Source organism: Globicephala melas, chromosome 3, assembly GCF_963455315.2.
Source record: "Globicephala melas chromosome 3, mGloMel1.2, whole genome shotgun sequence".
Taxonomy (NCBI): domain Eukaryota; kingdom Metazoa; phylum Chordata; class Mammalia; order Artiodactyla; family Delphinidae; genus Globicephala; species Globicephala melas.
Genome location: NC_083316.1, coordinates 43,993,854 through 44,138,032, shown reverse-complemented (window position 1 = coordinate 44,138,032; position 144,179 = coordinate 43,993,854). Strand labels below are relative to the sequence as shown.

At 38.7% G+C, this 144,179-nt stretch overlaps 1 protein-coding gene across 3 annotated transcripts; it reads right to left on the bottom strand.

Annotated features, from left to right (window-relative positions):
• Positions 1 to 35,614: 35,614 nt before the first annotated feature.
• On the bottom strand, positions 35,615 to 108,026 carry GPBP1 (GC-rich promoter binding protein 1). 3 transcript variants are annotated; one of them, XM_060295786.1, is made up of 13 exons: positions 107,938 to 108,026; positions 105,452 to 106,414; positions 73,945 to 74,064; positions 61,822 to 61,945; positions 61,462 to 61,685; positions 59,660 to 59,726; positions 58,533 to 58,592; positions 50,807 to 50,991; positions 50,055 to 50,195; positions 48,357 to 48,524; positions 47,697 to 47,884; positions 43,393 to 43,495; positions 35,615 to 36,596 (listed from the first exon to the last, which is right to left on the bottom strand). In XM_060295786.1, the coding sequence occupies exons 3-13, from the start codon at positions 74,005 to 74,007 to the stop codon at positions 36,438 to 36,440; spliced, it is 1,482 nt and encodes a 493-aa protein (XP_060151769.1). In that variant the 5' UTR covers positions 74,008 to 74,064; positions 105,452 to 106,414; positions 107,938 to 108,026; the 3' UTR covers positions 35,615 to 36,437. The 3 variants fall into 3 exon arrangements, with proteins under 3 accessions (XP_060151769.1, XP_030699476.1, XP_030699490.1); XM_030843616.3 differs by lacking the exon at positions 107,938 to 108,026 and adding an exon at positions 107,645 to 107,902; XM_030843630.3 differs by lacking the exons at positions 58,533 to 58,592; positions 107,938 to 108,026 and adding an exon at positions 107,645 to 107,898.
• Between the last annotated feature and the right edge of the window lie 36,153 nt (positions 108,027 to 144,179).

The following is a 144,179-nucleotide window of genomic DNA, read 5'->3' as shown; positions in this document are numbered from 1 at the left end:
TGAACAATCAGAATGCAGCACACCCCTTTTTCTCCTCCAGTTTGGATGAAATATGGAAAGTTCTAGTTAAGAAGATATCTTGGGTAATAATTCCCAGACTTAGCAGAGGAAACAGACTTAGGTGATTCAGAACAAAATATCTAGCCAAACGCAATTTAGCCTTTGACTAAACAGAATGTCCCACAGGACAGTGCGGCACCTCCTGCTCGCGCCTGTGAACACACAGTGGACTTGGTCTCCTGGAGTCCTGTCACCTGTGAGGAGGTCTTAGCAGACACTGCATTAACTGAGACACCCACGGGTGGAGACCAGCTCCTCAGCCCTCAAGATGCAGGAAATGTACTAGTCAAGCTGATTCTTTCCAGAAGAGGTGATGTGCCCTTGAGGATCAACTCTAGGAGTTTTTGGGAAAGGAACCAGGAGTTTCCTGAAAGGAAACAATTGAGTGTAGTGTGTGAACGTGCTTCATGGGAAGATATGCAGATATTGGGATGATGTGATGGGAAATGTTGGAAAGATTGAAACTGTCAGATGAGAGCAGCTCTGACATCAGGGCTGCCCTTTATAGAAGACAGTTAACAAACACATCACATTTTTCAAGAAAACAATTTTTGTGGGGTATTTTTTGCCCTCCTGAATTTGTGCAGCCCGTCCTCTGAACGGTGATTTGCTGCCCCCTAGTGTTCATTTTCTTTTATTAAAAGTTTCACAAATCATTCGTCTTTTTTCCTTTCCCTCCCAGTCTCTCCAAAGAAAATCATCCCTTGACTGTCAGTGCAATAGCCAAATTAAATGATGACAAAGTTAACTTAAAGACAAGAGCCTTCTTATCACACACATGACAGTTGCTCAGCACAGAAACACGTTCTGTCTGCCTCTCCTCCTGTCGCCACCCACCAACCTGAGCCATCACAGATGGGAAGGAATCCAAGGACCCACACGACAAAGCCAGAGCTACAAAGTCACCAGCATGTCACTCTGACTGGGTCTCTTTAAGGAGAGTGTAATTCTCTCCCTGAGGGAAGGTATCAGCCACCCCAATGGTTCCCAAACCAAGCTGGGCATCTCAGGAACAGTGTTTAAAATACCGAGTCCTGCAAGGAATTAATCTCCAAAATATACAAACAGCTCATGCAGCTCTATGTCAAAAAAAATCAACCCAATCTAACAGTGGACAGATCTAAATAGACATTTCTCCAAAGAAGACATACAGATGGCCAAAAAGCACATGAAAAGATGCTCAACACCACTAATTATCAGAGAAATGCAAATCAAAACTGCAATGAGGTGTCACCTCACACGGGTCAGAATGGCCATCATCAAAAAGTCAATAAACAATGAATGTTAAAGAGAGTGTGGAGAAAAGGGAACTCTCCTACACTGTTGGTGAAAATGTAAATTGGTATAGCCACTACGGAGAACAGTATGGAGGTTCCTTAAAAAACTAAAAATAGAGTTACCATACGATCCAGCAATACCACTCCTGGGCATATGTCCAGAGAAAAACACAATTCGAAAAGATACATGCACCCCAATGTTCACTGAAGCACTACTGACAATAGCCAAGACATGGAAGAAGTCTAAATGTCCATCGACAGATGAATGGATAAAGAAGATGTGGTACACACATACAATGGAATATTGCTCAGCCATAAAAAAGAATGAAATAATGCCATTTGCAGCATCATGGATGGACCTAGAGATTATCATACTAAGTGAAGTAAGTCAGACAGAGAAAGACAAGTTATCATATGATATCACTCATATGTGGAATCTAATTTTTTAAAATGATAAAAATGAACTTATTTACAAAACAGAAACAGACTTTACAGATAACGAAAACAAACTTATGGTTACCAAAGGGGAAATGTTGGGGGGGAAGGATAAATCAGGAGCTTGGGATTAACATACACACACTACTGTATATAAGATAGAAAACCAACAAGAACCTACTGTATAGCACAGGGAACTCTACTCAATATTCTGTAATAACCTATATGAGAAAAGACTCTGAAAAAGAATGAATATATGTATATGTATAACTGAATCACTTTGCCGTATACTTTAAACTAACACAACATTGTATATGAATATACTGCAATAAAATTTTTAAAAAGGAAAATAAAATAAAATACTGAGTCCTGGGGCTTGGCCACAGATCTTCTGAGTAAGTAGGGCTGGGACAGCTGTATTTTTTTAAACTCCCCAACTATCAATAACTCCACTACACTTTCTGGTTTGAGAAACACTGAACCACTACATGAGCAAGAACTGATGTGTACAGAACAGGCCTAAGAGAGAGGATATAAAAATCTAAGTCAAGTTTTGATGGCAGAGAAGGGTAAGGAAGCCTACTGCAGTTTGGGACTTTGTCTGGGGCCAAGAAGGGGCCACACAGGGTAACACTTGGATTTGGGAGATGGCACCCAGGTGAAAGGAATGCCCTTATGGGAGGGGTGGAGGGCTCTGAAGAAAGATGACTCATGCTGCTTGTCTGCCCCAAGTTGGTCCAGGCCCCAAGGCGCACACCCCTCACAGTTTGCTGTTCTGTCTTCTCCACAGCTTGGCATCACCCAGTCCTGTTAGTTCTTCCTCATCGATCTCTCTGAAATGTGACTCTTCTGTGTCTACAGTTGCCACTTTAATTCTGGTATCAAGGCAGGAGCTAAGGTCAAAAGAGGAGCTTATTCTAAAGCTTTTTCCTTACAAAGCCATTTACTTAAAGATATTCTGCTGGTTCTGAGTATTTCAAAAGATACTTTCCACAGACTTACACTGGACTCCTCTTTCAATAAACCTTCACAAAGTGATGACATAAAGACACCTGGTTTACTATGGCCAACCGAGCACCCATATTACCTCCTCAACCCTTCTGCAACTTTGCTAAAGTAATAGGAAAGGCATATGAGAGGTATAAACCATCAGGGACAGAGTTACAGGGGAGAACATGACAGCAGATGTCCTCCTGGAGGGAAGAAAGTAAAGAAACACAAGAAAATTTCCAAGAACTGAAAAGATCACCTCACTGACCAGCAGAATTAAGTGAAAGAGATCCACACAAAGTAATATCTCAGAAAATTCCACGGGCCTAAAGATAAATAAAGCTTCTGGAAAGAATTAAAGCAGGTCGCATACTGAGGATCACAAATCAGAATGCCATCAAACTGCTCAGTTACAACGAGAGAGACTGGAAGGCAACGGAGAAATTCTGCAGGAAAAAGATTACCAACCTGGAAATACATATCCCACCAAAGTATATATCAAGAATTAAAACATGTTCAGACTTGTAAGGAACTCAAAATAGTAACCACGCACGCTCTCTTGAGAAGTTCCTGGAAGATGTGCTAAAGCGAATGAGGGAATAAACCAAGAAAAGGAAAACGTGTGGTAGAAGAGAAACTGAGGCCTATTAATAATTTCAAGTGTTGATTTGAGCAAAAACCTATTCACATTGGGCAGCGCCAAACCAGAAGTGGTTAGGAGCACACTGCCAACAGGAGCCAGGAGAAGACTTACACAGAGAAGGTGCAGAAGCAAAGCAAGATTATTGATTGGCTATAGTTGAAAGTCTAGTCAGCTGTTTGTGATGAGTTGTCCTTAGGTTTCAATTTCTTAACCTTGAGGCATTTACAGGCTTAGGTTTTGGTGTGTTCACGTAGGCTCCAAGGCATTAGAGCCCCTCCGTCTGGTGGACTCCTTGATACTTAAGTTAACACATGGGACCCAGAAACGAGGAGATTCCACCGAGTAGAGGGAGAAGGCAAGTTGGAGGGTGAGAGCTCTGTACAGGCTCAGAGCACAGGCAGTTCCGCTTAGAGCAAGAAGACAGAGTGGAAAAAGACATGCAGTACATTTGGTACATTGGCATTTGACAAATCTGATGATATGCATGGAAAAATCAGTGACAAGGGCATTAAAAAAAAGCTAAGCCAATGAAAAAGTGAAGCGATGAACTCCAGGAAAACCAAGTATTTTATAAAAAAGGAAAAAAATTACTCCAGTATTTAGCTCAGCAGTAAGAATACTGTCTATCAAAACAATGTGATTATTATGTTTATATCAGGAGGTGGGGGAAGGCAGTAGGATGGGGAGTACAAGAGCAAACTTTCATCTGCCATGTTATCAAGCCAGTAGCTAAATTCTCAGGCTGATAAGTGGAGACATAGGACTTAGTATGTGGACTCTGAGAGACACAGATAGGAAGGATACTTTTCTTTGAACTCCTATTGGAAGCTTTTGAATTTTGAACTATGTGAATGTATTGCCTTTCTGGAACTGTTATATTTGCTAAAAGACTCATCACATGGAATCTCTCTGGCAGGATATTCAATGAACTAATTACAGTGGTTGCCACTAGTGAAGGGATTTGTCCTTTTTTTTTTTTTTGGAGGGGATCTGTACTTTTTAAATCTGTACTTTGTTACTGTATTATTAAAAAGATACATATTTTTCCCCAAGGCAAAAGAAGTAAGAGTTGAAAATGATGGCCTCTGGGGAGTAGGACTGGAGAGAATGAAGGGGAGGAAAGGGTAGGGCATATTTTATATCATTTTGTGTTTTTATATACAAAAAGGTTTTTATGTTAATTTTTGGTATTATATTTTAAACAGTGTACATGTTGTTCTACATGTAAATTAAAATTAATTTTTTAAAATGAAAACTATGGCATTGTTTCTTGAACACCAAGTTTAAACACTGTATATTCTGCACCTTTAGGCAGGCAAAGGTGATTCTGAGCCTCTCTTCCTGTAGCCAGGGTGTTTCTAAATCATGGAAAGCTCTTTGGGCCCCTCTGCTGGTAAGAGATACACTTGTAAAAGAGTATTAAAGTCTTAGCTAAGAACCTCAGGTAAGCTAACAAATTCATTAACTGAGTGGTTTTAATTTCCATTAAAAATCCCAATAAGCTTTCTGAGTATGTTCCACATTCACTGGTGATGTCATAAAAGGAAAAGTTTCATACTTTTCTGTGAATTCCAAAAATCTTATTTCCCCTCAGCCAATATTTTCACATACTCGAATAAAATCTTGTTTTCTGATACTCAGAGATGCTTTCCTCTTGTGCTAGAACAGTAAAGAGAACAGCAAATTGTAAACTTATGAATTTTTCAACCTTGTCAGGTAAGTTCCAGATGCCAAGTGGACAGAAACAAGCTGTCTGAAGACTTGTTACTCTTTGCTTTTCGAGGCAACTTTCTCCATCTCCTGCCTCAGGTGGTATGGCTCCCTGGAGAGAGCTCAGACAGGTGAAAATCTACCTAGTCTCACCCACATATCTGTAGGACATAGAGAGTTAAAGAATACCTTTACCTCTTTATTTCTGAGTACCTAAGTAATACATGCTTGCTTTAAAAGTTAGACAATATTTTTTTCAATTGGCAAGATTCTTTTAAAGGAAATTCCAGATCTATTTTAAAACTTTTTTAGTTTTATACCCTATGGATCCATCAATTTCACTATTTGGTGACTCTCCTATAGAAACAGGAACACATGTACAAGGCCACAAGAGTGGCCACTGTGACACTGTAATAGCTAAAAAATGGGAACAATCTAACTGCCCATCAACAGGGAAATAGCTAAACAGATGGTTGATTACTTATGCTATGGTGTCTTATTCAGCAATTCAGAAGAATAAGATAGTTTACATGAAGTAACATGGATATATATTTTTTAAACACTGTGGAATTAAAAAGTGTATTGTAGAAAGATCCACACAGCATGGTATCATGTTGCTTTTTTTTTTTTTTTTTGCGGTATGCAGGCCTCTCACCACTGTGGCCTCTCCCGCCGCGGAGCACAGGCTCCGGACGCGCAGGCCCAGCGGCCATGGCTCACGGGCCCAGCCGCTCCGCGGCATGTGGGATCTTCCCGGACCAGGGCACAAACCCGCGTCCCCTGCATTGGCAGGCGGACCCTCAACCACTGCGCCACCAGGGTAGCCCGGTATCATGTATTTTTAATACTATAAATTCTCTCTATGTACATATGTAAATACACAGAAAATATCAGGAAGGCCACATACGAAACACATAACAAGGGAATGGGAAGGGAGGAGGGCCAGGATTCAAAAGGGGCAACTTACAAAATATTGATTCATTAATTACTTGAGTAATTAAAAACTAATGTAAAGATAATCATCTCTCCATCCTCATCCAATCCCACCTCCCCAGAAGTAATCAACCTTAAGAGTCCTTCCATAACGTTCTCTATTTTCATGCAAAGATATACAAATATACATGCACATACAATGTTTTCTTTTTTTAATTATCTAAAATAGGATCAGGCTATACATAATATTCTACAATTTTCCTTTTTCACTTAGTAATATTTCAAAGACACCTTTTCAGGTAATATATAGATATATTTCATTCTTTCTCAATAGTTTCACTATAATCCATAGTATGAATGCATCATAATTTATTCAAAATTCCCTTATTTATGAACATTTCAGTTTTTTCTAGTGATTTCTTGCTACCGTATCGCCTGAGTATATGACATACACACGTATCATTTAAATATAATATGGCAGGGCTTCCGGGAAGATGACGGAAGAGTACGACGCAGAGATCACCTTCCTCCCCACAGATACACCAGAAATACATCTACACGTGGAACAACTCCTACAGAACACCTACTGAAGTCTGGCAGAAGACCTCAGACCTCCCAAAAGGCAAGAAACTCCCCACATACCTGGGTAGGGCAAAAGGAAAAAGAATAAACAGAGACAAAAGGATAGGGACGGGACCTGCACCAGTGGGAGGGAGCCGTGAAGGAGGAAAGGTTTTCACACACTAGGAAGCCCCTTCGCAGGCGAAGACTGCGGGTGGCGGAGGGCGGAAGCTTCGGAGCCGCGGAGGAGAGCACAGCAACAGGGGTGCGGAGGGCAAAGCGGAGAGATTCCCGCACAGAGGATCGGCGCCGACCGGCACTCACCAGTCCGAGAGGCTTGTCTGCTCACCCGCCGGGGCGGGCGAGGCTGCGAGCTGAGGCTTGGGCTTCCGTCGGAGCGCCGGGAGAGGACTGGGGTTGGAGGCATGAACACAGCCTGCAGCGGGTTAGTGTGCCACGGCTGGCCGGGAGGGAGTCCGGGGAAAAGTCTGGACCTGCCGAAGAGGCAAGAGACTTTTTCTTCCCTCTTTGTTTCCTGGTGCGCGAGGGGAGGGGATTAAGAGCGCTGCTTAAAGGAGCTCCAGAGACGGGCGCGAGCCGCGGCTAACAGCGCGGACCCCGGAGATGGGCATGAGACGCTAAGGCTGCTGCTGCCGCCACCAAGAAGCCTGTGTGTGAGCACAGGTCACTCTCCACACCCCCTTCCGGGGACCCTGTGCAGCCCGCCACTGCCAGGGTCCCGGGAGCCAGGGACAACTTCCCAGGGAGAACTCACGGCGCGCCTCAGGCTGCTGCGTCACGCTGACCTCTGCCGCCGCAGGCGCGCCCCGCACTCCGTGCCCCGCCCTCCCCCACCCCCCCGGCCTGAGTGAGCCAGAGCCCCCGAATCAGCGGCTCCTTTAATCCCGTCCTGTCTGAGGGAAGAACAGACGCCCGCCGGCGACCTACACGCAGAGGCGGGGCCAAATCCAAAGCTGAGCCCCTGGGAGCTGTGAGAACAAAGAAGAGAAAGGGAAATCTCTCCCAGCAGCCTCAGAAGCAGCGGATTAAAGCTCCACAATCAACTTGATGTACCCTGCATCTGTGGAATACCTGAATAGACAACGAATCATCCCAAATTGAGGAGGTGGACTTTGAGAGCAAGATTTATGATTTTTTCCCCTTTTCCTCTTCTTGTGAGTGTGTATGTGTATGCTTCTGTGTGAGATTTTGTCTGTATAGCTTTGCTTCCACCATTTGTCCGAGGGTTCTATCTGTCCGTTTTTTGTTTTTTTTTTTAATTTTTTTCTTAATAATTACTTTTTATTTGAATGATTTTATTTTACTTTATCTTCGTTCTTTCTTTCCTTCCTTCCCTCCTTTAGACAACAAATCATCCCAAATTGAGGAGCTGGACTTTGAGAGCAAGATTTACGATTTTTTCCCCTTTTCCTCTTTTTGTGAGTGTGTATGATTCTGTGTGAGATTCTGTCTGTATAGCTTTGCTTCCACCATTTGTCCTAGCGTTCTATCCATCCGTTTTCTTTTTTTATCCTCTTAATAATTATTTTTTTATTTAAATAACTTTATTATATTTTACCTTACTTTATTTTATTTTACTTTATCTTCTTTCTTTCTTTTTCTCCTCCCTTCCCTCCTTCCTTCCTTCCTTCCTCCCTCCCTCCCTCTCTCCCTCCTTTCTTCATTTCCTTCTTTCTTTCTTTCTTTCTACCTCTACTAATTCTTTCTTTCTACTTTGTCTCCCTTTTATTCTGAGCCGTGTGGATGAAAGGCTCTTGGTGCTGCAGCCAGGAGTCAGGGCTCTGCCTCTGAGGTAGGAGAGCCAACTTCAGGACACTGGTCCACAAGAGACCTCCCAGCTCCACATAATATCAAACGGCAAAAATCTCCCAGAGATCTCCATCTCAACACCAGCACCCAGGTTCACTCAACGACCAGCAAGCTACAGTGCTGGACATCCTATGCCAAACAACTAGCAAGAGAGGAACACAACCCCACCCATTAGCAGAGACGCTACCTAAAATCATAATAAGTCCACAGAAACCCCAAAACACACCACCAGACGTGGACCTGCCCACCAGAAACACAAGATCCAGCCTCATCCACCAGAACACAGGCACTAGTACCCTCCACCAGGAAGCCTACACAACCCACTGAACCAACCTTAGCCACTGGGGACAGACACCAAAAACAACGAGAACTATGAACCTGCAGCCTGCAAAAAGGAGACCCCAAACACAGTAAGATAAGCAAAATGAGAAGACAGAAAAAACACACAGCAGATGAAGGAGCAAGATAAAAAACCCACCAGACCTAACACATGAAGAGGAAATAGGCAGTCTACCTGAAGAAGAATTCAGAATAATGATAAAAAAGATGATCCAAAATCTTGGAAATAGAATAGACACAATGCAAGAAACACTTAACAAGGACCTAGAAGAACTAAAGATGAAACAAACAACGATGAACAACACAATAAATGAAATTAAAAATACTCTAGATGGGATCAATAGCAGAATGACTGAGGCAGAAGAACAGATAAGTGACCTGGAAGATAAAATAGTGGAAATAACTACTGAAGAGCAGAATAAACAAAAAAGAATGAAAAGAACTGAGGACAATCTCAGAGACCTCTGGGACAACATTAAATGCACCAACATTCGAATTATAGGGGTTCCAGAAGAAGAAGAGGAAAAGAAAGGGACTGAGAAAATATTTGAAGAGATTATAGTTGAAAACGTCCCTAATATGGGAAAGGAAATAGTTAATCAAGTCCAGGAAGCACAGAAAGTCCCATACAGGATAAATCCAAGGAGAAATACGCCAAGACACATATTAATCAAACTGTGAAAAATTAAATACAAAGAAAACTATTAAAAGCAGCAAGGGAAAAACAACAAATAACACACAAGGGAATCCCCATAAGGTTAACAGCTGATCTTTCAGCAGAAACTCTGCAAGCCAGAAGGGACTGGCAGGACATATTTAAAGTGATGAAGGAGAAAAACCTGCAACCAACATTACTCTACCCTGCAAGGATCTCATTCAGATTTGATGGAGAAATTAAAACCTTTACAGACAAGCAGAAGCTGAGAGAGTTCAGCACCACCAAACCAGCTTTACAACAAATGCTAAAGGAACTTCTCTAGGCAAGAAACACAGGAGAAGGAAAAGACCTACAATAACGAACCCAAAACAATTAAGATAATGGGAATAGGAACATACATATTGATAATTACCTAAAATGTAACTGGACTAAATGCTCCCACCAAAAGACACAGATTGGCTGAATGGATACAAAAACAAAACCTATATATTTGCTGTCTACAAGAGACCCACTTCAGACCTAGAGACACATACAGACTGAAAGTAAGGGGATGGAAAAAGATATTTCATGTAAATGGAAACCAAAACAAAGCTGGAGTAGCAATTCTCATATCAGACAAAATAGACTTTAAAATAAAGACTAATAGAAGAGACAAAGAAGGACACTACATAATGATCAAGGGATTGATCCAAGAAGAAGATATAACAATTGTAGATATTTATGCACCCAACATAGGAGCACCTCAATACATAAGGCAAATACTAACAGCCATAAAAGGGGAAATCGACAGTAACACATTCATAGTAGGGGACTTTAACACCCCACTTTCACCAATGGACAGATCATACAAAATGAAAACAAATAAGGAAACACAAGCTTTAAATGATACATTAAACAAGATGGACTTAATTGATATTTATAGGACATTCCATCCAAAAACAACAGAATACACATTTTTCTTAAGTGCTCATGGAACATTCTCCAGGATAGATCATACCTTGGGTCACAAACCAAGCCTTGGTAAATTTAAGAAAATTGAAATTGTATCACATATCTTTTCTGACCACCACACTATGAGGCTAGATATCAATTACAGGAAAAGATCTTTAAAAAATACAAACACATGGAGGCTAAACAATACACTACTTAATAACGAAGTGATCACTGAAGAAATCAAAGAGGAAATAAAAAAATACCTAGAAACAAATGACAATGGAGACATGACGACCCAAAATCTATGGGATACAGCAAAAGCAGTTCTAAGAGGGAAGTTTATAGCAATACAATCCTACCTTAAGAAACAGGAATCATCTCAAATAAACAAACTCACCTTGCACCTAAAGCAATTAGAGAAAGAAGAACAAAAAAACCCAAAGTTAGCAGAAGGAAACAATTCATAAAAATCAGATCAGAAATAAATGAAAAAGAACTGAAGGAAACGATAGCAACGATCAGTAAAACTAAAAGCTGGTTCTTTGAGAAGATAAACAAAATTGATAAACCATTAGCCAGACTCATCAAGATAAAGAGGAAGAAGACTGAAATCAATAGAATTAGAAATGAAAAAGGAGAAGTAACAACTGACACTGCAGAAATACAAAAGATCATGAGAGATTACTACAAGCAACTCTATGCCAATAAAATGGACAACCTGGAAGAAATGGACAAATTCTTAGAAATGCACAACCTGCCAAGACTGAATCAGGAAGAAATAGAAAATATGAACAGACCAATCACAAGCACTGAAATTGAAACTGTGATTAAAAATCTTCCAACAAACAAAAGCCCAGGACCAGATGGCTTCACAGGCAAATTCTATCAAACATTTAGAGAAGAGCCAACACCTGTCCTTCTCAAACTCTTCCAAAATATAGCAAAGGGAGGAACACTCCCAAACGCATTCTATGAGGCCACCATCACCCTGATACCAAAACCAGACAAGGATGTCACAAAGAAAGAAAACTACAGGCCAATATCACTGATGAACATAGATGCAAAAATCCTCAACAAAATACTAGGAAATAGAATCCAACAGCACATTAAACGGATCATACACCATGATCAAGTGGGGTTTATTCCAGGAATGCAAGGATTCTTCAATATATGCAAATCTATCAATGTGATACACCATATTAACAAACTGAAGGAGAAAAACCATATGATCATCTCAATAGATGCAGAAAAAGCTTTTGACAAAATTCAACACCCATTTATGATAAAAACCCTGCAGAAAGTAGGCATAGAGGGAACTTTCCTCAACATAATAAAGGCCATATAGGACAAGCCCACAGCCAACATCATCCTCAATGGTGAAAACCTGAAAGCATTTCCACTAAGATCAGGAAGAAGAGAAGGTTGCCCACTCTCACCACTCTTACTCAACATAGTTTTCGAAGTTTTAGCCACAGCAATCACAGAAGAAAAGGAAATAAAAGGAATCCAAATCGGAAAAGAAGAAGTAAAGCTGTCACTGTTTGCAGATGACATGACACTATACATAGAGAATCCTAATGATGCTACCAGAAAACTACTAGGGCTAATCAATGAATCTGGTAAAGTAGCAGGATACAAAATTAATGCACAGAAATCTCTGGCATTCCTATACACTAATGATGAAAAATCTGAAAGTGAAATCAATAAAACACTCCCATTTACCATTGCAACAAAAAGAATAAACTATCTCGGAATAAACCTACCGAAGGAGACAAAAGACCTGTATGCAGAAAATTATAAGACACTGATGAAAGAAATTAAAGAAGATACAAATAGATGGAGAGATATACCATGTTCTTGGATTGGAAGAATCAACATTGTGAAAATGACTCTACTACCCAAAGCAATCTACAGATTCAATGCAATCCCTATCAAACTACCACTGGCATTTTTCAGAGAACTAGAACAAAAAAATTCACAATTTGTATGGAAACACAAAAGACCCCGAATAGCCAAAGCTATCTTGAGAACGAAAAACGGAGCTGGAGGAATCAGGCTTCCTGACTTCAGACTATACTACAAAGCTACAGTAATCAAGACAGTATGGTACTGGCACAAAAACAGAAAGATCAGTGGAACAGGATAGAAACCCCAGCGATAAACCCACACACATATGGTCACCTTATCTTTGATAAAGGAAGCAGAATGTACAGTGGAGAAAGGACAGCCTCTTCAATAAGTGGTGCTGGGAAAACTGGACAGGTACATATAAAAGTATGAGATTAGATCACTCCCTAACACCATACACAAAAATAAGTTCAAAATGGAGTAAAGACCTAAATGTAAGGCCAGAAACTATCAAACTCTTAGAGGAAAAGAACAGAGGCAGAACACTCTATGACGTAAATCACAGCAAGATCCTTTTTGACCCACCTCCTAGAGAAATGGAAATAAAAACAAAAATAAACAAATGGGACCTAATGAAACTTCAAAGCTTTTGCACAGCAAAGGAAACCATAAGCAAGACGAAAAGACAACCCTCAGAATGGGAGAAAATATTTGCAAATGAAGCAACTGACAGAGGATTAATCTCCATAATTTATAAGCAGCTCATGCAGCTTAATAACAGAAAAACAACCCAATCCAAAAATGGGCAGAAGACCTAAATAGACATTTCTCCAAAGAAGATATACAGATTGCCAACAAACACATGAAAGAATGCTCAACATCACTAATCATTAGAGAAATGCAAATCAAAACTACAATGAGATACCATCTCACGCCAGTCAGAATGGCCATCATCAAAAAATCTAGAAACAATAAATGCTGGGGAGGGTGTGCAGAAAAGGGAACAGTCTTGCACTGCCGGTGGGAATGTAAATTGATACAGCCACTGTGGAGAACAGTATGGAGGTTCCTTAAAAAAGTAAAAAGAGAACTACCATATGACCCAGCAATCCCACTACTGGGCATATACCCTGAGAAAACCATAATTCAAAAAGAGTCATGTACCAAAATGTTCATTGCAGCTCTATTTACAGTAGCCCAGAGATGGAAACAACCTAAGTGTCCATCATCGGATGAATGGATAAAGAAGATGTGGCACATATATACAATGGAATATTACTCAGCCATAAAAAGAAACGAAATTGAGCTATTTGTAATGAGGTGGATAGACCTAGAGTCTGTCATACAGAGTGAAGTAAGTCAGAAAGATAGAGACAAATACCGTATGCTAACACATATATATGGAATTTAAGAAAAAAAAATGTCATGAAGAACCTAGGGGTAAGACAGGAATAAAGACACAGACCTACTAGAGAATGGACTTGAGGATATGGGGAGGGGGAAGAGTAAGCTGTGACAAAGCGAGAGAGAGGCATGGACATATATACACTACCAAACGTAAGGTAGATAGCTAGTGGGAAGCAGCCGCATAGCACAGGGAGATCAGCTCGGTGCTTTGTGACCGCCTGGAGGGGTGTGATAGGGAGGGTGGGAGGGAGGGAGACGGAAGAGGGAAGAGATATGGGAACATATGTAAATATATATAACTGATTCATTTTGTTTTAAAGCAGAAACTAACACACCATTGTAAAGCAATTATACTCCAATAAAGATGTTAAAAAATAATAAGAAATAAATATAATATGGCAGCAAAAATACAGATGTATATATAGAAATATAAACTCATATGAAATAGAAAAACAAAGAACCAGAACTATTTATCTCTGCACCCTGGCACTCACACACCCACCAGCAATACACGAGGGTTCCCATTTCCCCCACATATGCTCACCAGTTTAGATGTTATCAATCTACTACCAAATACAAGATTTGGAAGAGCATCTAAGCAAGATCATCTACTACAACCTCCTTGCTTTACAAGTGCAGAAGCTACGATCTAAAGCTATTAAATTATTTACCCAAATCACACAGCACCTAAATAAATGAACTGGAAACTAGATCCCAAGTCACTTGCCGGGCATCCACTCCCCCTTCACCTAGTAACAGCTCCCTGATCTGGCAGAGGGTGGTGGGCAGAATATTACCCACCCCGCCGCCACCAAAGATATTCATGTTCTAATACCCAAAACCATGAATGTGTTACCTCACATGGCAAAGGGACTTTTCTGGCGTGATTAAGTTAAGGATTTTGAGATGGGGAGATGATCCTGGATTTATCTGGGCTGGAGTGATATGAATGCTGCCTTTAAAGATAGAAAAGGGCCATGAGCCAAGGAATGCATGTGGCCTCTAGAAGCTGGAAAAGGCAAGAAATGGATTCTCCCCTAGAACCTCTGGAAGGAATGCAGCCCTGCTGATACCCTGATTTTAGCTCAGTGAAACCCATTTCATAATTCTGACCTCCAGAACTGTAAGATAATAAATTGGTGTTGTTTTAAGCCACTTCATTTACGCTCATTTGTTACAGCAGCAAAAGAAACTAGTATGGGGAAAGCACCGGCTTCCTACTCTGTAGTTTGGATGGAGAATACAGAAAAATCAGCCAAGGGCATATGACCCAGGCTTGGGTAGTCAGCATATGCCATGCCCCAGGCCTATGTGACCCATGGATCGGCAGGTCAACAATATTGGCCTATGAAAGTCAGACCCAAAATTTGTATTGGAACTGTTTGCTAAACAGAATTTCTATTTTTCACTGGACTTTACCTGAAAGCATAGAAGTTTGGCATTTCCCAGGGCTACCATGAGGGGAAAGCTAGCCTGAGAACAGAGTAACACAGAGATGGACAGAGCTAAGAGATGGATATAAACAGCTCCCTCCTCAATGCTGTTTACACACTTGATCAATCTGAGTCTGAAGGCAATTTCAGTCTGTTTTTCATCATTCATAGCCTAAAACAAATTCTGCCTAATTCACCAAATTCCCAGTCATGCTTTTGTCATTATGGTTCTTTCTGAAGGTAATTTTAAGTTATTTTTTAACGCAACTGATATACTAGAAAACTATACAAAACCATAGAGCTAACTAAAAGCACAAGATTAATAATTACCTGATAAAGCATTAGCCAAGATCCCAGGTTAGTGGGTTCCTTTCCTTAAGTACAATAAGGAGCAACACGTTTCAGTTAAAAGCAGAATGAATTTAAGTTTGACATGGAAATAAAAGACCTTATGGCCTTCATAGGTTGTAAGATATAAACATATTCTAAGGGACTTCCCTGGTGGTGCAGTGGTTGAGAGTCCCACCTGCCAATGCAGGGGACACAGGTTTGATCCCTGGTCCGGGAAGATCCCACATGCCACGGAGCAACTAAGCCCATGCGCCACAACTACTGAGCCTGTGCTCTACAGCCCGCAAGCCACAACTACTGAAGCCCACACGCCTAGAGCCCATGCTCCACAACAAGAGAAGCCACTGCAATGAGAAGCCCGCGCGCCACAATGAAGAGCAGCCCCCACTCACCGCAACTAGAGAAAGCCCGTGCACAGCAATGAAGACCTAATGCAGCTAAAAATAAAAAATAGATAAAATAAATTTTTTAAAAAAGAGTATATTACTAATATTAAAATATATATATTCTAAAATTACAGTGTTTTCCAGAAATCTTTGGGAATATGCAAGCCACTTGGGGACAAATACCAGGACGAATAGTAAGTACCTCTAGCCCTTTGCTCTGACCCTTGGAAAGAAAGTGCATGTTCTGTTGGTTGCAGATATAAGTCTAGTTGTCTAGAGCAGGGGAAGCCACTTGGTTTTGTAAATAAAGTTTTACTGGAAAATATCCACACTCACTTGTTTACATATTGTCTATGGCTGCTTTCCCACTACAAAAGTAGAGTTGAGTAGCTGCCCACAAAGCCAAAAACATTTACATTTCTCTGGACCTGCAGAGAAAACATTTGCCAACCTTTGAACCAGAGAGTTGCCTTATTCTGGGTCAGGCTGGGGAATAATGGCTCCAGGAGAAGCATGGTTAAAGGTATGAAAGCAACCTAAGTGTCCATCAAAAGATGAATGAATAAAGAAGCTGTGGTATGTATATACAATGGAATACTACTCAGCCAGAAAAAAGAATGGAATTTTGCTCTTTGCAACAGCACGGATGGACATGGAGGGTATTATGCTAAGTAAAATAAGTCAGAGAAAGACAAATACTGTACGTTATCACTTATATATGGAACCTAAATTATAAAACAAATTAATGAATATAACAAAATAAAAAAAGAAGAAGGATTAAACCAGTCTACCAGGAGGGTTAGATTTCACATCAAACCAAACACTCCCTAATGCAGTAGTGCCTGTTATGTGCAGGCACTGGGCTAGGTGCTGGGAGTATAAAGATGAAGAGTGTCCAGGCCCTGACCTCTAGGAGCTTTCTGTCTCTGGGGAAACAGATACATAAACAGAGCACAGCACATATGGGATTTGTGCATTTAAACAAAGGTGCATTTAAACAAAACAATAAGCAGAGAATGCTTGGCACAGTGCCTAATACATAGTAAGCAATTAATAGATGTAGCTCTTAACTCTTAACAATTTTTATTATAATTCCCCAAGTGCTTTGAGAGCCACCTAACCCTAGCGGAGGTCAGAGGTATTTCACCAGATTAGGCACTGAAGCAATGGAGCAAGAAGGAACAGCATGACTCCAGGCATGCGGGATTAGGCTGTGAGTGTGAAAAATATTTATTTTGTCAGAGTGCAGTGAGTAATTTCGAAGTCTTGGGCTTAGCAATTGCAGAAGGGAAGAATCTCTTAAAGCATCTGAGACTCAATCATGAAAGATTCCTCATGTTACTAACATATAAAGAGCAAAAAGAAGAAGAGAAAGACAGGTTCAAGGAAGAGTTTGTTTTAGGATAAAGAAGCACTAAAAGGCTTGTAGGCACAGCGGAGGGAAAAGAAGGGAGGGAAAAGGAGACCAAAATCCCAGGCCTTGGGAAGTAGGTGTGTTCCTTGGAGAAAGCAAAGAAGAAGGGTGTTGCTTGGAAAACTAGCCCCGTACACTGAGGGTAAGGAGAGAGGGAAGGAAGAGGTGGGCCCCTCATTCCAGATGGGCAGGTGGCAGGTTTAATAAGCAGGGAACTTACATACTAGGCTTGTCTTGGGTGCCACAAGATGGAGCAGACCTCCACACAGGCCACCAGAACCTTAAAATGTATATAAAGACTTTAATGGGGTTCAGTCACGTATACGGACCATCCAGATGGTCTCAGCCACCCGTCGTACTCTCAAGGCTGTGCCCTTGGGGCAGCTCCTAGTGTGGGGAAGGCAAGCGGATGCATATTCCAAGGACAGGGAGAACGGAGGGGCCTCCAGCTGCCCTCGTCCAGCGCAAGGGTCAACCTGCAGTCACATCCTCTCCATGACCTCCTCCAAAACTCCACCCCTCAGAGAGGCTCTTACAACCTTACACCCGCCCTCTTCCATAACAATCGATCCTTCAGCAGGGGGTCCATCAACATGGAGGCAGCTCTCAGGCTACACTGGAGGCAGATCCCACAGCAGCAATAGAGGCACATGCAAGAGAAAACACAGATCAAGATAACGATTTTCAAATAAGTAATTTTTTCCACCAAGAGCTCCATGATCTGAACTACTGATCACTTAGTCCACAGGGCTGGGGGTCAGATCAACCAGGGCACTCACTTGTGTCCTCATGTGATTGAATAAAGATGATACATTAGCAGACTCATCAGGTATGAACACATAACACTTCATGTGGATAATGGCACGGGTGTCTCCTTGTGAGGCTGTCATAGTGTCCGAGGCCATTCTATTTTGAAGGACAGCTTTTCTCATTAGAGATATTTCAACGTTCAGTAAAAACAGGCTTTGATAGCTATAATTTAAGACTTGCTGTGAGAGTTTAGTAAGAGCTTCTGTGTGTGCTTTCACGTCCTCCAGGCCAATGGAGCAGCCAAATGATGGAACCAGTTGAAAACAGACCACCTGGCCTTAAGGAGAGGGAGGCTGGTGGCGTTAGGGATCTGATCTGGTTGTGTGGATCATACGTGCTGGCCGAAGGAAGAGGCAGTGTCTGACGTGAGATATGCTGGGGGCGGGCTGGGTTAGGGTTCAAAGCAAAGCTTTCCCAACTCTAGTGTTAATTACCTTACCATTTCCCATAATGTTCTTCAAGTGGTTAGCAATCATCTCCGGCCTTTGACACTTTAACCCAAAACGTGGTCTTCTCTCTTCGGCTACTTGGCAGCATTTGACGTCGTCATCCACCTCCCTCCCCAGCTCCAGTATACCCTTCTAGTCTTCTTGCCTTCCTGCCCTGCCTGTTCACTCGCTTCATGTCCCCTGCACCTGGCCTTCCTCTGCTGGGCTGCACCTCTGCACATGCTCCTCTCCCAGCTCAGTCCTGTCGACACAGATCCTTGTTAATTTCTTGCTGATTTTAAATGAAATACTGACTTAAAGAAAATATATAATTTACATGTCATTAGGACAAGAAAAATGACAACAACCTGGTTTATAAGTGTCACCATTTTAAAGATTAAGCTTAGCCACTGGGACTTCCCTGGCTGTCCAGTAGTTAAGACTCCACACTTCCACTGCAGAGGGCACAGGTTCGATCCCTGGTCAGAGAACTAAGATTCTGCATGCCAAGCAGTGCACCAAAAAAAAAAGATTAGCCACTGAACAAGAAATATCGAAATGCCTAAAACCTAACAGTTCTCTATGTGAAATGTGTGAAACACATTTGATAGAGGTTTTCTCCAATTAACAATTCTAAAAATGTGTAAGTTATGAAACTAAAAGAAACTTTTCTAAACTATCAATAATAAAAGATAAATTTCAGTTAATGACATTAGGGAGAAGAGTGGATTCTCTTTCTATTCCACTTTAAAAAATAAGAAAATTGGGGCTTCCCTGGTGGCGCAGCGGTTGGGGGTCCGCCTACCGATGCAGGGGACACAGGTCGTGCCCCAGTCCAGGAGGATCCCACATGCCGCAGAGCAGCTGGGCCCGTGAGCCATGGCCGCTGGACCTGTGCGTCCGGAGCCTGTGCTCCGCAGCGGGAGAGACCACAGCAGTGAGAGGCCTGCGTACCACAAAAAAAAAAAAATAAAAATAAGAAAATTGTGTCATATGAAAAAGAGATCAGAGAAAATGCATCCAAAAACTGTACTGGAAAAAAATATTATAGAAGTACGTCTGTGAACTAATTTTATTTTATTTTTTAACGTTTTTATTGGAGTATAATTGCTTTACAATGGTGTGTTGGTTTCTGCTTTATAACGAAATGAATCAGTTATACATATACATAGGTCCCCATATCTCTTCCCTCTTGCGTCTCCCTCCCTCCCACCCTCCCTATCTCACCCCTCTAGCTGGTCACAAAGCACCAAGCTGATGTCCCTGTGCTATGCAACTGCTTCCCACTAGCTATCTATTTTACATTTGGTAGTGTATATATGTCCATATATATTCACTACCACTCTCTCACTTTGTTCCAGCTTAGCCTTCCCCCTCCCCGTGTCCTCAAGTCCATTTTCTACTAGGTCTGCGTCTTTATTCCCGTCTTGCCCCTAGGTTCTTCATGACCATTTTTTTCTTTTTCTTTTTTTTTTTAGATTCCATATATATGTGTTAGCATACAGTATTTGTTTTTCTCTTTCTAACTTACTTCACTCTGTATGACAGACCCTAGGTCCATCCACCTCACTACAAATAACTCAATTTCGTTTCCTTTTATGGCTGAGTAATATTCCATTGTATATATGTGCCACATCTTTTTTATCCATTCATCTGTCAATGGACACTAAGATTGCTTCCATGTCCTGGCTATTGTAAATAGAGCTGCAATGAACATTGTGGTTCATGACTCTTTTTGAATTATGGTTTTCTCAGGGTATATGCCCAGTAGTGGGATTGCTGGGTTGTATGGTAGTTCTCTTTTTACTTTTTTAAGGAACCTCCATACTGTTCTCCATAGTGGCTGTATCAATTTACATTCCCACCAACAGTGCAAGAGTGTTCCCTTTTTCCCACACCCTCTCTAGCATTTACTGTTTGTAGATTTTTTGATGATGGCCATTCTGACTGGTATCAGGTGATACCTCATTGTAATTTTGGTTTGCATTTCTCTAATGATTAGTGATGTTGAGCATCCTTTTTTTTGTTGGTAATCTTTATATCTTCTTTGGAGAAATGTCTTTTTAGGTCTTCTGCCCATTTTTGGATTGGGTTATTTGTTTTTTTCATATTGAGCTGCATGAACTGCTTATAAATTTTGGAGATTAATCCTTTGTCAGTTGCTTCATTTGCAAATATTTTCTCCCATTCTGAGGGTTGTCTTTTCGTCTTGTTTATGGTTTCCTTTGCTGTGCAAAAGCTTTTAAGTTTCATTAGGTCCCATTTGTTTATTTTTGTTTTTATTTCCATTTCTCAAGGAGGTGGGTCAAAAAGGATCTTGCTGTGATCTATGTCATAGAGTGCTCTGCCTATGTTTTCCTCTAAGGGTTTTATAGTGTCTGGCCTTACATTTAGGTCTTTAATCCATTTTGAGTTTATTTTTGTGTATGGTGTTAGGGAGTGTTCTAATTTCATTCGTTTACATGTAGCTGTCCAGTTTTCCCAGCACTGCTTATTGACGAGGTTGTCTCTTCTCCATTGTATATTCTTGCCTCCTTTGTCAAAGATGAGGTGACCATATGTGCCTGGGTTTATCTCTGGGCTTTCTATCCTGTTCCATTGATCTATATTTCTGTTTCTGTGCCAGTACCATACTGCCTTGATTACTGTAGCTTTGTAGTATAGTCTGAAGTCCGGGAGCCTGATTCCTCCAGCTCCGTTTTTCTTTCTCAAGATTGCTTTGGCTACTTGGGGTCTTTTGTGTTTCCATACAAATTGTGAAATTTTTTGTTCTAGTTCTATGAAAAATGCCAGTGGTAGTTTGATAGGGATTGCATTGAATCTGTAGATTGCTTTGGGTAGTATAGTCATTTTGTGAACTAATTTTAAAATGCTATTTTTCTGGATTTTGTGAGTTTGTAGCACTTGTCATCTTTTTAAAATTTATAATTTGTTGTGATTTGTTCTCATTCCAGTCTCTTCTGTAGTTTTTAATTTTTCTTAAAGGAAGTCCCCCAAACTGCATAAGTTTTAGATTCCACAAAACCTGAATCACCCCAACTAAGCTGCAATGATATATTAGTTTTATACAGGCAAATTACCACACACTTAGAGGCTTAAACAACACAAATTTATTACCTTACAATTGTGTAGATCAGAAGTCCAACATGGGTCTCACTGGGCTAAAATCAGTAGCAGGGCTGTATTCTTTCTGGAGGCTCTAGGGGAGAATCGGTTTCCTTGCCTTTTCCAGCTTCTGAAGGCTGTCTGCCGTGCTTGGCTTGTGAGCCCTTCCTCCATCTTCAAAGCCAGTAATGACGGTCAAGTCCTTCTCACATCCCATCACTCTGACCTTCAGTATTCACAGCGCCCTGACTTACTCTCTTGCCTCCCTCTTCCACTTTTAAGGACCTCTGTGACTCTACTGGGCCAACCTGGATAATCCAAGACAGTCTTGCTATTTTAAGGTCAGTTGATTAACAATTGTAACTTCATCCAGTCTTAATTCCCTGTTGGTATGTAAGGTAACAAATTCACAGGTTACTGGTCTCAGGACATGGGCATCTTTGGGAGTTATTCTTCTGCCTTCCACAGAGGGTGTAAGCCTGGACCACTGTGAACCGGGCTTCTCCACACCCATACCCACACCCAAAGGCTGAAGCTATCAACAGAAGGGAGAATAAGGGTAAACCTCAGGAGATAGGCAAGGTGTGTACTGAAGAGAGGAAGGAGAGGAGATAGGGAAAGAGCGAGAGGGAACACTCACAAGCCCTGGTAACACCGAGTTCCTGACTCCATCCCCTGTTCTTCCTTGCCCTTCTGCTTGAGCAAGCTAGAGTTCAGTTTCTGTCACTTGCCACCAGCAGAATCCTGATTCTGTCGGTCATTTATTGAGAGTATACTATATGGCAAACACTGCAAAACACTTCACATGTACTTGGGCTTTTTTATTCCTCACAACCACCCTGCAAAATATTATATTTTAAATATGAATAAGCTAAGGCTCTATGAGCTGAAGTTCCTTGCCCCAGGTCACACACCAAGGCTCAAACCTCAGTCTATCCAAAGATTTAAACAGACTTTATAGATAGAATTTGGAGTTCCTCTTCTGTGGGTCTTTTCCTTCTGGAATTCCCCCCTAACTGTCCTGTGGTTATTCAGCCAGAAAAACTACAGGTTTTCTATTGGGGTTTTAGCTGTTCCTAACTAGGGCCTGACTCAAGACAGAAGCCATGAAAACAGGAAACTCAGACAGTGCCATTCATTTCTCCAGAGTCAAACTCCCTCCAGATTTTGCTGGCTGGTCTCTCTCCAGTGCCCCTCTTCTGCCTTCCAAATCTGTATGACTAGACATTGCCATTTGAACATCTCAAATCCAGCATCCAAGGCTGAACTCTTATTCCCAAGGTACAATGTTCCTTCTGTATTTCTTATCTTAATGGCTGACACAACCTTCTAAGCCAAACACAAGGCAGGTATCTTTGACTTCTTCACTCCCTTACCTACCAAATCCTATTGACCCTCACTCCTTAACACTTCAATTTCATTCCCATTGATTTGAATTGCCTGGGCTCACTTCTTTTCCATTCTTTGCCAGTATTACTGTAACATCCCAAACTCACTCCCTATTCTTCAGTTTACCCCCTTCCTGTCCTTTCTTTACACTGTGGCCAAAGTAATCTTTCTGAAATATATGTATCTGCTCATATGACTCCTCTGCTTAAAACCCTTTAGCAGTTCATTGCCTCCAGGAAAACATGCCAGACATTTAGTTGGATTGTCAAGATCTCTGCCTGCCACTTTAGCCTTTAGATACTCCTCCACACACAGTCCTCCGATACTGTCCACACACTAACCCCTCTGTTGAAACACCCTTTCCTCCACCATCCAGCTAACACCTAATTATTCCTCAAAAAAGGATCAGAATTTTACCTCTGCAGAGAATTTTCTGACACGCCTTTATGAAGCTTCATGAAGGATGAGACTCCCTTTTCAATATCTGTGTTCCCAGAGCCTAGGACAATGGCTGATATGTATTCGATTTTCCATAAATATTTGTTGAACAAAAAATGAAACAAAATGTTTAAATAATAGAAGGTAGTCATATTGTAAATATACTTTGTGGATGCTTCTACCCTAGACTTTTCCCTATCTAGATAAAGAATTTTAGTTCTTCCAACCTTTCCTTTTAACACTTTGGTGAACCTCCACCAAAAAAAAAAAAAAAAAACAAAAAAACTCCAGCTTCATCATACTGCATTCAACCTGAAGTGAACATCCCTAAAGCAAGTGTATTACTCTTGGTTCTTTCCACTACACTGACCATCAGTGTGATTGAGTGACCTAAAAGTTTTTTTAATAATTTGGGTAGCAAAAGGAACTCAATGCACCTAAAGCATGTCATCAAAATTGCCAAATTTCTTAATAATAACTGGGAAGAGCACCCACATTTTCCATTTACGTAAGAGTTCCCTGTGAATGTAGTCACCCTCGCTCTTTTGGTTAGAAGTATGCTAGTGAGAAACTATTCAGTAATGAATATTACCATTTCAACCTGTATCGACATGAAATGGCATGTAGGAATGGAATACATGCAAAGAATTTGTTTGACATTAGCAAGATAATTTGGAGTGGAAGAAAAGTCTTATTAATACAGAGAAGCAGCAACCCAAACACAAATTGGGCTCAAGATTAAAGAATAATGCATGCAGTATTTTTCCTAAGCTGCTTTGTAGTATTATGCCACTTGAGGGCACCAAAGATTTTTAAATATTTTCACGTTTTCTGATGAAATAAAAAGTTCTCAAATGTTTTCAATGAACATTTATTGAATTTACTGTTAATATATTTTATGGACAAGGAGCCGTAATAACGATACAAAGATAAACAAAACATGATCACTGGCTTTGGTGAGCGAGCTCAAGGTCTGGTGGGAGTGGCCTTAGCACTACAATGGAGAATGTAATTTTTTGAATTAATTATTGGCATTAGGTATAAGCATATCTAATCTATCCTTGACAGTGGTTCTCTAAGTAGGGTCCAGACTCCTGAGACTCATCTGAGTCCCTTTCGGGGTTTAGGGAGGTCAGAAATACTTTCATTATAATACTAAGATGTTTTTTCTTTTATAATTTTCATTTTCTGGTGCATGTACGGTGGAGTTTTCCAGAAGCTAAGTGACATGTGATAATGTTATTGCTCTGCTAACTAATGGAATGTGTGTTCGTATATTGTAATTTTTTTTTTTTTTTAGAAATCTCTAAGGTGTAGTTGGTTTAGGGTATGAATTCATGCATTTTCTGAGATTAACTAAGTTTGTTCTCTATTCTCCTACTGGGCTCTTGCTAACTATCTTCAGTTATACTTGCTATGATCTCTGCAAACTCATTATCCAATAAATCATGCTTTTGAAGCCCACAAGTTTTTCTTGTACCTCTATGGAAACAACACTACTAAGTATACCTTGATATTTTTATATTCTTTAATATTGAATATAAAATTCAATATTTTTAAGTTCTTGAAACTTTTAGATTTTTTTACCTAAAATATTTCATAACAATATTTTATATGAAAATTAACTAACTATATGTTATGTTTCTTATGTTTAAGAATAGATGGCTTAAAATAGGGAGATTGAAAGACTGGTTTTTTTCAGTGCACAGTTGTGCCAGGGAGGCTCAAGAGGGAGGGGATATGCGGATACATGAATGCATAAGGCTGATTCACTTTGTTGTACAACAGAAACTAACACAGTATTGTGAAGCAATTATACTCCAATAAAGATCTATTCAAAAAAAAAAAGAAAAGAAAAGATGTTGAAAGAGCTGAAACCGACACCCAAGTGTTTTCTATCTCATTGAAGGGAGGAATCTACTCCAAAGAAACTGGGCAAGGACTTCCCTGGTGGCACAGTGGTTAAGAATCCGCCCCCCAATGCAGGGGACACGGGTTCAAGCCCTAGGCAGGGAAGATCCCACATGCTGCAGAGCAACTAAGCCCATGTGCCAGAACTACTGAGTCTGCTCTCTAGAGCTCGCGAGCCACAACTACTGAGCCCGTGCACCCTAGAGCCTGTGCTCTGCAACGAGAAGCCACCGCAATGAGAAGCCCATGCACCACAACGAAAAGTAGCCCCCGTTCGCTGCAACTAGAGAAAGCCCATGTGCAGCAACGAAGACCCAACACAGCCAAAAATAAATAAATAAGAAAGTATGAGGCAAATAAATTATACAGAACATCTAAGGGAGAAGCAGTTTAAGTTATTTATGACCTTGTAATAAGTCACAATAAAAGATAACACTAAAAAGCATGAGTTAACAAATTTCATCCATGTAAGAGCATACAATCTAAGTCAAAAGAGCCATTTCAGTTATCTAGGTCAAGATTTTCCCAAATACAAAAAGTCCTTCATAATATCTATCAAAATTGGTCACCCAGCTCCTGCTTGACTACTGCCACTGCTCACACCCTCTCAAGCAAACCACTTTGTAAGAACTCTAATCGCACGATTTTTCATTCAGTGAGCTGAAATCTCCATCGTTCCTCCAACATTCTTTGCTTGGCCCTTAAGGTAGCCTGACATAGTGGAAAGCACACTAAATTAGGAAATTAGAAGACCCCATTCATAATTTCCACTGTACCCACATGCTAGCAGGGTGACTTTGGGCAAATTACTAACCTCCTAGGATTTCAGCTTGTAAAAATAAAAAGTACTAATCCTTTCAACTACACTCCAGTCACACTGGTGCAAGGAGTGAAGAATATATTTAAAACTACTTGGTAAACATAAAAATGTTTATTCATGTGACACATTTATTTAGAAAAATTCCTTGTTAGATTTCTCTCCACTATGCTGCACAGAAGAAAAATAATAACAAAAGCTAAGATTTCTGATTGTTGACTACATGCCAAGCTCTCAAAATGGGCTTTACATGTTTTGGGGTTTTTATTGGTCTTCCCCAAAATTTTATGAGACAGCTCCAAATAGTATCCCATTTTATACCTAAGGAAATTGAGGCACACACAAGTTAGGTAACTTAGCCAACATCACACAAAAACCACCTAATTAATCCCTTTTTGGAATAGTCCTGCAAATACTTAAAGTCAGCTTCAGCTTTCCTACCTGCTCTCTAGTTGCCTTATCTTTGGGGGACCCTCACACATACATTTATCTTTTGCTCAGAATAGCTTGGAGTCAAAGCAATTGATAGATGGACCTTCTGAGACCCAAGAATGCTTGTGCTAATTAGATTCAACAAGACGAATACCCATGAAGAGCCACCCAGCCTGCATTGAGAGATATGCTAGGAAAATCTAACCTCTCTTCATAATTATCTCCAAGTCAAAAAGAACAGCTTGAAACTTTGCCAAAGTGAGCAACTGCAATTTCAGCAAAATTCCTGTCTACCAAATCAATAGCTAAAACTCAAGGCAAACAACCAGTATTACTCTAGAAATTTTTCATTACATCTTATAAAACAAAGAAATGTTATTTTTATTTTTTAACACACTGGAACTGGAGCATCCAAATGACTATTGTCCTAGAGTAGTCACATTCGTAGGCTCTGTACTTCATAAGACTCATCAGAGCGCTGGGCACATAGAAGCTGTTAAGTGTGTGAATAATTTTGGTGATGCTGCCATTACTTAGGGGGCATTTTTGGAATTCTTTTGGTTATGTCCTCCAAAGTCAAGACATGTATTTATTTTGGGGCTTCCCTGGTGGTGCAGTGGTTAAGAATCTGCCTGCCAATGCAGGGGACACAGGTTCAAGCCCTGGTCCGGGGAGATCCCACATGCCGCGGAGCAACTAAACCCGTGCACCACAACTACTGAGCCTGTGCTCTAGAGCCCATGTGCCGCACCTACTGAAGCCCGCTAGCCTAGAGCCCGTGCTCCGCAACGAGAAGCCACCACAATGAGAAGCCCGCGCGCTGCAATGAGAAGCCCGCACACTGCAATGAAGAGTAGCCCCCGCTTGCTGCAACTAGAGAAAACCCACAGGCAGCAACAAAGACCCAACGCAGCCAAAAATAAATAAATTAAAAATTTATAAGACGTGTTTATTTTAAATAATCTTTGATAGTAGCACTTATTGGCCTTAGAGGACGCTGCATAGCAAGTTGTGAAATGCTTCCTTCCTCTCAAATGTGAAACAAACCACGAAAAAGTACATACAACATATGACCAATTTGAACATGCTTTAAATGTAAATTCAATGTATTTTTGGAAATACCTAAAGCACCTATTCAAAGAGTTTTTTTTAAACAAATTTTCAGGTACTAAGAATGGACCTAGGTATCTATACAAAGAATCTAAGACTTACGTACCCTGGACTTAGTTATATATACAGATATTTAGGTAAAAAGGTCATGTCTCTTGAGGAAGGGTCACATCTTTATATGCTGAGCCTCTCATTCATTAACACTACATTTTGTTTATGGCAATTGCCAAATAATTATTCAATTACTTGCTTTTTAGTACGAGTTACTTTGGACAAGAGAAAAAAGGTTTATTTATTAAGAGAAAAATTACTTATTAGAACCTCATTTTTGCGGGGTCATTACCTAACAAGGTATTATTGATGGACTGCCTTGGGGAACTTCTCTTGTGCAGGCCAGATCCTTGTTCAACCTAACCCCCAACATGCCAGTTATAGTTTCCTCTTCTATTGCTAACATGTACCCCTCAACCTAGATGACTCTTTACCTACTCACACCTGCATGAGGCATTTGCAAGTCTTCCCTCCTACCTGTAAGAAATCATACTTACGAACCTTGATGTTAAAGGATTTTTAAAGCTCCAGCTTATACTGAACCCCATAAGGTTTCCTGAACTCTTAGCCTACACAGGCCTAAAATTTGCCTATAATTCCCTTCTGCCTTCTGTGTGCCTTAAGTTATTATTCGTTAAAACTGAGCTACGACATCCTCTGGAAAACCTCCCCTGAACCCTCTTACCCTGCCCTTAAGTAACCCTACACACTGCACATACTTGAAAACTCATTTGCAATATGTTTATCCTACAGAGCTGTGATCAATTTCAGCACAGGGGTTATCTTTATTCTTTTTACTTTCAGCACAGGGCCTGGCCTAGCAGGCCCTCATTTTACTGACTTTACTATTTGTTTTAACTTGGGAGGTTGCAGATGTAATAAATATTTACTACTAAAGAAGTCACTGATCAAATATAAATGCAAACTAACAGAGTTTGTACCTCCACACTTTTTCACTCTCCATTCTGGATCAGATCCCTTCTCATCTAGGCTGGATGACAGATCAGATTAACTGAACCTGGAGCCAGTTAGACTGTTTAGCCCTGCCTCTAGTGAAGTATGGTAGGGTTCTCAGTCCTTGCTGCAGCAACTTATTCCTTATTCTTTTCTATGGATTTAGAGCCCGTGTGGTACCTGTGGAATGGCTTAACTACATCGTTTTGCAGCTTCACTAGTTGAGGAAGTTTCCTATCTCTAGTTTCTGGGTTCAGATTCAATACACTGATTTTACTTTTTTCCCCCATCATGAGACCTTTCCCTCACTCCAACCTCAGGAATAATTTTGGTTCTGTCCTCTGTGCCAAATTGTTGGCCTGAATATGCACTACTGAGAGATTATCTGAGCTATTATCTGGGCAGTCTTACAAGCATCCATCCACCAGACTTCAAAGGCAGGCACCAAAAATCTGATGGGAACCTGATGTCTTGTAATAGTAACTTCCAATACCAAACCTTGGACCCTGACTTGTTTCAAAGCTCTTGTCCCAATTTATTTCCTGTTGCTGGTACAGAGTTGCTTCTGATTCTTGACTCGTGTTTAACAAAAAGGATAACATACTCTTCACCACAAACTCCTCCATCGCTTCAGAGAAAAGTTCTAATTTCTACCAAAGGCTTTGCCTAAAGGCTCTTCCTTTAAAATAACTGAATCATATTACTGTTGACAAAATCAAGAATGGAAAAGACATTTTTTTATGTTTATAAACACATGAAGTACAGAATGCTGGCAGAGTAACGAAGTCAAGAAAGAAATTACTGCACTTTTAGGGGATAAAAATGTTTGTCCTTCTAAAACTCTCCATGTTTTACTAAAGTTTTCCCATTTTCTCAATAGAAGTCTCTATTTGTATTGCATTGATAAATCTGCATTTCTTTCAGTGTGATTCAGGATTCAATGTATTTTATCCTGGATAAATACTACAATCATCTTTACAAAAACAGGAAAAATATTTTCTTAAAAGTATTTTGCAAGACTGAAAAATCATCCAGGTAATGGTGCAAAGATCAAATACCACAACCCAACTTTTACTTGTTTCCAAAGGTCTGGTCCTTAAGACTTAGAAGAGGGATCAGCAAACTACTGTCCCTAGATAGCTAGTTTTATTGAAACAGAACACATCCAATCATTTACATATTGTCTACGGTTGCTTTCATGCTATAATGGCAGATTTGACTAGCTGCAACAGATTATATAGCCTAAATATTTACCATATGCCCTTTATAGAAAGTCTGCCAACACCCAATTTTAAAAAAATCTCCCAGAAGGAAATTACAGACATCTTAATAGGTGGCATGAAGCCTCTATGCCTCTCTTTGGGCATAAAGATTGGTCCCTATATGCCTTACTTCTCAGTACCCAAGTTTTATCCATTCTGCCAAATGACTCACTCTACAACTCACTTCACCAAAATAATAAATGCTAAACATTGTCAGGACATTAAGTTCAAATTTGAGGGGAAATACTAACTCCAAATAAAATACTTTTTCACCTCACCAAATTAACTTCTTATAAAGCAACTACTACTAGTACAGTATCCAGACTAACCGAAGAAAAGTATCAGTTAATTGCTAGTTTGCCCATTTCTCCAGTCTTTAAAGAAAACCACATTAAAGATGCATTAAGGCTGAATTTGACAACAAATTCCTTACTGAAAAGGCACTCTCATATCTAAAATGTCATTACAAGGGAACCGTCCTACACTGCTGGTGGGAATGTCAATCGGTACAACCACTATGGAGGACAGTATGGAGGTTCCTTAAAAAACTAGAGTTACCACATGATCCAGGAATCCCACTCCTGGGCATATATCCAAAGAAAACTGTAATTCAAAAAGATACATGGGGCTTCCCTGGTGGCGCAGTGGTTGAGAGTCCGCCTGCCGATGCAGGGGACGTGGGTTCGTGCCCCGGTCTGGGAAGATCCCACATGCCACGGAGCGGCTGGGCCCGTGAGCCATGGCTGCTGAGTCTGCGCATCCGGAGCCTGTGCTCCGCAACGGGAGAGGCTACAACAGTGAGGGGCCCATGTACTGAAAAAAATTTAAAAAATAAATAAATAAATAAAAGATACATGTACCCCAATGTTCATTGCAGCACTATTTACAATAGCCAGGACACAGAAGCAACCTAAACAAAGGAATGGATAAAGATGTGGTAGGGACTTCCCTCGTGGTGCAGCGGATAAGAATCCGCCTGCCAATGCAGGGAACATGGGTTCAATACCTGGTGCGGGAAGATCCCACATGCCGCAGAGCAACTAAGCCCGAGCGCCACAACTACTGAAGCCCGCAAGCCTAGAGCCTGTACTCCACAACGAGAAGCCACTGCATGGAGAAGTCCGCGCACCGCAATTAAAAGTAGCCCCTGCTTGCCGCAACTAGAGAAAGCCCGCGTGCAGCAACTAAGACCCAACGTAGCCAAAAATAAATAAAAAATTAAATCTTAAAGAAAAATAGATGTTGTGTATATATATACAATGGAATTATTACTCAGCCATAAAAAAGGATGAAATAGTGCCGTCTGCAGCGACATGGATGGACCTAGAGATTGTCATACTGAGTTAAGTAAAAAATATGATACTGCTTATATGTGGAATCTAAAAAAATGGTGCAAATGAACCTATCTGCAAAACAGAAATAGAGTCACAGATGTAGAAAACAAACTTATGGTTACCAAGGGGCGGGGGGCTGTTGGGAGGAATAAACTGGGAGATTGGGATTGACATATACATACTATATATAAAATAGATAATAAAAACCTACTGTATATGTATAGAACAGGGAACTCTACTCAATACTCTGTAATAACCTATATTGGAATAGAATCTAAAGAACAGTAGATATACGTATAACTGATTCATTTTGCTATACAGCAGAAACACAACATTGTTAATCAACAATACTCCAATAAAAATTAATTTAAAAAACAAAATGTCATTACAGAATCACAAACCTCTTAACACAAAAGTTGATACCTAAATCTAATTTTCTCAAGTCATCAATGTCACTCAGACCTAATGAGCTTATTCCATGATCTAGTGTCCATTTAAGAAGGGTAAACAGCTTTTAAAAAGTCATATTCCTCTCATCACGATCTCCAGCCCATTATCTGTTCATCTTTAGCATCCCAGAAAAAGGAAGAAACCTTAAGAGAAATGGAGTTAGCAAGTCAAACCCCAGCTTTGAATTATTTCCACAAATCACATGAAATGATGTCATTGTTGGAGGCAAATCTATTTTTAAAAGTTTGAAGCACTGAAGCCCATCTTTGTAATTAGTTCACAAGAATATGATTTACCACTAAAGTTTGATGATTACATTTCAGAAAACTGATTTTACTTTATCTTTAAGGTGAGGTTTACCAAATTATCAAGCTTAGTTCATAACTGAGCATAATGTCAAATAAATGAAGCGGAGATGAAACAGTTCAGTTATAGTTCACTGTGAGAACTCAACCAGATGTTTCACACCATACACAACCATTTAGAACAGTTTCTGCCTGTTTAATCTAACATAATTTTTTAAAATATGTACTACATGCTACTGGGAGTTCCTGTTGAATAACATGGTGTTAACAGTAGTGATTAAACAGCTAAAATTTATGGAACACCTACTATGTACTCAGGATATACACCAAGTGTTAGTGATTCTCTTCATCCTTACAGTAACTGTACAGAATAAACATCCCAAGAAGCTGACTCTCTGGATTAAGATCACAGCTCACATAAAAGGCAAAACCAGAATTCAAATCCAGGTGTAACTACTTCCACCACACTGCATGTCAATACATTAGAATCGGGCTTCCCTGCTGGCACAGTGGCTGAGAATCCACCTGCCAATGCAGGGGACACAGGTTCGAGCCCTGGTCCGGGAAGATCCCACATGCCGCAGAGCAACTAAGCCCGTGCGCCACAACTACTGAGCCTGTACTCTAGAGCCCATGAGCCACAACTACTGAGCCTGCGTGCTGCAACTACTGAAACCCACGCGCCAAGAGCCCGTGCTCCGCAACAATAAATCACAGCAATGAGAAGTCCATGCACCACAATGAAGAGTAGCCGTCTCTCTCCACAACTAGCGAAAGCCCACGCGCAGCAACGAAGACCCAACACAGCCAAAAATAAATTCATAAAAAAAAATACATTAGAATCACCATTTTTTTAAGCTAATGACATCAATGTGCAAATTTGGAAACTACTACAACATGGGGTCTTATGTATACCAAGAGTTACGACATTGCTGCATTAAACATGCTACAGTAATGTCCTAACACACCTAATGATCTGACACAAATTTCAATCACTGTTTCAGATTAGGTTTCTACAAAACAAGTATTACAAATGGATAAGGTACAGTGAAACGTACAGGATAAGTTAAATGTCAGCAAATGATTAACTGCACAAGTTATGCCTCACAAGTATACAAGACAATTACAAAACCTTTTAAAGTAGGTGATGACTCAATTACACATATTCTCAAGCCCTTAACTACTAACTTTTCAGGTCTATGTGTTAGATAGCACCCAGAATTATATATTAAAATAATCAAAGCTCTCTTGGGAGCGCCATCATTTTTCTAAATTCTAGCATTCAGCCCTAAGGCAGGAAATTAACATTAAATAACAAAGTAGGATCAAAACTTCTCTGCAGCACTTGGAGGTTTTAGGGATTTTACTATTGCTTGAAATGCTCTGCTCACTCATTCCTCAACAGCGAAGTAAGGATTATAACCTCCAGAAACACGACTGTGCAAAAGAAAAGTCACAATATCCACCTCTCACAATTGGTGATACTCTATTATTTAAAAGCCTAGCAATATATCCTTAAGTTTATAAGCCAAAATAAAAATCTCACTTCGAAGAAAAATTTCACAAGTGCCTTTTCTAATCCAAGTATCTGAATTCTAATAAAAGCACATTTTAATAAAACATCTTTCACAAACTTTTGGAGTAAAAGATTATGGATCATCCCAGTAGAATCTGATGTCAGGTTAAGGTCAATTATATTTTGGGGAGGGTCAATAAGTTATTTAAGACATTATTATTTAAACTTCTTCCTAAATAAGTTTAAAATGTTTATATAATCATGTTCTAACATCATTACATATAAACACTAGCAAAAGGAACTAAAAATGTTTAGATACCAAGCCCTTCAACATACTGAACTGTAATTAAGGTAAACCTAATATTATCAAGTCGATCTGAGTATTTTTAGATTAACACTTCTACATTTTAACTTTAATAAAAATTATTTATGGAAATAAGTTATTCTAACCCTTAATATAAAACAAGATACAATTTTGGAAATGCTATTTTAAACCCATTACCGTAAGAATTTTGCTCATTAAAAAAAAGAAAAAAAAAAAGGCTGGGAAGACAAGAGAGTAGTAAAAAGGAAGGATCGCAAAGGAGGAAACACTAAAAAGCTTTTCAGCCTGACATATATTCACTACCCTTAGCTGCAGCAATAGTTTCACAAGTCAAAGGTTATCAAATTATATGCTTTAAATATGTAGTTTATGCCAATTTATACCACAATAAAGTGGTTGTAAAAAAGAATTTGCTGCAGAGAAACTGAGTTTGAAGCAATTAAAAGTAGTAAATTTTTTTTTCAGGCCTCTATGTCCTGGGTTTGGCAATTTCACACTAAATGTACAATGTAACTAGTTTCTATACTACTTGTGGGCTCCCTTTCAAACAATACAGTTCAAACTCTACCAGCTGCCCGTATTTCAACAGCAACTTAAAATTATGCTAAGCTTTAACCATTCTATCAAAATACATTTGTATGCCTCCACCCACTCAGTAGCCAAACTAGTTAAGGCTATAATGTAACACATAATCACACTGTTGTGTCTTGCCACACTAAACACATTCAATGACAATGTGTGAATGCACAGTAAACAATAACTGCTGATAAAGAGTTAAGGCAAAAAAGAAAAAAAATTATCTGAATAGAAAGCAGAAAATGCCAAAAAATTAAAAATTCCAGAATATTTTCTGAAAGCTATTTAGAAAACACATTAAATTAGATTTCAAATGTAAACCACTTTTCTCAGATCCCTTCTAGCTTGTGTTAGCAAATACAATTTGCATCTGATAGATTTTATTAACCCATAAACGAAATAGTGAAATCTAAGAGTCCCCAAAACATTCAATATGATACTGACAGCGCTTTGTGAAAGCATACTTTCAGGTTCTCTTGTGGCTAATGCTACATTTTACTTTAAGTGACTGGACTGACTGTGGCATCTTGTATAATAAAAGCTGATTTTAAATGATAACTTTAAGATATATTTAATACTTTGTTACCACTCTAAGCCACCCTCCGTAAGTTTTGTGGGGTTGAAATTGTGTTTTATTTAAATTTCCCCAACACCACCAGTCTCAGTGTAAACCAAAAAAATCTGGCTTCTGGTGGAAGCTGGGAAACTTGGGTAGGATTACTGAAAGGGAAACAGCAAAAACACTGAAGCCTTCTGAGAAAACACAATTTAAAAATCTTGAGGATTACCTCAATCAGACATAAAACCGAAAACATTTTTGCTCTAAGATTATGCTCTTTACAATCAGAATATATTTAAACATGGGAGTGGGATGGAGGAAGCTAAAGTAAATGTGGATAAACAAAATCAGAAAAATCAAAAATACAAAAAAAAAAGAGCAAAATTACTCTTCCAGTGAGCAGTAAACAGAAATGATTCTAAAATTAATGTGCAAATGAAAAATAAAGTGGTTAACATTCATTTAATAAACTTGTTAAGCAATTGATAATAAAAAAGCTATTTTCCATAGCTTGCTTTCTCTAAACTCAAAAGGTAATCACCATCTTTAATAAAGTTTAACTTTGTTTTAATAAGTGAATAAACCACATTATGTTTACAGACCAATACCTTTAACACTACAGAGAACGACAATATTCTGAAAATCCAGTTTATTTTTCATGTTGTGGACAGATCCAGTCAGTGTGATCAGTTTTTCTGCATGTGTAATAATTTATCAAAATAAGTTTTCCCACAAGACTCTTTTCCATCAACTCTGAAAATCCTGGTCTGACAACATACCCAAATAAAGCTCTTGAAAATCACCTCTTAAAATTTGGAAGAAAATGTGGCAAGTCTTTGCTGTAACATTTACTGAACTACAAATGGCTAAAGAGCAATTTATGTTTTAAAAGGTGACTAGTACAATAGTTGAGTTCAGGAAATTAATGTTTTAGTGCACTTTGCTCCAGTTTTAGCCAACATGCTACATTGTCCTTTTTTTGCAGGGGGGAGGGGTGAGAGTGGGGGGAGCCGCACAAAGTGGACTTGAGGATTTCCACTGTACGAAAAAGATATGACTCTGCAAGCAAAACAGTGTAAGCTGCCTTTTTTCTTAAGACCTGGACATTTTAAGACAGAAGCTTTGCAAAACATTACACAATTTTTTTATTATTAAATGAGAAAATCTCATTTGTTACATCGTCACATTGCTAGTCAGAGAAATGCTGCAGTGATGAAGAAAGTCAATGTTGGATCAACCAGAGTCCTCATTTCTACAACATTCATTTAACAAAGAAATAATGTTCAACACAGCCCAACACAACATTCTTGGTTTTCTTCATATTGAAGTTCCCCAAAAAAATCATCTTCTAATGGGGTATTTTACTACATAAATTATAGTTCTTCATTTTTACAATTCACCCCAAACTGTATGAGAGATGTATCACACTAAAATTTCTAAAGCTGTTAGGAAATCCTTCACACATCGTCGTCATCTGATGTGTCACTGCTACTTGTCTCTGTGTCATCATTCTCAATAGTGGGTTTGAAAGTGCTGTTTTTCCAGGGTCCAAACTTGAAGTCACAGATCAGGCCATTTTTCAAAATACCATTTTTCCTCAGACCGTTCTTCTGTAACTAAAATGTCAACAAAAATAAATGGAATAAATAAACTATTCTCCAAGAGTTACTACAAATTAAGAATGCTCTAATAATCAAATGTACCCATGAATGCAATAAAGGTAATAAAACTCCATAGATTATGATATCATTTTTGAAAAACTAGTTAGATATAGGTAATTGATCCAACCAATATAACAAAGTATTTCCTATGAATAAATCACTACCTTTGGGAGAACTGCATTTATAACTTACCAAACCACTATTAAAAATATATATATATATATATGTATATGTATATGTATATGTATATGTATATATGTATATGGTGTATAGTACTAGTCTAGTGAAAAGATTTTGGATCCAGACAGGGTATGTGTGAATTCTAAGTCTGTCACTTGTTAAGGAATTAACCTTCCCAAATTTTCATTTCCTTAATGAGAACTGTAATAAGTATCTTCAGGCACTGCCTACAATATAATCAGCAACCATTAAGCTACAGCTGTTATTTTTATTATTCTGACCTAACTAGGCTATTAACATACCCCACAATCCGCTTTACTCATACTCTGCAGAATAACCAGAATACAAAGTACTCCAGTAAGTAATGAGTATTCAAATAAGGTAAGTACAAGGTAACAAAATCAAACAGAGGCCTTTGCTTAACCACAGAGATTAAGATATTGAAAAAAATAATAAGTTATTTCTGAAAATCAGAACTGAAGGGTTAGTATGGTAAGTATGGTATAAGTAAGAAAAATGTCTGAGACTCTGGTAAGTTTTATCAAAATGAGAAATACAAATTTCTGTAAGACCAAATCCAGTTATATAATAAGTTAATATTTGGAACTATCTATAGGTATCATAGTCTAGATGGCTTTTTTAAGTCATAAGGATAGGGTAAGATCCAAACCCAAAGGGCAACTTACATCACAGCTAATTTTGCTACAGACCTTGATAACTAGAAATAACAAGTCTAGAGTCTTATTAGCTCTCAATTTTCCTTTTTCCCTCCCTATTTAGCTACCTCCCTTTACTTTGAACAAATGACCTCACCACCAACTTTACTAAGAAAAACAAAAGCCATGTTCTCAGTGTTCTCAGTCTCTGCCGTTCTCAGACACTGTGATGGTTACAAATACGCCTCATCTCTCTCTTAAAGGTACACCTTTCTAATCCCTCAAAGTTCTATCCTTGCTTCACATGATTTATCACCCAGTGCCACCTAATCTTTCCACAGCTTAAAATCAACTGTGGACAATTATGATAAAAACCAAATCTGATCTTTATCTCTGATTTCTCTAAATGCCTGAACCCTCCCCCCACCCAGGGGGTGGGGGTGCGTGGGGGGGAAATACACACGCACACACACACGTCTATTTTACATATACATGTATTTATATAAAATACATAGAATTATACATATACATACGTGTGTGTGTGTATATATATATATATATACAGTCTCCTAAAACCAGCTCCTCCTCCTCCATTCCTGTCTATAATAATGATATAATTATCAGTTCATAAGTTGAAATTTCAAAATCCTGCTGATTCTATTTCAGATCTCAGTCTCATCAAGACCACATTTTACTGTCATTTCTCTACTTCAGGCCCTCATTTACCCCTTCCCTAATTATTACAATATATTCCCAACTAACCATCCTGATCCTAGTCTTCACAATTACACTTCCAATATACCTTACACTATACCTGTACTTCCACGTGTACAAATGGTTTCACATACCTAAAAATACCTCAAAAGGTTTCCTATAATAAAACACAATCTATACTCCTGACATGGCATACAAAAACCTTAATATGACCACAATGTGTTTTTTCAACCTTATATCACAGTTATAGGCACAGGCTATGAAGTCAGCCAGACTTGGGCTCAACTTCCAACTCCACTAATGATATACACTGTACAGACCTAGAGAAAGTTACCCAACCACTATGAGGCAATTAAGTTGTGTCGTCTACACAGCAGGACTAATGATATTACCGACTTCATACAAATACTACAAAAATGCACTTAGCACAATTACCTAGAGAGTATTAAGAGCTCACATGACGTTACTCACAATTAGAGAGGCCACGTTAATTTATCATTCAAACTAGGGCACTTTTGAGAATGAGTAAACATGTGCCATTAACAAATACAGTGGGATTAACATGCATAAACTGGGACTCTCCAAGGCAAACTAGGACTTAGACTCACCCTACTTATTACTGTTATCAAGATCTTTCATTAAAATCTTTCTACCCCATGCTCCAGCCACTCTGAACCCCAGCATACCCTGAACTCTTACTTTTGCCTTTGTTCACTCCCTACACCAGGAATGTCATTCCCTCATCTTACCTGACAAAGGCCAATTCAAACCCAACTCAGTTATGCCTTTTCAGATCACTGCAACTGGCGTTGACCTCTAGATTAATTAATTAATGTAAATTCTACGTGGGCAAAAATTTTTGTTTTCCCAGCACTCTAGAATAGGACCTCAAGAAACATTTGATGAATTTGCATGACACTCTCTCTCTCTCCTGTCCTCACCTTAAATATTTTGAAAACTGCTATACCACATTCTGCTTTATGTGGGAATCTACCTGTCTTCATTAAACTGCAGCACTATGAAGGAGCTCATCTCTATAAACTCTAAAATCTTGGGCATAGTGAACACTTAAATGTTTGCAGAATTTGAGGAGAATAAAACTCAGATTAAACTAAGATTCTCAACTGTTACCAGATACAATATGAATACTTTTATAAACAGCATCAGGCCCCAATGGTTTTTTAGGCATCTAAATGTCAAATGACATGTCATCATTAACATAAATATACCCATGTCTTTATCTTTAGTTTTTTAAAAAATGGACATTATACTTACAGGCCATTGCTCTCCAACCCACAGTATGCACAAATTTTTTATATCAGTTAATTATTTTATTATCAATAGGGTTTTATCTACCTGCCCCAGTCATAACAGGGTTTTAAAGCCAATTATCTTGGTCAGGCAATATTATGTTTTCCTTGACTACTACCTTATGGTAATGGTATTAAGTGGTTTTTCTTGATGCCTTTCTTCAGATTCAAAACAAATCCTTCAAAGAGATACACAAAATGGCAAACCCACACAATGGGCTACTACTCACGAAACATGGGTGAGTTTCAAAAGCATGAAAGCAACCAGATCCAGGACTATAACAATAATATGGTTCAATTAGTAAAACACTGTGTAACTTGGGAGATTGGGATTGACATATACACACTACTATATATAAAATAGATAACTAATAATGACCTACTGTATAGCACAGGGAACTCTTCTCAATATTCTGTAATGACCTATATGGGAAAAGAATCTAAAAAAGAGTGGATATATGTGTATGTATAGCTGATTCACTTTGCTGTACAGCAGAAACTAACACAACACTGTAAATCAACTATACTCAAATAAAAATTAATGTAAAAAAAAAGGTATCCAGGAAAAAAAATTGTGGAAAGGCAAAACTATAGGGACAGAAAGCAAATAATCAGTGTCTGCCAGGGGCTGGAGCTGGGAGTGAAAGAACTAAATGCAAAGAGGGACAATGTGGAACTTTTGGGGATCATAGTCATACAGCTATATACATTTGTCAAAACTCACCCAACTGCACACCTAATGTGAACTTCTTGTTTGTAAATTGGACAATATAATAAACATAACAAAAAAAATCCTTCAGAAGTATTACCCATCATCAGCTTGTGAAAAATAACATGGTTCACTAACTTCTGAATAAAAAATTTACATTAACTGGGAAGGAAGAAATATGAAAGTGGAAAAGAAGTAAAATTATCTGTTTACAGACAACATGATCTTATATGTAAAAAACCTAAAAATTCTATTTAAAAACCTGTGAGAACTAACACATGTAGCAAAGTTGCAGGACATAAAACCAATACATAAAAATCAGCTGCATTTCTGTAACAATGAACAATCCAAAAACTAAATTAAGAAAACAATTCTTAAAAAAAGAAAACAATTTTATTTATAATAGCATTAAAAAGAAAAAATACTTATTCTTAATTATAAGGAATAAACTTAACCAAGGAGGTAAAAGACTTCTACACTGACAACTACAAAACACTGCTGAAAGACATTTAAAATACATTAACAAACATCCCATACTCACGGATTAGAAGACTTAGCATTGTTAAGATGCAAATATTACCACAAACAATCTACAGATTCAATGTAATCCCTATCAAATCTCACAGGTATTTTTTTGCGGAAACAGAAAAACCCATCCTAAAGCTCTTCTAAAAGCTCAAGGGATTCCAGAATAGCCAAAACACTCTTTTGAAAAGAAGAGCAAAGTTGGAAGTTTCATACTTGCTGATTTCAAACATATTACAGAACTTCCCTGGTGGCACAGTGGTTAAGAATCCGCCTGCCAATGCAGGGGACACGGGTTTGAGCCATGGTCTGGGAAGATCCCACATGCCGCAGAGCAACTAAGCCCGTGCGCCACAACTGAGCCTGCGCTTTAGAGCCTGCAAGCCACAACTGCTGAACCCACGCACCACAACTACTGAAGCCAGCACACCTAGAGCCCATGCTCCACAACAAAAGAAGCCACCGCAGTGAGAAGCCAGCGCACCCCACCAAAGAGTAGCCCCCTCTAGCCACAACTAGAGAAAGCCCACGCGCAGCAACAAGACCCAATGCAGGCAAAAATAAATAAATTTATTTAAAAAAAAAAAAAAGAAAAAGGTCCTGGCTTTCCCAGGGTCCTGAATTTAGCTGAACTCAACACTAAACATAGCCTCCTCCATCCTTTAAAACAAAAAACAAACCCAAAAAAACCATATTACAGAGCTGCAGCAATCCAAACAATGTGGCACTGGCATAAAAACAGAACTGAAGGGACTTCCCTGGTAGCACAGTGGTTGAGAATCTGCCTGCCAATGCAGGGGACACGGGTTCGAGCCCTGGTCAGGAAAGATCCCACATGCCATGGAGCAACTAAACTTGTGCACCGCAACTACTGAGCCTGCACTCTAGAGCCAGTGAGCCACAACTACTGAGCCCATGTGCTGCAACTACTGAAGTCCGCACACCTAGAACCCGTGCTCCACAAGAGAAGCCACCGCCATGAGAAGCCCGTGCACCACAACGAAGAGTAACCCCGCTCACTGAAACTAGAGAAAGCCTATGTGAAGCAACGAAGACCCAACACAGCCAAAATTAAAAATAAATAAATAAATTTATAGGGAAAAAAAACCCACCACAAAAACAGAACTGAAGACCAATGAATAGCAAGCCCAGAAACAAACCCCTGCATATACAAATGATTTTTAACAAGGGTGCCAAGACCATTCAATACAGAAAGCACAGTCTTTTTCAACAAATGGTGTTGGGAAAAAAATATGAGAAATGAGAGGGAAGAGAGCACCACTGGTGGGAATGTAAAATGGTGTGGCTACTACAGAAAAACAGTAGGACAGCTTTTCAAAAAGTTAATAATAGATAACCATATGATGCAGCAATTCTACTTCTGGGTAAATACCTGAAAGAATTAAAAACAGGGACTCTACAGATATCGATAGAGTCTACAGCTATCTATAGACTACCTATCTATCTATAGATATAAAAGCTGCTGTGAACATGGGTGTATAGGTATCTATCTATAGGTAGATAGATATAGATAGATACAGATACCTATACACCCATGTTCACAGCAGCATTATTTATAATAGCCAAAGGTGGAAGCAATCCAAGTGTCCATCAATGAATGAATAAACAAAATGTGGTACATACACATATAATGGATTATTGTGTCTTAAAAAAAAGGATATTCTGATTGACCCATGCTACAACATGGATGATCTCAAAGACATTCTGCTAAGTGAAATAAGCCAGTCACAAAAGGACAAATACGGCATGATTCCACTTATATGAGGAACCCAGACAAATTCACAGAGACAGAAAGTAGAGTGGTGGTTTCCCAGGGTTGGGGGAGCAGAGAATGAAGTTATCGTTTAATGGGTACAGAGTTTCACTTTTACAAAATGAAAAGAGCTCTGGAGGTGAGTGGTGGTAATGGCTGCATAAAAATGTCAATGTACCTTAATGCCACAAAACTGTACACTTAAAAATAGTTGAAATCGTAAATTTTACGTTATGCGTATTTTGCCACAAATTTTTAATTAGGACGATGAAGTCTATTTTATTATGAAGTAAATGTAACTAATTTCCTCAAAGATTTCATTCAAAACATTTAAGAAGTGTTTTGAAGATTATAATATAAATTATAATATCTCCGTATAGAAAATCACTTCTGCATGACCAGAACTATTTTAAAAAACTATAATGGATTTGAAAAAGAAAAATCTCAACTCCCTGACACTCTACTGTACATTTTCTAAGGAATATTCTTTCAAAACGGCAACTATTAAGACATTAAAAAAAGATGTTCTAGAATATAAAATATTCCTGTGCAAAGGATAAAAAAATGAAGCTACATTTGGCAAAGCTACTGCTGCTACTTCTTATCCCCAAGTCATTTTTTAAATACCTGAAAAGTGACAAATCAGACATATTCTTTACACTAATTCCTAAGCACTGCAGATCCATGGATTTAAAGAAGTCAGCATTGCAGACCTATTTAAAAGAAAGGCAAATCTGACCTACAGTGTGATGTTTAACAAATTCCTAAATAAAACTGTAAAACTTTCTTTCTCCCCACCCCCCCCAAAATGCTTAGTTATATGTTGTTCTGATTAAGGAAGGGCAATTTTTAAAGTAAACTTATATGATTCAGCTCTTCTTACCTGTTCACTAATAACCTGGAATTCTCTCATTTCATCCTCAGTTAAGGGAGCACATGTTTCATCATTTTCACTGTCTTCTTGCCAGCCCATCTCCTTTAACAATCTGGAAAGGGGGGAAAGAATAAATTTAATTTAGAACTTAACCCAAGTAAGATAATTCCTTTGACACTGTGAGCAAGAAAACATGATCCATTTTATTGGGTTAGCCAAAAGGTTCGTTCAGTTTTTTTTCTGTAAGATGGCTCTAGTAGCGCTTAGTTGTCTTTAACTTCTTTTGAAACAATTTTGTTAGACTGTATTGTAACAGCTGTCATATTCAACATGCATTTTAAAAAAAGCTTATCAAAATTGGTGAATTTTTGTGTAGCCATTTTAACAGTGAAGATGGAACAAAGAACATGTTTGGCATATTATGCTGTATTATTTCACGAAAGAGAAAAACGCAACTGAAAAGCACAAAAAGATTTGTGCAGTGTATGGAGAAGGTGCTGTGACTGATCAAACGTGTCAAAAGAGGTTTGAGAAGTGTCGTGCTGGAGATTTCTCGCTGGACGATGCTCCATGGTGAAGGAGACCAGTTGAAGTCAATAGCGATCAAATCGAGACACTGAGAACAATCAACGTTATACCATGCGGGAGATAGCCAACATACTCAAAATATCTAAATCAAGCGCTGGAAATCATTTGCACCAGCGTGGTTATGTTACTCGCTTTGATGTTTGGGTTCCACGTAAGTTAAGCGGAAGAAAAAAACCCCTCTTGACCATATTTCCACATGCGATTCTCTACTTAATAATTAACAACGAAAACATTCCGTCTTTAAAACAAATTGTGACGGGCGATGAAAAGTAGATACCGTACAGCAATGTGTAATGGAAGAGATCGGACAAGCAAAATGAACCACCACCAACCACACCAAACGCCAGTCTTCATCCAAAGAAGGTGATGTTGTGTAGTTGGTGGGATCGGAAGGGCGTCCTCTATTATGAGCTCCTTCCGAAAAACCAAACGATTAATTCCAACAAGTACTGCTCCCAATTAGACCAACTGAAAACGGCACTCGACAAAAAGCATCCAGAATTAGTCAACAGAAAATGCATAATCTTCCATCAGGATAACGTAAGACCACGTGTTTCTTTGCTGACCAGGCAAAAACTGTTACAGCTTGGCTGGGAAGTTCTGATTCATCAGCCATATTCACCAGACATTGCAGCTTCAGATTTCCATTTATTTTGGTCTTTACAAAATTCTCTTAACGGAAAAAACTTCAACTCCCTGGAAGACTATAAGAAGTACCTGTAACAGTTCTTCGCTCAAAAGATTAAAAGTTTTGCGAAGACGGACTCCCCTGGTGGTGCAGTGGTTAAGAATCCGCCTGCAAATGCAGGGGACACGGGTTCGAGCCCTGGTCCGGGGAGATCCCACATGCCGCGGAGCAACTAAGCCGGTGCACCACAACTACTGAGCCCACGTGCCGCAACTACTGAAGCCCGTGCACCTAGAGCCCGTGCTCCGCAACAAGAGAAGCCACCGCAATGAGAAGCCCACGCACCGCAATGAAGAGTAGCCCCCACTCGCCGCAACTAGAGAAAAGCCCGTATGCAGCAACAAAGACCCAATGCAGGCAAAAATTAATTAATTTTAAAAAAGAATAGATAAACAACAAGGTCCTACTGTATAGCACAGGGAACTATATTCAGTATCCCGTAATAAACTGTAATGAAAAAGAATCTGCATCAGTTTGCTGTACACCAAAAACTAACACACTGTAAATCAACTATACTTCAGTTAAAAAAAAAAAAGATTAACAGGGAATCAACCACTTTCTCTAGTTGGGCAAACAAGAATACTGTAGCCATGCTGGATTTGACTTAGAGCCTTTAAAGCTTCTGTTTCTTATATGGCCACATATCTTGTACTAGTCTGATTATACTGTTGTTTTTTTTAAAACATCTTTATTGGAGTATAATTGCTTTACATTGTTGTGTTAGCTTCTGCTGTATAACAAAGTGAATCAGCTGTACGTATACATATATCTCCAAATCCCCTCCCTCTTGCGTCTCCCTCCCACCCTCCCTATCCCACCCCTCTAGGTGGTCACAAAGCACGGAGCTGGTCTCCCTGTGCTATGCGGTTGCTTCCCACTAGCTATCTATTTCACATTTGGTAGTGTATATATGTCAGTGCCACTCTCTCACTTCGTCCCAGCTTATCCTTCTCCCTCCCTGTGTCCTCAAATCAATCCTCTACGTCTTTGTCTTTATTCCTGTCCTGCCCCTATGTTCTTCAGAACCATATTTTTTTAAGATTCCATAATTACATCCCTTAAACATACTCCTTTTCACACCTAACTCATCTTTCAAATTGAACCTGTCACATATTGGCTACTTTGTAGACTTTACACATTTTCAAACAATCTCATACAAGTGCTCAGAGACTGGAAAGAAAATGTAACCCTATACCCATATTTTACAGATGAAGAACCAGGATCTCTTAAGTAAAAACAATTTGCCTACTTGACAGCAAACAAAGAAGCAGAATTCTGGTTTTTTGCCTCCTAAGTTAATATACATTGCACCAAACTCTGCTGCCTCTGAACTAAAATGTCGTAGTCATCATCACTGTTAATTACTATTTCTCACATTTCTTTTAATCATTTAATGCTTTGTCTTCACTGTAACCTATGGCCTCCCTGTGGAATGGCACTTCCATTCTCAATGCCACCCAGTCCAGAGTCTACAGATCTAGACTGGTAAAAACAATCTCACACCTTTCACTAGATCCTTACTTTTACTTGTTTCACTTTTAAAAACTGAATCATAACTAAATAATAATGCAGATGGAACAAATTATTTCGAATTTTATGAAAAACAAGTATTCCTAACTGTCTATTCTCTCCTCTTTCCACTTCCCTCCAAGGGCTGTAACTGTTAACTGTTTCTAGAATAGCTTTCAAAACAAAAACTCTGTATTTCCCTATTCCCCACAATTAGGAATACACCACAACAGTGATCTGCACTTTGCCTTTTCATTAGCATTTCTTCCCATTCTCTTTCAAATTATTACCAAATCACCCTGATACCATTTTCACAATTACCACCCTCCACTAAATATTTTCAATGGCTTCCCACTTCCTAAACAACAAACTCCTTAACCTTAACACCATGACCACAAATTCAAATTCCTTACATTAGAAAAAGGACAGGACTAGAAGTGGAAGACTGGGTCACAAATCCTACTCTCCACAAACCAGGTATAAGACACAGGCTAATCTGTTCACTTCCCTGAGCTATTTCTTCATCTGAAGCATTGAAAGAGCTTGAATAGATCTCTAAGGCCCTGCCTTTTCAATTTATCTCTAATTCCATTAAGGACTCCACACTCCTGTCAAGATATTCTATTCACTAACCCTAAAACAAACTAGGTATGTGTTCAACTCTAAATATCCTTTCATGCCCCTTTTTATTCCAAAATGACTACCCAGTACCCTTGCCCGTACTGTCTCACCCTTTAAGATTTAATTTAGGTCCCAATTAAAACTCTGACTGGTACTCAAACCATAATGCTATCTACCCCAAAACTCCCTTGAATTTCTCTGGCACTCATTTCTATTAATTCATTTGGTGCTTAGACAAGGTAACAACTACCCCTCTGATGTTGAAGCTATCCTCAATACCTTGACGACATACTGAAACTTGATAATAATAGTAATATATGTGCCTATTTCATATATTTTTTAACAAAAAAACTGTCATCCTTGAGAACTGTATCACTGATGCCTAAGTTGTTAAATCAAGCAATATGAGTACTTAAATGTGTATGTAACTTAAGAATCAAAGTTTACAGGGAGTTCACTGGTGGCCTAATGGTTAGGATTCAGGCTTTCACTACTGTGGCCCAGGTTCGATCCCTGGTTTGGGAACTGAGATTCCGCAATCAAAAAAAAAAATTACAGAAAATTTGAAGTCATGGAAAAGAAATATCACTCAGTTTTCAGAGAAACACATGCTATACACCATGGATGAACCTTGATAAAGTATTACTGAAAGCAGACTGGTGGTTACCTAAGGACAGAGAGTAACAATGAGGAGTAACTGTAAATGAGCACAGTGTTTCTTTTTGGAGTGAAAGAAATGTTCTAAAATTAGACTGTGGTGACAGTTACACAAATACACCAAAAATTAGTGAATTGAGTAAAAAATTTATAGTATATAAATTATATCTCAATGAAGCTGTTAAAAAATAAATCAACTTTCTATAATAAAATCAAAATTCTGGGTAGAGACAAACGCAAAAACACTAACCTGTGTTCTGCTTCAAGTGAACTAGAAAGAACATCAGTTTGTGGGAAGGTTGAAGACCGAATGATCTGTTGGGAAATTACCGAGGCATTGCCATTCTCTTGTGGAATTTCATTTTCATCAAAGTTTCGGTTTATATCCCTTTCTTGGTGAGTACTATTGCTGTTATGCAAATTAAATGAGTCGTCATCCTGATTTTTGAAGGGTTAAGAAAAATGAGTTAGAGAATAGAATTGTTTAAAAAAAAAATTTTAATAGATCCTGGTTAGATTTTCATTGATAAAACAACTGTAATGATTATATAATCATTTAGGAGACAATTTCATAAGATGTAAAACTAAGTTGTGAAGGGTACCAACAGCTTTCTGACTCTATGTATTCACATCTATTCAATAAAGAGAAAACTAACAGGATAAATAAAGGTAGGCAAGATGGGGAAAACACGAACATGAACGGGAATTTTTTTTAATTTCATTTTTGCTCAGGAACTACAGAGTAAGAAAAATCTATTTTAGAAATGAATTCATTATTTATGCAAATAGCTAGCTAGCCTTGCTTTCAGAAATATGAAAATATTCAAAGGTCCTAAATAAATAATGTTGGCCCACCTATTCCAATGACATGCTAATGTCAAACCAAGAATTACACTGCAAGTTCAATTACCTTTTCTGAGCCCGCATGGCTTTCATCTTCATGTTCCTCTTCTACTCTGTCCCTTTTCAATGCTTTCAAAAATTCACTCTTCTTATCAGTGCGCATACGTGTCAGTTTGGTTAGACGAGGCTGCTGATTAAGTTTGTCAACAGGTGAAGAGGAATTTGAGCGATTACACTAAGAAAAAAAATCAAAAATGTTGATAAATGTAGACAGAGAACTAATATCAATATAAAGTTTACAACTACCATAACTTTCTATTTCACCTTCTTCCCAATACAAAATTGATTTTAAATTCTATTTTAAACTCTGTTTTCCACTATGACTGCCATTTTTATCTATCCTACTGAATGAGTAAACATAAAAATTTTATCCCCAAAACAATTAAGGTCTGATAATACCAAGAACTATGATTCTAAATTAGAACTTTAAATACTATTTTATAAAATGAATCCTGAAACTGCTTAAACATTTCTATAATTCAAAAAAAAAAGCAGTTTTTAAAATTGTGTTCCACAGAGTTCTAAGGTTCGTAACAGCTTCCCATACCTATTATAATTCTTTACACACAGGTACACATTGAGTTTATCAGATAGTGTTTTACGAGGGAAAACTTTTGTGGAAGAGCAGGAGGGGACAGTAACAGAACATGTACTGGAGTCCATTTTGACAGTGGAGTACAAAAGAAAAGAGAATGTTAGAATTCTGTGTCACAGGTATTTTAAGCCATGGGAATAAACCAAAATGCTTAACTGTTGGCAATAATGTCTACAGAATTTAAGCCACAACCGACCAGCTGAGAATGCTTGTCCTTCCATCAGAGTTCTAAAATTCTATGATTGAGAACTAGTATATGAGGGGTTATAATGTTCCACTATAGTACCCAGACCAATCTCAGTTATAACAATACAGTCACAAGTGTCTTTTGACCCTGAACTGGGCAGGGAAGTCCCTGATCTACAAGTTTCAGAAAGCTGGCCAAATGAGAAAGAAACACGTAAGCTACTTCAAGGTCAGTAAAATAATAATATGCACCTTTCCCTCTTCTTCCTCCTCTCTGCCCTCTCTTAGTGTCCATCATCCCCAAAAGAAGATTATATAATAAAAATCCTTATTTTTAGTCAAGGTTCAATCAGACAGCATAGCATAACTCTGTGTCAAAAGTCAAAATACCCGTTTTCATAATTCTTCTCTTAAAAATTACTCTTTCTGGTTGATAAGTATATGGGTGTTTCACTGTATGATTTTCTCTACATTTTAGGACATTTGGAAATTTTGTTAGAAATTTTAAAAATTATCCCTACTTAAACTGCAAAAAAAGTTAGCAAACGGAGGGAAGTATCTGAATCAAGTTTTCTGAAAGAACTAAAATATCTCATTTTAATGCATTCATTTAATGCATCTATGCCTTTTGTTCACTGTTAATTAAATTACCATGATTAAGACACATTTCGCTCCTCGGGAGTAATTTTTTTTTTTTTTTTTTGCGGTACTCGGGCCTCTCACTTGTTGTGGCCTCTCCCGTTGCGAAGCACAGGCTCTGGATGCTCAGGCCCAGCGGCCATGGCTCACGGGCCCAGGCGCTCCGCAGCATGTGGGATCTTTCCGGACCGGGGCACGAACCCGTGTCCCCTGCATCGGCAGGTGGACTCTCAACCACTGCGCCACCCGGGAAGCCCGACTCAGGAGTAATTTTAAATGCCATACCTCTTTCACTGAAGTTGTTGATGGACTAAAATTCTTGGCAGTTGATTTAAAAGTATTAAAGTTTCCGACACCATATGTAGACTCATGAGGGAAAGAAGTCCCAACTTTATTTTCTTTAGTTTGGCTTTTCCACTGTGTAGGCTAAAGAAAAACACACAAACGTTAATGTGTATCTAAAACAGAGTATATAGAAGAGAGAGAAAACAAACTGAACACATAAAGATGACTAAATGTGGCTCATAAAAACAATTATTTTTGTATTATACCTTAATCATTTCTACATGGTTCTCTTCCATCTTTTTTTACAAATAAAATCAAAACCTGGTATTCAGATAAAACATCTAACTACATTGCTGTTTTTTCAAAGTTTTATAAACCTTAAGTTAGGTTTCTTTTGCGTAATACCAAGAAAACACAAGTGACCGAGTTTCAAAAACCTAAAACTGAACACGAAGGACAGAGCATTTTATACATTATTATTAAGTAAATATATCACAGATACATCTTGCAAAACAAGTATTTATAGATTTCATTTACTACTGACTACTAAAATAATAAAACATACATGGACAAACACACAAGCCACTTACAAGACAATTAAAATCAATGACACACAGTGGGCCAACGACGCTTTCCACTTAGAAATCAGCAGCCCACCAATACCCCCACACTTCAACGTGAAATTTTTTTTGTCAAAGTAATTCAATTGATAATCAACTTAAAACTTGCACGTTTAACAACTTAGAACTTACTTTTGTAGGTGGAGCAGCAGGTTTAGGGACTAAGCCTTTATAAACACTTGGACCAGTCCCATTCTTAACTGGCTGTGACTGAAGATTTCCTACTACTGGGAATCCAGATAGCTGTAAGTCTTTTGTATTACCTTTCTTAATGACCAGCATCCTTTGAGTTCTAGATTTAGGATTCGGGGGATATTCTGCATAAATAAAGCACGAGCAATAGTTACACAGTTTAAATTTTAGCATAAAATTAAACTACCAAAAGAATCGTATATTCCAAACTTGATTATATTTAAAAGTTACAGCTGCTTCCTGACTAAAATAATTATGAACTGTATTCCTGCTTGAGAAATAAAGCTAAAACAATCAAACAAATCATAGCAAGAATTGAGCAATGTCAAGTAACAAAGATGAATTCAGCTAGTTTCCTAGAATGGTTAACTATGACCCAGCCAAAATTAACTACATTCTAGCATACTTTTCATTATTTTTTTTAAATTACAAATTTCATCCTAATGGCTCTTAAGACTTGAAATATAAAATATATTTTCCTCTTCTCCATTTTGAAAAGAGAATTTTCCTAATTCCTTCATTCTTTTTATCTCACTCATAAAGTTATTACTAATTAGAAAGAAACTACAGTCCCTCTATTTCTAAATTCCTACTTAAGTTATGACTAATGAAAAGGGGAATTGTTTTCATAATACCAATTCATTCAAATATTTACTGGCCATCCAAACTACACAGAAGGCATTGTGTAAGTCACAGGGGATCCAACTCAGTCCTGGCTTCTGAAGATAGTACTAGAAATAATATTCGCTAACTGAAAGCTTTTCTCAGTACACCCACAGTTGCTAAAATATGAAAAATTACTCCTAGAGTTTAATCAGTCAATGTGTAATCAAACAGATGTTACAGTGAGCATATTCACAATTATGGCAGAGACGTATGTCTTTCTTCCCTTAGAAAAACTCTGAAAGCATCAGTTTCACAGTTGGAGAGTTTAGAAGAAAAGAATTAACTCAAAGAAAGAAATTGCAGAAAAACTAAATTAAAATTAGCTTAAGATACAACTCTGTGAGATGGTGAGTAGCACAGATATATATGATGATGCCCTGTGTCAAACAAACCAAACTTCCTACTGCATTATCTCAAAAACTAAACTAAACAAGGACTCCTAGGGACATGGAGGGACTCTCGAAGTCCATCTGGAACTTCGAACTCTTCAAACTATCGACCTTATATGGTATGTCATTTACTGTAATGCTAAAGGATTAAAGAACAAGGACCTGGCAATTCCTTGGCAGTCCAGTGGTTAGGACTCAGCGCTTTCACTGCCAGGGCCCAAGTTCAATCCCTGGTCAGGGAACTAAGATACCGCAAGCCGTGTGGTACGGCCAAAAAAACCAAACAAATCAACACAACAAGAACCTAAAGCAAAGTGAGAAAAGATTCATCTTTCTGAAAGTTAAACACTGAATGTTCATCTACTAGGGCAAACATTCCAACTGCTCAGCTGCCTACAAAGGCCCAAGATATTAAGGCTAAGAAAGATATTTTCAGGCACATAAGGACACAAATTACATCACCAATATATAGTTTTTCTGAAAAACAAAATGAAGTCAAAATGAAAATGAAGAATAATGATCTCAAACAGAGGCCAATGAAGAACGCTAGAAATAGTGCTAAACAGTTTAAGTTACAATTACTTCTGGTAAACAGATGGTTACAGCATAACTAAAGTTCTTGAAATTAGCAATTCTTTAAATTAAAATATAAGATAAAATCTTAACAGTCTGGTACTCAAAATCTAAATTAAATGAAGCTCAGGAATCTGAAGAATGACTGACTGATGCTGGGAAATGCAAAAGGTAGTAAGAGCCTGCAAGGTCTGATCTCAGAGGAATTCAAGTATTAAAGCAGGGGATGTTTCTTTCAGTACAGCACAATTAAGTAAGTTCAAACATGACTGATGAAGACTTCTATTCCAGTATTACAAACTAAGCACACAAGTTTATCTTCTTTCTCTTCTAGATCCTTATGTTAGAATTACTATAAGGGAGGAAAACAAATACAACAGTAAAGAGGAGAAGGGGACTTCCCTGGTGGCGCAGTGGTTAAGAAGCCACCTGCCAATGCAGGGGACACAGGTTCGATCCCTGTTCCGGGAAGATCCCACATGCCTCGGAGCAACTAAGCCCATGTGCTGCAACCACTGAAGCCCACACGCCTAGAGCCCATGCTCTGCAACAAGAGAAGCCACCACAATGAGAAGCCCGTGCACCGCAACGAAGAGTAGCCCCCGCTCGCCGCAACTAGAGAAAGCCCGTGCACAGCAGCGAAGACCCAACGCAACCAAAAATAAATAAATAAATTTATTTAAAAAAGAAGAAAGAACAGGAGAAGGTTCATCAGCAATGGATGACCTCAACACATATTTCCAGAGAGTGAAGTAAAGGAAAAAACTTCAGCTTAGAGTGTGTGCACAAAGGAACCCAACAGCTGAGGAGGGGACTAATCTGCCCTGTAGAATCCTAGATTGTAGAACTGGGACTTGGAAGTGCCATATAAGGCAGAAGACAGAAATGAAATCTTTTCAGACAAAAATCAATCTCAATCACCAAGAAAAGATCTTTACTAAAGTAAATCCTAAACAACGTATTGATACTTTAGGCAGAAGTAAAATGATCCCACACTGAAGGCAGAAGGTACAAGAAGAAAAAAAATATTTTTATATGTAAATCATCATTGATCAAAACCAGAAGAGGAGAACAGATAAGCAAGCAGGCATTGTTTAAGCCTCAATATAATTCCTGACTACAAAGTTCACCTTTCCTAAAACAGGTTTTCTAGACACCTAAGAGCAAGAAATATTCTTACAGTTTCCTCAAAGAGGTCTTCAGTGCAAAGAATGAGAGAAAATCCTATAAAGAAGAAGGGTGAAGCTGAAGAAATCAGTCATAGAAGAGAGGTAGTAAAGTAAAAGATGATAAATGTACCTAAAAGATGATGATAGGGATTGGGAGGAAAGAGAAGCAGACATAGTGCTGATGTACTTACAAAGTATTCACAGTCAAATAGTACAGAGGTTAAGACCATGTGTTTTTGTGCCAGATTTACAGAATTTTAATACTTGCTCTAACCTCACTAGTTAATGTCTCATCTGTAAAATGAAAAAGAGTTCCTGTCTCAGAGTTGCAGTAAAATGTTTTCTTTAAACCAAATACTAGAAAAAATGTCCAGAAGTCATATACAATCTCTACTGTAATAGGTTTGCAATTGTATTTCAAATTAAAGGTGTCCTTTTTCAAGAATTTTAAACCTAAAATTGAAACCTAAAATCCACGAGAGTATGGAAGATGAGAAAAATTATAAAAGAAATAAACACCTTTAATAAAGACTAACCTATATCCTATATAACTATGCTGAACATACTACATAAACCTGCATGTTTAAGAACAAGCAGTGTTCTTAATCTAATGGGCCAGATGGCGGCCACCAGCAGTGGTGTTCACGCGGTAGAGTGTTCCCAAGTGTGTGTGCCACCAGTGTGTCTATGTCCCCAGGGTAAGCTGCAGCCTCTCCAGAGAGACTCTCCAAGACCAGCAGCTGCTGGTTATTGAAGTGCTGGTATCATGAGACTGACTGACCAAAATCGAGGACTTGGACTCCAGAGACTCTGCTTTTGATCGGGAGACACCCTGAGAGCCTGAATTAATAAGAATGTGTTAAATATCAATACAAGAACAAACAAGCCAAGAAGAACGAATGGGGGCAGAGGGAGGAGGGGAGGAAGGAGGGGAGGGAGGGAAAGTTAGTTCTTGATAGTAATTATCACATATAAGTAATGGAAAAGGTGATGGCAGCACTAGTAACTTAAATTTGCCTCATTTATATTACTTATAAACTGGCTCATCTATTCATAGATTATCTCTACAAATTCTCCTCACATAAACCTTCTGAGTTAAAGTGTTGAATCTGTTGGATTCAAACAGTATCCAACGACGACTCCTACACTTTCTCCATTTACTTTATCAACTGGTAAACTACATGAAAAAGACCCAAATTGTTCATTTTTTTAAAGAGAAAATTTATGTATTGATGAAAGACTTTAACACTTATAAACAAGAATTAGAAAGTAAGTGACTTTGGTGACTTCCTTCTATAAGTCATATGTGCTTATTATCAAGCTCATATAAACAGTTACTCTTATTCAAATTGCCTTCAAAATATCTCAAGGCAAATGTTTTGGATTTTCATATCATTATTTCCCTCTATCCTCACAGACAACTGTGATCTGATAATAACTGACTTTAAATATCCTTTTATTATCTTGTTATTTCATGCTCTCCCAGTATCTTTGAATGTTATAATTAGTTTTGTTCCTTTAAATCCAAAGCCAATGGTGGAGGGGAAAGGCTCAAGCCTTTGAAGAAAGATTAGAATTAAAATACTGCCATGTATAATATTGATACAAAGTAAGCTGGGCAGACATAAGTCAGAGCTGACATCTCAATTCCTCATCTTCTTTTCTGTCTTTAACTATACTCTCCATATAGTTGCCTTATACATACACATATACATTCTGATTCAATCAGTTTTTACTTTTATTTTTCAATCTATCACTTAGGACACTTTTTGCCTTTTATTAAATGTACCAGAATCTCCCTCACTTATTGGATTTCAACATAATTAACTAACATGTATTAAACACCTGTGACATGACCAAGGATATGACACAGTAGACAATTTAATATTAACAGTGCTTTTTCCATTAGTGTCAGTTCAGTGATCCTTCTCATTTCACAGACAAGAAAATCACTCAGAGATTAAGTAGTCTTCCCAAAGTCTAAATAACTAATAAGTAAAAGACCTAACATTAGGGTCCAGACCTATCTGATGCCAAAACCAATGCACTTAACCACTATATTATACTACTGGAGAAAATGGAAATTAAAGTATTGCTAGGTCAGATACTTCAAAATGTATACTATCTCCAACTAAAATACTAATAACAAGTCTGTACTGAATGGTCAAAATTAAGAGGCTTGTAAGTGTTCACTACTAAGTCAGGGGTCCGCCCTTTCCCTCACCATCACAGTGATGCCAGTTAATAATTTAATTTGCTCATCTTGACATAAGAGGCAACTTTAATGTGTGAATAAAAGCATACAGCCAAGGGAAGGATAAACAGTATTTTAATTAAGTTTTCACACTAATTTGAAGAAGAAACTTAACCACATAAGATACAATAACATACAAATATCAAAAGCAAACAATCAGTACCACAGCAATTAAATCCAGTTGAACACTAATTTTAAAACAAAAATATTTTAAGATTTTTATACAGATTGATGTTGTTTGAATTTTGCTGGTTTTGAATTTTTAATTTAATGTACAAATCTTTTGTTTTATAGTAATATGAGAGTTTTAATCAAGTGAGTTTCACTAACATAATTTATGTCAAAGCAGGAGTATGCTATTCTTTCCTTTAACAAGGTCCCCATGTTACTCGTATGAAAAAAGAGTGGGCTTAAGTAAATATATTTCTAAAACAAAAACTTAAATGATGAACGCTATGTGTAACTCTGACCAAATAAAATTTACTTGTGTCAAGTTGTCTAATCAAACTATTAATTTTTCCTTCTCAACCTTGAACATGTGTTGCATTACCTTTTTCTTCTTGTTATAATGTTAACAATTGTTTTCATATAAGACACTGAAGGAAAGTGTAGTCATATCAATATATAAACAATCTACCAACAGAATGCTTTCATACAAAGAAATTTGATAAAGATTACTCCCTTCTCTTAATCCTTTTACAAGGTCACTTTAAAAACGTCACTTGTTTTCATGACCTAAACGCATTTAGTGCAATCATGTCACTCTCAACCTGTATGCTAGTGGTTAATACCATTAGAATTCTCTAAAAAACAGCCCACCTTTAAGAACTGGTCACCAGGGACTTCCCTGGTAGCACAGTGGTTAAGAATCCGCCTGCCAATGCAGGGGACACGAGTTCGATCCCTGGTCAGGGAAGATCCCACATGCCACGGAGCAACTAAGCCCGTGCACCACAACTACTGAGCCTGCGCTTTAGACCCCACGAGCCACAACTACTGAGCCTGTGCACCACAACTACTGGAGCCAGTGCGCCTAGAGCCCGTACAAGAGAAGCCACCGCAATGAGAAGCCCGCTCACCACAATGAAGAATAGCTCCCGCTTGACGCAACTAGAGAAAACTAGTATGCAGCAACAAAGACCCAACACAGCCAAAAAAAAAAAGAGCTGGTCACTAATTTGCTTTGATTTAGAACTTTGATTTAGAAGGCTAAAAAAATGAATACAGTTCTTAAAGATGAGCCTTGATGCTCTTAAGTACTGTATCAAATATGAGAAAAACTCAGGAATAAATTCATCAAATTCTCAAGGAATAAACACAAATATATACGCTGAGCTGAAACAAGACTATGCTTAAGTTAATTACTAGTGACTGAAGTTTTTCATTATTTAGTATCTTAAGCACAAAATGCTAGGCTCTGCTAGTGATATGTTCCTGACATATTACACCAACACAAATAGCCAGCAGGACTTCTAAAAACACACAAATCAATTTGATAGTCACTAATGTCTCAAATTGCATACAGACACACAAACACATCATTTTCTCTCTCTCTTTCTCACTACCCAAATCAGTCACCCAGGTAAATTATTTTAAAATTCTCACAGGCACACTGAAGTGCCTTAAATTTTTGTTTAGTTTTAAATTATTAGGTATATGAGATAAATTAATTAGTAAATATTAATCTTATGCATCAAGCAATAGTGATCCTGGTTAAGATCAAAACACTACAGAAGTTACAGATATAAACTGTAGGGTGTTTCCAATAAAGCTAATTAAGATCTAAATAGAATTAAACTTACATTTAACTATAGTTTAAATAGCCTGACTACTTTCACTCAAAGTATTTTTTATTTGGGATATTATGTTTAGACTCTTGCAATTTTTGATCTACAAAAGGACAGTTTCAGGGACAAACTGGTGGTGGTTGCTTTTTAATACATATTACATTTCCGTTATTAAATTTTGACTTACCTGGAAGGAAGTAGCACTAGAAAAGTTCTACTGAAGTCCTTCCTAAAATTCTCTCATGTCTTCCTCAGGAACATAGCTATTTTAAATGTTGCAATGGGGAAAACAATATTTGGGAACCCAGGGGGTAAAGTAAGAAAGGAATAGTGAAGTGTGATACAATGAAAGTTTCATTGTATTCCTATGGGAAGTACTGGGAATTTAACAATTAATCAAGCCACAATTAACCATTTTCTTTTTTCTAATGCAGACACACTTTTTAGTTTACCTAAGACACAGTAAAGAGTACATCCTCCTTTTAAACATCTTTTCAACTAGTGCCCAAAATCCTTTGACCAACCCTGAAACAGGAGAACCAAAATCTTTATATTAATACATTTTATTCTCAATATTTTCAAAGATGTATTTGCCTTTAAATCATTTCTAAAATTATTATATTAACCAAGGATCAGTACCAATAGTATCGATAGGTAGTTTTATATGACAAATGCTCACTAACATTCTTGATTTTTTATTTACTTTCATTTTAATCAAATCCAAATTATTCCTAATTTCTTAGAGATTTTATTTAACACCTTCCAGGTGGTTCTATATTCTTATGCAATCAGCTGTTCCCAGAAAAACTGAATAATAAGGAAACATACCTAAGAGAGGAGCTTGGGAGATTTTTTTGGTTGGGTATGTGTGTGTCTGGGCGTGTAGGCCTGGGGAGAGTGGCAGAAATACTAATTTGCAATACAGAAAAAACAATGCCATTCACATGGTTCTAACAAAAGTGTCTGACCACCCCCACCCCCACCCGCAAGAAGCCCTTAAATTGGGAGATCAAAAGAAACAAAATAATTCCCCCAGCGTATCACCCCATAAATACAATAAAGAACAGCACAGGAAGTGGCAAAGTTTAAAATAATGCCTTTACTGTTAGGACTAGTATGCTGTCATAAGCCACAATCCTTTTGTTTTGTTAAGTTGTTGATTTTCAATAGAAAACACAAATGAACATGTGTACAAGTTCCAAAGTGGACACATCACCTCTGAATTTGGTATCAAATAATTAAATTTATTTTTCAGATATCAAATCTTCATATTTTAAGTTTTTTCCATTATTTTAAACTTCACTTGAATCTCTAAAAACTAACTAAGTTGTACTATATGTGCAGTTTAATCTTCTGTAAGATGCTATCAAATTAAACTCTCAGCAGTTTTAAAGAAAAGGGAGTTATTACCAGAAAAACTCATTAAGATCTGACAATCAAAAAGGCAAATAATTTCAAACAGGCTAGTTCGGTAGGCAAAATTTATACAATTATTTTTTAATACTGTCTATGTATAACCATTTTCATAAGTAAAAAAATTAATTTTTTATATCATACTATGATTGATTAAAAGTACTTATCTTTCCAGTTAAGTTTTCAACTTTGAAAAACTACAAATTAAGTTAAACTAAATTTTTTTGTTTCGTTAGATTATCAGGCTGCTCTCAAATGACTTTAATTCATTACATTAACTTACGACCATTTTTTTCAAAATGCATATTTGAGTGTACTTAATGGTACTAACGTGTAAATCAACTATCCAAATCAAGATCTTCTCCTATCTGCAATATCTTGGTTTTTAAAAGGTAAGTGCTACCTTTTTTGTAGCTTAGCACATCAAAAACAGGTATTTAAAAGAGAAAGTTTAATTCTAGCCTATTTATTTTAAACAACACAAAAGTGAAACCTAAAAATAACATTTTATATCCCTCAAAGATAGATCAAGAATTACTTACCCCATACACCTGCAGCTAAAGATTTATTCTGATTTGGTTCTCTCTCATACTCAGGATTTAAAGATGGCTGAAAAAAAGTTGGAATAAAAAGAATACAATAAATGTTTAAACGCTCACGTTTAAGAAAAAAATCCTTTTAAAAGTAATCTCAGGGACTTCCCTGGTGGTCCAGTGGCTAAGACTCCATGCTCCCAATGCAGGGGCCCAGGGTTCGATCCCTGGTCAGGGAACTAGATCCCACATGCTGCAACTAAAGATCCCGTGTGCCGCCACTAAGACACGGTGCAGAGAAATAAATAAGGATTTTTAAACTAAAAAAATAAAAGTAATCTCAAAACTATACGGAAAAATCTGACATAATATAATGAACTCTTAACTACTAAACACTAATTATTCATAAATCTTACTTTCTGCTTATTCTGCTAACAATTAAAATGGTTACTATCTACACTCACTCCAAGTCGAAGAAAACAAAGGAAGGGTCTTTAAATATTCTCCTCATCCTCAACTATGTGAGGAAAAAGTATGAATTTTTTTAAAAAAAAGCAAATGCTAAGAGAATGTAGCCTTTGCATCAATATGAGAAATCATCCTTTCTTAGCATAAGGTCAAGAGCAGGGAAGAGGAAAATCAGACAATTAATTCCTCAACTCTTCTGTTAGGTTTGCATCACTGAATGTTTAGTTAAACATGCAATTTTCAAAGCAAAGTACAAATTTATATTTCAAAAAGTGATGCTCAGGGTATTAAAAAGAAAACTGAGGTGAAACACAATTGAGCTATTTGTAATGTGGTGGATAGACCTAGAGTCTGTCATACAGAGTGAAATTAAGTCAGAAAGAGAAAGACAAATACCATACGCTAACCATATAAATGGAATTTAAGAGAAAAAAAATGTCATGAAGAACCTAGGGGTAAGACAGGAATAAAGACACAGAGCTACTGGAGAACGGACTTGAGGATATGGGGAGTGGGAAGGGTAAGCTGTGACAAAGCGAGAGAGAGGCATGGACATATATACACTACCAAATGTAAGGTAGATAGCTAGTGGGAAGCAGCCGCATAGCACAGGGAGATCAGCTGGGTGCTTTGTGACCGCCTAGAGGGGTGGGATAGGGAGGGTGGGAGGGAGGGAGGGAGACGCAAGAGGGAAGAGATATGGGAACATATGTATAACTGATTCACTTTGTTATAAAGCAGAAATTAACACACCATTGTAAAGCAATTATACCCCAATAAAGATGATAAAAAAAAAGAAAGAAAACTGAGGTGAGCACTGAATGTGTACTCTAAAGCTAATCTTATTAGATGTTTACTCTCTAGAAAAGGGAAATTGTTTAAACTGCTATGAAGAATAAAATGACATAAATTTATCCAAAGTTTTAAAAAACCACACGGTGAGACACAGGAATATAAGTAGGAGGGAAGAAGGAAGAAGACTGGGGAAGGGGAGAGTTATGTACAAAAAGCCTCACAAAATGTAAGGATTAAAAATAATTGAGGGACTTCCCTAGCAGTCCAGTGATTAGGACTCCGAGCTCCCAATGCAGGGGGCCTGGGTTTGATCCCTGGTCAGGGAACTAGAGCCTGCATGCCGCAACTAAAGATCTCACGTGCTGCAACTTAGACCTGGTGCAGCCAAATAAATAAATAAATATTTTATAAATAAATAAGTAAATAATTGAACCTGTCAAGTGTGATCTCTGTAGAAAATGAGCTGTGCTGATAAAATCTGAGAGAGACTTGATGCTTACATAGCATTTACAGAAACCTCATTTGTATTAAAATTATAAGAAACTTACAAAATCCTCAGCCTCAAACTGTTTGCGTTCTCTCTTGTCTTCTTTCCTCCCCGTTTCACTGTCAGGTATGCTGTTTTCATGTAGGCCCTGGCTTTTTCCAGAATGAAAAATACTGCTACGAGAACGGGAACTTCCACCATGGTATCCCCCTCGATGATTTATGTTTTCAGTACCATTTCTTCCATGTGTACGCCATCCATTTTTTTCTTTCCTTCCAAAGTTACCTTTATTTAATAATGGTAAAGTATTATAAATTCAAAGAAGATGGTTATGCTTAAAGATTTAATCACAATCAAAACATTCTTATAAGAATGTGAAGAAAATTATTCTTAAAGTCTACTGTTCCTTAGCAAATTTTACCTCCATTAGGACGTCCAATTCCAGAATCAAAGCCATCTGAAGAGTTGTGTCGTCGACGATTCACATCATAACGATTTTCTGTCCATGAAAAGTTTTCAGAATGCTTTTCAAAATTCAGTGACGACTGAAACAGATTATAAGCATACAGGTAAACATACATATACAACTTAACTATAACTTGAAAAACTAGTAATACTCTGGTTTAATTTATTTCCAAGAATTTTAAATGGTTAAGAAGAACATTTTATAGTTATTTTCAATGTGTCTGGTAACTGGTAACTTATGAGTTCCATTGTTGATCTATTTTTTTCTACCTAACAGAAACAAGAGCACCATTCTGAGCTCAACAACTATATTTATCCAAAAACTTTAAAGGTAAAAGACCACTGTAAGGAAATCAAAGCAAATAAAGTACCCTTCTTTTGTAACAAAATGTAATATTGTGTATCACACACTATTTGATTTAAATAGCTCAAGGTTTTCTTCAACATCAGAAAATTATGGCAAATGAAGCTAGTTCTATTTTAAGTTCTGTAGATTTATTTCCAAACTCCTCTTCTCCAAAGCAAATGTTTTAAGAAAAAGTTATCAAAGGAAGAATGCGTAAAAATGATTTTAAAGAATTAGAAATGTATAAAAACATAAAAACTCACAACAATTCATAAAGGTTGCTGTTTTTCCCCAATATTAATCCACTAATCTGATAAAATCACAATCAGAACTCCAGAACTTTTGTTTTAATGCCCTGACCATTCCTCTGGATTGTACTAATATTACAATTCTCTCCAGAACAAAGAGTAGGGTTCCTCAGTTACAATACAAACCCACTGCACATACCCATTTCATCCAACATGGCTGCTGTGGGACTTAACTGGTGCAAGTTCCCCTACTGCCCCTGGCTTCATCCTCATGCTGCTTCTGTGCATGGAAGGTAAAGCCTTTGATTATCTGTCTTCTGCCAGCATCCATGAAACAACAGTAACAGGCTAGCTTGCTAAGTTTTTAAGTAGGGTAAAAACCCAAGCCCTTCACAGACCCTAACAGTTTTGGTGATGAGGATGTCACGCTCTCAGAGTTAAAACCTTCTGGAAAAAGAAAAACAAGGGTATGGTCTCTTGGGCCAGACTGGGGCATAGGAGAAGACTCTCCAGGATCTGGCAGCAATTGCTCTCACCCAAGTGATGGGTGGAAGTAAGGGTCCCTCACTGTTTAGCAACCAAGTGGCAAGGGGCAGGACCGAAACAAGATGTCCGTACAGTGCTCTGATTGTTGCAAATCTCCTCTGAGTAGAAGGAAGGGATGTATTGTCATGAGATGGAGTCCCACCTGAAAGGCAATATGGCTGTGGCAGCTGAAGTCAAGAGGTCTCCAAAGCGGAAGAGCAATGAATATAGAGAGTTTTGGAAAGACTGAAAACATTAGAAGTAAGTTTTTTAAGGCTGAACTGCTGCTACTACTGGAAACAAAGAAAAGGCAGAGTGGAAGTATTCTGTGCTCTTCGTACTCCCTGATCCCTTCCTTCCCCACATCAAACTCGGCTGCTTTAACAAGAAAGTCAACTGTGCAAGAACTTAAGGAAAGAAAGAGACAAACTCTTTTAGTTCTGTTGCACACAGGTACCCAAGACACCATCCTAACCACTCCCATGGAGGGGAGACAGTACTAAGCATAAGAGTGGCTGAAAGTTTTCAGTATGGGGCAAGCCATGGCAGTATGGCACATGGGGGCATGAAAGGTCCCAGCATGAGTGTTGCTGGGGCCAGGAGGTACACAAGAGAGAAGGCAACACCAATCCTGGCTTCAGAAGCCAGAATAGCAAAAGCCTCCAAGCCACCCATGCAATTCCCAAAGGGGTAGTCTTTCTCTCCACCCTGTACTTTCCCACATTCCAAGCTAAAGAAATCATGTAATCTCCTGAAAGCTTAGACTGTAACTCTGATATGCATGTACTAAACTCCTTAGTCTGTGTCCCCATAGTGGGAAAAGGCACCCCAGTGCCCCAATGTGGCCAATAGTTTGGAAAAAAACTCAGCAGGAGAGAGAAATTAAAAGCAATCTTGCAGGGCTTCCCTGGTGGCGCAGTTGTTGAGGGTCCACCTGCCGATGCAGGGGACACGGGTTCATGCCCTGGTCCGGGAAGATCCCACATGCCACGGAGCGGCTGGGCCCGTGAGCCATGGCTGCTGAGCCTGTGCGTCCAGAGCCTGGGCTCTGCAATGGGAGAGGCCACAACAGTGAGAGGCCTGCGTACCGGGGGGGAAAAAAAAAAAAGGCAATCTTGCAGGTGGGGCTATTAAGCCAACTCAATGTACTGTTGTGTTTTACAGTTAGTGATAATGTTACATGCTTGTACTGAAAATGCTCAAGATTCTCCCATTCAGGAAACGTCACAGGTTGACAGGTGATTCCCATCCCCTTCCAAGTGGTCTAATAAAAAGCACAGCTCCCAGAAGGAAAGAAAAGAAAATCAGATTATGTGGCTGAAGACCTGACGGCTCTGGAGTATTCAGAGAGGCTATTTCCCAGTACCACAGTGCCATCTGCCTGACACACGCACGAAGTACACTCCTTTTTAAAATGGAATGCAGGGACTTTCCTGGTGGCCTAGTGGTTAGGATTCCAGGCTTTCACTGCTGTGGCCCAGGTTCAATGTTCAACCCCTGGTCGGAGAACTAAGATCCCAGAAGCTGCACAGCCAAAAGAAAAAAAAGAAAAAGTGGCTCTTGCCCGAATGCTGAGCTCTTATTGAAAGCAAACAACTCAAACTAAAGACTCACCAATAAAGTGGTACACCAATAAAGAGCCCAAGAGGACTCCTGACAAAATGGAAATCGTGAGTTCAACAGCACAGCTGGCCTAGCCCTAGAAGTGGCAACTACACTTTGGAGTAAACTTTATTCCTCCGCCTGTCACCTGTAACAAGCCACTATTTCAATAAGGCTCTCAAATCAGAAAAGTTCCCTTAAACGCCTGAGCCTGGCTCACTGATGCTTCAACCAAGTTAAAAGATGATGATGGTGCACACAGCAGCCATCCAGCCCCAACAACTCTGGAAAACCAAATGGGTTAAGTGCTAATCAGCTACACAGAATAAAATAAAAGCTACGACCCTCGCCTTAGATAATATTCTTAAGGACAAGACATTTTATATTTTTCTAACTCTTGGTCTGTTGCCAATGGCCTAGTCATCTTGTCTGTCACCTGAAAAACTATAGACTAGCAGATTAAAAACATCTCTTCGGGGTCACCCACTGTGGGAAATTGCAGCTGTTGCTGAAGCAATTTGAGTCACTCATGTTGATACAGTAAAGCTTGCTGTCTGATGAGAGTGAATGGCACTGAGAATGACTGAAATTACAATGCTGATCAAGTCTTTGGCATACCACCTAGATCCATCATCACATCGGACATGAAACACACCCACTATCATAGACTGGCTACAAAATAAAGGACTTTATCTTTCTGATGCAGAAGCCACCACTGCATGCCAACTTGTGACTCCTGCCAAAAGTTGGTCCGTTTGTCTCACTGTGAAGAAGACCGTATCACATGAGAACTACATCAAACCTTTGAATACTTCATGGAGCTCTCAATGGAGTCTCACTACCACTGAAACTTTTTCAGGCTACACTGTTACTGCTGCAGTCTGATGGGCTAACTCTGGTCACACTACTGTGGCTCTTGAAATTAATTCATGTAATGTTTTTGGCATATTCCAGACCACTAACAGTCCACTAACAGTACATCTTCTGTCAAAAAGGTCATCCCTGCAATGAGCCAATATTCAAAGTACTCAATGAACATTCTATATTCCCTATCCACAAGTACTGACAAGCATTTTAACACATCCCTCATCTCTTCTCACATCTTAGTAAGACAGTCTGGTCAATGAATGCAGCATAGCCAAAAAAGGATCATCTCCTCTTAGCCACTTCCTGGGTAATAATCAGGATGAAATAAGTGGTGAGTTATGAGATTATACAGACCTATATTAAAAATTCAAGATTCTGCCCTGATTATCTTGACATGATGTTTCTTTCTTTCCCCTAAGAACAACTGCAGGCCAGGCCACCCCTCAGGCTGATGGCCAACCAAAAAGGAATTCAAACAATCTGGTTCGGCCACCTGGATTCTCTTGTTGAACTGGCATGGTCCTACACATATAATGACCATTTGCTTGTGTACACTTCTCACCAAGTCCCCACTACAGTGTCCAATGTAGACCAAGGTGAGGGCGAGACACCTTTATAATGGGTCTCTGAAAATCATTTTAAAATGCCCCTCTCCCAGTCACGTCCAGTTCCTCTAGATAAAAAAATCTGGGTGCAGGCTTTCCTGGTGGCGCAGTGGTTGAGAGTCCGCCTGCCGATGCAGGCGACGCGGGTTTGTGCCCCGGTCCGGGAAGATCCCACATGCCGTGGAGCGGCTGGGCCCGTGAGCCATGGCCACTGAGCCTGGGCGTCCGGAGCCTGTGCTCCGCAGCAGGAGAGGTCACAACAGTGAGAGGCCCGCGTACCGCAAAAAAAAATAATAATAATAATAATAATAACCTTGCCATGGGCCAAATATTCAAAGTACTCAATGGACATTCCATATTCCCTACCTGTACAACCTGTTTCATTCTGACTAATAAAAATTCATATGATTCTCTTAACACTTAAGTGGTCTTAGGTTATGTCATGTATGGCAACTGAGGTTGCAACTAATGATGACACTGTCCATGTTTCTTAACCAAACCAGTGAAATAGTAATCCAAATCAAGTTTAACAACAAATTGGAATGATCTGTGTCCCTTTGGACAAAATGCAGTGATCTGTGTCCCTTTGGGTGGTATGTTTGTAAAAGGGGCAGGGGGGGTGGGGAGGATAAGCCACAGAATGTCTTCTATTGAGGATAAGTGTTGCTTTTTGGCCCATCTTATTGCCCCTATAACTGTAGGTAATAACACCAAACCTAAGGTCAGTTTCCCTTGAGTGGATTTGGGGGGTGGGGGCGCATGCTACACAGCATGCAGAATCTTAGTTCCCTGACTGGGGATGGAACCTGCACCCCCCACAGTGGAAGCGTGGAGTCTTACCTTAACCACTGGACTGCCAGGGAAGTCCCTCCCTTGAATGGATTTTAATGGATATAACAGAGTGGTCTTAGACCATATACTGGTTGGCTGAAATAAATCATTTACTGGTCCCCCCCCCGCCAAGTTATTCACAATTGGCTAAATCCTGGTCTCACTCACTGTGCTGTTTGGGACACTGGTAGTAGCCTTCATTAAATGCTGTGTAAAACAAATTAAATGGATTTGGTTCTAGCCTCTGTTTGTCAGATTAATCAGAGTAGCTGATTGAGTACAACCATGTGAAAATTCAAGTTTGGCCAAAAACATGTATGGCTGATGAGTGGGCTATTGGGACAGGCAACCCATCATAGGCCCTGAGCATCCCTGCATGTTCTTATTGTATGCCAAGAATGCAACGCCTTGACAGCTCTTTGTATGGCTCATTTCTCAGGGTTATGTTCTCAGAGAACATTGAGGAACAGGTAACGTCCTACTCTGAGACAAAGAGCAGGCTTATTATAAATGCAGTAGATTTCCCTCTCAGTGCAAGAACAGCATCCACCTGGGCCCCCTCCATGTCAACTCCCAGAGTTTTTAAGGGACATGAAGAACCAGTGCCACAATCATGCTGTACTGCTTGTTGTGCTAAGAGTAATAAAGCTCTCTGGGACTTCCCTGGTAGCGCAGTGGTTAAGAATACGCCTACCGAGCTTCCCTGGTGGCGCAGTGGTTGAGAGTCCGCCTGCCAATGCAGGGGACGTGGGTTCGTGCCCCAGTCCGGGAAGATCCCACATGCCGCGGAGCAGCTGGGCCCGTGAGCCATGGCTGCTGAGCCTGCGCATCCGGAGCCTGTGCTCTGCAATGGGAGAGGCCACAACAGTGAGAAGTCCACGTACCGCAAAAAAAAAAAAAAAAAAAAAAAGAATACGCCTACCAATGCAGGGGACGTGGGTTCGAGCCCTGGTCCAGGAAGACTCCACATGCCACGGAGTAACTAAGCCTGTGTGCCACAACTACTGAGCCTGCACTCTAGAGTCTGCGAGCCATAACTACTGAGCCTGCACTCTAGAGCCCACGAGCCACAACTACTGAAGTTGTGGCACTATACGCACCTAGAGCCCATACTCCGCAACAGGAGAAGCCACCGCAACAAGAAGCCCGCACACCACAACGAAGAGTAGGCCCCACTCGCCACAACTACAGAAAGCCCAAGCGTGGCAACAAAGACCCAATGCAACCAAAAATAAATAAATTAATATAAATAAATTAAAAATAAAGCTCTTTGTCTCTGACCCGGAAGTCTCATGTCTTTTGCCAGCATCCATGAAACAGTAACAGGCTACCTTGTTATAGTTACCTTGAAAGTAGGATAAAATTTCAGACCCTTCACAGACTCGGACATATAGCCAGCACAATAAAATATGAATAAGAAACACAAGTAAGAGGACTGAAAATGCAGAGAGAAAACTGATATTATTTGTGAATGAACCTTTTTCCACATTAAAAAATCCAAAAGACATTAGAGTAAAAACTACTGAAGTTTGCTAGAAACAATACTAACACAAGAGACAATATATCTGCAACAAAGACAATATGAAAGCTTTTTAAAACAGCATTTAAAATAGCAACAAGTACTATAAAGTACTTGAACATATATCTAGTGAAATACATGGGAGACAAGAACTATGTGACTTTACTTAAAACATTAAAGATCTCACACACACACACACACACACACACACACACTCTTCCAAAACCAATCCCCCCCCAAAAGGCAACCCAAAAGAAAACAAAGGATGTGAACAAGCAATTCAAAGAAATATAAGCCAATATCCAAGAAACAGTGAAAATACATTTCACAACAAAGATTGGCAAAAATGTTAACTGATAATCTGACAAAGTTTTGGCAAGAGTACAAAGTAAAGACAATAGTTATGCACAGCATACAGGGGTATATATCTGCATACCACATGGAAGAGGAATTTAGCAATATAGAACTAAATTCCGGCAATTTTTCTTTTAACTATAGGTTAGAGCCTTGCTATTCAAGGTGTGGTCCACAGACAAGCAGAATCAACAGCCATTTAAGACTGTTAGGACTAGGACCCCATTAGAGACCTACTGAAATTAGAATCTGCATTTTAACAAAATTCCCAGGTTATTTTCATAGGCATTAATGTTTGAGAAGCAGAGGCCAAAAGAATTCTTATCCAGGACTTCCCTGGCGGCACAGTGGTTAAGAATCCACCTGCCAATGCAGGGGACACGGGTTCAAGCCCTGGTCCAAGAAGATCCCACATGCTGTGGAGCAACTAAGCCCGTGCACCGCAACTACTGAGCCTGCGAGTCACAACTACTGAAGCCCGCGCGCCTAGAGCCCATGCTCCGCAACAAGAGAAGCCACCGGAGAAGCCCGTGCACTGAAACAGAGTAGCCCTCGCTCGACAACTAGGGAAAGCCCGTGCACAGCAATGAAGAGCCAATGCAACAAACAAACAAAAGAATTCTCATCCATGTATACAAGGAGACAGTACATGAATAGTCAATACAGTTCTCTCTAAAGTAGCCTAAAAATATAAACAATCTCAAATTAATGAGACAAATGAAATGTGATACAGAGGCACAAAACAGAATACTGTACAGAGTTTTAAGATAATTACAGCATATCTGCAGATATCAACAGGGGAAAAAAATCTCAAAGATATAATGAATATAAAAACAAGGTGTAGACATAAATGATAATCATTTATATAAATGTTTTTAAACATACAGAATAATACTATTTATTGATATTCACATACTTAGTAATAATATAAGAACATGCATCGAGAATACCTCTGGGGAAAAAATGAAGACAGAAAAAGGACTGTGATGAAGCATACAGCAGACTTCAATTGTTTATTTCTAGAAGAGATACAGAACTAACATGACAAAATGTTAAGATGTGACTCTTGGATGGTTAAGTGTTCGTTTAATTATTCTTTATGCTTCTTTGCATGTTTAAATATTTTATTAGAACCATCCACATGGTTCTTTTAGAATTATCAAGACAAACACACTGGAGGGAAATATCTGCAGAATATATAGCAAACAAACCCCTCAATATGAAAAGAGCTATCACAAATAAATCACTAAGAAATAAATTACATGAATAAGCAAGTTCTTAGAAACAGTTCCTAACACAAAAATATGCTCAACCATAATAATGCAAATCAAAACAATGAAGTGCCATTTTTCATCCAATTTCACAAAGATGAGAAAAATGGAAAAACATCCAGTGTTGCCAAAACTGAAAAAACTGGTCCCCCCTTATAAAATTTTTATAGGATTATACGTTGGTACAACCTTTTTGGAGAGCAATTAGGCACTATCTACCAAAATGTATAAATCTTCCAATTTGCTGATTCTGCTGCTAGGAATTTCCCCTACAAATATATAATCAAGAGATGCCCAGGCATTCCTGCGGCTTAATCCATTAATAAGTAACCAATTAATCTCTGTAAATTCACCCAATAGAAGATTACAGTTGACAGTTGAACAATACAGGGGGTTGGGGTACCGACCCTCTGTGCAGTCAAAAATCCATGTATAACTTTACAGTCGGCCCTCTGTATCCACAGATCACACAGTACTACAGTACATATTTATTGGAAAAAAATCCACATACATGAACACAAATAAGTCAAACCATATTGTTCAAGGGTCAACTGTACATAGCCACTGAAGAGTTAGATACCCATGTACTAAGTATAGAAATATACTGGAGATGCTATCCTTGAAGGAAAAAAAAAAAGCAATTTCATTTGTTTATCCAAACCAGGATAAAAATATATTCTGGTGTATGCATAAAAACATCCTGGTATTTCACTTCTAAAAATTGGTCTACTTAATAATCAAGAAAAGAAAGTTATTAAGCTGATTAATCTTTAAAGTCAGGCACACATGGGCTCCTATCCTAATTCTAGCATTTTGGGTCAGGTTACTTATCTCGCTCAACCTCAGTTTCCTCATATGTAATTCGGGGGAAGAAAACAGTACTTTACCTCTTATGATTTTTTTAGCCTTCTTATAAAGTGTTTTACACAGTGATTGGTATGCAGTAATGACTCAAGAAACACTAGTTATTACATTTTAAATCTTTTTCTGAATTCTTTTTCAAAATATAGCACAATTTTCTGATTCTCAGAATACCTAAATCAAAAGTTAACAGAAACTACATAGTAAACAAGAAGTTTCAATGAACTCAACTACAAGTCTGACTACATTTTCTCATCCTCTCACCCTCATCCTAAAGCACACATTTTCAAGGCAAACCAACACTGCTTACATTATTGAAAGAAAGTAATTACAATGTTACTTTTCAAACTGCAGGTCAGGGCCCATTATAAAGGACATGAAATTAGTAGCAATTTGCATTTTTATTGGAATAAAAAAGACCAAAAGAGAAAGAAGAACACAGGTAAATGACTTTTGTTTTAGTTATATCAATGTGCATTTAAAAACATTATGTAAAATTTCTTACTGGGTCCCAATCAACTGTTCAAAAGCCAATGCCCCACTTCATAGACATAAACAACCACATGCAGTTTAAAATTTCACCACATGATGGGGCTAAACTTCTGCATACCTCAGAAAACTGCTCAGGTGCAGTGCTGAAAACACTGCTTACCCTTAACTCAAGTGCTCCTATCATTCCTTCAAATAACAAAGAAAAGACTTAACACTGAATTGAGGCGGGGTGGTGGTGGGATGAATTGGGAGATTGGGATTGACATATATACACTAATATGTATAAAATAGATAAGTAATAAGAACCTGCTGTATAAAAAAATAAAATAAAATTCAGAAAAAAAACCCGCTAACTTGAAATAGAGAACCCAACAGTAATTTAAGTCTATTCTATTTATTCAAGATAAGATTAAAAGGGCTCTGGCAGAAAACAAGAGGTTAATTATAACTGAGAATCCATGAATAGTGATTTTGAGCGATACACACAGTATAAGAAGTCATTACTAAAAGTGTATACTTGCTTGTGTTCGTCAAAACCACTTTGGGTAAGGTCTAAGGAGATAGTTTCAAATACTGCTAGTTAAGAGTTCAAACTGATACTACTTTCTGTAGGCAATTTAAAATAAATTAGAATAATTGATCATTTAGAACAGGCAATCCCAGGTCTCAAAATCATCATCTTCATTCATGATCTATATAGCCAGATCAAGAGTCTGGGTCTAGAAAGCAATAAGGATTCAAGAGTCTAGTTCTAGGGCTTCTCTGGTGGCACAGTGGTTAAGAATCCGCCTGCCAACGCAGGGGACACGGGTTCAAGCCCTGGTCTGGGAAGATCCCACATGCCGCGCAGCAACTAAGCCCATGCACCACAACTACTGAGCATGCACTCTAGAGCCCCTGAGCCACAACTACTGAGCCCATGTGCCACAACCACTGAGCCCACGCGCCTGGAGCCCCTGCTCTGAAACAAGAGAAGCCACCACAATGAGAAGCCCATGCACCACAATGAAGAGTAGCTCCCGCTCGCCACAACTAGAGAAAGCCCGCGTGCAGCAACTAAGACCCAACGCAGCCATAAATAAATAAATAAATAAATAAATAAATAAATAAAACAGGCAAAGTACATAAATAGACATAAAAAAAATGAAAACAAGTTTTATACTCATTTCAGAGAAAATGAACTAAAGAGAAAAAGGAAACAAAGGGAGGAGCAAGAAACTCATATGTATCCAGGCTCTGAAGTAGGCCTGGAAAAAAATGAACCCAGGAAAAGCATAACTGAGAGCAGCCTGGGGGGTGGGGGGTGGACACAAACAACAGCAGCAACAGCGAAGCAAATTCCAGAGACCTAAACAGAAGAGGAAAGGGGACAGAGTCTGTAACTAAGAAGTGATCTCAGTTACTTCTCAGTAATAGTCTACATTTCCTAACAACTATGATCCATTTTATGTCTATGAAATGAAATGTTCAATCATTTTATGAAATTCCAAAATGAGTCCTATGGAAATATTACAGAATAGAAAATGCATCCTAGATTCTAGTCTAGGCTCACACTAATTACATGAAAACAGGCCAATTAACCTTCCAGAGAACCATCTGTATAAAATAAAGTCAGTTCACATGATCATTAAAAGCCATCTTCAAACTTTAAAATTCCCCTGTCTAGGAGAATTTTCTCTCTCCAATGCAGCTTTTTCAATATATTATGATCTGACAGGTCCTTACTGGGGAACAACTTTCCAAATTGTAAAACTGTTCCTGTAAGAGCTGTTTCAGTAAACTCTTCTGTAAGAACTGCCTGTACCCCCAAAAGGTCCTAGATGAATGCCTTAGCATGGCAGAGCTTGATTAACAGGCAAGCAGATGATCAAGACCCCCTCTTGATTCCTTTGCACTATGGAAAAAACAAAGTGGAAGACAGCTTTTGAGCCAGACAGATTGATTCTAATCAATTTCAAGGTCCCTCTTAGCATGCCTTGTAAGTGGATGACAATTTCAATGTCAAGCAAGTCTTATACAAACTATGTTCTGTTTTGGTTATGTAAAATGAACATTTTTAAATTAGTGAGTCACCTTATACGTAACAACACTGCAAAGTTCTCAAAACTTCTAAAATTTGAGTAATATGCCATTCACAGTCTCATTTATTTGAAAAAGAAGTCTTCTGGTTATAAGAAATGACTTCAAAAACTTCTGATTTTTTAAAAAAACATTATCTATAGGAAAGTAAGTAAAGCAAGTTATCAGAAGAATAGTATAGGAAAAGGTAAGATGCAAAAGTAATGTGCAATGTACTCACCTGGTTTGAATTTTAAAATGCAGAGTTTTCAAAAGACAACTTTTGAAGTAAATGGTTTAGTATGTTGATGGCATATTGAAAATTGACTTCTTAAATAATAAAAACCAACAGATTAAATATAAAATAACTTAGAAAGTAATATAAAAAGTATTTTACGACAAAAACATTAAGCTTTAGTTTAACTACATCTGTGTAGAACATGAACTAAACAGAGGCAGACAGAAAGACAAAAAGAAAAGAGAGATGCAAGAAAAAATACCTTTGTTGATGATGGTGGGGTAGGAAAATTAAGCCAGGCTGGAGCAAAGTCATGCTGCGCCATTTAGGTCCAGTCTCTCCAACTCAGCGAAACAAGGCTTCAACACCTCATGGCAAGTCCCTGTCGTATAAAAATAGAAGGTATTAGATCTATACAGCTCCTGGCCAAAATTATCTTCTTATACGTCCTTTAAATTACAATGATCTGACTACTACAAGATTTCAATTATAATGCAATTCTACAAAAGGCAAAAATATAGTGACAGAAACTAGATCAGCAGAGTGCAGGTGAAGGGCCTGGGGAGAACGGAAATGACTACAAAGGGAAGGAAGAAGTTTTCAAGGGTAATTGAGTACTTATCCTAATTGTGGTGATGATTGTACAAACTATACACTTGTTAAAACTCATCAAATTGTGTACTTAAAACTGGATAATTTTATTATAAACTATCTCAATGATGCTTATTTTTTTAAATTACAATAGTCTTATCACAAATAGATGAGTTATCAAGTGTCTCCTGATGTGACACAACAGGATGTATGCAGCACTATCTATGTACACAGCACAAGTTATTCTTGCCGCCAACCCTTACAGAATCTGAAATCTGATTTAACTAACAATTTGCAGGAAATTCAACATAGAGAAACAAATTAAAGGACAAATGAAGGAAGTAATCCACCAAATGCAGATCACACGATGAGTCAAATGATCTGGTTTCTTCAACAAATAAACAGCTTTCACAGGCAGAGCAATCAAATACAACATGTGGCCCTTATATAAATCCTTACTCAACCAAGTTTAAAAAGTGAAAATTATGAGTCAAAAATTTGAACATGAGCTGAATATTAAATGACTTTAATAAATTACTAATCACTTTAGATGTGATGACTGTTAGTGCAATGCTGGTACAGTGGACCCTTAAAGAACAAGGTTTAGAACTGTGAGGGTCCACTTATACATGGATTTTTCTTTTTTTTTTTTTTTTTCCACTAAATACATACTGTAGCACTTCACGACCTGAGGTTGGCTGGATCCAAGGATGTGGAGCATCGGGTGTGGAGGGCCAACTGTAAAGATTTTCTGACTTTTCAAGTCAGACTTTTCAACTGCGTGGATGGACAGCACCCCAACCCCCACCCTGCTCAAGGGTCATCTGTAATAAAAGGACATATACAGAAGTCTTTGCAATTAAATCAACACATCTGGAATTTGCTTCTTTAAAAAAAAAGGGACCGTGAAAACGGGTGTCACTGAAACAAGGTTGTCCATATGTTTATAAATGTTAGAAGTAGGTGTATAGTCTCTCTACTTACACATATGCTTGAAAATTTCCATAATTAAAAGGTTTTTTAAAATTACAATCATCACAATGGGTATCCACTGCTCTTGCATTCTAAACTTAACTTTTTGGAAGCCTCTCTCAATTGCATCAATAAAAATTTCAAGTTGCCAGCACAATCTAAACACAGTAAACTCAGTTTTTTAAAATGAGGGAGAAGCCAACTGGGCAACTGTACTCATTTCAATATAGAGCTTACATATTAGTCAATGAAGAAATCAAATTTTCTGAACATTAATGTCTAAGTTTACTAATAGATGTTTCATATTTACAACTACATAATCTCAAAAGTGGAACTTTAAAAAGCAAAATGATCAATACCATTGTTAGTCTTCCTTTTTCAAAATTCTTTCAAATATAAGTAAGTGCCATGGCAGAATCTGTCATACCAATTTCCTAAAATACTTTAAAAATTGTCAAGATACTACAGGAACATTCTACTTCTACCCCAAACTGTACTGGTTCATTACAAGAAAGGTTAAGGAAAAAAAAACCAAAAAAACGGATACAATTTACCAATATCAATAAAACACTTATGAAACAAATGCAATATTTTAAGACTGTACCTAAATCAAAATGAACTACACAAAAATTTGGACATTTTGAGCTCTAATTCTACCACCACCATACATTATATTTTAAAGTCTTCTGAAATAAAAATGAAAACTCAAGTGTTTTAGGATATAAAAAATTTTTATTATCTATTTTGACATGAAGCTAAATACTGTTTTGAGGTGTCTGTGATAGGATGTTACTTGTCCAACAACTTTTTAGAAAATTTTTGTTGGAAACTCTTAAAATTATAGGCCCAATAACTCAATGAGAATGAAAAATTATTTTTATAGCTTGTTCCAAATAAAAATTCCCAAAAACTCCAAAGGACCTAAATAAAATAAACAATAATTTAAAGCTTTTTCATTTTATACAGAGTCTCATCCCAAATGATGGTTAAATAAGAAGTTATATTCTAAAACTTATCCCTAGGAGGCAAACTACTACTACTGTCTCTATTTCTGCAATGTCTTTATGAATTCTAATTTAAATCGAGTTCTTACAGAATAAAGCATGGATAGCTAATGGCATAGGTTTTCCTGTTCTGAAAAAAGGTAAAGAGCAATACTAGCTAATACTAGGACATTTATACAAGTGTGTGAAAGGATCAGGATATGCTATCCCCAAAATATGCCACTTTGACATAAGAAAAATTTTGAGCTGAAGGCATGTGAGTTCCTGAAATCCCTTACCTACCTCAAAGCAGAGCCTCCCAAAAGAATTTATTAATCCCATCCCCTGGAGTAACTCTAATCTTCTCCTTTTGGGAAACAAACAAACAAAATCCAGCACCACCACACCCAGACATTGCCACAAACCCCTAAGGACCCAGTTATCTATCTCTTCTCAAAAGTCATTTGCTTTTTCTATTAAGTATCCTTTTTCCCTGTGAAGTTAGGTATAGAGATCCCAAATTCTACTCATCTCTTTGAGTTACTCATCTCTAAGTACTGCCAGGTGTGAGGACACGCTAATAAACCTCTGTTTGTTTTCTCTTGTTAATCTGTCTTTCCTCAGTCTAATTTACAGGGCCCCAGCCAGAGAACCTAGGAAGGTAGAAAAGAAATTTTACCCCCTACACATATAAAAGCAAATTAACGTTTAAAAGCTCCACCCTATCCATTTTCTTTTGTTTTCCTTTGAATTTTATTTTTTATACAGCAGGTTCTTATCAGTTATCTGTTTTATACACATTAGTGTATATATGTCAATCCCAATCTCCCAATTCATCCCACCACCACCATCCCCGCCTCTTTCCCCCTCCATTTTCTTTTAACTGTGCTTTATGCCATCTGATTTCATTCCATCTTCCTCTCCCTGTATGTTATAGGCTGAACTGTGTCCATTCCCCAGCCCCCCTGCCCAAAATTTCATCATGTTGAAACCTAACATACCTCAGAATGTAGAAAGAAAGAAGGAAAGAGGGAGGGAGGGAAAAATGCTGCCAGTATGAAAATCCTAATTTCTCATCTCACCCAATTTACAACTTGTTCACCACTGACAATAAAAATCCACCAGGGGAACACTGGTTCTGAAATAACCCAAATCGAAACTCTATACGTTCTAAGTGTACATGCCTGACTTTAAAAAAAAAAAAAAAAAAAAAAAGACCACTAACTACTTAGAAGTCCCAAATACAGTTCTTTGAATTGAAAACTAATATACTTTGGCAAGAAATACACAAATAGATGGGACTTTCCTATTTCTGGTAATGTTTTACTTCTGAATCCACAAAAATTTGTGCCAAAGAATGAGCATCAAACTTACATCTTTATAACGGTTTATATTTCAGATAAATACGCTTTAAAAGTCACGAAGCCTATCAAAAACACCCCAAATCAACCAATGGCTAAAGCATTCTAACTAGAGGCAGAATACAGATTACTGTTAAAAAAAGAACATGGGGGGACTTCCCTGGTGGTCCAGTGGTTAAGAATCTGCCTTCCAATGCAGGGGACTCGGGTTTGATCCCTGGTCGTGGAACTAAGATCCCACATGCTGCGGGGCAACTAAGCCCACACACCGCAACTACTGAGCCTGTACCAGAACTAGAGAGCCCACATGCCACAACAAAAGATCCCACATGCCACAACTAAGACCTGACGCAGCCAAAAATAAATAAATATTTTTTAAAAAAAGAAAAATAGAACATGGGCTTCAGAGTCCAACAGGCCTGGATTCAAATCAGCTCAACCAGTTACTAGGCTGAGTCTCAGTTTCCTCTCTTCATTAAAATTAAGATAACTACTGCTTACTTACCTTATAAAATTCATCCTGAAACCTGTTAAAGTTATTTAAAAAAGAAAAAAAACTAGTACCCTTCACCACCATAATGGTTTTATAACAATCCTTGAGTAAGGTTAAGTTTTTCCATCATTAAACAGCTAACATTCCTTCATTAGGAAGGCAAGAACCAGAAGACCACTATTCATAGTCATCTTTAGTTCTCTTATTGGTAAACCTGTGGAATACTCCTTTAGTAAGCTTAGTTTAATACATTAACAGATTTCCTTTAAAAAGTAGTCTTCTTCCCAATTCAGGCCTAAAGCCATTATACAGGGCAGAGCAAAGGAGCCAAGGGTCTAAAACTAAGTGTTAGAGCCAGAGTAGGGATGAGAGGGTATCAACACATGGAACTGGCCCAGCACAGGACGTCAGCATCAAAGCAGAGCAACAAAGGACATCCATGAAGGGACAACCAGGGATGGGGCAGTGAGCCCAAAAAGAGTGAGGAAGGCATCCATGCAGTAGAAAGGAAGCAGCTAGAATAAGGAGTTATAAGACTAAGCAGGAGAGAAGGGTATCCACATGGAAGTGGCAGCTGGGGCTACAATAAAAAATTGGTTATATACAAGGAAAACGATCAAATAAATATATTTAGAATGATGAAAGCTAGTAAGTTTCATACTGTTAAAGACAGTAACTAATAATGGAAAGGATGAAAACTAAAGTGAATGATGTGTTGTTGTATGATTAACACAAGTCACATATTAATAAAATACTAATAGTCATATGTATCATAAAGATAAATATTTCTGTGTGTGTGTGTGTGTGTGTGTGTGTGTGTGTGTGTGTGTCCCTCCTCTCCCCCAGCTCTGCCCACTGAACGGGCCAGGCCTGAGCATAGTGACACTCCAATAGCAGTAAGCATACTTAACATCCTGGTCTTGTCTTCTAAAAACCATTTTCCAATAAAAGAAACCAGGGCTTTTTTGAGAAATGAACAGCTGATTCCAGGGCTAGGAAAAGATGACAAAGTAAGTTTGGAATATTTTGTTGTAGCAAAAACCAAGGAAGTGTCCAAATAATGACTGGGAAATATCAAAAGGACACAGAAACCAGCTTGAGTGAGCTCCCCACTGGTCAAATCAGGGACAATTTGAGCATTAAAAATGAGAAAATATATGGGAAGGACATCAACACAAATGGTGAAATACAGAACTCCAAGAGCCTACCCCTCCACACAAACACCAAAAAATCAAGCAAAATCTGTCAGAACCAACTTTATCAGAACTCTGAAAAAGTCAAAGGTTTACAACAATTAGGGCAGCACTGAATCAAGAAAATGGAAACTTTAAAATGATAGTAAAGCTTTATGGCATTTTCACTTGCCCTTGACCCACATCTTCTCTGTGGCACAATGGAGGTTTTGAAGACCCAGTGTAGGGCTCTGGTCTCTGGTTCCAGAGTGAGCAGAGTAGACCTTATTCTCACAGAATTACGTTTGTCTGTGTAAACCTGTCTGGGGTCTACGTGAGGACCGAGAGGCACTTGCCTTTGTTTTGCCTAACAGGGAAGGAAAATGTGTCAAGCAGAGAGCAATCCTCCAAAACACTGTAAGGCAAATGAAGAGCCCCCTGCCAAGGACAGAGGTTTACAATTCAGTGAACAATAGCACACCCAAAGCCTGGGAGAAAAGGCAGAGAGGGAATTGGGTGGAGGGTGGGGGAGAGTTATGGCATTGCAACAAACTCCCTCATGCCCTATAAGGGAAATGAGAAAACCACACCAACGCTCAGAGCAAGATGCATGCTCAGAAAAAAAACACCTGAGAAGGTCCTAAGCTTTCACCCCTGGCTGATCATTAGGTTCAGCAAAACCAGTACATGAAGGCTAAGACAGTTATAAACAGTGTGTAAAGAAATGCCCTAACACAGATCCAATAAGAAAAAAGTGGGAGAGTTCTTATTTTTTTCCTTTCCCTTTATTTTTATTCCCTTTTGGCTCCAGGCATGCATCTGCAACAAAACACTAGCTGACAAGGTAAAGATGGCTCTTGTTTGAAGAGCTCGGAGAACAGCAGTATCCGTGGACAGCTGAAATAAAACTGCTATTGTATTGCACTGAAACTACTTTTTGTAACCACTGAACCTTTAGTAAAGCCTTACTAAAGGCTGCAACCTGTCTCAGATGTGTTGTGAGCGCCAAGATGGTTTCTGGCTTGGCCAATGTGTGAAGGATTTGCAACCTTGAGACAAGATACTATATTGACCCTGATAACTTTTATATTTTGTTCATCATGGATTTTTTGCATTAATTTAAATTTCATTAAAATGTTATTTATCTCAAACAACAACAAAACACTAGGTGATCGCAATCTAAGGGACAGAGATTTCAGAAACTAACCAACACAAAGAATACAGACTTTCAGAAATAGTTTAGAAAAGTCACTAAATGAACACAAAACCAAACCCACAGCAAACAACCCCCAAGGATAGGGAGAAAAAACATTTGATTCCTAAAGACTCCAAATTACAATATTCAAAATGTTCGATTTTCTAACAAAAATTACAAAGCGTGCAAAGTATGGCCCACTGTTGGGGGGGGGACGTGGAGGGGAGGTTGTGATATTAGCAGACACTGTCCCTGATGATGAACAGACATCAATTGTCTTAAATACAAAGAGCTAAAGGAAACCAGAACAATGTCTCAACAAATAGAATATCAATAAAGAGACAGGAATTACAGCAAAGAACCAAACAAATTCTGGAGCCAAAAAGTACAATAACTGAAATGAAAATTTCACTAGACAGTTTCAACAGCAGATCTGAGCCGGCAGAAAGAAGAATCAGAAAACTTGAAGAGGTCAATTAAAATTATCAGTCTAAGGAGCTGGAAGAAAAAAAAGAAAACTGAACAAAGCCGAAAAGACCTGTGGGACACCATCAAGCATACCAACATACACATAATGAAAGTTTCAGAAGCAGAGAAAAGGAGGGGGTAGAAAGAGTCTCTGAAGAAATAATGCCTAAACACTTATCAAATTAACTAAAGACACAGAATATACATATCCAAGAAGCTAACCAAACTCCAAGAAAGATAAACACAAAAAGATTCACACCAAGACACATAACCAAACTGTCAAAAGCAGAGAATCTGCAAAGCAGGGAGCCAAAGGCCAAAGCCAACTGGTGGCATAAAAGGGATCCTCGGGCTTCCCTGGTGGCGCAGTGGTTGAGAGTCCGCCTGCCGATACAGGGGACACGGGTTCGTGCCCCGGTCCGGGAAGATCCCACATGCCACGGAGCGGCTGGGCCCCTGAGCCACGGCCGCTGAGCCTGTGCGTCCGGAGCCTGTGCTCCGCAATGGGAGAGGCCACAACAGTGAGAGGCCCCTGTACCGCAAAAAAAAAAAAAAAAAAGGGATCCTCAATCAATAATAGGCCACATTGTAATGAACAAAGACCTACTATATATAGCACAGGGAACTATACTCAATATTTTGTAATAACCTATAAGGGAAAGAATCTGAAAAGGGATATTTATATGTATGTATACTGAATAACTATGCTGTACACCTGAAACTAACATGACACTGTATATCAACTGTACTTCAATTTTTTTAAATTTTTAAATAATAATAATATGCCACATTAACAAAATGAATGAAAAATACCATATGATCATCTCAGCTGCTGCAGACAGGCACTGGACACAATCTAACAACCTTTCATGATAAAAACACTCAACCTGATAAAGAACATCTATGAAAAAACCAGAGCTAACATCATACTCAACACAACTTGTGTATGTATTCAATGGAAAAAGACACATTCTGTTAGGATTAACCATGAAAACATGCTAAGAAAAAGAAGCCAGACACATCCAGAAGCCAGATCACATGTTGCAAAATCCCTGTTTTTATGAAATATCCAGGATAGACAAATCCATAGAGACAAGAAGCAGAGACAACCAGGGACTGTTGGGAGGGAGGAACGAATGGGTACTCGTTGCTAGATGGATACAGATTTTTCTTTTGGGGTGATGAAAATGTTCTGGAACTTGGTGAAGCTGGTGGTTTCACATCATTGTGAATGTACTAAATGTCAGTGAATTATACGTTTTAAAATGGTCAATTTCATGTAATGTGACTTTTGCCTCAATAAAAATAAATAAAAGTGCTGTATTACAACCCCTTGAATAAAACATGAATCCAGAGAGATGAATACATACACTGAAAAATTTTAGGAGGAAGAGGTTATTTATACAATTTCTAAGAACCTCAAAAAAGAAAAGTTACTACAGTTTTGCAGTGAAATGGCCTGGCAAATAGCCTGGGAAATCCTTAATCAACAGATCAAAGTGAATCATCAGTAACAGAACAAACTGAAATTGCGTGCCAATGAGCAAAACAGAGCACCACTTCACTTTTATAATATCCTAACCAAAGATAAAGAAGCACAGCCTGTCTCAACAGGAGAAAAGCTAACCTTAGAGACATTACATGTACTAAAACAACTGGCCCATAATCTTCAAGAATCACGTTATACAAGTCAAGAAAAATCATTTTTTAAAAATGATGACGCTGTAACATGTTTATTCTATAATTTTATGAGTCATGTTTTTAACTTTTGAAAAGTATACTTAGACATTTTATTCCATTCAGTTTTGTTTGCTTCACTACTGCAATACCATTAATAAAATTTTATTAATATTTAGTAAGCACTAGGTAATTTCCAGACTTCCCTAATAAAAAGCAAGAGGCCCCTCCCCTATGGAGTCTGATTCAACAGGTCTTAAGCAAGGCCTAGAATTCTGTTCTTAAACAAGCACTTAAAGTAATGATAATCAGGAAAAGATGGTAAATACTGTAATAAATATTTACCAAGAATAAACAAAATCCTTGCCTATGGAACATGACCTCTAAAGGAAGCAAAATAATCTATTACTTTACTATTTTTTTCCAGTTTTGGCCATGACACAGTGTCCAATATCTTCTGTTATCAAACTCAAAATTACAGATTACACACTCAAATATAAAACAGCATTAGCAAATTTCACAAGAAATCTAGACTACTAGAAATTTCCATCCTTTAAGAAGTTTCATATTATTAATGCTTGCTTTAACCTGGAATTTTGTTAGACCCCCATCCCCCTCAGCTTACCTCATTAAGTTGTTCAGAAACTTTCTATGCTTTACTTACATGAAAAAAAAATCATAAAAAAAAGAAGAGGAATGTTATGAGAATTGTTATTACTTGTTAAATTGCTACATATGAAAATTGCTACTTTCACCCCTACAAAAAAGAATTTTATTTAAGGAGAAAAACACATTACTGGAAACAGCATGCTTTCAATTCTCAAGTTTTTAGGTATAATACACAAAATGTAACTGAAGTACTCCAAAACTTATAATGAGCTGACCTAATTTTCATATAAAATGCACCACTACAAAAAAATAAGCCTTACTCTATAAACAAATTTTTACTCACTGAGCTTCTCTTTCCCTCACAAAACTAAACAGTTTAAGTCATCCCTGAATAAGATTTTTTTTAAAGGTTGGTAAAGGTAAACTTTAATTCAGAATTATACTGCAAACAATATGGACTAAATGGCATAAAATTTAATTCAAATCAACTCATTTACTAAACAGCCAATGTAAGCAAAAACAAGTACTAAACACTGAATATCAAGGGCAGTTTTCCTTCTAACAGCTAACAAGTTAACAACTGGAAAACAAGGTTGCTGCCTCAACTCCTTTATCAGAAAAGGTATAAGCAAATTATTTATCTGAAGTATTTAACCATCAGAAAAGTGCCAACATTATCAGGGTTCAAACAGAGTAAACATATACACTTAAAAATATATATATGCTGGGATCAGCTTAGATATGTTCTCTGAAAAGTGGGCAGAATCAGAAGAGATAAATAATTTACCGCTAAGCTACACAGCCAGTAATATGAATTCAGATTCTTCTGCCTCAAAAGCCATGTTCTTTGTTCACTACCAGTATATTTCTCAAACTTTCCCACAGAAATTACTTAAAGCTAATAATAAATCCATTCTCCTGCCCCACCAAAATGTATTTTCAGAAAGTAATCAAAATAACTCATCCTCAAGTCCTATTTTTTTACAAACTCATGAAATTTCTGCATTATACTATAATATATCCATGTATGTTCTAATATAAAAAATTTTAAGTTACTTACTATCAAGTAAAATAACCTTGCAGCAAGAGATGACTGGTTTACCCTATGTGTTTCTTAAACTATGTGTTTGAGAAAACACTGCTATAACAATGTAAAATCCCAGCGATGACTTAGTTCAGCTGGAATATCAACATGAACAAAAAAGAATGTAAGTACATATGACTATGGTTAAAAAAAAAATATCTTGGATACAACTGACAATGTCTCATATAATGCAGAATTGGATTTTTTTAAAAACCAGGATATTATATACTACAATCAAGAAACTTCTAAATTACCATCCCTTAAGAGTCAAAGATAGTCCTTCTTATTTAATATGTTCAAACTTATTTTATTTAGCCCAAGACACAAAACCATAATGCTTAATGTTTTATTTCAATTAAGCAGAAAACAAAACTACCCTCTCCGGCACTGATGCAGGAAGGAAATGGAATTTATCACTGTTTCTCCCCACCTGCCCCCGGCACCTTGGCCAGTAACATAATTCTAAAAAATAAAAAATCTGAAGCAATCAGTCACTCTGGTGAAGAATTTAGAGTAAGCATGGAATATCTCTAAACAGGTCTCTTAAAACTACTGGGGGCTTCCTTTCTAAATGGTACTAAACCATTCTGCTACAAATATATCTGAACTAATGAATCTAGTCACTATACTCTCAACACATCAAGCCAGTAATGAACAGGTCAACCAAACACCACTTAATACGCCAGGTATATCTAAAACCAAGTAGAGAAAATACTCTGGGGACAGTAAGCAGCGTGCTTTGAACAGCACCCAGGAATAAGAAATCTGAACTACATTTAGCAGGCAAGGGGAGTACTCAGAAGTTTTAAAGTTGCAATTACATGTCTGGAAATGTGCTTTCAGAAAATAAATCTGGTAGCTTGTTGTAAAATAAAGGGGGTGGGGAGGATTCAGTAAATCACTTGGAGAGGAAAATATTAAAATCTAGAACTTTAGTTCCCATTACCACCCATTCATAACAAATGTTTTCAAAAGTTTCATTAATTTTTTTAAAGGACTATTCATGAGTTCAATTCCAATGGAAAAGAGCTTCCCTCAACTTCCTAAAAACTACAATATAAAAGCCAAACTCAAAGCTCTCTTATAAAAAATGGAAGTAAAGAGAGCAAGAGTAAGGGAGTAGTACAGGCAATTCAATAAAGTTGTAACACTCCCTCACACCATACACAAAAATAAACTCAAAATGGCTTACAGACTTAAATGTAAGACATAACACCATACAACTCCTAGAAGAGAAGATCGGCAAAACATTCTGACATAAATTGTACCAATATTTTCTTAGATCAGTCTCCCAAGGCAATAGAAATAAAAGCAAAAATAAACAAATGGGACCTAATCAAACTTATAAGCTTCTGCACAGCAAAGGAAACCATAAAGACAACCTACGGACTGGGAGAAAATATTTGCAAACAATGTGACCAACAAGAGCTTAATTTCCAAAATATACAAACAGCTCACACAACTCAATAACAAAAAAAAAAACAACCCAAACAAAAAATGGGCAGAAGACCTAAATAGGTTTTTCTCCAAAGAAGACATACGGACAGCCAACAGGCACATGAAAAGATGTTCAACATCATTAAGTGTCAGGAGAAATGCAAATGAAAACTACAATGAGGTATCACCTCACCTGATCAGAATGGCCATCATCAGAGAGAGTGTCTACAAATAATAAATGTTGGAGAGGGTATGGAGAAAAGTGAACCCTCCAACACTGATGCTGGGAATGTAAACTGGTGCAGCCACTGTGGAAACGGTATGGAGGTTCCTTTAAAAACTAAAAAGAGTTACCATATGATCCAGCAATCCCTCTCCTGGGCATATATCCAGAAAACACGAACACTCTAATTCAAAAAGGTACATGCACCCCAATGTTCATAGGAGCACTATTCACAACAGTCAGGACATGGAAGCAACCTAAATGTCCATCAACAGATGAAAGGATAAAGGAGATGCGTGTGCGCACACGCGCACACACGCGCGCGCACACACACACAATGGAATATTATTCAGCCGTAAGAAAGAATGAAATAATGCCATTTGCAGCAACATGGTTGGACCTGGAGATTATCATACTAAGTGATATAAGTCAGAGAATGACAAATATGATCTTTTATCACTTATATGTAGAATCTAAAAAAACAGTACAAATGAACTTATTACATAACAGACTCACATAGAAAACAAACTTACGGTTACCAAAGGCAGGTGGGGAGGGATAAATTGGGAGTATGGGATTAACAGATGCACAACACCATATATAAAATAGATAAACAACAAGGATGTAAACAACTACACTTCAATTAAAGAAAAAATTCAAAAAAATAAAAATATAAATAAGGGGGTAGTAACAATGGATATGGAGTGGGGAAAAAATGGCAGAGAGAGGAAGACTGCAGAAACAATCTACAGGTGGGTGATAGTAGATGACTGGATGTGGAGAGCTAAGGAGACTGAGAAACCAAAGATGAAAAACATTTCAAAGTTAGGAAATGAGGGGGACACAAAGAAGATTTGGGGATGCTAGTAAATGGTGTTAACATTGTGTATTCATTTTGTGAGAATTTATCAAGCTGTATACTTAAAATTTGTGCACATTAGTGCATGTGCGTTACAATTAATGAAACATTCAAATACAAACTTTTTTTGAACAGAAAAACAGGAACAAAGTTCCCAAGAACTATTTGGTAACTTGGAGTGAATCACTGAAGGTCAGTGATTTAACCATTCATGCCTAGGTACTAGAACCTCTGTAAAAAACCCAAAAGGAAGGGGTACAGAGAGCTTCCAGGTTGTGGTACACCCCAAACTCCACAGGGACCCTTCCAGACCTCACCCTATGTACCTCTTCATTTGGCTGTTCAGTCGTGCCCTCTAGCATATCCTTTAGAATAAACCAGTAACAGTGGTGTTTCCTTGCATTCTGTAAACCATTACAGCAAAATATGGAACCTAAGGATGGAGGAGGGTTTTGCGGGCATGGGAATCTCCCATTTGCAGCCAGATCAGACAGAAGTGTGGGTAACCTGGGAATCTACTACTTGAGGTTGGTATCTGAATTGGGGGCAGAAGGGCAGTCCTATGGGACTGAGCCTTTAATCTGCAGGGTCTATACTAAAGGGTCTATAGTAACTCCAGGTAATTGGTGTCAGAAAATCCTAACTGAATTCAACTGTAGAACACCCAGTTAAGTGTGTCCACAAAAAATTGGAGAACTGCTTGCTGCCTGGTATATGAATGCACACAAGAGTATCTAACTATCGTTCAAAAAAAAAAAAAAAATAAGGAGTCGGGGTAGATTCTCCAAATAAAGAGCTAACATGAGTGCTGACGCCACGAAGATATTTGGCTTTTCAGAGTCTTTCAACATAACGGTCATTCAATAAACAATGCTCACATACACAAAAGTCCCAAACAGCTTTTTATCACCTCATTCTTGAATATGAAATAATAATCAAACATTTTAAGGAAAGCGGCAATAGGAAAGGGACCACTAAAAACCACGAACACAAAGGAAAAAAATAATTCAAGAAATAACTAGCAAAATGGAATTTTCAGAACCCCAAAGATAAAGAGCAACTTCGGGACAGATAAAAAGAGAACACTCCTGTAAAGGAAGGAAAAAAATCAGAATGCATCAAAATTCTTAAAGATCTCCTGCTATAACACAACAAAATAGCAATCAAAGTGCTGAGGGAAAAAGTATTTTGAATCGTGAAAGCTATACCCAAAATATGAAGTGTGAGGCAGATAAATACGTTCTCAAACAGTTCCTAACAGCCAGGAGGAAAGAGAAAGACCAGTGGGACTTCCCTGGCAGCCCAGCTGTTAAGACTCCACGCTTCCACTGCAGGGATTGTAGGTTCAACCCTTGGTCAGGGAACTAAGATCCCACATGCTGCATGGTGTGGCCAAAAGAAAAAAGAAAGAAAGAAAAAGACCAGTGACCAACATTTTCTGTGAGTCCATAAAAAAATTAACTATTAAACAGGAAAAGATGCCCTGCTATTCTCATAACAAGAGAAGTACAAATTAAAATACTGGAACTACTCACCTACCAAACTTGCAAAAATCTTTGTTAGGGTGGGTCCAGAAAAGCTTGTAGTCTAGAGTTAATTTTTGTCCCACTAATTGGAGCTCATCCTTTTGAAGACTTTGCCTGTACTCCATTTACTGCCTGTGCTCCATCTATTAGGTGGTCTTTCCACTGAGGCTGATGGAAACAAAGACTTTTCCTGGTCCTATGTAAATCTTTGGAATTGTTTCACCTACTCCTTTCTGGTGGTTCTATTCCCTGGCTTCAGTCACTTCCAAACGCGCGTGTGCAGGTCAGTCCTAAGTCAAAGCCTTGAGTGGACCCTTTTGAGTTATCTCTCCTGCCAAGTTTCCTATTACAATACTTTGCCCCGCAAATTCTACCTACTTTGACCTTTTCAAATTTTCAGTTGTCTCCTTAACTTTTAGTTAAGACCACCAGACTATGTTTGAATTCACCCTCCCTGTGCTGTAGCCTATTAATTTTCTTCAAGCAATGAGCTGGGGCATTTATAACACTGACCACCTCCTGTCAACCAATATCTAAAAGCCTGTTTCATACATTTTAGATTTCTCAGATGAGTGGGTAAATCTGGTTATCTGGTTGCCTGTTAGTCCATCACAGCCAGAAGTAAAAGTCTGCATGCCAATTCAATGTTTTTTTAATTTTTTTACCAGAAACGTGTCTATTTTATTTTATTTTTAATATTTATTTATTTATTTGGCTGCGCCGGGTCTTCGTTGTGGCATGCGGGATCTAGTTCCCTGATCAGGGATCAAAACCCAGGCCCCCTGCATTAGGAGCACGGAGTCTTAACCACTGGACCACCAGGGAAGTCCCTGCCAACTCAATTTTAACACTACAGGATTTTCACTAAATTGAATGTTTTACTTGTATAAATTTTCTCATGGAGTTTTTCTTGAAAGGATTCAACTAATTCCAATTTAACTGTTTCCCAAAGCAAAGTCCAACAACAAAATCTAGCACTCAACAAAATGAAATTCATAATTTTCAGCATTCAATCAAAAATTATCAGTCATGCAAAAAAGGGGGGGGCCTGCAGGAAAATGCTACCAATAACAAGAAAAAAAATCTATCTTTATAGAAAGATATCCAGAAATGATGGATATGATGGAATTAGCAGACAAGGACATTAAACCAACTATATGTTTAAGGAAAGGGAAAATAGGAACACAAAGGAAAAACAGAAGATATAGAAGATACTTCTAAAGATTAAAAAAAAGTAATATCTGAAATGAAAAACATTGAATAGGATTAACAGCAGATTAGACAATGCAGAAGAAAATGATCAGTAAGTGTACTGCTACGGTAGCGTTCAAACTAAAAAGCATTAAAGGAGACAAAGACAGACACTTTATAACTGAAATGTACGTTTAGCAAGATAATTCTAATATTTATGCACCCAGTAACAATGAAACACTTTTATAAACCAGAAAATACAGGTGATACAAGAAAAACATAGAAGACTTGAACACACCTTGCTCAGTCCAATAAAAATCTAATGGATAAAAAATTAGTAAGAATATAGAATATTTAAGCCATACTCATTTAGGTGTTCACAGATTTTGTATATCAAATACTAAACCCCCAAATACAGAAAGTATATCTTCTTCAAGCACCCATCTTAGGCCACCAAAAAATCTTTAATAAATTTCAAACATACCTACAAACAGCATTATTTGACCACAATTCAATGAAACTAAAAATAACAAAACAACAAAAAGACTCTTCTACACGTAATTTTAAAATAAAGTAAGTGAAAAGAAGCAAATTCACAAAACCAATAGTTAACAAACTGGAAAAGCTTAAGAACTACAAATAAATCCCAAAACTGTTTTGGGTGGGGGGAGGGGAGATCAATAGAGAAGCTACTAGAATATAAAATCAGAAATGACAAAAAACCATAAGAAATCATCTGAACGACTCTATGTAAGGTTGAAAATATAGAAATGGACAATTTTTAGAAAAATACAATTTACTAAAAATATCCCCAGTAAAGAGAAAACCTAAACAAATTACCATGAAAGCGTTCCATTACAAAAAAAAAAAAAAAAACAGTCCAAAAGTGTCCTTGAGAACCAAGATTCTAAGCACTGAAGGAAGGAAATACACATGGTAAGACAGAAGGCAATAAATAAAAACCCTGTGGTCCTAAAATTGAATTGGAAGTATCAGTATGAACTTGTGCAGTACTGTAGGGTAAATATACATTAAGACTGGCTTCGAATTTAAATTCTACTTTAAATATCAAGCATTCAAAATTTAATTCAATGCGATAAAACAACTATCACTTTTAAAACTCTTCCATCCATGGATGAATGGATAAAGAAGCTGTGGTACACGCTAAAAATAAAATAAAAAAAACAAGGAAACCCTGCCATTTGCGAAAACATGGGTAGACTTTGAAGGCATTATGCTAAGTAAAATAAGTCAAAGAAAGACAAATACTGTATGATCTTACTTATATGTGGAATCCAAAAAAAAAAAAAACCAATCTCACAGAAAGAGATCAGATTTGTGGTTACAGAAGTGGACTGAGGAGGCCAATGGATAAGCGTGGCCAAAAGGTACAAACTTCCAGTTACAAGATTCCCAGGGTGGAATCCCACTAAGGGTGGAATGTACAGCATGAGATAATGGATGGTAACTAAACTTACTGTGGTAATCATTTCAGGATATACGTGAAGTCAAAATATTATGTTGTACACAAACTTACACAATCATATATGTCAATTATATCTCAATAAAACTGAAAAAAGATCCAAGGCATAAAAAAATTTTTAAAGAAAACCCTTAACCATTTCACTACAAGTTACTTATCAAAACATTCAGCATATATACATATATGCTATTCCATTAAACACAATTAAGCTCCCCATAAAAAAATATTTGACATATTTGTTTTCTGAATAACACAATTCATCAACAAAAATGACATTTATGGAGCAGATACTCCAAAACACCACATTAAACAACTTTCTCCACAAGAACACATACTAGTATGGAATGAATGAAGAACTGAATGAAGAACAGGAGGGAGGCAGGGAGGGAGGGAGGCAGGGAGGGAGGGAAGGAGGGAGATCAGCTCATTCTTCCCAGGTATCAGGAATGGCAATTACACGTAAAAAAACAGAGGCACGATACTGGTAATGATTATCCACAAACTACCGAAATGTGAAATCCACCACACTAAATTACAATGAATGTGGTATCAATTTAATTCCATAATTGGTTACTTTGTGCTGAAACTCCACATAAGTAGATTTATTAACAAAGAACAGTAAAAATCTTTAAGACGAGAAGCAGGTAGAGATAGAAAATTACTGACAAAAGTAAACATTACAGAAAAGGGAAAGAGAATACTTACTGAGCATCTACATGCAGATACCATGTTAACACTTTACATCTCAATCTTCTTAATAAGAAAAAGTATTTTAATCCCCATTTTACAAATTAAAAAAAAAAAAACAACTTGTACCCATGGTGTCACAGCTAGTTCCAAACTAGCTGTTTGGAGTTAAAAACACAAAAATCTTAGTCTTTTCATCTAAATTATGGCACAGAATTCATTTTTTAAAACACAACTGTCCTATTTACAAAATAATGGGCTTGATAATTTGCATTTCAAATCAATTTTCTAGAATTAGGAAACCATGAATTTAAGAATATAGTTTTCTTAATTCCAGATTAAACTGTTCTTTAACTCCTTTTTATCTAACGAGTCCACTTTAAAAGCCACAATTTCACCATAACATTAATATGCAAATTGAAAGAAACATCATTGGTAGACAAAATACACCTGACACATACAGAATTTAGTATGTGAGTAAAGTTGGGACAACCCTGCCTCAAAGCTTACTCAAAATAATCATCAAATGGATCAAAGACTTAAAGGAGAAAAAAGCAGTCATTATATAAAAAGTAGAGGAAACTTTTATTATCTCAGAAAGGGGAAGGAAGGCCTTTCTAAGTATGACACACAAAAACAGAAGTAATAAAAATATATTTACATATAAACTCAAAAAGCATTCTATATGATAAAATTCACAACCAAGATCAAAGAAAACATCACACTGCGGGGGGGGGGGGCATACTTGTCACATAAAGCACATATAAAGGGGCTTTTCCCTTCCTACATAAAATGTTGCTATAAATCAACAGAAAAAGAACTCAATAGAAAAATGAGGAAAGAATATAAAGAGTTCACAGAAAAAGATCTTATATATAAAATTTTCATTCTCGGGAGTTCCCTGGTGGTCTAGTGGTGTTAATATGGAATAAACTTCTAAGATAGTTCCTTAGTAAAAAAGGTTACAGAGCAAAGCGGACATCATGCTACTACTTGTATAAGAAAGAAAAATATAATGTGCTTATATATACATAAGGTCTCCCTAGAAAAATTCATAAAAAAGTTTCTTCAGACAAGAACTATTGCTGGACAAAAGGACAGAGAGGGTGACTTTTCCATTAAAAACCCTTGTACTATTTGTAATTTGCACGAGGTGCATGTATCCAAAATAATTTTAAATCCTCTTTAGTCTGATTCAGCTTTACCACTTCTTGAATCCTCAAACTCTTTAACATAATCCACCTTTTTCTGAAGCCAAGTTAGGCTGAAGAGCAGGATCCCAAGAGCAGCAAACAAGTTTCAACAAATGAATTTATAAAGCCTAACCCTATGAATAAGTTCACCAAGGGCTAAGAGATACAGGACCCTTGATATGAAATGAAAAGATTTGGGGAATTCCCTGGCGGTCCAGTGGTTAGGACTCTGCACGTCCACTGCAGGGGGCATGGGTTCAATCCCTGGTCTCAGGGAACTAAGATCCCACATGCCTCGTGGTGTGGCTAAAAACAAATTTTTAGAAAATGAAAAAGACTTGGAAATTCAGGTACCTTAACTTAAGGACATAAATGGTTATGAAGACAAAAATATACACTGAATATATATATTCTCTCACACACACGCACACACAGACGCACACACAATCTGCTAAGCGATCTGCTTTAGGGCTTTACAAGTACTATCTCATTTAGTCCTCACTACATCCCCAGGAAGTTGATATTGTCTTTTCTACAAAACAAGAAAAACTGGTTTTTATATAGATGTGAAGCACATTTTAAAGTTCCCAGGGTCACAGTACAGTCAGTGGCAGCTCAAATTCTTACACCCTACACATGCTGTAAATAACCCAGGATACATTAGGTAGAGACCATGCGTTATATAAAATATTAGCTTTAAGTTTAACAAGCACCTAGGTCAGTCTCTAAGCTCTGAGTTTAAGTTTTAATCTTACCTGTCAGGCACTGTCTTCAGCCATAGCTTTATATCAAACCATACAAAATACAGATCTCAATCTGCTAGACAAAAAGTCTCTTACGTGGCAAAAAAAAAAAACAAAAAAAAAAAAGACGAGGAGTAATTTGAACTACCGCAGCAGTCACAACTTGCTTTCCACTAAGCTAGCCAACTTTGTCTCCAAATAAGACTCTTGTCCTCTCATCGAATTCAGTCCTTGGAAGGCCCTAATTTTAAGGACTAAGGTGACAACATTTTTACTCACTTTTCCCCATTTCCACAATGTGCATATAAAAGGTACTCATTTTAAATGAAGAAAGACCAGAGACTACAAATCTAAAACTATCAGTTGAGTTAAAAAAACATGAGGCAACTAAGCTTGCACAGGAAAAGTCCTTAAGACATCTTGATTATCAGGTAGTTTTCAACCTAGCTAGCGTGCATGAAGCAATGATTTCATTATTCACCTAATGATACTTGCTGCAGTAGCCTCAAGTTTAGCATCCTGCTAGAGCTTTAGTAAATAAGGCCCCCTGCAAGGGACCTATAAGATCCAAAGCTAGACCAAACTGAGAAAATTTGTAATAATACCAAAAATAATTAAAGCTCTACGGACATAAATCTGCATTTCCATCTTTGAGGAGACAATGTAAAAGGATTATGTTTTCTCAAATAAAGACATTAGTTAATATAAATGAACAATTATGGCCTTCCTGATTTCCAAAAATGAGGAGCCTGAATTAGCCACCCACATATTTTAAAGTCACTCCTTGAACTCTAAAATGTGCTTTATCTTTTTAAACCTGAGAGGGCAATTTCACTAGATTTCAATCCCTCTGACTCAACAATTCAAAACTGGGGACATTTTTTGAAAGGCCAGGGTCATAATAAAGAACTCTTTATCAGGCAGTCCCCTCAGAAAGGCAACAGCAAATCCAAAGCCAGTCTTGAATCTAGCAAACAGACTAGAAGCTCATGTAACAATTTAAGTCTAGGCAGATAAAACCGCTTCTAAATGATCAGACAGCAAAGAAACTCGGCTGTAAATAATCTCCTAACAAATTTTACCTAGTCCCCACGCAGTTAAACAGCAGTTCTATAATAAAAATAACAATTATATATACTCAATTTGGGGGGAAAAAGTGAAGTTACATTATCTAAGATGTTAACAATTATTTTGCTGTTAACAATTCTTTTGCTCTGCAAGTAACTGCTCTGCAAATAACTGCACTGAGCATATAACAATAAACAAATAAGACAAGGTACCTGCCCTCAGAAGTTTATGCAATAAACATGGGTGAGAGTAAATAAGATAACTAAGAGACTGATCTGAATGAAATAAACAGAATATAGAGTAACAAGACAAATCAAAGGATACAGGAAGGGGGATGACCACTTTACATAGATAGAATGGTTAGAGAAAGTCACTCAGAATGTAACATGAGTCAAAACTGAGCTAACAAGGAAAAAAAAAGAGGCAGAACATAAAGGCCCAAAGACAGGAAGGAAAATGCTTAGTGTAGTCAAGGAAGAGAAAGAAGGCCAAACGTCAATGGTCTAGGAAGACAGTAAACAAGGCTGCAGAGAAAGGAAGGGGACAAACAATAAAGACGCTGGTAGGCTATAGAGTCTGCATGTTATTCTTAGGGTCCAATGGAAAGACACTCTGCTCTATGAATCATAAACTACAGGAGTTTGTAAGAATAGCACAATAACAAAGTTACAAGGCTATACAGCAAGTAGTTCAAATAAGAGACAGATGGCAGCTTGTATAAGCCCAGTGACAGTGGAACAGAAATGGACATATTTGGGAGAGCAAATAGATTTGCTAATTGATTAGATGGGAGGAAAAGAAGGAATCAAAAGTGAGCTCTGTTTATTTAGCTTGAGTAGGTGGATACTGTATCCATTTATTGAGCTAGGGAAGAATGGAGAAAGTATGGGGCTGTGAAACACTCAAAAAAGTTCAGTTTTGGATATGTTAAATTTGTAAACTAAATGGAGAAGTCAAGGTTAGTTAAATTACAATAGTAGAATACGGGGAAGATCTTTTGCATAAAGATCCCATTTAAAACTATGGTACCATACTGCAGGTTAAACAATTACCTTGGAAGAGTATAATGCATTATGCTTCAACACTTTTAAACTGGTCATAAATGCAACCTAAAGATACCTGGTTTCTGCTCAGTTCTGTCCCTTCAACTTACATTTATCTATTTTCCCTTATCCACAATCTTCCTCCTGGTCATATGATCCTCACACACTACTATCTATCTGACCCAGCCATAACAATACTACTACTACTGTTGGTTATCATCTTACAATTTCAAAGCATTTAGCATTCATTATTTCACTTGATTCTAACGATAACTTTGTGAAGCAGGAAGAGAACCAGTTTTACTACAGCAGGAAATAAAAGTCTTACAAAGGCTGGCCGGGCCAACAACAAATAGCTATTATTTACTAGATGGGATGAAATCAGTGTTCATATTTAAGGACTCTGTTTACTCTGTATTCACAGAATTTCAGAGCAGACAAACTACATGAGTTCAAGAACTACATTTTTGCCTTGTTTGTTACTAAACAAGAACCAGTGAAAGTACAGGCACACAGTAGACACTCAAATATCTACAGGCAATGAACATCTCTAGCATAGACTAGTACTCAAGAAATAAAAATCCCAGATCCACTGTTGAGCCAATGTTTTACAGTAAATAAGGTGGTATGTTTGTATCCTACTTTCTCATTTCCAATACAGAAATGTTGTCATTTATTTTCCAAGTATGCTCAAGTATAAATTAGATAATATCTAACATTTCAAGCTACTCAAAAGAAGATTGCTCTATGAATTCAGGATGGCATTATTTTGCAACCAGTCTTATTTCACATATCCATAAAAAAAATTTCCCCTTTTATTTCGAATTTCCTATAAAAGATTTTAGGAAAGAAAAGATGTCAAACAGGCTTTACAATAGAGCAGAAAAAAAGATCAAAAACTACCATTTGTATTTATCGACTACTATTTTGTGGAACTGACATACTACATACATATCAAGGAAGACGCCAAATAGTTCCACATACTTAAGGTCAATTGATATTCAACAGAGGTATTCCAACATGATTCAATGGGAAACAAAGTCTTTTCAACAAATTGAACTGGGAGAGTAGAACATCTAAATTAAAAATAATAATAATAGAGAAATGAACCGAAACCCTTTCACAGGCCAAAAAATCATTCAAAATGGATCACAGACATAAAAATATAAGCTAAACTACAAACCTTTTAGAAGAAAGCTAAAAAGCAGAAGAAAATCCTGTGACTTGGGGTTAGGCAGAGATTTCTTATGACACAAAAAAGCACAAATCAGGGACTACCCTGGTGGTCCAGTGGGTAAAACTCTGCGCTCACAATGCAGGGGGCCCAGATTCGATCCCTGGTCGGGGAACTAGATCCCACATGCATGCCGCAACTAAGAAGCCACGTGCCGCAAATAAAGATCCCACATGCCGCAACTAAGACATGGCACAGCATGCATACATGCATGAATATTTTTTTTTAAAAAGCACATATCACGAAGAAAAAAGTAACCAATTTTACTATAAATTTTGAACTGCCTGATCTTCGAAACACAGTTAAGAAAATGAAGACAAACCATAGATGGGAGAAATTTGCAAAACGTGTATCTAATACATTTGTAGCCAAAATATATAAAGAATTCTTACTATTTAATAAAACAAGCCAATTTTTTTTAATGGACCAAAGACTTTAATAGACACTTCACCAAAGCACATAAAAAGATGCTCATCACGTCACTACACCATACGATAGCTTTAATGTTTGCTAACTACCCACTCAACTACCCTGGCAGTAAATACTATAAAAATAAAGGAATGTACTCCAATTAATCACTGTATTATTAATCAACTTGAGGTACTTTTCTTCCATAAAGGACAAGAATACTTAAGAACAATAGATCATCTGCATCTTTTAAGAAGGGCAAATAACCTGTACACGGTGTTTTGGAAATTGGAAGGCAGGGAGGTGGGTGTCTGATCACACCTGTGCTATTACATATTGCAATAATTATAAATGTCTTTTTTTATAGCTATATATCATTGTGATCTTATTATATGCATACGATATTTTATTTCAGGATAGTATACACACTTTAAAAAGTGCACTTTAAAAACGTTAGGGGGCTTCCCCGGTGGCGTAGTGGTTGGGGGTCCGCCTGCCGATGCAGAGAACACGGGTTCGTGCCCCGGTCCGGGAGGATCCCACATGCCGCGGAGCGGCTGGGCTCGTGAGCCGTGGTCGCTGGGCCTGCGCGTCCGGAGCCTGTGCTCCGCGACGGGAGAGGCCACAGCAGTGAGAGGCTCGCGTACCGCAAAAAAAAAAAAAAAAGTTAGGGATCTGACTGGATTCTGTACCACTGCTCTAGACCTGTGCTTTCCAATACGGCAGCTAGTAGCCATATATTGCAATTTATATTTAAACTAACATTAAATAAATCTTAAAATTCAGATCCACATCTGCACTAGACACATTTCAAAACTCCATAATGACATACAGCTAGTGACTATTATACTGAACAGTATAGACAAAGAAATGCTTCCATCTTTTCACAAAGTTCTATTGGACAGCACTGCTCTTAACAATACAACCTATTACTTAGAACACTAAGGAAGTTAACTGTAACAAAAATGAAGATAAACAGAATTCAAATTATGGTTCTGTCACCTACTGTGAAGCCTGGGTAAACTAATTTCAAACTGAGTTTCTTAAACCACTGAATGGAAATAGCATTTCTTCTATATGATAACTGGGAAAAGCACATTCTAAATTAAAATATTATATAACATTATTTATGAAGTGATCCTAAAGGAGAATATTCCTGAAAAAGAACTCATTTGAACATTTTATTATAAACAACTCACAACTGTATCACATTAAGGAAAATAAAATTTAGTTGCTGGCTAAGAATAAAATATCTTCTAAGTTCCTGAAACAAAATAGTATTTGACTTTCTTTATATTGTCACCCTACAACTCTAACTATGAGCCATAATGGGTGGGAGTCTAAGTTCTGGATACAGAATGTACGGATTCAGAAATACCACTCGCTTACTGGCTGTGTAACCTTAGCAAGCAATTTAAAATCTGTGACTTCATTTTCTCATCTATAAAATTAGGACAATAGAACCTTCCCACACACTGTGTCTATGAAGATTAAATTAGTTAATACAGTTAAAAAGCTTAGAACACTGCCTGCAACATGGTAAGCATTAATATTAGTTATTAAAATCCACTCATTATGGTAAATGTTGGTATCAAGAATAAAGAACTATAACTCAACAACAAAAACAATCTGGTTTGGGGCTTCCCGGGTGGCGCAGCGGCTGGGAATCTGCCTGCCGGTGCAGGGGACACGGGTTCGTGCCCCGGTCCGGGAGGATCCCGCATGCCACGGAGCGGCTGGGCCCGTGAGCCACGGCCGCTGGGCCTGCGCGTCCGGAGCCTGTGCTCCGCAGCGGGAGAGGCCACGGCAGTGAGAGGCCCGCGTACTGCAAGGAAAAAAAAAAAAAAAATCTGGTTTAAAAATGGGCAGAAGACTTGAATAAATATTTCTCCAAAGACATACAAATGGCCAATAAGCACATCAGACATCACTAATCATTAGTGAAATTCAAATCAAAACCATAATGATACCACTTCACACCCATTAGAACACAAAACATGGAAAACAACAAATGTTGGGAAAAAATAGGGAGAAATTGGGACCCCTGTGAACTGCTGATAGGAATAAGAAGTGGTGCAGCCACTATGGAATACAATATGGTGGTTCCTCAAACAATTAAAAATAGAATTACCATATGATCCAACAATTCCACTTCTAGGTATCTATCCAAAAGAATTAAAAGCAAATCTTCAAACATATATTTGTACACCCATGTTCACAGCAACATTATTTAAATAACCAAAAGGTAAAGGCAACCCATGTGTCCATCAATGGATGTATGGATAAGCAAAATGTGGTACACACACATATAATAGATTATTGTGTCTTAAAAAAAGGATATTCTGATTGACCCATGCTACAACATGGATGAACCTCGAAGACATTCTGCTGAGTGAAATAAGCCAGTCACAAAAAGACAAATACTTCATGATTCCACTTATATGAGGTACCTAGTCAAATTCATAAAGACAAAAAGTAGAGTGGTGGTTTCCAAGGGTTGAGGGGAGCAGGGAATGAAGAGTTATGGTTTAATGGGTACAGAGTTTCACTTTTACGAAATGAAAAGAGCTCTGGAGCTGAGTGGTGGTAATGGCTGCATAACAATGCCAATGTACCTAATGCCACAGAACTGTACATTTAAAAACGGTTGAATTGGTAAATTTTATTGTTGTATTTATGCATAATATGTCATGCATATTCTGCCACAAATTTTTAATTAGGACAATGAAGTCTATTTTATTATGAAGTAAACATAACTAATTTCCTCAAAGATTTCACTCAAAGCATTTAAGAAGTGTTTTGAAGAGTACAATATCAATAGGTATGAGGTACCTAGAATAGTCAAACTCATAGAAAGTCAAATGGTGATTGCCAGGGGCTGGAGAGAAAGGGAAATGGGGAGTTAATGTTTAATACGTACACAAAGTTTCAATTTGAGAAGATAAAAATGGTTCTGGAGATGGATGGTGATGATAATTGCACAATAATGGAAATGTACTCAAGGTCACTGAACTGCACACTCAAAAATGGCTAAAATGGTAAACTTTATGTTTATTTTACCATAATAAAAAAGTTCCCTCATTACAAATACTGGGAGATTAGTGAGTGCAAGGAGTGGAAAACCTTACTTACATATCTCACACTGGTTCAAAAGGTAGAAAGACTTAAATCTTCTAAAGTGATACAAATTTAGAATACACTTTCTCCTCTAAACTTATAACAACTCAAACCTCCTATTTGTGGGGCAAAGACTTTTAGCTAGTTATACTGACACAACTACTGGTTGTAAAGAATTACCCCTATTGTGCTTTTTAACTATGTCCACAAATTCTTTTGACAAAAGGTAGAGCCTAACTCCTCACCCCTTGATTGTGGGTTAGACTTAACGACTTGCTTCTCATGAAGTGAGTGTGGCTGAATTGACTTCTGAGAATATGTCATAAAAGGCATCACGCTTCTATCTACCTCTCTTCTCAGATCACTTCCTCTGGGAGATGCAGCTGCCATGTAAAGAAACTCAAACAGCTACAGGTCTGTATATGGTAAGGCATATGGTAAGGAAATTGAGTTCTCCAGACAACAACCAGCATCAACCTGCCAGCCCAATGAGTATACCTTCTTGGAAGGAGATCCTCCAGCCCCAATCAAGCCTTCAAATGAGTGCAACCCTTGAGATTTTCATGAAAAGACATGGAGGGAGCCAGGACCACTCAGCTAAACTGCTACCAAACTTCTGACCCACAGAAAATCCATGTGCGATACTATTTTTCTTTAAACTCATTCATTTAAAAGAATATACAGTTGACGCTTAAACAACACAGGTTAGAACTGTGCAGGCCAACTTATATGTGGATTTTTATCAACAGTAAATACTACACTATCCACAACTGGTTGAATTCGTGGATGCAGAACTGCAGATACCGAGAAACCTCAGAAATGGAAGGTCGACTATAAGTTATGTGTGAATTTTCCACTTCAAGGGTAGGTGCCCATAATCCCCGCGTCATTCGAAAGTCAACTGCATAATTTATGTTCACTGCAAAGCTAACTTGTTTTTACTAGTATACGTATGTAAAGACAAAAATGACACTTTTTCAGTTGAAGAATGTTTTTTAACATATCTGCAAGTTGAGTTTCAAAAGAAAAAAACCTATGTAACTAGAATTTTTTTCTTATTCTTGCTTAAAAAAATTGTTTTAAGTATGGAAAAAACTTTTAAATGTAGTTTTAAAAATATATAACCTGAAAACTGGATTAAAGGGTAGAAAATGAAGATCAGAAACACTGCACTCCTCAAGCTGTGAACAGAAAGATGACTAAAGAACAAGAAACTGAGTAGGATATCTTGTATAAAATGATGCAGAAACCAGCAACTACTTGAAAAGATACAGAGCAAAAGCCTATAACTACTCTGCTAGGTGAGGCAGCTAACAAAAAGGGAAAAAGCAAGCAGGTAAAACTGAAAAAGACAGACCCAACCACAAAGGGTCTTCAACAATTTTAACATTTTGTTTTTCACAATGCTACTGTTGAAAGAAATGAACCTGCTATCCAAGAAAATACATGGAAGCACCACCAAAATTATCAATTTCGGAGACTTCTCGAACCACACAGCCAAAAAGAATTCATGTTAGGAGCCCCTCACACATACATCATTAAAAGCAGGGAGGGCAGGGAATACATTTCTTTCCAACCTACTCTTCCCTAAATATTCCAAATACATGACCCTAAAGGCTGCTAAAGCAACAATAACAAGAACTATAATTTAGCTAGATTTCTCTGGCCACAGGAGACTTTGTGGAGACTGAATGTAACTAAAGGCTAACACATGAGTTAGGAGGTTATTTCCTTAGTCAAGGACCAAACTAGCACAATAAATGGAACTGGAAATGAGTAGGCAGGGCTGACTGGCATGCAGGTAATGCCATTAACAGAAACAAGAGAATAACTTCAGAAACTAAAATACTGGTTTGACATGTAAAATACATTAAGCAAAATTTTAAAATGTTACAATTAGAATAAAACTTTACCTCTATATCACACCTCACAATTAACAAAGTCCAGTTTTATGAAGAAACTAAGGCCAAGAGAGGTTAAGTAAATATACAAGGTCATACAGGCCCTTTTCTAGATATTCCAAATCCAAGACCAAAAATCTCCTAACTCCCAGAAATTACCCTTTTTCTACATCACTACCCTTACCTGGAACTAAATTGTTATCAAAACATTTTCATCAAAAATTAAGCAGAAAAAGTGGTTGACTCAAAGATAATCTGGCCTGGGTTTAGGTTCTATCCTCACTTGTAATTTTACTTTCAGATTAGAGGTTCCCATCCTTATTCCCTTCTCTTGCTAACTTTAAATTTTATTTTCTTCTCTCTTATGTTCACTCCATAACCTGAAACATTTTTATTTTTAGCTAACCAGAGTTATCCCTCAAATAGCTACTAACAAATAGCAAAACTAACAGTAGTTTCTCTTCTTTCAGCTGGTCTCCAAGCTCCACTAGTAATCAATATTAACCAAAGAGAAGCAGTAAATAAGAAAAACAAAAACATCAGTGATTATGCTCAAAAAGAATGAGTTAATAAAGTAAAATCCACATGAAGGCAGTATTAAATATGACTAGTGATTAAGCATTTGGGACTCTGGAGTCCGACTTGGAAATTTGGTCAAGACTCCAACCTAACCTTGGTCATAACCAAGTAACTCTCTCCCAGTCTCAGTCTCCCTAAAATCTTAAATTTCTCACCTATACCGCTGTAACAATAGTACTTTCCTCTAAGATATACTATGTACACAGCAAAATACATGACACTATCATCATCTATAAACGTTAGTCATTATAATTGTCATTTTAGACCTATATATTTTTCAGGCACAGGAGGGGAAAAAAAGGGGGAAAAAATGGGAGTAGGGGAGACAGGTACTTAAGGGGGGGAAAAGAAGCAACCCAGCAATTGTTCCAGTTACTACTGGTACTGTATATTTCAATGCAAAGAAAATAATTAAATATTTATCAAAAACTCAAGTTGAGTGAATCTGTCCTTGAACAACTACTGTAAGCAAATTTCACGAATGTCAGACTATCCAAGGATTAGAGCTAACTGAACCTGGTCGGGCTTCCCTGGTCGCACAGTGGTTAAGAATCTGCCTGCCAATGCAGGGGACACAGATTCCATTCCTGGTCCAGGAAGATCCCACATGCCGCGGAGTAGCTAAGCCCCTGCGCCGCAACTACTGAGCCTGAGCTCTGGAGCCTGCAAGCCACAACTACTGAGCCCACGTGCCACAACTACTGAAGCCTACGTGCCACAACTACTGAAGCCTGCACGCCTAGAGCCCATGCTCTGCAACAAGAGAAGCCACAATGAGAAGCCCACACACCGCAACGAGGAGTATCCCCTGCTCACCGCAACTAGAGAACGCCCGCACACAGCAATGAAGACCCAACATAGCCATAAATAAATAAACAGATAGCTAGATAGATAAATTTATGTTAAAAAAAAAACCCTGGTCACTGAATAATCGTTATCCTGATACTACTGCTTGGAGTAACATCATCAATAGGAGAAATTTAAAGAAAAATAATCACAAATAGTAAATGTTATGTGGTTCTTTTCTATAAATAAAGGCTATTCACTTCCAGTTCAACTTCTCAATCACGTTTAAAATGAATGTTCTTAGACAAGTAACTTGAAAATCCACTAAGTTAAGGAACATAAAATACAAGCCCTCTGAAGCATAAAAAAATAAGGGGGGGAAAGAGGGGTTGTTCTCATCATAATTTTACATAAATCAAGGTGGAAACTCAATTAGCAGTACTACACACAGCTCTGACCCAGAAAACACAAATATCTTATTCTATTCTAACAGAGAGATTTATTGAACTCTAATCTCAATTTTACATCAGAAAGTAAATACCATATATGTATATCTAAATACCTACAATCTTTCGGACTCGCCTACCTCTTCTGCTCTAAGTGAGCTAACAAGATACAACAGTATAACAACAAAAAAAAGTTCTGTGTTCAAAATAAATGAGCAACTGACCAGTTATTAGGCCATCTTGGCAAAGTGTTCAAAAATTACAATTTTTTAATCTCAGAAAAATAATTAAATGAAATAAACTCTAATTTTAGCTACATTGATCTGTTAATATAAATTGTTTAAAAATAAACTTAACTTTTTAAAAACAAACACTTCTACTCAATGCCTATGATTCAGTGAAAAACTAAATGCAGTAACAAATCGTAACACCACTCAATCCTCAAATATACGAATATTATTAAAAGATGATACTCTTATTTGTCAAAAGATTTCTATTACAGCAATTAACATTCACAACTTTTTTAACAAGCTTTGTTTATAAACTTAAGGCAGCATAACCTTCCAAGGGAGAAAACATACTCGTTTTTTGTGGGTTTTTTTGGTTGTTTTTTTTTTAAGTTATTTGAAAGGTTCTTAGTGCACCTTGCTCACTTCCTCTCAGTTTCTGTTCCTAGTAATGAACTGACTTTTTGGAAGTCAGATCTTAAGCAATAATTTGAAATACAAAACCACTTCAAAAATTGTTTCAAGAAATTTCTATAATGGATTAAAAAGTTAGGAACTGTTACCCCTTAAAACAATTTACTTCATGAAATACCAGATTAAAAGTCAAGCCCTATTATTTGTTTTAAACAACTACCTAACTCTAAATTGGAACACTAAACTGTATTTAGAACAAAATTTACACTCATATTTAGAAAAGTAAACTGGCTATTTGTTGTGTTTTTTTCCTACCTTTCTACCAATCCATAAAGCCATACTGACCATATGGATTTTGTCTTTTACTTTAGAAGCACAAAAACTTCAAATTTGGACTGTTCCATCTGAAATATTCTTAACTTTTAATTCTTTCTGCATTTCAATTTACTTAATAGTTGTTTTCAGACTGCTCAGGAAACTGAAGCCAAGCAATCTTATTGCAAGAAACTGAAAGGCTTCCAAGAATAACACAGGGATAAAGTTGACTCTCATTACAGTTTACAAACAGACATTTGATTTGCTCACCATACGGTACTTACAAATTCCAACAGGACTGCACAGGAAGGTGTTGGGTTTTTCTCTGTAATCTTTATGTTTTCCAGTTTGTTTTTTTATTTTGTATCCTCTGAAATAAAATCCAAGTTCTTTGAAGATACTTAACCTATGGCTACTTGACATAGAGTTACTTCAGTCAGCTACCCATACTTCTGTTTTAAAGTTTTCATATGGTTATCTCCAGAATTAGCCAAGTTCCTTGGATTTAAGATTTTAAAGTCTTCTTTATTATTCCATGTACTTGTCACTGTTGTACTTATCCACTCCAGATGAAATATCCAATTTACGAGCCAAAAAGCAAAAACAAAAAGAAAATTTCACATCTGAAGAGCATTCCTAAACATCAGCATAAACAGAGACACACAGCTATCTCAATACTACCGTGCTGCTGGGAAACTGCAACATCTTAAATTTCCATGTAAATAAAAGATAAAAGCAAAAAAACTGTATTCGTTCAATGTCTTCATTTAGAAAAGCTGTCCCATTGTGACATGAAAAGGGCTGAGGTCAAAAATTCCTAAAACTTTAAATAAAGGTAAAAATAAACTGCCATGAAACTTCAGCAATATTTAAACAGTAATTTGAAACTGCAGAGAAATTACTCAGTACACAAATCAAACATATCTTACAGTTCTGGCTGAAGAACACCAACAAGAGGGGAGGGATTGGGGGGCGGGGGAGGGCAAAAATACTACCAGCTGAAATACTTTAACCAGTTATATAATCCGTTTGAACCAAAATACTGAAGAAATGCCTGGGTCTCTTTAAAGCTTGTAGAATTGTTCACTACTACCAATTCACTTCAGAGATGATTCTTGCCAATTTTAATAAACTTCTGGGGCAAAATTATCCAGAAACATTGTAATTCCAAAATGGCCACTTGAAATATCCGGGGCCTTTTACACAAAACCTAGAAGATGATCTTCATATCTGAGTAATTCAATCACCTGTAAAAGTTATAAAAAACAATTTAAATTACACAGTGAGCTTTAATTTTGAGCTAAAAATTAATCCCCAACCTAAACAGTCAACCTCTGGACAGAAATGCACTTCTATACCAAGCAAGCACCCCAAAAAAGTCAAGAGTATGAAAAGGACTTCAGGATATGTAGAGACAAGGGAAAAACGATGGGAGATGGTATTATGGAGGGCAAGCGCTGATTTCAAGTGGGAAGGGGGTGCGGATATAAGCTAACAGGATTATATAAGCAAACCTTATACGTTGAGTAAATATTACAAACTATGAAACAAGCAAACAATCTTACAAAAGACCTCTGTATTTTCTATTCAATCTACCAAAGGAAAACGAATAGACAGGTGTGCTGCCACCGAGCATTATTACTAAATGCAACTTAGAGAATGAGGGATATAAAGAGAAAGACGCTCCCTCCAAATCAGAATGTCCAAAAGAAGAGGCATGTTTTCCCCGCTCAGAGTAGGAAGGTTAGTGCCTGAGAAGTGGGGCGAGAACATTCCTTAAATTCGCCCGAACGTGAGACTTACCCGGCTTCTAAGGGCAGCAAGGAAATGTGAGGCTTCCCAATTTCCTTGAATTAAGGAAACAGGTTTCTTTCTCACAGCACTGAGGGGGTGGAAGAACCTAGCCCTTCTCGTAAACCGCGTTCAGAGTGGTTCTCTCTCCCAAACAGACCAGTCCCCTCAGACCCCACGGGACTCAGAGGGACTAGACAGCGCTCGCCTCAGTCAATAGCTCGGGCCACGGACCTCGAGAGGCGGGCTGACCGGGCGCGCTGAGAAACCACCGAAGGCCACAACTCGGCCTCGACTCCCTCAGCCCTCCGAGAGCGGCAGCGGTGCGGAAGGAGGCGGGCGCGTGCGAGAGGCCGGAGCGGGGAAGACCAAGCACGGACAGCGCCGGACTCGTTCCCAGCCTCCGCCAAACAACCCCCCCCACCAGCCGCCCAGGCTAAGCCGCCCACCCCCTCCCCACAACTGCCACCTCCGCTCCACCAGGACCAACACCTAGAGGGGCCTCCCCGCGCTGTCCTTCCCTCTCTCTCCTTGCTCTCCCGCCACCTCCCCCCCGCCGCCGCCCGCGGACAGCCTCACACCTCGCGCAGCCAACGCCGCTCCCGACCCCTCAAACCTTAACGCCGACACGGGCACCCCCCCTCCCCTCCCCAGACGCCGGCGCCGAGCCCAGAGGACGCTGTTACCTTCTGCGACACCAAAGGTGCCCCTGGCCTGGGGGTGCCGCTGCGCTCGATCCCGGGAGGAGGTTTTCGGTACTTTGAATAATCCCCTTTTGCCGCTTTTCCCTCCCCCACAACCAGTCTCAGTCCCAAAATGGCGCCGACCCGATCCGCAATGTTCTGGGCCAAGTCTCGCGAGATCGTGGAAGGTGGCGAGGCGGGGAAGGAACTAGAGGAGCTGAGGAGACGGGAGAGGAAAGGCGGGGCGAGGAGAAGGAGGAGGTTGATAGGGTGTGGAAGAATCGGTGCGAACGAACCTACTGGGCGGGGCAGCAGGAGGAGCGCCTCCACCAAAGAACCTTCTGGCCCAAGCAACCGCTCACGCCCCGGCCAAAGAAGCTCCGCCCTCTACGTCGGGCGTCTGGGGGGAGGGGTGGAGGGCGTGGTTATGCCTAGGGGCGGGGCTTCTAGGAGGTCCCGGAGGCAGGGGCGCGCAGGGGGCGGTGGCTCCGTGCGGTGACGTCAGGAGCAGCTGGAGTTGGGGATTACCCCCTGCTGCTGACGTGAGGACGGTGAACAATCGGGAAGGTTCGGTGGAAGGGGGAATTCCCCGCTGCTCCCTGAGGAGCCCCCCCTCCCTTCCCCCAATCCGGGGCCAACCCGGAGCCCGGGATGGTGGGGCCGCCGGGGGTGGGGGCCAGAGGGGAACGCTGCTTCGGGAGGCGGCCGAGCGCGCTCGAGTGGCGCGCGCCGCGGCGTCTTCCACTGCTAGATGTTCGGAGGTGCCGCGGCGCGCGCGATGCGCGGAGTACCGCGCTGGGGCCTGGGCGGCTGCGAGATCACATGCTCGCCTGTACACTGCCCCTCCGCGGGCGGAGCGCCGGCAGGGTTGGCGCAGGGCTAATTGGGCGCCCTGAAGCAGTGGATCCACTACCGTGTGCAAATATTAGAGGGTGTCGGACATAAATAATATACGTATGGGAGGCTGGTGACTGAAGAGGCGAGACTCGCTCTTTGGAAACGAAGCCCAGATTCTCAAGGGATAAAAATGGCTACTGGATATAATCGTGCTAATTATCGTTTCTGTCTTTATTAAATCTACAGCAGGGGAGAATTATTTCAAGTGTCTCGGTCCCACACAGTTCAGACGATTTTGTGTAGAATTCTGTGGGCGTCACCATTTTCTAGTTGCGATACCTTTTCGCGTTGTAACTGAAGGCTCACTTTGAAACCTGTGAAATTAGCCTTCCAAGAGGAAGAAAAGTAACAATGTTTGTTTACGGATTATGTGGGGGGAAGGTGTCTTAACGAGGGAAAATCCAGAGAATATAAAGTACTTGGCTCTTGGCCCTCTTCCGAGCCACAAAGACTTCATACACGGAAACTTTATGGTTCTTTTATATGCATTATGGGGTTTGTAGTTTAATGGACTGCTTCTAAAAGCTCCCTGAAAGAATATTTGAATGTAAACTCACCAAAAATTACACCTCCCAATCTTTTAGTCTTCGTAGGGGAGGCGGACACTTGGCAATTAATGATGCCTCGCTGAGTGCAAAGAAATTAACACTTGCTAGATTCCTTGTCTGTGCCAAGCACTTAATCCTTATTCCAGTCTCTGAAGTGGGTGTTACTTTCCCCATTTTGCAGATGAGGAAACTGGTTCAGGTTACACGACATGGAAGTCGGGTGCCACAACTTGCCTGTACCAGACTTTATCGCAAGTCCGTTTGGGTCTTAATTCACCTTCTTTCCACCACACCACATTGCTTCTGTAGAAGTAACTTATGTATTGGGACAAGACCTGCTTCTCCTTCTGTTTCTAAGCATGATGTCAATTCAATAAACAAAGGAAAAGTATTGATAATTTAAAAACACTAATTGTGCCTTTCCTGTGGCGAAAGACATTGTAAAGTTGAAAACCAAATAATGAAGTAGAGAAACAGTTGTAACATGGATGACAAAAAGGTTAATATTTAATTATAGACACTTGGCTGCTATCCTTAATATCTAACAATGTTTAATTTACATAGTAAATATATCAAGAGCTCTTAGAAATTAAGGAACAGATAACCATACTGACTCTTAAAAAGTCAAAGGACATGAACAAGCTAATCATGTATGTGTCAGTAATTATATGGAAAGATGCTCTACCTCACTAAAATCAGAAAAAACGAAAATAAAACTAATAGTGACGTACTACTTTCTCCTAGCAGATCGGCAAAGATTTAAGAGTAAAACCTAGATGAAGGTATAAGGAATAGGCATTTGCATTAACCCGTATCAGCTGCTCTTCTACATCTTAGAATTTTTATTTGTAAAAAATAGGAAAGGTGTCCAATAATTTATAAAGATACTCATTGATAAGTTGCTTAAAAGTACAAAAAAAAAATTGAAACAACCCAAATGCATATAAATACAGTGAGTAAATAATGGTACATCCATAGATGGAATATGAAGCCGTTAAAAATGAGGATATAGGGCTTCCCTGGTGGCGCAGTGGTTGAGAGTCTGCCTGCCGATACAGGGGACACGGGTTCGTGCCCCGGTCCGGGAAGACCCCACATGCCGCGGAGTGGCTGGGCCCGTGAGCCATGGCCGCTGAGCCTGCACGTCCAGAGCCTGTGCTCCGCAACAGGAGAGGCCACAACAGTGAGAGGCCCACGTACCGCAAAAAAAAAAAGAAAAGAAAAATAAGAGGTAGATTACAGGACTGTCCACTTTTTGTCATCTAAAAAAAGTATATATCAAAGGATAAAGTCTGACTGAATAGATACCAAAATGTTACCAATGCTTATTTCCAGGCAGCAGAATAATAGAGGATCTTTATTCTTCATACCTGTTAAGGGCCTATGTTACTTTTCTAATCATTAGGAAAAAGCTAACTAAAAAATTAAATACAAGAACTTGTCTCCAACCAGTAACATGTTCTCCATTATTTTATTCATTTAGTGAAATCTAAACAAAGGATTTATCACATAGTAGAGGATTTTAATTTATTAAAGAACATACATTATAGTAGTTTGAAAGAACACTTTTTTAACCAAGCCCTATATAAGAAATACTGAATAAGTTTGGTAATTTTTTCAATGATTTTATAAATATTAGTCACAAAGAGATTAAGTAGCTTGCTCCAAAATAATGTTAGCCCAAGTATATATGATGTGTAAATGAAGGTATTCATTTCCAACTTATTTGTAATAGTGAAAACCGGAGAACCTAAATGTCTACCAACCGAGTACTGGTTAAAAAACTAAGGTACATCCATATAGTAGAATGCTGTACAGCTGTTAAGAATAAGGTAGGCGAACATATGCAAAGATGTTCAATATGTTAAGAGATAAAAGTATGTGGAAAAACAGTATATATAGCATCAGAATCTATTATTTTTTCAAAGTAGGTATGTTTATATAGAAGTAACTAAAGAATAACTTTAATATCATTAAATCAGGATTCTTTTTTGTTTTCTTCACTGCTGTACTATTTGAATATACTATTTTATAATAATTTAATATTTAAAACTTTATTGCCCCAAAATCTTCAGCAACTGGGGAGCAAAATAAAATATTTCTGTAGGAAACCATGTAATTATATCCAGTGTTCCTTTTCTGTGTTCCCATTGTACAACCCTGTCCTTACCTCTATGATTATCTACCCATTTTTACCTCTACCTTTATCCTGGAAAGTGTCCAGGAGCTTCCTTATCATCCCCCACATTTATTATACTAGATTATAGTTGCTGATTTTCTTACTTGTCTCTACCATGGAACTCAAAGATCCCTGAAAGCAACAACTATGTCTTATTCATACTTATTCATAGCAACTAGTATAGTTTCAGCCACAGCATAAATATTTGTTAAATGCATGCCTTCCCTACCTTTAGTCTTTGTTTTAGCCACACACTACTCGCAGTTCTCAGAATTTCCCTTGTTCTTGAACATTCTGTGCAGATATTATTCCCTTTTACTAGATTACCATTCTCCTCTCCTCTCTCTACTTTGCAAATTCTTATTTCTTATCCCTAGAGACCCTGTTCAAATGACACTGAGGTAAATAACAATCAGATAAAGGTTGGACGTCCTTCTCTGGACTCTGGACTCTCACATGGATTTACACTCACTTTTATCACTTTGTGTCCCCCCCCTTTCTAGACGGTGAGACTGTGGTCAGGGACAATGTTCTATTCATCCTCTGCCCCTAAATCAATGCTCAGCCCATAGAACATCCTCAGTGAATATGACTGGCTGGGTGGTTGAATGAAGGGTCCAGAACCCACTCAGCTCCGTTCCTATGCACCAGCACAACACTGACCAGTCTCTGAAGTCACTGCCGAGGTACAGAGGTCCTCTCATATTCTCTGTTTACTGCCGATTGTGGTCCTACTGTTGCACTCTGCCGATTGTGGTCCTACTATTGACAATCTGAGTTAAGGCTCAAATATCTCGCTTGAAGAAAATCAGAGACTCACACAGGTTTTCTCCTTGCTATCATCAAAAATATTTGCATGCTTCTTTTTTTTCTTGGCAAGTTTCAAAACTTTGTGCTGATCTGATTAATGGGTCCCTCTCCTCAGTGGGTTTGATGAGTGGAGAGCCCATTCCCGTTTTGTTCATTGCTGTGTCCCCAGCACCTGGCACGATGCTGGGCACAGAATAGGCACGCCATAAATATTTCCTGGATGAATGAAGGATTGGTTAATGAAAATAAAAACATTTTGAAGAGAAATGTTTCAGGAACAACCCTGCTCTACAAGAAATAAAAAGGGTTTTTTTCAAGTTATGTAACAAATGAAAAAATGATAGAGTATAATTCTAACTTTGAAAAGATCTGTTTTGTCCTTAATCTTGATGACATTTAAAGATAAATTTGATTGATAAATTTGGGGTTCATTAATAAAAAATTTTAAGTACAGAAGTTGTATACGTAGAAAGTTTGACAGACACAGAAGAGTATAAACAAATGAAAATTACCTATAATCCACCACCCAGAAATAACAGCTCTTAAATATTAATGTATTCCTTTTAAGTATTTGTTCTTTGTATATCTTTGTATCATAGTGTATACAAAGCTTTATATCCAGGACTTCCCTGGTGATCCAGTGGTAAAGAATCCGCCTCCCAATGCAGGGGACGCGGGTTAGATCCCTGGTCAGGGAACTGAGCCCTGTGCACCACAGCTACTGAGCTCGCGCACCTCAACTAGAGAGCCTGTGTGCCGCAAATGATAGAGCCCCGTGCCCCGGAGCCTGCAGGCCACAACTAGAGAAGAGAAAACCCGCACGCCACAACTAGAGAGAAGTCCGCGCACCACAACAAAGATCCCCTGTGCCGCAACTAAGACCCAGTGCAACTAAAAATAAAATAAAATAAATAAATAAATCTTAAAAAAAAGAAAACACATTTATTTTAAAAAATTTTTAATAAACCTTTATATCCATTTTTTTGATCCATGTGTTCCAAATTTCCCAGATTTAAAAAATTATTCCTTTTGTCTATGTTCCATTTTAAGGATTAACATAACATTTGATTTCTAAATTTAAAAATTTTGTACTAGTCTTTATAATCTCTTTATTTTAACACAGTAAGGATGGTTACTATTTTTGAGCCACTTTTCTAACCTGCCTTCCACTAGAAAAGGTTCCTGATCCTATTGTTTCACTCAATTTAATTCATGATTATAAATTTAAATTTACCAAGCATTTTCTCCTTTTGATGAGTTTTTCAATTGTACATAGAATTAATTACTGGAGAATTGACCACTTACTCCTTAATCAAAGCCGATAAGTGGGTTGACAATTATTCCTCCCGGGTCCAGTTATGGGTGGCCCAGTTTTCCTAATTGGCACTTCCACGTCTGTATTCCTCCCTCTGTCCTAGAAGGTATGGAGGAACACTATTAGCATGAACACAATTATCAACAAAATTTTTAAATGTTCTCTCCAATATGTGACTTCCAAAACACAGACTCTTCTTGCGTGGCATCTATAATTTTAAAGCTACAGCAGGAATAAATGCATGTAAATCGTTGTACATAAAGTGAAGAAAATGTTTTGTAGCGTTTTTAAAAGATTTGTGATCTATTTCAATATGTTGTTTCCTCTGTCATCTCTAGAAATGGAATACGAGGAACCCTGGAGGTGTAATTGCCACCACCCCCTGCACCTTGTTACTGACCGAGTGACATGAGAGAAATTCAGTCAAGAGCTGGGCTACTCTGCTACCTCTTGATTCTAGGTACAATAAATATGGGGGACACTGCTTAGGAATATTCTCTGTGATGGCATTTCCCTGGTATTTATCCTCTTGGCTTTCCAAATTCATTTTGGGGTAGCACCCTCCAAAACTTTTGGTTCGGAATACCCATTTTGTGAAAGGAAATCCATCATGTACTTTAGAAACTTTGTTGAATCAACAGCTTCCCAGTGCAATTCAGTGGAAACCCCTGCCCCTCCAAATAATACGACTTAAATGCATTAATGCCTCTTGTAACACTGAGTCTAATTGCCTAAAGAGCCTATAGGGATACAGACTGGAGGCTAAATGGCATGATCAAAAGCCAGTCAAAGGATATCAGATATGGAAGTAAAACTAAAGATTTCTCATTTTGATACCTAGTATTAAGCCTTTAAGTTTCAGAATTAAACAATCATAGGTCACTTCAACTTTACTAAGACCAGAAGCTGTGTTCACACTAACTGGCTTTTAAAAAATTCATAGGAATTAATATGGTAATAGTTTTTGTTACCAGAGCATCTTTTAAATTTTCACCTTTTTCTTCCTTTTTAATTATGAAAGTGATACAGGTTTATTATAAAATCAAATAATACAAAAGTGTATAAATTAAACAACAGGGTCCTACTGTATAGCTCAGGGAACTATATTCGATATCTTGTAATAAACTATAATGAAAAAGAATCTGAAAAAGACTATATATCTTTTTCAGTTGTATACAAATATACAACTGAATAACTTTGCTGTATACCAGAAACTAACACAACATTGTAAATCAACTATACTTCCATAAAACATTTAAACATTAAAAAAAAAACCTATTGGAGATAAATAACATTCATTGAGGATGTCCTAAGCATCAGTACTCTGCATAGATGGCTCAATTTATTTTAGGTCAAGGATCATTGTGAGAATCTAATGGTAATAATGTACACCATCCCCAGGGGGAAAAAAAGTACATTTCTACATACATACAAAAGGTACATGCTCTGTCAGAGGGTGCACAGCCCCCTGTAGCCCATCTGACAATGATCTAGGAGAGTCAGGGTTGTCTCTAAATTAAGAACCACTGTCCGACTCACAGACATAGAAAACAAACTTGTTACCAAAAGGGAAAGGGGGGGGAGGGATGAATTAGGAGTTTGGAATTAACATATACACACTACTATATATAAAATAGAAGATAAGCAAAAAAAAAAAAAAAGATAAGCAATAAGGGCCTACTGTATGGCACAGGGAACTATATTCAATATCTTGTAATAACCTATAATGGAAAAGAATCTGAAAGAGAACAGATATATAAGTATGCATAACGGAATCACTTTGCTGTACCCCTGAAACTAACACAACATTGTAAATCAGCTATACTTTACTAAAAAGTTGTTTGTTTTGAAAAAAAAGACTATATAAATTAGAAGTGGGCTTCCCTGGTGGCACAGTGGTTAAGAATCTGCCTGTCAATGCAAGGGACATGGGTTCGAGCCCTGCTCCGGGAAGATCCCACATGCCGCGGAGCAACTAAGCCCATGCACCACAACTACTGAAGCCCGTGCGCTCTAGAGCCCGTGCTCCGCAACAAGAGAAGCCTGCGCACCGCAATGAAGAGTAGACCCCGCTCACCGCAACTAGAGAAAGGCTGCGCACAGCAACGAAGACCCAACACAGCCAAAAATAATAAATAAATAAAAATAAATTAATAAAAAAAGCACTCCTTTATGAGTGGACATCTGGTTTAAAAAAAATAAATTAAAAACATAATAAATTAGAAGTAAAATCCTACTATACCTCCAGAGTTAAGCTTTTGTGAACGGTTTGTTGTGATCCTTGTAGATTTTTTCCTATGCATACATGTACGTATATATATTTTAACAAATTGGTCTATACATACTATTCTGCAATTTGTTTTTTCAACTTAGTAATGTATGGACATCTTTCTATGTCAGTACACTTAGTGCTTATTTTTAAGAACTGTGTAATAATCCATTGGAAGAATTCACCTTATTTAACCAGTGTCTTATGGAAGAACATTCAGATTGTATCTAATTTTTTCTTCTATAAACTGTAGAGTAATAAATGTTTCCTAATTTAGAGAGTGTGTTAGGAGAGGAAGGAGAGGGAAGTGGTGGAAAAATTATGGTAATATGCCAGAGGGTGACCCATTGAGCCAAGGATGGTAGTTTAAAAGGAAGATTTGGCAAAATAACATTATTTATTGAGCATTTATGATGAACCAGGTCCTAGATAGATGCGATCCATGCTGCCATTTTTCATTAATAGTGTTACTACTTTTACTTTAATAGACTCAGATTCACCTGGATTCCACATAGTAATGGAAAGATCATGGGGCTTTGGAGTTAGGCAGACCTTGGCTTGAATATTAGCTCAATTCAATTCAGATTTAATTATGTGAGGCACTGTTGTTGTGCTGTTGAGGATACAGAAATAATTAAAACACAATCTGTCCTCCAGATTCTTACAATCTGAGGGATGAAGCTGACATAATATCTGTTTTGTTCACTGCTGTATCCTCCAGTGCCTAGAACAGTGCTAGCAATAGTAACCACTCAACATTTGTCAAGTGTATGGATCTCAAGACTTTATCCCAAGTGCTATGTTAGAGGTATGCAGAGTGCTGTGAGGTGGCTTCCAAAGAAGCCTTTAAAAACTTGAGTCTGATGAGTTGAACAGAATTCCGGGAGGCAAGGGCCTTCCAGTTAAAATCTGTTGCAGAGCCAGAGGTGCAAAGATGAAAATAAACCAGAGCAAGGCATTTCCAAAGATGTGAAAGAAGTGACTGCCACCACAGACCGCTAGGAGCCATGAGGGAGGACCAGAGAACAACACAGAGAACACATCCCAAGAGCCTTGACCCTGTGCTAGGGAGATTAGGTATTTATCTTGAAGGCTTTGGAGAATCTTTATTTTAAGTAAGAAAGAGACATGTTGGATTCATGTTTTACAAAGAGCCTCCTTGTAATCCTCTGAGGAAGAGATTAGGAAAATGAAACTCCACAAAGGGAAAAGCTAAAATGCTATGGCAGTAATCCAGGTGAAAGATGATGATGCCTTAAGACTGCTGTGGCCATCTTTCAGTTTCTCCTACACACCATAATTCTCCTCCATGATTCTTCTAACACACCACGATTGTGTAAAGGGTCATCACACAAACTGTTCCTTTTGGCTGGAACACACTTGATCTCCCACTTTCTGCCACCAGTTCTTACGAGCTTTCAAGTTTCAGCCTAAATGTCACTTCCTTAGGTAGTCGTCCCTGACCCCCTAGTTCCCCTTGTACTCTCCCTTATAGCACTGATCGTAACTATAAGTTCAACAGTTACTTTTATGGTTATTTGTTTGATATATGCCTCACCCACTGGACTCTGGATTTCATGAGGAATTGAGTGAGTGAATAGGTGAATGGACAGAGAAAGATATGAACAGATTCAAGAGTGGATACAGAAAATGTTATGTTTAAATGTTTGTGAAGGTAAGGCAAGAAAAAACTAGTTTCTAATTTGGTCACCTATGTTGATGCTGGTGGCATTTTCTGAGCTATGAAATCAAAGCAGAGAAACAAATTAGGTGGAAGACGGAAATCACAATTCAGATTGGGACATGTAGTGAGTATGAATCTCAGATCACAAACTCAAGTGGGCAAGAAATAGGTTTCCATAATAAGCCCTATATCTCAGTGTTAATTTCAGTAACCTCCAGCGCTGACTCCAATGATAACTAAGGCTACTGATTGTCTCAGTCATAACTATCCTTCTTCACTCTTGGAGTTATTTTGCATCTATTTTATTTGCGTCTTTTCCTCATTTTTTTTTTCTTTTTCTTCCTAGTTTTCTCTCTTTCCAAGCCATTAAATCATTAAAGCAAAGTTGTCACAGTTGTTTGACATCTCTGTCAAGATTCCAACAAAAGTACGTGTGCTTATAAATTAGAGCATGAGTGATCTTGATTGGAAATAAAGAGATGATTTCTGGTAGAAATTTACTATTAGAATGGATAACAGAGTAGTTTGAAGAATTGCCATCTTTTAAGTTTCAGACTTGAAAGAAGTTTAAAGTGGAGACTTTAAAAAAAAAATGGTGGGGGAGGACTGCCCTGGTGGTGCAGTGGTTAAGAATCTGCCTGCCAATGCAGGGGACACAGGTTCAAGTCCTGGTCCAGGAAGATCCCACATGCTGTAGAGCAACTAAGCCCACGAGCCACAACTACTGAGCCCACGTGCCACAACTACTGAAGCCCGCGGGCCTAGAGCCCATGCTCTGCACCAAGAGAAGCCACCGCAACGAGAAGCCTGCGCCCCACAACGAAGAGTAGCCCCCGCTCGCTGCAACTAGAGAAAGCCTGTGTGCAGCAACTAAGACCCAGCCAAAAATAAGTAAATAAATAAATTTTTAAAAAATGGTGGTGGGGCACCTAGTCAGCACTCCTTCCATTTGAAAACACCAGTTTCTTAAGAGAAAATGCCAGTTTCTTAAGAGAACCCATTCTGTGTGGTATGAGTGGGACTGATTGCACCCCATTAGCCATTACCCTCCCTATTCCTCAGCTCCAAGTGTGGATCTGTGTCCTATTCCTGCCTAATTGGAATACTATCTCCATGGCTACAGTGTTGATTTGGAGCACCTGACTCAAGCTAGATCCATCAGAACCTTCTCTGAGACTTTTCTACAGATTCTATCAGGAAAGCATTCTCTTTCTACTGGGGTTACTAAAAACTGACGGCGTGTAAATCTAGGATTTCCAGTGGAGAAACTCTGGAATTTCCATCCTGCCTACCATGTAGCTCTCAGCGGCAAACATAATCAGAGCCCTAACATCATTTTAGTCCTTGGATCTAGTCCTTCCTGAAGTAATGACCATCTCTGGACTTCATAGTAATGCAAGCAAATAAATTTCCTTTACTGCTTTACTAGTTTGTGTTACGTTTCTGTCACTTTCAGTCTAGGAGTGTCTATGAATTCGGGATCTTTGTCCTTTAGGCTGGCTGATACTATGCAATGTTTTCTTTCATCCATGATATCCAGAGTCAATTGTGAAAGACCTTTGGTTTCTGGTAAAGGAACTGGCCATCTGAAACAACCAATGGGATAAATGTAACAATTCTAGTGTTTTTCTCCCTTCTTGTGTCAACACTGTGGCTAGCCCAAAGAAAAATCAACTTTACTTATTCTATCTATAAATAAGTTTCCCTTTAAAGGAGGATTTCTTTTGTGGAAAATAAATTGACAAAGAGGCAATTTATCCTATCCAATTGTCCTCCATCATCCAGGGCAGAAGCTCTTTTCACTTCAACAGAATGAAAAGGGAATGTGAGGAAGACTCTGGGAAGTCGCCCTACAGTTAGCATTCTTTTCTACTGCAAAGGATGAATTCAACCAGACTTCCAGAAGTGTAAAATGAATAGGTGAAGGAAGGCAATCACTTTGAGGGGAAAAAGTTGGTGACTCAAAGAGTGAGAGAAAAGCAGAATTGGAATGAGAAAATAAATTGGATAAGAGAGAAGGAAAACTGAAACAGAAAAATAACCTGATTTAGAATTTTCTTTGTTGTTCTTTGCTTTGACTTACATGCAAAAAATTTATTTATCGATGCCATAATCATTCATCCGTTAAAAAAAACAAAGTCACGTAAAGCCTACTCTGACCTAGGCACAGGCTAAATGCTGAGGATGCAACAAGGAATAAGATACCCATGACCCCATCTATATTAATAAAAATCAAAGTTTGATTGTAGGCAGGATTGAGGAGAAGAGAGAAATAGTTGAGGGAGATTAAGAGGTACAAATTTCCAGTTACAAAATAAATCATGGGTATGAAATACAGTTGATAAGTATGTAATATCTGTGTATTGTAACAACAGATAGTTAACTAAATTTAATATGGTGATCATTTTTTAGCATATTATATGTAATATATATGTAACATATATTACATAAAACATGCGTTGTATAATAATGTAATCTAGTATAATGATACATAATTATGTGATCTATTATATATAATAGATTATATGTGTATGAATCTTTATATATAATTTTGTACCAAAAAAAAGCAGTATTACACATTCCTGCATATAATGAACATCACTAAAAATCATCAAGTATCATCAAGTAAAAATTATCAAGGAAATTTTCAACAAATTACAAAAAAACTGAAATCCCGGTCTTAAGTTTGTTTGGGTCATTATAACAAAATGCCATAAACTGGGTGGTCTATGAACAACAGCAATTTATTTCTCAAATTCTAGAGGCTGAAAAGTCCAAGATCAAGGCACCAGCAGATTCAGTGTCTGGTTAGAGCCTGCTTCCTGGTTCACTGTGTCCTCACATTGTAGAAGGGTCATTGTGATCATTTTGAAATGTATAGAAATATAGAATCACTATGCTGTGTACCAGGGACTAACATAGTGTTGTAGCTCAATTATATTTCAAAAACAAACCAAACAAACAGATCAGATTTGTGGTTGCCAGAGGCCGGAGGTGGGGGAGGTAGGGGGAGGGGTACTTGGATGAAGGTGGTTAAAGGGAACAAACTTCTAGTTATAAGGTATGTAAATCCTAGGGATGTAACGTACAACATGATAAACATAATTAACACTGCTGTACTGTCATCCATACCAGCCCCTGAGAGCTAAAGGATCCTTGCCTTAATTTATCCCTGTGTTTGTTTCTAAAGCACCTGGTATTTGACAGAGATGTTTTGCAGCTGTGCTTTAAGAGAAATGCCGTGGTCAACTGCTCTGAACCAGCCAGCTCTGACCTGACCACAGGAACATGCCTGAGCAGATGAGACCTGGAGGTGTCCAAAAGTTACCTTTTTTTTTTTTCGGTATGCGGGCCTCTCACTGTTGTGGCCTCTCCCATTGCAGAGCACAGGCTCCAGACACACAGGCTCAGAGGCCATGGCTCACAGGCCCAGCCGCTCCATGGCATGTGGGATCTTCCTGGACTTGGGCACGAACCCGTGTCCCCTGCATCGGCAGGCGGACTCTCAACCACTGCGCCACCAGGGAAGCCCCAAAAGTTACCTTGCTTCATTACCATGCTAAGGTCTCCGCCCAAGGGGGGATGTGTACCCTGCTAGGCACAATTTGTGCCACGTGCAAAGAATCGTGGAAGACTGCGCAAGCCCCAGCTGCCTCTGGCTGCTCCAGGAAATCTCTGCCCCTTTCCTAGAGCCCTGATGACAAGTCTGCCTCCTACCCCTTAAGATTCCCTTAGTCCCCTCCCCTGGGGGAGAAGGGAGAGCTCATGCTCTAAAAACATGCTCTAAAAACCCATTCCTTGGTCAATGAGGGTCAAAGTTTCTGCTCTGCTACGTCAAATCTTCGATTGGCATTTGCAACTCCGGGCAAAGGACCCGTCGACGGGTCATTGATCCATTGGGGGTCAGTAACAGTATGTGATATATGAAAGCTGTTAAGAGAGTAAATCCTGAGAGTTCTCATCCCAAGGAAAAAAATATATCTATGTATGTATACATATCTGTATTTTTTTCTATTTCTTTAATTTTGTATCTATATGAGATGATGAACATCCACTAAACTTATTGTGGTAATCATTTCGTGATGTATGTAAGTCAAATCATTATGCTGTACACCTTAAACTTACACAGCACAATGTATCAATTACATATCAATAAAACTGGAAGAAAAAAGTTTAAATAAAGACAAGATGAGTAAAAAAAATTTGATTGTAGGAAGAAAAGAGAAATGAATAGCAAGAATCTACTATATTATTGAGGTGATATTCTCCCTGCCCCCAAATGCTCTGGGTACTGGGCAAAGGGAGGAGGGTGCTTAGACCATCCTCAAACCAGTGAAGAGGGAAGCTTGGAAGACGGGACACCTGACTGAGGCCTGAAAGTCTCAAAGTTGTGGTGACCTGCTTTTCCGACAACAGAGCTAAGCAGAGAACTGTGTTGGGAATGGCCTGCACCTGAAGCTTGGTGGGGTAGGGCATGCATGAGTGACCCACAAATCAGATGTGGACTCAGGGAAGGGAGCTGGACTTGACCCAAGATGACCACCTGAAAGGGTGTGGTGACTTCAGCAGAGAAGTGGGTCACTGGAAATCCCTGAAAACGATCAAAGTAAAGCAAAGCCGGACTCTAAAGTGGTAAGGACAAATTTTAATCAGTACTATACTACTGCAATAGGAAAAAGAGTCCAGTGTGAACTGAACTCAACTTTGAGTTGAGTTTGTTCAGAGGTGGCTGGGCAGTTTAAAAGGAGAATAGTGGAAGAGGGGAGAGCAGGGGTTCAGTACAGTCAGGGAGGTGAAAAATTATAAAAAGCTGGGAGAGCAAGTTGGTGCCTGTGAAACCCATCTGTGTTTGTTAACTGGCCCTTATCAAAACTAGACGTCTATGTTTCCTGTTTCCGCAGAGACTAGGAGGCAAGGCTCTATCTGCAGGTGTTGGCTGGAACAGTCAATTCTTTTGGCAGCCTTGAGGTTTCTAGGGAGGTACTTTAAGGGAGTGAGGCTCATCCTGGGGATGCGGCCTTGAGCTGTTAGAAACTATGTTTGCATTTGTTCTAATCTTTATAGGCCAAGGTTGAGGCCTTCTGGAGAGAGGGCTCAGAGGTGCCTCGCTAGAATGCAGCCAAGGAAAGAACCTTTGTCAAAGCCAGGGGCCAAGGGAGGATCACACATGGCCAGTAGAGGAGCCAGTAGGAGCCTACGAATATAGTTTTTAAGGTTAGATATTCTCAAAGTAGGAAGGGTTTACTAAGTTTTTAGAAAAGCACTCTGTGGGAGAGAATCAGCATTTGGAATCTGTCCAATCCACAAGGCACCAACACCAGATTACAACTGTGTAACACCTTTCAGCCCCTTGTCCCAGTTTCCTCTTCCCATTCCTCTCTCAATAAAACAAGAGGCAATGCAACCTTGACATTGGGGGTAGGGGAGTAGAAAACAGGGAAGAAACTGACCACACCGCTCCCCCCACTAAAGGTTTAAAATCTGAAAAGATTAGAGCCTAAGGAGGGAGCTTGACTTGGTGGGAGCTTGAAATACAGATTATTGGACCGAATTGGCCTATTTATTATCTGAAAGTGACAGTGAAAATACTATGCAACATGCCCAAGATTTTGTGCTGAGACAGACGGGAACCATTCTAGACAGTTTAAACACAAGGCTGCAAAAGATAAAGGTTGTTTTCTGTTTACACCCTAGCAAGTCTACCTTATTTATGAAACTATTGACACACCCTCCTCCAGTACCTCATCTTCCAAATATCCCTTAAAAATGACTCTATTTGCATATGCAAAGCATAGGGTGCTTATGCAAATGTCTATGCTTCTATATAGAACTTATAAGAAGTCTCCTGGTTTTCATGATGTTCTGAAAGGGTCTATTGATCCCAAAGTAAAAAGGTCTTACACTAGGCCCAGTGGGTCTTAGCTCTACGAATCTACTCCCTCCTCACTCCCTTTTTTAATAATAAATGTTTTGTGTTGCCCCCGTTACTCTAATAAACTGGAAGTCATTTATCATAAAACAGTTCAGTGTGTAAATGCTTAGTCACAGTTTTACTAAAAGGAATGAATAATAGGATACTCCTATGTCTGTAGTGTTAAAAAAAATAAGATAACAGGCCCCAAATGAATCACTTATGCTAAGGCCCATGTTGCCAAACCAAGACAGTTACAGTTTCTGTTCTCGCAGAAATAGAATCTTAAACCAGTTAATCAGGAATTATCTGATCAGCACTAGTTAGGTACTCTTCCTGATAGATTCCTGCCACCCTTTGAAGGAAAGTAACTTTGCAATAACAAAAGGCTTTTTTGCCTCCTGTAACTTCCTTGTTCCTACACCCTTCTACAGATAAGTGTTTCATGTTGTACAGCTCCTCAGAGCTCCTTTCTACCTGCTAGATTGGATGCTGCCCAATTCTAATCAATTTTTGCCTAAACTCTTAAAATTTTTAATATACCTCTGTTTATCTCCTAACAGTTCCCATATGTGGAATTATTCACTGCGAAAGCTACAAGTGCAGACTAAAACAAGTGTATTATATTGATTTAAATAACATTAGCTGACATGTTACTAGTGGTATTATTTGGAAAGATCTGAATGCTTCTTGGTAAAGTTCTCCATAAAAGGAGGTACAGTTTTCCTTCAGTTTATTCAGTAGTTGCCTTCCTAGAAAATTCAGCGTACCTTAAAGCCAAGCAAGAGAAGTGAAGTTGATTAGATTTAGCTTTACTAAATGCTATCTTTGTTAACAATCAAGAAAACACCCTCACAAATTCCCAGCTCACCCTCAGGGGCTATCCTGCCCTTAGCTGTTGTGGTACTGGGAGGGTCTGTGAAGGGCATCTACTCCCACTTCTCCCTCAGCTAAAGGAGAATTTCTGGATTAAAGAGAAACCTCTTTGTAGTATTTTTCTTTTAGAAAAATTGAGATCTGCTAGATCTCATTATCTAATAAAGCTAAATCTTGATTGTATTTTGGATGCTCTAAAACTCCCCAAATCACTCACGTTCTCAACCCTTCCTTTGCAGTGATTTTGTTTTCAGAGGGTTCTCTGTCTGTATTTGGGGACTCTCCTGCCGAAAATCCCAGAACCATGCTGACTGACCCCATTACAAATTTACAAGTCTCCATGTCAGGTCTTCTGGAGCTGCGTGATCAGCTTCTCCCATTTCCCTCAGCACTGATCCCCAGCCCTTACCCCTTTCTTCAAGCCTTCTAACCTATCCATCACTCCAGCTGAACCTTAGTTTCTGCCTCACTGAGATAAAGTTATATAACCCTTCCATTTCCTTGCTTCTCTCACAACAACTTTCTACAGCAGCATGCATCCTGGCACCCTGTTATGGAGGAGTGCTGAAGAAAGTTTTTACTGCCAACAGGAGGGTCCCAATCCAGTTGAGTCTGGTCTCTAGGGGATGAGGTTTAGGGAGAGAGAAATGGTGTAGTATTTTAAAGCCAAAACCCACAAACTGCCTCTATCCTGTATTAGGACAGTGTTGCTGTGAGCAAGCACTGGGTGGGGCTGGAGGACATCCTCTGCATTTGTGGGGTTCCTGTCTCAGGAGCAGAACTTTCAGCTGCCTCTGCTTCAAGCTAGGTGGCCAAATCACGATTCGAAACCACCTTCCTTTTGGTGCAATCCCCATGCCATCGCCTCCATCTAGAAGGAACCAGGAGTATAATTTTAATCACCCAAGAGGTCCACTTGGGTCAGAGGAAACCAACTGGCAGAAATTCCTATAGAGATGACTTTATCATTCATAAATTGGGTGAAGAAATAAATTTGCAAAAAGCATTTTGCTACTTACAGAACCAAAGGAAATTGTTTTATGAGAGTGTTTTTTTAATATATATAATTTTTAGAGAGAGGATTTTTTTTTTTTTTTTTGCGGTACACGGGCCTCTCACTGTTGGGGCCTCTCCCGTTGCGGAGCACAGGCTCTGGACGCGTACGCTCAGCGGCCATGGCTCACGGGCCCAGCCACTCGGCGGCACGTGGGATCTTCCCAGACTGGTGCACGAACCCGTGTCCCCTGCATCGGCAGGCGGACTCTCAACCACTGCGCCACCAGGGAAGCCTGAGAGAGGATTTTTTTAAATTGAAGTATAGTTGGTTTACAACGTTGTGTTAGTTTCAGGTATATAGCAAGGTGATTCAGCCATATATATATATATATATATATATATATATATATATATATATATCTTTTTCAGGTTCTTTTCCCTTATAGCTTATTACAAAATATTGAGTATAGTTCCCTGTGCTACACAGTAGGTCCTTGATGGTTATTAGAGAGTGGATATTTTTTGGAGTAAATGGTTGTGTGAATTAGAATGGCAAAGTTCTGAAATGTGTTCATATGGAATTAAAAGTGTTGCATAAATTATTACCATTGTGTTGTAATGTTCTGATTGTCTTAAAATTTTACTCTTCTTCATCTGCATCAAGTACGCCTTTATGGCCCCTGACTTATTTTTAAGGATCTGCTGTCACTTGTTTTCAAGTGCAGTACTTTCCTCTGCTTTCAGATGCCACCTCCCTAACCTTCATAAAACTCTTAGATGGTTGGTCCATTTTCCCTTCACTAAGAAATGGGTACTGACATTTAAGAGTACCCTCCAGGTGGTTAAATTATGAGTAATTATTTTACTATTTTGTATTTTCCAGATTTTAAATAATAAATATGTATTGTGTTTTTTCTTTTTTAACTTTGAGAAATGTTAAAATACAGAAAAATGCAGAGAAAAACATAACTAATACCTGTGTTCCCATAATCCAGAGCTCATCTATAATGTTTATAATCAAGAAAGTAATACAAAATTAGTAGAGGTTACAGAATGGAGGCCTGAGATGATGTGCTTACCTGAAAGTCTGAAATCCACCAGGTGGGCTTTCAGCATGAACTCACTCCATCCCTATCACCTTTGTGCTGCTGATTTTTTTTTCTAAATATAAATAAAACATTATCTTGTAAAACGTAAAAAGGCAGACTGAAAGGGACTTCCCTGATGGTCCAGTGGTAAAGAATCCACCTTCCAATGCAGGGGACACAGGTTCGATCCCTGGTAGGGGAACTAAGATCCCACATGCCACAGGGCAACTAAGCCACAACTACTGAGCCTGTGCACCTCAACTAGAGAGCCCACGTGCTGCAAACTACAGAGCCCACCCTTTCTGGTACCCGCACGCCACAATTACAGAGCCTGTGCACCACAACTACAGAGCCTGCGTGCCACAACTAGAGAGAAGGCCGCACACCGCAACGAAGATCCAGCGTGCAGCAACTAAGACCCATTGCAGCCAAAAAGAAAAAGAAATAGAAGAAATGTGTATACTTAAAAATAAATAAATAAATAAAAGCAGACTGACAGTGGAATCTGAATATAGAGGTCATTACTAAATGTGTAAAAAGTTAAATTGTATTTTCTCAAGTCCATCTACTCTAGAGTGAAATCACAGGTAAGGAATAATTTTAAAAGATTATGAAGCTGCCTTTGCTCTGAAAATAATGATATAAAGCTTACTATGTGCCAGATACTGTTTAAGTGCTCATTTAACCTTGACAACAATGGGGTAGGTTTATCATTGTTATCATTATTGTCCTATTTTATGGGTGAGGAAACTGAGGTATAGAGAGTATGAGACTTGCCTACAGTCACACAACTGGTAAATGGCAGAACTGGGAACTTTAACCAAGAAGTTCTAACTCCAGGGTCTATGTGATTAACCTCTATACTCTGCAGACTTCTCACAGGTGGAAATGTTAGAACTTCAGACTTAAACCAAGTCCACCTTTCTCCCAGTAGAACCCAAGTTTTATACCAGTTATCCATTGCCTCACAAAAAGCCATGCCAAAACTCAGTAGTTTTAAGCAACAACAATCTTATTTAGCTCACAAGTCTGCAATCTGAGTAGGATTTAACAAGGAAGGCTTGTCTCTGCTCCATGCAGTGTCAACTGGAGCAGGTCATTTGGAAGCTGGAAGATTCACTTCCAAGATGGCTCACCCTCACGGCTGGTTAGTTGGTGCTGACGATGCTGAGAATCCGCCAGTGATGACAACCGGGGGATATGATTCCTTCCCGTGTAAACCTCTCCACAAGCTGTTTCAACTTCCTCATGGCATAATGAATGGGTTCCTAGAGCCAGTATCCCAAAGAGATGGGAAGTGGAGTCTGCCTGGAGCTGGAAACTATCATAGCATCAATTCTGCCATATTCCATTGGTCAAATAAACACAGAGCTATCTCTCAATGGGAGGAGAGCCAAAGCATTTGGGACCATGTTTTAAAACCTCCACAGTCCCTGTTAGAGTTCATCTCCAAGTTTGTATAGCTGGGATTCCTCAGCTTTTATTGACCCTTTGGCTCCAATGAACTGAACTGACTTCAGGCTCTGTTGTAGCCTCCATACTAAATTTACTCCTCTCAGCCACACCCCGAAAGACCTAATAAGTAACACCCCACTCTAGGAAGGAGAAAGATCCACCAGCCCCCATGCTCCACCAGTGTTGACAGTGGTATTAGTCCTCAAACCTTAAACCAAGCCTCCTGCCACTTACAACAGTTCTCTTGTTGTAGGACTTCTCTGAAGTGCTCTGTTAGTTTCTCACAATATCCCACCTGGAGCCATCATCTTGTAAGCCTGGGTCAGAAGACACTGGAAGACAAGGACCTACTGTAGAGCACAGGAAACTCTGCTCAATGTTATGTGGCAGCCTGGATGCGAAGGGAGTTTGGGGGAGAATGGATACACGTATATGTACCGCTGAGTCCCGTTGCTGTGCACCTGACAGTATCACAGCATTGTTAATCAGCTGTACTCCAATATAAAATAAAAAGTAAAAAAAAAAAAAAAGACACTGGAAGAAACAGCACACGATACTACTCTCGAAATCAGACTGCTTTCTATTACCAGTCTTCCCTGCCTCTGCCTGTGTTCTCTGACTGTCCTACTTCAGGATGAATTCCTTCTGCAGCCCAGGTACTGAGTCTATGAGGTTAAGAGGGGCCCCTAGGTGTCCGCCCCACTCATCTCCCTATTATTCTCACCGTTCCCATCTTTACCCAATACACATCTTTTTTGAGAGCTTCAGCTCCAGGCAACACAGGCTGCATAATTTTCCTTTTTTGTTGTTGTTGGTTTTTTTTTTTAACGTTTTTATTGGAGTATAATTTCTTTACAATGGTGTGTTACTTTCTGCTTTATAACAAAGTGAATCAGTTATACATATACATATATCCCCATATCTCTTCCCTCTTGCGTCTCCCTCCCACCCTCCCTATCCCACCCTTCTGGCTGGTCACAAAGCACCAAGCTGATCTCCCTGTGCTAAGGCTGCATAATTTTTGAGGCCCAGTGCAAAATGAAAAGGTGGGACATCTTGATCAAAAAGCAAAAACAAAAATGCCCTTAAAGACACCAAAATATAAAGATTTTTCTTTTCTTCTTCCGTCTCTCCTGACTTGTAATGGTGTTTTATTGTTCTAAGTAAGGAAAAATTAAAACAAAAAATTATTGGCATGAATTTTACCATTCATGTATGCAATGCGATGTTAGTTTTAAATGCAAATATCAGAGCATTTACTTGCATGCAGAGTCACCGAAATTACACAATTCATATTTCATAATTTGTATTTGCATTTTGTATTTCGCTCTCACCAGACAGCAAGAACAGCGAGACAGTGAAACCCTGAACAAAACTAACTTAACTGTTTTTATTTTACTTTTTTTTTTAATGCTATAATTAAAACCCAGATTCTTTTATTCATTTCCAAAGAGAAATTAGAAGGTAAATGTGACAAGAGTTTCAAATGACTACTACTCTGGGTACAGGGGTTCTTTTGGAGTGATAGAAATATCTTGGAACTAGATAGAGGTGATGGCTGAACAGTTATTTCACTTCTTGATATACATACATTCTACTAACACATTCTACCTTCAGCTTTCTGATGAATAAGGAATGACGAAAAAGAAAAGAAAAAAGAAAAAATGAGTTGCCTTATATTATATTTCCCTTTCCTTTTCTGTCATCATTTTCACTTGGTTAATACAAGGGATTAACATAGGTAAGAAAGGATATGATAAAGTTCCTTGGTGATTGTTGTTTCTTAGGACACCACTGCCTTTTCCCTCCCCCTGTTTTGGAAACAAGTTCTGGTTCGAGCAGATAACATAGCCTCTGGGGGCCGTCAGGGCCTTACTCTTCACTCAGTCATAGATGCAGTATGCTACCTTGCACTTGCTTTGAGTCTTATAGAGCTCCCACACATTGTTAAGCCACAGAAATTCTGTGCCCATGGGCCTCACGAATGGTATGTGGCAAATAGAACAGCAACAAGTAGTAGACACATATATTGTGCATATCTCCTCTCCTGATGCAGGGGCTTCATTGTCCTAACAAACTTCACTTGCAAAACATAAGTTCAAAGCTAAAATTTTTAAGAATTTTAAGACTCCGACAGCAGAGCATTAAACCCTTTCTGAGCTCAGAGTCCTGTGCTACTGCATAGGTTGTATGTCAGTGAAGCACACTATGGTTTCAGGGCACAAATTCAGCCTTCTCAGGATGTTTACCAAGTCCTTAGCAAAAGGCAGAGCCTGGGAAACTACTGCGATATTTGGTGACCTCATTTGGAATCAAAATAGATTTTTAAAAATTATTTTATTTGAAAATGGGATGGAGAATTTAATGACATTATGGGTTGAGAACTTAGACATTCTCTAACTTGCAGCTCTCTTCTCTAGCCCTGTCATGGTTTGATTTTTCTAATTTCCTTTCCTTTATCTATTCTATCTCTCTAGTTTAAATTGAAATATAATCGACATTTAGTACAAGGCACAGATTTTAAACATATAGCTCACTGACATTTTACCTATGTATACACCTATGTAACTACTTCCTGGGCATGATGTGGAATATTTCCATCACCCCAGAAAGTCCTCTTGTGCCCATTGCGAGGGAGTAATCACCAATCACTCGCTAAAGTTTGCCACTATTCTGATTTCTAGTATCCTAGAATAGTTTTCCCTATTTGTCTCTTCTAAAACTTTATAAAAACGAAAGAAACAAAAAATAATTTAAAAAAACAAAAAACAGAAGAATTAAAAAAAAGACAACAACGGAGCCCAATATTCTTTTGTGTCTGTTCTGCATAATGTTTTTTGAGATTCATCTGTGCTGTTGCAGGTAGAATTTGTTTATCCATTCCAGTGTTAATGGACATTTGGGTTGTTTCTAGGTTGGGGCTACTGTAAGTTAAGCTGCTCTGAACATTTGTGTAAAAATCTTTATGTGGACATTTGTTTTCATTTGTCTTGGGTAAGTATTTAGGAGCGAAAACACTGGGTCATAGAGTGGCATATATTTTACTTGAGTAGAAACTGCCACAGAGTTTGCCTAAGTGGTTATATAATTTTACACTCTCACCAGCAATCTATGCGAATTCTCTTTTCTATTACTTCCTCCTTTTTCTTTTTGTTTTGCCTCCTTGCTTCCCCAACCTCATATTCGTTTCCATATAATTGAGAGGAGAGCTCTTAATTTAGGAGCAAACTATGTTCATGGCTAAAGAAGAGAAGGAATTGAAAGTCTGAGGGTCCTTAGCAATTTAATTCTTAGTAATATCTCAAAGTAAACTTGTGTGTGTGTACATCGTGTGTGTGCATGCACGCGCATGTGTGCGTGTGTGTGCGTGTAGGGAGTGTATGTTCTTCATGTATTCTTAGATAATCCATGGGCCAGCCAAATTTAGGAACCAATGTTCCTGAAGTTCCCACCCAGCTGGGAACTTTAGGAGCATTTAACATATTCCCCTACTCTTCATATTTCAATTTAATCTTAAAAAATTCGCCATCCAAGAATAATGTAAGAAATTACTTTATTAAAAATTTTCAGATATTTATTAATGGTGATGATGTGCAACCTACATTTTTAGAAGAGATAACAGATAGTACCAGGATAATGTTATCTGTTTTTATTGAATTCACCTAATGGTTTATTATTTGAGAGGCCTCAGCATTTCTTCTTCTTTTTTTTCTTCCACAAAATCTTCCTTGTTGGTAAAATAACTACAACATTTGAGAGATGAAAAAAGAGATATCTATAGGTAAAATAACATTGCTAAGGTTCTATGGCAGCAGTAGGGTCCAAATATACATCTGTGATTACCCCACCAGTCCCAGTTCAAAAAGAAGCTGGGCTTGCTGGTCCACAGCAGTGGCTGAGGGACCTGATCCCAGAAGAGGGCAGACAAGAGCTGAGGAGAGACTCGGCTGAGACCAAGGGTGACTATAAACGCGATTCTTGTCCATTGTAGGAATTCCCAAAGAGATATAAGACCAGTTTGGGGCCTGATGAGCTCCAGCTTGACTAGACTAGGAATAAAAGTAGAGGAAGCTAGGAACCAGCTCGGGTAACCCAGGGTGAGATTAAGAAAAAGCAGAAAATTGCTGGCATGTGTCAAAGTCAGGGACAAGACAGAGATGATACAAGATCAAGATCCACAAAAAGAACAGATTGACCTACAAGCTTTTTCTATTTTTTAAAAAATATTTTTCCTTTAAAAACATTCAGGATCATTATGATACACTGGAAATTACAACAAAGGTTCATTCTAATGATGAGTTTGGGGACACTTCTAGGGCTAGAAGCTAGAAGAAAATTGTGATATACCATTGTACCAGGCCTTCAGCCTCCCTTGGAGTAGTTTTGGGATTAAGGGCTAATGCTTAATTAAAAGCCATCCAGACGTTAACTGAGGCCTCCTATGTTATGAGACCTAGATAGTATTGTCCCAAATGTTCATTGCTTACTGTGGGAAGTCCAAAGCCCTCTCTGAGATTGCTGGGAATCTCTGGGAAGGAGGAGGCAGGTGTTGGGTGTTACATTCTCATGGTCACCCTTATGTGTGAAAAGCAAAAGCAAACCCTGGATTACTTTACAAGTAATTGTTATTTCCCCCTCTTCATTCTTCTTTCTCCTTCTTTTCTGCTTCTTCCTCCTTCCCCTTGTTACTGTGATGGCCTCTGGCTCTGAGTTCCTGTTTCCATTGGACACTGGTCAGTTAACAGATTGTCTATTTCTTACCCAGGATGTCATATTCTGCACCATGTGAATCCATTTGTGAATCCCATTCCCTTCTCAGCTGATACATACTCATTAACACCACCACTTCCCATTCCCCCTCAATACACACAGATGTGTTTATCTGTTAATGTGAGATATTTTTGCTTTGATCAGAATTTAGTGCAAATTTAGGGTGACCAATGGGGTATGAATATTTACAGCTCAACAATGAACTCCTACCACTTGAAAACTAGGCAATTCTTAAAAGTCTTTTCCCCAGGAATTGTTCTGTTGGCTTCCCACCCATATATGGGCTCAGCAACACACTAGCTAGCTTGTTTCTCTTCCTTTCTCTTGGGTCCTATTTCCTCAGCACTCTCTCCTTGCTGGATTGCAGCCCCCAATGCAAATTCTTATGCTTTATGCGGAGCACACAGTTCTGGCTGGTGTCTACTTCCAAGCTAAGGACCAGACCCACTTTTGCATATCCAAACCCATCCAAATATTCAGCAGAACAAAAAGGCTTTTATTTATCATGCTCTATTCTCCTTCTAAGAACATTGTGGTTGTAAATTTCCTTTTCTATTTCTCTGCCTTGAGCAAGTAGAGTGAAGGAGATTTAGCAGGAAGCTGCTGGGAAGAAGACACACTGGTAGAGAAGTGGACCATCCTAAGGAAGAGATTAACATTGGAGAACAAGTATCTGCACTAACATGGCAGTTTCAGTCTGAAACCCAAAACTTAGACGAATTCAGTTTGTAGGGAATAATGCATGCTAAGAATTCTACCCAAAACAAATCAAAGGAGAGTAGAGACAAAACCCCCAAAATGGGGCTAACAGGTAAGGTGATCAACAAGTTCCAGTGCAATTACAGTCTTTCCTTGGTATCTATGGGGTATTGGCTCCAGGACCCTCTGTGGATACTGAAATCCGGGATGCTCAAGTCCCTTACATAAAACGGTATAATAGTTGGCCCTCGGTATCCGCAGATAGAGAAGGCTGATTTTACTAGGAGACCCGATAAAGCTCGCCCATATTCCGAGCACCTGTGTTGTGGGACCTGAAGAAAGGGAATGGAAGAAACCCCAAACTTGAAAAATCCATGTGAAAAGGACTTAAGCAAACATCCTAGCTGCTTTATATGGATCTGAAGACTCTCTGACATCCATGATGTAATTAATATTTTTTCCATTTTGGGGGGAAACAAGTATCATTAAATAAAACTTGTTGCTGTCTACCACTCTTAAATAAGTCACAGTAATCACTATGCAATTCCCCTTCCTATAAGGTAAATTGCACCTATTACAACAAGGATAAAGAAAATGTATTGATAGTATAATTTCACTGAAAATCTATGATAACGATAGTATAGAGCTCATGTAGGAAGACAAACAGACCACTGGAACAGAATAGAGGGCTCAGACATATAAAGTTATTTGATAAAGATAGCACCAAAAAACAATGGGGAAAGGACAGTTGGCTTCTTAGGTAGCATGAAAAAATTGGATCATTATACAAAGAAGAATTGAGCTTGATCCTGCATTTTTACTACATGTTAAGGAAATTCTAAATGGATTTTACAACCTACTAAGGTAATAAAATATGTGAGGACTATCTATGTGAACCAGGGGGAAAACTTTTTAAGCAACACCCAAAAATACAAACATGAGATAAAGAAACAATTCTTGTGACTGCATAAAATTTAAGGATTTCCGTTCAATGAAGTACAAACTTGGGAGACAGATGACTAAGAGAAGATATTAGCAATGACTAAATTCTACAGGGCATTAAAACTAGAATATACAACAAGGACCTACTGTATAGCACAGGGAAATATACTCAATATTTTGTAATAACCTATAAGGGAAAAGAATCTGAAAAAGAATATATATATATGTGGCTGAATCACTTTGCTGTACACCTGAAACTAATACAACGTTGTAAATCAACTATACTTCAATTAAAAAAAACCTAGAATATACAAAGAGTTCTTGCAAATCAGTGGGAATAAAATTGGAAACTGAATATAAACATAGATAAAAGATACGATTAAGCAATTTGAAGCAAAGGAAGCCCAAAGGGCTAACAAATAATGAAAAGATACTCAGCCTCACTAGTGAGCAGATAAATAAAAATTAAGCAAAAATGATACACCATTTTACACCCATCAAATTGGCAAAAATTTAAAAGGATGATACATATCAGTTTGGCGAGGATATGGGGAAGTACTGTAAACTGGTACAGGTATTCTGGAAAGTGTTCTGGCAGAGTTCAGTGAAAATAAGTTAGTGCATGCCTCAGACTCAATTATCTCGGGGAATATATGTACCAGAGAAATTCTTGCATGAATCTGAAGGAGAGTTATACAAGGATATTCATTGCAGTGTTTATCGTGGTGGTGAGCCAGAGGTATGCTAGGGGACAGGTACATAAAATGTAGTGAATGTGAAATGCTATGCAGGTAGAAGCAAGGTGTATATACAGCAATATGGGTAGATCGTAAATCTTAGGACTGAGGAGGAAAGAAATAAGAAAAACAGAACAGAATACATAGCATATATCATTTATGTAAATTAAAACCACAGAGGTATGCAATATAAAACTATATATTTTACAAGAACATATGCATATTTTACAACCTGTATCAAGCACATTAGAGTGAGGAGAGGAAAATGGGATTTGGACTGAGGTTAAAAGAAACTAAAATAAACCAGTAATAAGCATTACATAGGTGGTCTTAATATTAAGCAATGAATTGAGAGGTAGGATTAACTAAATTTTCCATAACTGAGGTCTAATATAAAAGGTAAAAGATACATAAATGATGAAAACATATGCTTATTGAGCATTAACCACCTTGAAAATATTATAATAAAAGTAACAGATAATTACAATAAACATGGTAAAAATACATTTAGGAACAACTGCATTACTGGATATTTAAAGATGACATGAACTACAGGATTTTGGAAGGGGGAAAAGAAAACAAAACAAATACCAAAAATATGTTATTGTTTCCAAGTCACTTTATAACTTAACATCATTCCAATCAAAACACCAATAGGATGTTTCCTAGCACTAGATAAAGCTGATGGAAAGTTCACTAAATATAAAGAGTACTAAACAGGTGAAGGTATCAAAGAATAGCTTCAAAAAGAAGAGCAAAGAGGAGACAGTAGCTTTCAAGATGGTAAATCATATTATGATGAAACAGTAATTAATACAATGGCACAAAATAGACCCATGTAACTGAATAGAAACGTCAGAAATAGAGCATTATTACATACCATAATTAAATATAGAATTAAAAATACACTATGAGAGGCTTCCCTGGTGGCGCAGTGATTAGGAATCCGCCTGCCAATGCAGGGGACACGGGTTCGAGCCCTGGTCCAGGAAGATCCCACATGCCGCGGAGCAACTAAGCCCGCGCGCCACAACTACTGAGCCTGTGCTCTAGAGCCCGCGAGCCACAACTACTGACCCGCATTCCACAACTACTGAAGCCTGAGCGCCTAGAGCCTGTGCTCTGCAACAAGAGAAGCCACTGCAACAAGAAGCCCGTGCGCTGCAACAAAGAGTAGCCCCCGCTCGCCACAACTAGAGAAAGCCTGCGTGCAGCAACCAAAAATAAATAAATAAATTAATTAATTAAAAACAAATACACTACGAAACAAAGGTAGAGGAAACGATGATTTCTTAAAACAACTAGATGATAATCTAGAGAAAATTAACTTAGAACTATAACTTATATATGTACCAAAATAAGTCTGAAGAATATTTTCTTTTTTAAATCAACTCTTCTAAGCATTTTACATGTAGTATTCCATTTACTCTTTACGATAACTCTGTAAATGGGTATAATTATTATAATAATTTTATACATGAAAAACTAAGGCAAAGAAAACAAGATTTTGTTTTTTGGCCACACCATGTGGCTTGCGGGATCTTAGTTCCCCAGCCAGGAATCGAACCCTGGCCCTGGCAGTGAAAGCTCCGAGTCCTAACGGCTGGACCATCAGGGAATTCCCTAAAGAAAATTTTAAAAACTTATTCGCCATCAAACCATTAGTATGTGCAGAGTCAGGATTTGAACCCAAGCAATATAATACCAGAAATATGTTTTGTTTTTCAGAAATCTGCTTTTATCCAATGCATTATGAAGAGCCTACTGTTTGCCAGGCACTGTGCTCAGTGCTATATATACATTGTCTCAAGTAATCCTTGTGGAGGATTGTTTGCCAAGAGAGCAGCCAAAACTCCTCCCATCGCTGTAGGCACTTACCACTCCTCCTATCAAGAGGTGGAGCCTATTTCCCCTCCCCTTGAACTTGCACTGGCTTTATGACCTGCTTTGACTAACAGACTGTAGCAAAAGTAATATTGTATGAGTTCCAGACGTCAAGTCTCAAAAGGTCCCGCAGCTTCTGTTTTTATTCACTTGGAGCCCTGAGCTGCCATGTAAGAAGTCTAGCCACCCTGCAGGAGAAACTAGATGGAGAGGCCCAACCAGCCCCCAGGTGCTCTGGCCATCCCAGCTGTGAATGATTCTGGATCATCCAGCCCCAGCTGAGCCTAGGCAAGATGAACAGAAAAACTACTCAGCTGAGCTCAACCCAGAATGCAGAATCGTGAGCAAATAAATTGTTGTTTTGAGCCACTAAGTTTTGGTGTAATTTGTCACACAGCCATAGATGACAAAAATTTTCCTTTTAATTCTATGAGGTAGGAATCATTATTGTTCCAAGTCTGCAAAGAAGGAGCCAAGGTTCAGGCTGGCTAAGTAACATGTCCAACATGTGACCGGTCAATAACTTGAGCTGGGATTTGAAACCAGGTGTGTCTGATTGCAGAGTGCCAGCCCTCAAACTCGGGTCATTCTGTCTCTGAAAAGAGAACTCACACCCCTGAGTCATTCTGTTTCCCACACAGAATTTATTATTCTGTAGAAACGCATTCCATGCTGCTTCTTGGGGGTCAGATCCCTAAATGAATCTTCAGGAATATAGAGAAATCTGTGGATTAATAATGGTCAACAGAATCTGAAAGAGGAGGAATGCACACATTGAGGGAGGAGTATTTCAATCTTAGGTATAAGTTATCCCACTTCTGCATTTTCAACATAGGCAGGTCATCGCCTGGAAAGGACAACTCAGGCATCTCCAGTGCAGAAATATGTCCCCCATGGAATGCTGGGTGAGGCTTTGGTTTCCTGTCTGCGAGTATCACTAGGCAGCCTAATACAAACGTCCCAAAAGTGTCTTTATCCCTTTTGTTGGTTGGAATTAAAGTCATTCTCTCCCAGACATTTTCTTCCTTCTGTGCCCAACCTGTGAAGAAATCAATTTCTGCTTTCAATCCAGGCACTAATAGTGACTGTATAAATTGGCCGTACTTGGGGGAGAATTTACTGGAGACCTAAGTAAGATGTTTGGGAACTCCAAGACCTTCATTCTGATCCAATCTTGAATACAAGCATTGCGATGGTATCCAGAGTGTTTCTTAGAACCTTTTCCAAAGGAAAAAAAAATGTCTACTCAAGGTCCTAGTAATGCAATTTAGCTCCAAAGACTGATTTTGGCAACTGAAGAAGTTTGTATGCCTTTGTTATGACAGTTAAAAGATCCAGGGCTTCCCTGGTGGTGCAGTGGTTGAGAGTCTGCCTGCAGATGCAGGGGCCGCGGGTTCGTGCCCCGGTCCGGGAAGATCCCACATGCCGCAGAGCGGCTGGGCCCGTGAGCCACGGCCGCTGAGCCTGCTCGTCCGGAGCCTGTCCCCCGCAACGGGAGAGGCCACAACAGTGAGAGGCCCGCATACTGCAACAACAACAACAGAAAGATCCAACTCTGTCATCTCTCATGAGATCCAAAATCAATGTTCCTTAAATCCTGTTGCTTTGTTTGATTATTCTAGTAAATTGTTTTTGGCCCTCTTGTGCTCTAAATCTATATCTTTTTGGCTAGGCACTATGTGAGTTGTATTTGTCTGTGCTTTCCACAGGACAGACACCACAGAAATATTTTTTGTTTGTTTTTTAAAATTAATTAATTTTTTTGGCAGTGTTGGGTCTTCGTTTCTGTGCAACGACTTTCTCTAGTTGCGGCGGGGGGGGGGCCACTCTTCCGCGGTGCGCGGGCCTCTCACTGTCGCGGCCTCTCTTGTTGCGGAGCACAGGCTCCAGACGTGCAAGCTCAGGAGTTGTGGCTCACGGGCCCAGTTGCTCCGCGGCATGTGGGATCTTCCCAGACCAGGGCTCGAACCCGTGTTCCCTGCATTGACAGGCAGATTCTCAACCACTGCGCCACCAGGGAAGCCTAGAAACATTTTTTCAAAGGAGAAATGACAGCATCAAAAGCACATCACAGGGCGTCCCTGGTGGCGCAGTGGTTGAGGGCCCGCCTTTCGATGCGGGGGACGCGGGTTCGTGCCCCGGTCCGGGAGGATCCCACGTGCCGCGGAGCGGCTGGGCCAGTGAGCCGTGGCAGCAGGGCCTGTATGTCCGGAGCCTGTGCTCCGCGGCGGGAGGGGCCACAGCAGCAAGAGGAAAAAAAAAAAAAAAAAGCACATCACAGTTCTGTTAGCTCATGGCCTCAGCTTCCCATTGTGCACGTACCTTTGCTTTCAGAAAAATTAGCTGCTTATAATTTAAGAATATAGAAAAATAATAAATTTAACCAAGCAGTTATCAGGTATCACTGAAATTGCAGGTTTGAAAATTCTTTCTCTCTCTCTTTCTTTTGGGGAGAAAGATTAAAATGAAAATATTGTGGTTAAAAACTAGAACAAAATTAAAAGAACTGGTAGAGTAAGATCATTGGAGCTAAAATATCACATGCATGGGGATTACAGCAAGGTACTTCCCAAATTAAAATTAATGAGAAATGAAATTAGGTAGATTCAAAATGTAATGGATGAGTTCAGCCACCTGTACAAATGATATAACAAAGAAATTGTCTTTAACATTAACTGAAGAATTTGGAAAATATCCAAAATCTAATCAAGGAGGCTTGCATTTCAGGGAGGCATGTTAAATATTGTGACCAAGAAAATATCAGCTTGGGGTCAGAAATTCAAATGCCCAAAGGGACCATGCAGGTAATATAAATATGTAAATCAAGATGAACTTTGAAAAAAATAGCAACCTATGGATTGGGATATTTGCAAATCATAGATCTTATAAGAGGCTAATATCTAGAATATATATATTTATTTATTTATTTTATTTATTTATTTATTTTTGCGGTACATGGGGCTCTCACTGTTGTGGTCTCTCCCGCTGCAGAGCACGGGCTCCGGACACGCAGGCTCAGCGGTCATGGCTCACGGGCCCAGCCGCTCTGCGGCATGTGGGATCTTCCCGGACCGGGGCACGAACCTGCGTCCCCTGCATCGGCAGGCGGACTCTCAACCACTGCGCCACCAGGGAAGCCCCCTAGAATATACTTTTAAAATTTTCTGGGAATTCCCTGGTGGTCCAGTGGTTAGGACTCCTTGCTCTCACTGCCAGGGACCCAGGTTCAATCCCACAAGCCACGCAACATGGCCAACTAAAAAGTTAAAGAAGAAAGCTCATGTTGGCCAAATAAAATATGTCAGCTGACCACGGGCTATAAATTATAATCATAGTGCTCAACACTAAGAATACAACTCCTGTGAGGGCAGGGATTTCTCCTCAGTGACTAGAATGGTGCTGGGAACATAGTAGACAGTCAATTAGTGTTTGTGAAATGAATGAATGAAGGAAGGAAAACACATGTTTTAGTAGTACTTGTGCAGCCATTGTGCTGGGCACTTAACACTATTGCTGTATAATTGTGCTTTATCTTTTTCTAGAGAAAGATTTAACTTATACAGAATGGTTTTCATTGCCTGTATAAAAGATGAGTTTAGAGAGACTGTGTTTGTTTTCTATTGCTGCTGTAGCAAATTACCATAAACATAGTGGCTTAAAACAACACATATTTATTCTTAAAGTTTTGGAAGTCAGAAATCCCAAATGGGTCTCGCTGGGCTAAAGTCAAGATGTTTAGTGGGGCTGCATTCTCTCTGGAGGCTCCATGGGAGAAACTATTTCCTTGTCTTTTCCAGTTTCTATAAGCTACCTGCAGTCCTTGGCTTGTGGCTCCTTCCTTCTTTTAAAAAAAATTTATTTATCTATTAATTTTATTTGGCTGCATCCATCTTAGTTGCGGCAGGTGGGATCTTTGTTGCAGTATGCAGGATCTTTCGTTGCGGCACACAGGCTTCTCTCAAGTGTGGGCTCTTCTCTCTAGAGTGCTTGGGCTCAGTAGTTGCGGCGTGTGGACTTAGTTGCCCCGCAGCATATGGGATCTTAGCTCCCCAACCAGGGATCAAACCCGGGTTCCTTGCATTAGAAGGCGGATTCTTAACCACTGGACCACCAGGGAAGTCCCTCCTTCCTTTATTTTCAAAACCAGCAATGACGGATCCCAGTCTTTCTCACCTTGAATCACTCTGACTGTGACACTTCTACCTGCCTCTTCCACAGTTAAGGGCACTGTGACTACATTGGCTCACCCAGATAATCCAGAATAATTTCTCTCTCTCTCTTTTTTTTTTAAGGTCAGCTTATTTGCAAACTTAATTCCATCTGTTATCTTTAATTTCCTTTTTACATAGAACCCAACATATTTATAGGTTCCAGGGGTTAGGATATAGACATCTTTGGGGAGGGCATTTATTCTGCCTTCCCAGGGACTAAAGTTGGTACCATGTCTCCATATCTGAGCAGCAAAGAGGGCACACTAGCCACTGATAGTATCCCCATAGTGCAGACAGGTGGACCTATCTTTCATACACAGGTGTGTCTGTCTTTCATACATATGTGTATCTTTCTTTCATAGATAGGCATATCTGTCTTTTTACAGCTTGACCACAGTAGATATTAAAATCATATAATTTCCCTTGTTCTAATACCACATTCAACCAGTTAACTTATGATTTTACCCATGTACATATTTTTTCAAGATAGAGAATATTCTGACCAGGCAATATTAATACCTTCTCCATTTGGCAGGTATACCTCTGAGATGCTGGTTTTAGCCTTTTCTACATTTCCTGGACAATTAGAAGCTGATTCTCTGGGTATATAAAAAAAGGTGGACTTTTTGAACTTGAGGACTCACCTCTAGATTGTGGTGAACCCAGCAAAGTTCTGCCATTACATGTGGCTGTTCTCCAGTCACTACCTGTCTGTCTCACTGAGCATTTCTTATCAAAAAAGCAAGGACCATCCGTCATCATTAATGGAAGTTTAAATGAGTTCTGATTTTTATACAAAGACGACATTACAGACAAAGACGGAGAACTCTGACTCTCATGATATGAAAGCAAGAGCAAAGACTTTTAAGGCCAAGAAGGCAAGTGGAAAGGCAGCCACAGCCTCCGGAAGGCCCAATAGTTACTTGTCTTTCTGGAGTATAACACGCTGCGACTCCAAAGGAAGCTTGAGGGCCAGGGAACACACTAGGTCACAAAGAAGATGGAGAACAACACTGGCTTTTCCTGTGGCTTCCAAGGCCAGCAAACCCTAGATCAAGCACTCTTTGAACAATCCTCATGACATTGATGTGGATGAAATTGATACCTTGATTAGGCCTGATGGAGCATACATTCAAACGGGCCTTGACTCTGGTGATTTAATGCTGCCAACAAAATTGGGATCATCTAAACATTTCTAAACATTTTTATTATTCAGAATAACGTTGGGGGTGCACATTATGAGTAGAAACAGTTATTTCTGAGAAAAAACTGTTTAATATGTGCAAACTCTTTAATATGTGCAACTCAGAATATTTTGAGATATTAGTTTCATATTTCTCCCCACATTTTCCACTTGCTCTTCCCTCATTCAAGCAAATAGCTGGTTCTTTGCTTCTTTAACAGTGCAGAAAACACAAGCCTGTCAGACACCTGGTCTGTATCTGCAAAATCTCAATCCCACAAGGGAACCGAGAATTTTCCAGAAGTAGAAAGGAAAGGGTGTGTGGGACAAAGGGCTTGGATGAAGCCGTTGAGAGGTGAGAAGGTCCTTCATCCAGACTGCAGACAGATTCCCAGGCTGCAGGGCAGAGAGGGAAGTCTCTGGGGTTTTTTGAGCAGCTGAGAGCCCCATGGTGCTCCTAGACATCATCCTCCAGAGGATGCAGCAAGATTTCCAAGAGAAAAGACCACATGGGACACATAAGGCAGGGACTTCAAACTCAAATAACTGCAGGGCCAGGTAGGTTCCACTAATCAGTGAAGGGGCTTTCAAGGATGAAGCCACTACTTAGACCCAGCCTAGCGTTGTCAGGTGAGAATGTGGAACTCAAGCAACCATATCTCCCAATTAAAAAAATTAATAAATCTGGATCTTGTAAAACAAATCTTGTGATTGTTACATGTTGCAGTTAATTCACGTCTAAATTTTTAGCCACTATGTGGGCTAGAATAAAATCATCTACAGAGTCCCGTGTGTCGAGTGTGACAGGACCACACAGAGCCACCGGACTGGTATGGGCTATTTGCACAGGAACTAGGGCCAGCTCCACCGTGGCCTGTGTACAGAGATAGCCAGTGACCAGAGGACCCTACTCTACCCCTGCTGCTTTGACTCTATTAGAGCTTTCTTGGTTGGCATATATCTAGGTGAAACGCAAAGAGTGACTGAGGTTCATTTCTCATCAGCCCAGCAGGATAGATCTTGAAGAAATAATTAAATTCATTCATAAAAAGTAATGGATTGTGACATATCTTTCAGGCGTGAGTTTATGGGCTGAGATTCATGCCTGTTACACAATTACAGACATCTAAACCCCTGTAATTAGGCCCATGTCCTACCTTATAACCTTTTCTCCACTTCAGTCCATCCTCATGCTAACTGAACTCACTCACACCATATTCTTCGATGACAAAGCCAGAAGGGCCATTCCCTTTATGTGCTCTCTCATTCGCCCCAGGGCTTTGCTTACTCTGTTCCTTCTCCTGGAATGCCCTTCCCCACCCTCATTTCTGCCTACCAAACACTATCATCTTTTGAAGAAGCCCAGAATTCTATTCAGAATCCATCTTTACCTTTTACCCGTCTGTTCTCAGCAAGTTGCCTTGCCTGTACTGTGACTCTTCAGGAAGTGGCCTTGTGTTACACTTAATCATAAATGTTTCCCTTTGCTTTATGAGTGAGCCTTGTCTTATGATCTTTGCTTCCGCCATGGTCTCAGAATAGGCCTGAAAAGTGATGGCTGACTGGACTTGAATGAAGAAATGTGTTGTGGCTTAGGAGATGCAGCCAGGTGACTTTTCTTAGAGTTTGGAAACCAGTGAGTTATACTGTTTCTGTGGTGGACACTGTCATGTACCACCTAGAGCCCTTTTGGAAATGAAGGATTTGTTCCCCCAGCTGCTAGGAGTGTTGGGAGGAGTCAGGCCTCAGTTGTCAGCCCTCTTTGGTGATTGCCTGGCTTCAACGAAACTGTCTTGCTTAAGGCCACCTGTCCTTTCAGGGCTGGCCAGCAGCCAGTGACTAATAAACGTGCAGCATAAAGGCTGGCTCTTTCTCCCCAGCTCTGGGCGACTCTGAAGGGCCATCAGTCTGCAGGATAACTTTGTGGGGCTAGCTGATGTCTTTGCTGGGCCTGCATCTCAGCGAGACTTCCTAATCCTGCTTTCCACCTTCCTTTCCTCGGGTGTTGATCCTGAGAGCATTCCCTAATAAGGAAATTACATGCTAACTTCTGTCACAGAGTCAATTTCTGGGAAACCCAACCT

Bases quoted from the DNA above. Each gene is read 5' to 3' on its own strand.
- GPBP1 (XM_060295786.1), bottom strand. From the start codon at position 74,007: ATGGCGCAGCATGACTTTGCTCCAGCCTGGCTTAATTTTCCTACCCCA. The intron at 61,946-73,944 runs GTATTTTTTCTT...AATCTGTTTCAG, and splicing joins CCCCACCATCATCAACAAAG to TCGTCACTGAATTTTGAAAA. The intron at 36,597-43,392 runs GTAAGAAGAGCT...TTGACATTTTAG, and splicing joins TCCAGGTTATTAGTGAACAG to TTACAGAAGAACGGTCTGAG.